The 144,179-nt window shown below is 35.6% G+C and overlaps 1 protein-coding gene across 1 annotated transcript; it reads right to left on the bottom strand.

Moving 5' to 3' along the window:
- Positions 1 to 44,519: 44,519 nt before the first annotated feature.
- LOC145686209 (uncharacterized) lies at positions 44,520 to 109,049 on the bottom strand. The gene is made up of 6 exons (XM_081759263.1): positions 108,888 to 109,049; positions 102,282 to 102,496; positions 86,835 to 86,995; positions 55,840 to 55,952; positions 50,519 to 50,598; positions 44,520 to 46,420 (listed from the first exon to the last, which is right to left on the bottom strand). The coding sequence occupies exons 2-6, from the start codon at positions 102,456 to 102,458 to the stop codon at positions 44,942 to 44,944; spliced, it is 2,010 nt and encodes a 669-aa protein (XP_081615389.1). The 5' UTR covers positions 102,459 to 102,496; positions 108,888 to 109,049; the 3' UTR covers positions 44,520 to 44,941.
- Positions 109,050 to 144,179: the final 35,130 nt, after the last annotated feature.

Raw genomic sequence — 144,179 nt, 5'->3', positions numbered from 1 at the left:
CTGTTTTCTCTTCTCTGCTAGTTTTATGCATTCCTGGTCGAACCATGGTTTGTTCCTACGTATTTCCGCGTGTCCCAATTTTTCTTTTGCTGAAATTTTAATGCTATCTCTAATTTCAATCCAGGTATCCTCAACACTAGTGCAATCCGAATCTTCTAAAGCCGAGAATCTATTCGAAACTTCAATCTGGTATTTCTCTCTTACCTGGCTCTCTTCTAATTTATTTAAATTGAATCTCTCCGTTTTCGGACAATGAATATTACCTTTATTCAACGATAACCTCTCTCGTATTATCGCTGCTACCAGGTAGTGATCAGTGTCACAATCAGCCCCTCTAAACGACCGGACATCAATTATGCTAGATTGCCTTCTTCTATCTACTAAAACGTGATCAATTTGATTATGTGTTTTTCCGTCTGGTGATGTCCAAGTGTATTTATGAACGTCGCGATGTGGGAATTTTGTACTCTTCACGATTAGGCCTAGGTTTTTGGATGTTGCAAAGTTCACGAGTCTAACACCGTTGTCGTTACTTTCCTTATGCAGACTTTCGTTCCCTATAATCGGTTTGAAAGTATCTTCTCGTCCTACCTTCGCACTGAAATCCCCTAATAGAATCTTCATATGGTATCGCGGAAGTTGGTCAAATATCCGTTCCACTTCTTCGTAAAAACTGTCTTTTATATCGTCATCTTTATCTTCAGTTGGGGCATGTACATTTAAAACAATAATATCACACCACCGTCCCTTAAGAGTAATAAAAGAAAGTCTATCAGTAACAAATTCAACCCGTTTAATTGCTGGTAATATACGTTTATGAACAAAAAACTCTGTTCCTAACTGGTGATTTTTATTTCCTTCCCCGTAAAAGAACGTAAAATTTTCGGAATTCTCAGATCCATTTCCTTCCCACCTAACTTCCTGAACTCCTACTACGTCCATCCTGTATTTCTCTAACTCACTCGTTATGGATTTTAACGCGCCTGCCCTATGAAGACTCCTAATATTCCATGTTCCAAATCTCATGTCCATTTTCTTTTGCTGAGGTCGTGCCAAGTTATCAGTCCTTGTCCGAGGCTTTTGTGAATATTTCTGAACAAGTGCTTTTTTTTTACAGGATGAGGTTGTTAGCCATACCCAAACCCCCAAGCTGGAGGACCACTCCTAGTCGGCTGTCCGCGACTGCTTATTCAGTATATTCGCAGCTAACCTCTATATCTAGAGGCCTTCTCTTCGATCCGCAACCTGAGGACGCGCCATGCCGTGGTGACAGGAACCCACGTTATTTTACCACAGAGGATTCCAAAACATTCAAGACATTGGAGATCAACTCAGCACTAGATTACTTTCATCTCTCGTCACTACCAATGATAAAACATAACCAGTGTCTTTGCCTCTCATTCCTCCCGAAGTTTGGTATTTTACAGACATTCTGTGTACTTACTTTTATTTGTCTGCCATTGGTGCCCAATATCTTCCTCAACGTGTGAAACTTCTTTATACTCTTCTTTAACAATAAAACAGCTGTTGTCATTACATAACCTTCAAATTACCAAATGAAAATTGTTAACAGATCTGGAGGAACATTTCCTTGAATTTTATATTAACTTCAGCTCGTTTGTTATGGTACAGGGTTGTTAATAACATCATAGACACTAAGGCGAAACGACATATCTCCAGAGTACTGACGACAATCGATGTGATCTCTGTGGAAAAGTAGATACATTGGAACATCGTCTCACACTCTGCAACAGATCAACACCGTTTTGGAAAAGCTATTGTGAAATGATTCAATATTTGTGTAAGATCAGCTTTGATTATATTATTGTCCAAATGCACCTGTTACCTGATTTTATGTATTTTCCAAAACAGAAACATCATTCTGTCATTTGGCTGAGTGCACACACAATTGAATTTATTCTGTCTCCTTGTTCTCCTGAAGCACGCCACACGTTCAAGGACTTCCTGTGTTTACGATATTGCGAATTTCCGCCGCCAAGGAAGAAAATATTATTTGCTAATTATCTGAATTATCTCTTTATGGTCAATCTTTATAATTATCAATTTTTTATATTACATATTCTTTACTGAAAATGTAATTATAACTGTCAATTATGTAACTTTATCATTGTAATTCGACAATTATGTAAATAAAAAGTGAATTAAAAAAGTAAAAAGAAGTGGTTAGGGCATTGAACTTCTATTCCGCGGACCCGGGTTCAAATCTTGGTCAGGGTCAAACTTTTTCAAATGTTTCAATATCAATTTCAATGGATGCTGAGTGTGACAAGCAAGATCCTCTCCTTTCCAGATAGAAAAAAAATGTTGGAATGAGGAGAATTGGAGAATGTCTGTGAATAGAGACAATCATTTCCAATTTTTTTCCACAAGTTGTTCTAAATTTGATATTTTCATCTGCTTTCAAGCATTTTCTGATTCATGCGTGCATCGGCGCAAATCTCTCTTCAACATTGGGGGGTGGGGAAGGAGAGGAAAGACTGTTCCCATATTATATGGGAATAGATGTTGGAATGAGGAGAATTGGAGAAGGTCTGTGAATAGAGGCAATCATTTAGAAATTTATTTCCAGAATTTGTTCTAGATTTGATATTTTTATCTACTATCAAGCATTTTCTGATTCATGCGTGCATCGGCGCAAATCTGTCTTCAACATTGGCGGGGGGGGGGGGGAGGACGGGTAAGACCGTTCCCATATTACATATATATATATATATATATATATATATATATATATATATATATATATATAAAAGCGATGTTCAAAATATTTATGAAGTTTGTAAAACAATCTGTGGAGGATCAGGGTAGCAGAATTGTCTTCAGTGGCGTATTTAGGGGCTATCGGGCTCAAGAGCCCCCCGAAGTGAATTTGTTAGTTTTTCGCATTCCACGTACAACTATAACCTTCTTACAATTTCTAAGAATATCATTGACTTTCCATTTTCTTATGCTCTTTGTTCAGAAATAATACTGAATTTGTCAAATTTCATTACTGCTTCCTTTTGTTCTTTCTTTCGTCCTTTCTACTTTTCTGTTTCTTTTTCTTGATGTTACTTTCTTTCGTTTCGCCTATCATACTTTATCGACCGTTGCCAGTTGTGATTCAAGTCAGCCGTCATCAGTAACATCAAAACTAAGAGTTGTTGATAAGCGAAACTGGTGTTCCACACCAACTTGCGCGGATATCAACATGACGGAACTTTAGTTATTATAACAAAGGAAAAATTGTATCGTTTAGTTATTTTTAAAAGAAGGAAATGTTTGAATGAAAGAAAATCAAAACGGGGGAATTTGCCCGGGAAATTAGGTAGGCCAAGAGGATGCTTCCTTTTTCTTGTATGAATAGAATAAAGGGTTAGATTCACTCCTAAATTTTTCTATCATATCATATAGGATTTATCGGTCTGCAATTCTTGCCACTATAACTTCAATTTATGTATAAATTAAAATATATTTAATTCTCAAACTCAGGTGGGCAATTGCCCATTTCCTTCCTTATGTTGGGCATAGCCCCTCGAAACAAAATGCTAAATACGCCATTGGTTATCTTCAACATTGGGAGTGGGTAGATTCTAGAGAAGGAAGATGAAACTCATATTACGGTAAATGAATCTGATTTCTGAGGTGAACCTGTTGTAGAGTATATCAGGCGATGTAGATAAAGTAGTAATACATATCAGTATTACAAATCACTGCCGAGAACATATTTTGAAATCTGAATAATGTATATTTATAATTGGTATGTTTCTAATTAGGCATCTACAAAGATCCACGTTAAAATTGTTTTATAATAATATAATAATATAAATAATGATTTCCCCAAAACTATGAAGAAATAATATCAATTATGTATGACGCAACAATACTCTTATTTGAGCAAAATGATGATAATCTCAATAGCATTACAAGAATCGTTACAGAAATCTGACGAATGTCATATACTCTTTAGTTAACAGATGTAACCTTAGGATGATGGAGAAAAATATTCCAGCAATTGAAATATTTTCTTTGCTTACGAAGTATCCTCTTTCGAAAAAAAGTTGGGACACGCAGAAATACTTAGGAACAAACCATGGTTCGACCAGGAATGCATTAAACTAACAGAGAAGAGAAAACTGGCAAAATTACGTTGGATACAAAATTCGAATGAAATAACTACACAAAATTTCGTAGACATCAGGAGCGAAACTTCCAAAACTTTTAGAACCAAGAAACGCGATTTTTGAAACCTAAAATTAAGGAACTTGAAGATAATGGTAAAAATAAAAACTTTCGGGACATGTATAAAGGGATCAACGAATTTAAGAAAGGTTATAAACCTCGTGCTTATATATTAAAGAAAGCTGACGGAACAGTTCTCACTGATACAGATAGCATTTTAAATAGATGGAAAGATTTCTGTGACGATTTGCTTAAGACAAGCTAATGTACGTGGAGAAAGGGAGACACACACCGTATAACCGTATATTCCAGAACTCAACCGAATAGAAGTAGAAATCGCTATAAAGAAATTAAAGAAATACAAATCTCTGGGTGTAGAAGAAATTCCGGCTGAGTTAATTTTAGCTGGAGGCGAAAAATTGTGGAACAAGATACATAAACTCATTCTAGTTATCTGGAACAAGGAAGATTGTCACAAGAGTGGAAAGATTCAATCATTGTTCCCATTCACAAGAAAGGCGACCAAACTGATTGTAATAATTGAGGAGTGCATTTCCAAAACATGCTAAAACCATTTGGTAGAATTCTTCAGAAATGGCGAAAAACTATGGCTTCTTACATTGAAACACTATAGCAGGTAATATTTCAAACAGAAATTACCACAGAACATAATGTGTTTTGACAAATAGTAATAATAATAATAATAATAATAATAATAATAATAATAATAATAATATTTATAATAATAATAATTACAAAATTTAACGTTAGAGATTCCATAGTATACTCTTCCATATTCAATTTAAAATCGGACATTTTTGGATTTAGCATGTTTTGGAAATATATTCCTCAATTACCGAATCATTTCTCTTCTGTTAAGAACTTATAAAATTCTTTCAAACATTATATTAGCAAGACTGACCCCATACGCATATGAAATTATTGGAGATTATCAGTGCGGATTTAGACGAAATCGATCAACTATCGACCAAATATTTACCATTCGCCAAATACCCGAAAAGAAGTGAGAATACAATACCCCGGTACATCAACTATTTATTGATTTTAGAAAGGCTTACAACTCGGTTAGGAGAGAAGCATTTTACAATGTTCTTACAGAATTTGGAATACCGAAAGAGCTAATTAGATTAATTAAGACATGTTTAAATGAATCCCAAAGTAAAGTCCGGGTAGGAAAATTTTTGTCCACGAGTTTTCACGTCGAGAATGGCATGAAACAAAGAGATGCGTTGTCGCCATTATTATTCAACTTTGTCGTGGAATATTCTAGTAGGTGGGGGACACTTGACCTACACTACCCTAAAAATCGCCTTTTTTCCAGGGCCCCCTGAGAGCAAGGACTCAATTTCCCAGTGTCCCACGATACGCAATGACCTCCGTACCGTCCAACTATAGAAAATCGTAAGCCCCGAAAACTCGTTCTCTTTTATGAGGGTGTACTCGCTCCCTTTTATGAGCACTTTTTCAACCCCTATTTTAACATAGCAGAAATTACATAAGACTACGAACATAGCAGAGCTAATAAACGACTATGATTACATTTTCCAATCCTATTTAACATAAGACTACGAACACGAAGCATAGCTAATAAAAGAGTATGGCTTATTTTTCAACCCCTATTTTAACATAGCAGACTACGAACATGTAGCAGAACTGATGTCTTCTTTCAACAACTATTTAACATAGTACATATAACATAAGACTATGAAGACATTTAACATAGCAGAAATTACATAAGACAACGAACACGTAGCAAACTATGGACACATTTTCCATTCCCTATGTAACATAAGAGTACGAACACGTTTTCTAACCCCTATTTTAACATAACAGAAATTACATAAGAGTACGAACACATTTCGCAAACCCTACGACCAACTTTTTAACAATTCTTTAACATAGCCTAGGGGTGTACTCGTTCTCTTTTATGACCACTTTTTTCAATCCTTATGTAACATAACATAGAATACATAACATGGTGAACATAGAGATTACGAACGCATATTTTAGCAGCACTCCTATGTAACGTAGCAAAGACTATAAACATATCTATGGCATACCTCAACCCTTATATAACATAGTAGATATTACACAAGAAAGGCTACATAGCATTAGACCAGTGTTGTCCAGTTGCCCGCCAAAGCATTTCCTGCGACCACAGAGCTCTCGCGATTTACGATTTTTATTACTGATACTATTTTCATATATTAATTTTTTTATGTTTCCACTCTTCTTTTGAAATAAGGCATTCATTTAGCGCTTCTATACAACAGAAAGACGCGGGCGGAAAACAATGTCTATGTTCGGTAGCATTTGTTTCTGTGAATGTACATTTTCTAGCATCAAAATTGTGAAGAATCGCTCGCTTCAGAAGCTGTCTTGTAGATTATTCTCTACATCTCCTTCGACTCGGAACAACAGGAATGGATGTAGATATCCCAGTCTTTGTAAACGCTGCTAGTCACCGTCATAAGAAGAAGTTTGATTAATTTTGTATGGAATCTCAGGCACATTGTATTAAAACCAAAAGAAACTCGACCCGAGCTGACCCGACTGACCTGACCCGAGAGAGAGAGAGAGTAAATTATTCGTTATCTGAATAGTTTTTCCCTCCACTTTTTCTTTCCCCTCTTATTCTTATTTCTTTCTTTCTCTCCCTCCCTCTCTCTCTCTCTCTGCAAACATGATAAAGAAGAAAGAAAATCTACAATAAAACTAAAATAAAATTTTCCTGTTCCCAAAAGAAGAAGCATTTATTAGTGAGAGAGAGAGAGAGAGAGAGAAGGAGGAAGAAGGGGATTGCAAAATAATTCAACAAAAAAAGCGAGCGAGAGAGAGCGACTCAAGGGCCAGCTCCATTCTAAAGAGAATGAGGTATGAACTATCTATCTATCTATCTATCTATCTATCTATCTATCTATCTATCTATCTATCTATGGAAAGAGAGGGAGGGAGAGAAGGAGAAATAATAATAATAATAAAACTAAAGATATAGAAAAGGAAAAATGTTACTGTGTAAATTTGCATCGGAAAGATCATTGATCATCTCGACACTAAGCCTATTTTTAACATCCGTCCGAAGTAACGAAAAGAAATATGTTGCAAAGAAAATATGGGCGTCAATTTTCAAAATTTTCGGTGGGACCTTTAAAATTATTTTTTTTAATGTTTTCGGGAAGAGAAGGAGGAAGAAGAAAAGAAAATACTTGTCCGAAGAAGAGAAGAACTGAGAGAGAGAGAGGGAAAGGAAAGAGCCGGGCTGTATTTTTGCACCTAGAAGATTGTATTTTAATGTAAGTTATTCAACCTACTGAATAGATAGGCCTATGTAATATTTCGATTACATTTTTATTCTTTTCTTTTGTATAATAATAATACTAATAATAGCTGCGGCCCTCCACCTTAGTAGTAAAGACGGTTATGTCCCTCTGGTTCATTACAATTGGACACCACTGCATGAGACTATGAGTACATTTTCCAACCCTATTTAACATAGCAGAGATTTGACCAGGTATAATAAACTGTTTTTATGACACATTTTAGGGGTGTACTCGCTCCGTTTTATGACCACTTTTTCAACCTCTATTTTAACATAGCAGGAATTACACAGAGACTACGAACACCTAGTTTTGCGACCCTCTAAATATAAGAGTATGGCCTATTTTTTAAACACTATTTAACAGCACAGATTCAGGGCCGGAACTAGCAGTTTTGCCGCCTTGGGCGCTACTTTCATATGCCGCCTCTTTAATCCGCAAACCTTATTTTGACAGAAGACGTTCAACTGTCACGAAAAAGTAAGACGCCTGATTAAAAAAAACATGTATGATATATAAAAGTAAACAAAAAATTGAACTACCTCTCTCGAATGCTTACGTAATGTATAAACGACTCCACACATGACACAATATTCGAATATTCAATATGCTCGATTTCGTTCTATATCTGTGATATACAGCAGCGCATACAGAAAATAAAATAAAGTGCTTTAGTCACGCGATCACTAGTTCCCACAAGCTTTTTTCCCCATTAATTTAATTATGATCTACTTAAATATTTAATTCGATCAATCAAAATGATGTTATTTATTTTAATTTAATTCGTTTTCATTAAATTTATTTCCCTCCTTTTACGTGTCGCTTGTATAAGCTCTGATTTTGTTTTAAACATATTAAGAATTCCTTGTAAGAAAATATTCTGAAAATATTTTAAAAAGTATGATTTTTAATGGTGGTTCGTTTTACTACGTAAAGTCTTAAGATGAGCTACATTAACTTTGAAAATATTAACAAAACAGAACAAAACAGAACTAAATAGAAATAAGTTATGTAGCAACGGGAAGGAAATGAAATGAATGAATATGTAGCTAGAATATTTATTTTTCGTTTTCCTTCTAGTTTGCTTCTGAAATGAGAGAGTCCGCCGCTTCAAGCAACAGATACGCAGATCCGTGTGGTCTCTTGAGTTCTCATCTCCCGAATGTCTTCAGTACAGAAAGAATAATACATTTATGTCCATTCACCTCTATCCTCTGCTACACAAACATCCTTGCGATTTGATTGGTAACCGAAGTCTTTTTAACCACACCTTTCACTGTTTAACCAGGGGAGATAGTTAGCTGTCAACCATTTCCTTTAGTTTTGACTGAATGGAAGATTTCATTTTTCCCTCTTCCTTTTGACCCATTAATGTTCATCGTTTCTTGTTTGAACAAGTAAACTCCACCTTTCCCCGCGATGATTGACAAGCCATATTATTCTTTACCACTGAATGAGCACACATTTCTTGCCATGAAAGGATGATTGCTCCTTTTCCCCCACTCTTTGACCATGTTTCTGTCTGGCGGCAGGTCAACCCCTTTCCTCCTCACTTCATGTTGGGTGACGAACAGCCTGCGTAGATTACTTTCTCCCACCACCCAGTGAGAGTATTATACCTTTGTCTTTGCAAACAAGTGAAACTCTGGCGCTAGTTGAAACCCCTTTGTTTCTTTGCAATACCAATATTACGTTGGCACCCATAAGCACTCTTGCAGACATTATTATCCCTTCTTGAATGCTTGATTGCTCTTTTGTGTATTCAGAGACAAAAATTATTGCTCTTTTCTTTTCGGCAAAAATACAAGACTTATTGAAATGTATGTCGAAATGAAGGCAATAAATTTCAAAGCTGATATCGGGTTTCATTCCCTCGTTCAAAACATACAACTCATTATATCAAGTTTCTATGAAAATTGCTAGTTGACCCCGCCTTAACGAATTTTCTACTTCTTTGTAGTTATCAGTTCGGCCGTGTCATGAGGCCCCATGTGTTATTAAATTACGACAATTTGGCTCCTCTTAAGAGAGGAGACTGGTACGAATTCAGACAGACTATCTACAAAATAAAAATTGGCGACTACAAAGTTTTTGCACAGTATGCAACTGTTCGATAATCGATAATACTTTGAAGAAAATGAGATTTAATGACAACCTACCTTCATAAGAAAGAAAGAAATGTATTCATTGATCTGACAAGATGCTTGCAAACGAAATATCCCTTTCTTTTGATCTTTTGTAGACTGACAAGGGGTATTACAAAAGAAAATTCATTTATCTTATTTCTCCTTTTATTCCCCCACCTATATCTTTAACAAATAAATAAATATAATATATAAATGCAGTACACAATCATTTGTAAAGATAGTTTACTGTTGCGACGTGGTTATTGCGCAGTCTAAAACTTGTGTTTCTTTTTGGATATTTTTGTGTGTTATGAAAAGAAGATATCATATTCAAGTAAGTTTTTATATTATTATTATTGCTTTGATATATATATATTGAGAGTGGAGGGGACCCCCTAGAAAACTCACGCAAACGGTGTCTGCCCATCATAATTCATACAAAAATCCAAAACGCTTGTTTTTGTCATGAGAATGCTACTTGTAATTGATTTGCATAAGGATCGAAGCGGGAACCCTCCCTAGAAAATTGAGACATATTGTCTTATGAAAATAATTAACGTGGTGTAGAAAGGAACCAAGAATTTCCACCAACACCGGAGAAAACTCTACCACTGAGCCATTATGATTTAAACCGGGGGAAACCAAGCCTGAATCCAGCGGTGGAACACTTGGTGATGGTGTGTCAGATTTACATTCATCTATCTCATCGAATAATTTACAAATTTCTTCCTCCTCTTACTCATTAAATAAATCAGGAGATGTTGATCTTCTTCTTCAGCAAGTATCCACTTTATCGATGGAACTTGAAACTTTTGTTCCGATGTTCCTCCTGCTGGTACTGGTGAAGATGTTTTTGATCCAACAGGCGAAGTTGGAATTTGTATTGGGTCCTCTCTCAAATCAATAATTTCTTCCTCTATAATAACATCTGGGGAAGCCGGGGGGAAATAGCTAGTTTCCTCATCAATAAACAATTCAATTGGATTTGAATTTTTCTTGGGAGATTCAACACACTCAAACGGAGAATCCCAGTCTACTTCGTTGCAAAGCTCGATTTCTCGCTGTACTAAACTGCCAAACGACTCCATGATGATATTATGCCAGTCTTCTCATCATACCCCATATATAAGGAAAACTTTACCTACGACGTCATATCACGTGGTACTTTAAACACTCCCCCTACATCATTTAAAATATTTTCACATGTAGTTTCCCAATTCTCTATACAATTTTCATAGCTATAAGAGGGCGGAGAAAACATGTGCTTACATTTCATTTATGTTCTCATATATCATTCATTTGATCAAACATTCTTTTGAAACACCATCATCAATGTTATTTACATTGTGCCACGGTCATCACATCTTACAACGGTATTCCTTCAATAATGTTATTCATATCCTGTACTAATCAATCACCTGTCATCTACATACAAAGAAAAGGGTGAACACAGTTCATACTACCAATCTTCTTTTGTATTCGCATTCGGTATTACATCAATGTGACAATCTTGTATTGTATTCGCATTCAGTACTGCTTCATGTTTCTACAGGATCAACAATTCTTTTGTATTCGCCTTCAGTGTCGCGTCATGTTCCATCATTCGTGGTGACAAACTTCTTTTGTATTCTCGGTTGACATTGTCTTATTTTCATCTGCTAATCCATTAAGCTTGTTTTTATTACTCTGTCGGCACTCTGTGATGTTTATCTACCACGACCTTAATCTTTGTATTCTTCGCCAACAATGTCTTATGTTCACTTAGCGCGGCTGTTACGCCCCTCTCCTTCATCACCACCACTACGATGTAGTCACATGATCTTCTTTCGATGCATCTTCTATTTTCAGTGGACTTTCTTCAAAGCAGCAGAAGACGAAGAGTAGGGTAAGTATGTAACACGCAACGGAAGAAGTAGAACACGTCACACTGCGTGAACGTTTAAGCACTCACGAAGGCGACGTGAACGGCCCGAGTCGCCAGCTTAGGATGACATCCCAAGCAAGAAAAACACAAACAAACGCTTCCAGATGCGGAATGGAGAGAGTCTGTACCCAAGGAATCGAACAAGGAATAATCAGAATAAGCTGAAAAAGATCTTGATACAATAATAATATTGCAATGACCAGCAAACAGTTCACAATTCAAATTATTATTACAAACTGTAAGCCTAGAAGAAAACAAATCAGCACAAAAACATATACATACATAATACATATATAAACTAACATGCACATATTTTATCAAGAAACACATTATCTGCTTTTTACATATTGAACTTATTTCCTTTTCCTTCAGGATGTAGCTGTTTTCCAATGATTCATCCAAATTATAATGTAACTGGACGACGGTCTAATTCAAGTTGATATATTCTTAGATGTTTTAAACAAGTATCTCTAGGTATATGTCAGTATTATTAATAATTGGATTTTTAATTGTAGTTTATTATCTTAAGGTATTCCATAGTTAACCTCTTCTGTGTGTTGACTATCCTGAAGAATGATTCCTAATTACAATAAGAAATACCGTATGTGGATAAACAGTACTCTTTTGTATTTTTTAGTTTCTTAGGCGTATTTCGAGTTTTCATAACTTTACTTCTTTATATTTGTATTTAATTAAATATTTATCTCTACTAACATGAAATATGTTTTGTACTATTCTATCAATAATAAATATGCATTTATTTTTCTTATTTCTTCTTTAATTCAATTTCTCGATGTTTATGTATTCTTCACATGTATAACATACTTGGAATACGCCTAGTTCCACATTTCAACAAACCTTGTAATCCAAATCATTCTCCGGATTTTAATTTCTCAAACATAATTATTAATATTAGACTTACATATATCCCATATCCTAGTAAAATATTCATAACTTTGTGTGGCATCAACAGTCCAGATCCTAAATGTTGTAGACAGCCATCAGATATTACAAGAGCAGATAACATTGTTTCCACTAGAAATTTTGATTATGCTTCAACAGTTTTAATTCATAAAGATGGTCATCGGAAATTGCGTGTGAGAACCCGGAGTGGGTCCACTAATTAACACTGCATACTTTTAAACTTCATATTTCTGATAATTATAAATCTAAAAAATATCATTTAACTTCTATTTGTTTAAGCTTCTCTTTTCACTTAGTAACCATTTTTTTAGTATATAAGATGACTTTCTTTTCTTTTCACGAAGAAATTTAGAGGTGCAAAAATTGTACCATTTAGCCAACATATGCTTTGCGTTGATACGAAAATAAAATTAACGATAAATTATTGAATAATTAATTGAATGAATAAAAACAACAAAATCATAATCTTGAATAAATAAACATTCAGCGTTTGGAATGCCATCACATAACATGCGGGGCATTACAATTTGCCAGTGGTGGCTAAAAAATTTTATCATGAGATAAAATTTTTAAACATTAAATATTTGTATGTATGCAACATAATTTCTTCAGATATTCATAATTATATAGGGTCCTAATTTCAAATGCCCTCGTATAAATATAACAAAGATATTGAACAATTATACTAAAATTATTAACCTTCAACATCAACAAAAAATAATAATGATCAAATAGAAACATAGAATTAAGTCAAAAGGTGTTTCCAATTCTTTATCCGGTGTCCCTAAAATATTCCTTCTTGATTAGCCTTTTCTTTTTGTATTTCCGGCTTCTGACCAACTTGATATTAAGCCATTTCATTGATCCCATGATCATCCAGTCCTGTTTTCTTCTTTTAGATTTCCGATGATCTCGATATTTCTTTAAAATGCCTATCTTAACTCGACATTTCACTCGTTTCGGAAGATTCGTATGTTTCTTCTTTACTTCTTTCCAATACTGATAAAGTCGTCTCATCTTAGGTGCCGATCGTCTTATCCTGATGGGACATTTTTCGTTGGACAATTCCACATTATATTTCTTTTTCCACCTTTTCCAAACAAACCAAAACCTATTTCTCGTTAGTTGAAGCTTGGGAAAGACATCTGTACATTTCATTTCTGTAGTCCCAGTGTCGCGATCTCTCTGTTCCACTTCTTTATTTGACGTGTTATTTTCTCGATCTGTTTCTTCCGTTACACATTCCTTTCCCGATATTTGACATGTTTCGTTCATTACAGATTCATTTTCAGTCATATGTGTGGTTTCATTACAATTTTCTGTTCCATCTTCTTTACCACATTCTTCGATGTCTTCTTCTTTGATTTTCAGTTCTTTCATTCCAGTTTGGGTTTCTTCTTCTTTATTTACTTTCCCGATGTCAAACTCATATTTCAGAACTACTATTTCTTGTTTTTCTTTACATTCTTTAGGAATTTCTCCCTTTAATCTTGCGATCGATTGGCTGGTAAGTTTTCTTAATTCTTTTAGAGTCTCGGCATGTTCTTCCCTCACATCTCGTGCAGATACTGTGAAATTCTTAATGTCACCTTTTAATTGGAACAGTTCTCTCAAAATTAAATCTAATTTATCTTCTATTCTTAATTTCGATTTAACACTATTTGTTATTGACGTTCCTCCTTCTTCCTCATTCAAATTTCTCTCATTTGGATTGGTAAATTCACATTGTTCATTACTATCATTGACAGAGTCCGTTCACTTATTCACTATACGTGACATTATTAAAATCATCAAATAACCCATTTGGGTTCCCACTAACAATAAGATCCGACGACTCAAGGTTAAAATATAACTTGCTATCTTGCAGAACACTGTATTTAATTTTCAATTTATTTATCCTTTGGACATCAATTCCCCAGTCTAGGACTCTCCGCATTCTAGAATTGAATCCTTCCTCCTTTAGGTAGTGTCTTCCAAACATTTAAAACAACTTCAGCTGTTACGAGAGATCCCTTGCAAATATTCACCATTTGCGCGCCGAATGGAGAATATCGAAGTCTCATCAGTACCATCATCCCCAGATGTTCAGTTACACTTCTTAAAATTATGGTACTGAGTTGGTAGTCTTGAAGAAAACCATCTGGATTCAACTTCCTTCTTGAAGGCTGGATTCAACTTCAAATCCTGGATTTGGGTCGCCAAACTTGTTACGCCCCTCTCCTTCATCACCACCACGACGATGTAGTCACATGATCTTCTTTCGATGCATCTTCTATTTTCAGTGGACTTTCTTCAAAGCAGCAGAAGACGAAGAGTAGGGTAAGTATGTAACACGCAACGGAAGAAGTAGAACACGTCACACTGCGTGAACGTTTAAGCACTCACGAAGGCGACGTGAACGGCCCGAGTCGCCAGCTTAGGATGACATCCCAAGCAAGAAAAACACAAACAAACGCTTCCAGATGCGGAATGGAGAGAGTCTGTACCCAAGGAATCGAACAAGGAATAATCAGAATAAGCTGAAAAAGATCTTGATACAATAATAATATTGCAATGACCAGCAAACAGTTCACAATTCAAATTATTATTACAAACTGTAAGCCTAGAAGAAAACAAATCAGCACAAAAACATATACATACATAATACATATATAAACTAACATGCACATATTTTATCAAGAAACACATTATCTGCTTTTTACATATTGAACTTATTTCCTTTTCCTTCAGGATGTAGCTGTTTTCCAATGATTCATCCAAATTATAATGTAACTGGACGACGGTCTAATTCAAGTTGATATATTCTTAGATGTTTTAAACAAGTATCTCTAGGTATATGTCAGTATTATTAATAATTGGATTTTTAATTGTAGTTTATTATCTTAAGGTATTCCATAGTTAACCTCTTCTGTGTGTTGACTATCCTGAAGAATGATTCCTAATTACAATAAGAAATACCGTATGTGGATAAACAGTACTCTTTTGTATTTTTTAGTTTCTTAGGCGTATTTCGAGTTTTCATAACTTTACTTCTTTATATTTGTATTTAATTAAATATTTATCTCTACTAACATGAAATATGTTTTGTACTATTCTATCAATAATAAATATGCATTTATTTTTCTTATTTCTTCTTTAATTCAATTTCTCGATGTTTATGTATTCTTCACATGTATAACATACTTGGAATACGCCTAGTTCCACATTTCAACAAACCTTGTAATCCAAATCATTCTCCGGATTTTAATTTCTCAAACATAATTATTAATATTAGACTTACATATATCCCATATCCTAGTAAAATATTCATAACTTTGTGTGGCATCAACAGTCCAGATCCTAAATGTTGTAGACAGCCATCAGATATTACAAGAGCAGATAACATTGTTTCCACTAGAAATTTTGATTATGCTTCAACAGTTTTAATTCATAAAGATGGTCGTCGGAAATTGCGTGTGAGAACCCGGAGTGGGTCCACTAATTAACACTGCATACTTTTAAACTTCATATTTCTGATAATTATAAATCTAAAAAATATCATTTAACTTCTATTTGTTTAAGCTTCTCTTTTCACTTAGTAACCATTTTTTTAGTATATAAGATGACTTTCTTTTCTTTTCACGAAGAAATTTAGAGGTGCAGAAATTGTACCATTTAGCCAACATATGCTTTGCGTTGAGATGAAAATAAAATTAACGATAAATTATTGAATAATTAATTGAATGAATAAAAACAACAAAATCATAATCTTGAATAAATAAACAATCAGCGTTTGGAATGCCATCACATAACATGTGGGGCATTACACGGCGCCAAACTTCTTTTCTATTACCAATTAGCATAGGGGCATAATTCAAACTGTTCACCTACCACAACCTTAATCTTCTTTGTATTCTCCGCCGACGTCTGGTGTTCACCTACCGCGGTGCCAAACTTGTTTCTATTACTCTGTCGGCACTCTGTGATGTCTACCCAAAACGGCGCTGTTTTTCTTTTGTATTTGTCTTCATGTTTTAACACGCACCTGTAAAGTCATTACCCGACAACGCCATCTGCCACTCTCGATCAACCGGTTTCCAGGAAGGGCGCGAAAAGTTCAGTTCATGTCTTGAGTTCACCAGCGAAAGACGTACGAGAACCACGCTCTGTATATGAACTCCGTACACGAGCTTTTAGCACGCTCACACAGTGTTCGAGTAATTATTACAAGAGAATAAAAGATACGATCCGTCCAATTAAAAAGTCCCGCATGAATAAAGTTTATTCCCTCCCCATTTTTAATATGATCACAATCAAAGATTGTTGGACGTGTAATTAATATGATCACAGCATAGCTGTTTTACAGAGTATGTTTTAGCATACGAACCAATTAAAATAATTAATATGATCACATCATAGCTGTTCTATGGACTATGCTATGCATACGATTTGGGATCTCGAGCTTGCTTTTATAAAACGAACCAATTAAAGTAATTTGACCACAGCATAGCTGTTCTATAAAGTATGCTTTACCATATGATCCAACACATATCCCAAGTTTCCTATAGAAACGTGTCGTATAAAAAATCACGTCTTACAGGTCATTCAACCCTTTCCGGAAACCAGTCTGACCACCTGACGGTCAGGGTAATAAATTTTTCCCCTCCTAATGACCTGGCCGACCACGCCTACACCCACAGACAAGGATGTCGTCAGACTACCAGTTTAATTAGACCATCTGCTGTTCTATTGTTGGCGACAAACCTAGACCTCCCTACTTTCCTTTCTACACGAAGTCTATCACACAAATCAAATATAGGTAAATGTATTTAGAAACGACAAAGTGTTCACACGTCATTCACTACAGACAAACTTCTATTATCCAGTGTTGATTGCTGGCAGAAGCTAGTGTTTTATGCTGAAAATTGGCATTCAATGCACAAAGGAATCAGGTTCACTTTAGGTATGAGACTTCCAAACTGTGCTATGCATAAGTATCTAAAGACTTATAGAACAGCTATGTCCGTTCGTCTGTCCGTCGACAGGTATCATGGGAAAAACGGTAAAAGATAAAGACATAACGGATCTTGCAATCGATTCACCGTCCCAAGCATAGGTTTCATTCCCTCTGTTTACTGTCTGTTCAAATCGGAAATTGTTCAAGTTAATCATTTCCGGTTTCAACGTTTATCTGAATAGAACAAAATGGTTATTAGATAACAACAAGCGGTTTTCTGCAAACGATTCAGCGTTTCAAAGCAACGTATCATGACAATGACGAACATTCTATCAAACCGGGAATGGTTTAAATATACTACTACTTCCGGTATCAATACCGATTTCTGTAGAGCAAAAACGGTACGAAATATCGAGATATAGTTCAATCTAATCGATTCAGCTTCCCAACAGTACGTTCTATCTTCTCTTTAACTACCTATTCAAGCCGGACGCGATTCAAATTAACGATTTCCGATTTCAATCTTTAGCGACATAGAACAAAAACAGTAAGGGATGGCGAGTAATGGCTTTCTGATACGGCCCCACTTACGTTTTGAAAATTATACCACTAGATGCCCACCAGCGGCACAGAAGCAACGAAACGCCAACAAACCACAACATTATTTCCCGACAAATTTGTTAAATCGCCTCTATACGTGATTTTACTACATTAAGATGAGTCTAAAAGCACTAAAGGAGAAACAAACAATACCCTTGGGTGGGCGCGAACAACCAACTTTATGATTACTAGTCGTGAGTTTTTGCGATTTCGAACGGAAGCGATGCACAAAACTAGGCTTGTAGAGTGATAAATCATTGAGGTCCTTTTAATTTTGCTAATGAGAGTGCTTTTTAACCTTGTATATTCGACGATAATTGTTTGGGATCATATAAAATGCGTTCGCCATGTAATTTTATAACAAAAGTACGGTCGTACATTTATTTATTTCAGAGTTCTCCTATGCACCTTCTAATGATCGGGAAGAGGTTTATATGAGAAATATTTGGAAGGCTCATTTAAACTTCCTTCCTGGAAGCAGAATGGATATTTCAATTAAAGTGAAGTTATGAAAAATAATAAGGGGAGAAGAGATTTTGGTAAACTAACTTCGGGCCATCTTTTGCGAGGTAGTAGTGCACATTTAAAGTGTTAATATTACAAACTGAGAGAGCACAATAGCCAGTGATAGCAGATAAAAAGCGTCTTAAAGTTTTGACTCCCAGCATATATGACTCGACGCATCAAGTGACTTCGCGCAGTAGCGTAACTAGAATTTTTCTCAGGGGGAACCAATGAAGGGCCCAAGAAAATATTGAGTGGGCCATCTCCAATGAATGATTTTTTCATATATATATATATATATATATATATATATGTGTGTGTGTGTGTGTGTGTTTTCAAGGTGAATGTTTTCATCTTTGTTGTTCATGATTTTACTCTTTTACGGTGAAAGTGTAAGAATTTACTACTTCAAACAACTAGGATACATTAATACAATTGATTTACAGTATAAGTAAGTAGTAATTTAATCGCTGCATTTAAAATATGTGTGGCTGGTAGGTTTAAGTGGAAGCAGAGAAATACAGAGAAATACACTTTTACAGGTCAAGAAAATAACTTAGAGTTTCATGCCTCGACTTAAAAGAGGATCTTTCTATTCTTGTGGGCAGCAGCAAACTTATCAATAACTTCTTCAAGATCTAACGATTTAGCAATTTTCTTCAATATAAAGTAATCCTAAGTTTTTCAACCTATCATCAGTCATTGAACTGCCTATATATATCTTTAATATTTTCAAACATGAGAATGGCCTTTCACATGTAGCACTAGAAACTTATATAGAGGTTATATGTAACTTGTTGGTCTCTAGGAATGCGTTTTTGTAGACGCAAAGATGAACGCAATTCACCAAGGAATCAACTTTGGTTTTCTCTCATCTTCATACCACATATTTTTTTTTTGGAGGATTTTGAGTTTACATTTAAAAATTTCCAGATCACTTTCATAATACTGAACCATATGCTCCACAATGTTGTAACTTAGAAAGTTTTCACCTTTTCGATGTAGATTGGTGATTGATCTAATGATTTTGCTACATGATCCAAAGCGTTTTTCCGTCTCAGTGATTGCTTTATCAGTAGTAGGCAGAAAAATGTCTCTTAATATATTATCTTTAGAAAATTCGTTTTCTGTCTACAATGAAGGAAGAGATTAATCCAAAATGAATTTGTGATATTTCGATGGGGAATGTCTAATTCGTTTCCACAAGGAACCCCTATAGCCTATCTGTTTCCGACTCTGGAATTTCAGGACCATTTTCTATGCATATCGACAAATATTTTTGATAAATTTGTTCGAATGTTGTTCGTTGAGAGTCATATTCTCCAGACCACATTTTCGACAGCGTTTGAACTAGTGAATCTACAAGAATCAAACCTTCCGACATGTCTGCATCTATCTGAAATAAGGCGAAGCTCAAAGTTACAGCATGGCAGCAGTAATATTATATTTTACCCGAAAACATTCCATCTCGTATAGATGACATCTATTTCCCGGGTGGAATGATGGAAGTAAATAAATATCACAAGTTCCAGATTTGGTTTAATAGCGCATAACTAACTAACTAACTAACTCTATGGCCTATGGAACCCGGAGGTTCAGTGCCGCGTTCACAAAAGCTCTCCACTGACTTCTATCCTTAGCTAATTGCATCCAGTTTCTACTTTGTATTAGGGTATTAGGGTTTAATATCGCATAATAATATAAATAGTTGTTTGGTAGATAAACTGTATTATTAATAATAATAATAAAGTAAAATGTGGTGTACGATGACAAAAGTGCTTACGAGACAAACGTCGCACAGAAACAGGAACTGGACTCTAACAGGACAGTGATTTGCCGTCCCAGCCAACTTTAAATTATAAGCCTTGCTCTTGAAGCTTAAGTTTCACTCTAAAGTAAACTGCCAATAATTATCATGTATTCTTAATATTTCAGAAAAATGTCAAAATTTCACGCTCTAAAAAATGGTAGCCTAATCAGTGACGAAACTAGACATTTGGTGCCCAGGGCAAATTTTGCGATTAGTACCCGTTTCATCTACATCCACACCAATAAACACACATATTAGTTTGCTAGCGCCCTGGCAACTGTCCCGGTTCCAGTATCTTGTTTTGATCTGACTGTAGTTCAATTACTTTTTGTTACTTTTACCCTTGAGCTCTAAAACTGAGTAATGAATGTGCCTTTACGTTATTAAAATGATGAAGTGAGCACTCTTTGAAGCAAAAAGAGGAAATATGTTTTTCTTTCCCTAATATCAAACAGTGTTAGAACAGACATTTAAATCGGGACTCCTTACAGCAAAAGAAGTATACGTGGTCCTTTTCTTTCTTTCGTTTGTTTACCTTCACTACTTTTTAGAATTTGACGTGAATTCAAATACACAAACACTTCACACCCACACCGAATGGTCAAAGCTCAGCGGTAGAACATCAGCTTAAGATTCGGAAGATGGTGTGATTGATCCCTCGTGGATAAATATTTCAACCACTAGCGGATCCAGAAGGATCGTTTGGGAGGGGCGGTTCGCTTCCTGGAAGATGAACGTAGCTTCAAGGTGACCAGAATTCTAATTTGCAAGAAAGGGACGCATATGAATCCGGGGCTGGAGGGGGTGTAAACCTGATTCCCAGATTCCATATTGGGACCCGAACTTGTATTGTTTTTTATATGAAAGTACGTATATGCTTTCTGTAAATTTAAATTAAGTACGCACTTCCGTTTTGGAAGCGAGGCGGTGACATGAACCACTTCACTCATAGTCACTTCAATATATCAGATGCACTGTCTTTCACAGCACTTGCATAAAAGTAAGTACTGTATTGACGATGGCCTTCATTTTAACGAAAGAGTGTACAATTTGCTCTAATAATTTATATTTTGGATAACAATTGCGGGACAACAGTTGGAAAAAAAGGCAGGCTCGGTCTACGCAAAAGTAGATAACAAAAGTATACATGCATCAATAATGATACAAAATTCACCTATCTCTATATTTGTGGGGTCCACGAAACACAGTATAATTATAGGTATCCCTACAACAACAATAAAATTATATTGTACTAGCCTTCGCTCAGGTGGGGCTTTGCCCTGAGACCCCCAATTTGCTTGGCATACAGCCTCGCACAATATATAGCAAATGCTCACTGGCGCAAATCTGGGGGGCATTAGGAGAACGCCCCTCCAATCTTGGAACTGGGGGAACTGCCCCCCCAATAATTCCATTTGAAATTTGTCTTTTGGGGAGAAATGTGATGATTTGTGTCCGATTGCCACAAAGGAAAGTGAGATGAAATTGATGTCCCCCCAGAATAAGCCTCAAATATGCCTGCCTCTAAATGTTCAAGAAAACTCTGCTCTCCAGAACCCTACTACACAGCATTGTTTTCCAACTTCACAAACAGGCCCGCAACTAGGGTTTCTGTCACCCAGGGCAAACACACAATTTGGCGCCCCCCCCCCCAGGTTTAATCGAAAAGTATCACTTACTTATAGATTGCAACTGTAAATAACATTCTTAATGAAACTAGTTATATCAGTTTTTAAGTACTTTAATCAAACTTACTTTACCCACAAAAATATATTACATTCGTTATGTGCTCACAAGTTTTAAGAATAATTTTGTACATACATTTTGTTTAATGTTGTATGAAGAAATCAAAACAAAATGAACTAGAAGATATTTGCCACATTATAGAGTTATTAATTGAAATAACACACTTAGTCTTAATAACCCGAAGAATAATTATGAACATACGCTTTCATATTAAAATAAGAAACTAATACAAAATAAACTAGAAAATATATAGTATATCATAAAGTTATAATTGAAATAATTTAGTTCTAATAAACCCCAAAATAATTTTGTACATAAGCTTTCATTTAAAAATATAAAAACAATACAAAATAAACTTGAAAATATCTGGTATATTATAAATAGAACAACCCAAAAGCATAAAAAGCATAATAACAATTTAGACATATGGTTGGTACCTTGAACATGAGTTTGGTTGTCTAAGGGTCCAGAAGAAACTAATTTTAAAGAATAATTTTAAAGAATAATTAAAAGCATAATTTTAGAAAATAAAGCATAATTTAAAATATATAGCATAATTCTTGGAAATTCTATTTAACTGCAAGTTTAACATACTATATTAATATTTTTTTAAAAACCAATATTTAGAATGCAAAATCATTGAGAACATAACAATGCAACAATGAAAAGCTTATTTTTATTTCTGTAAATTTTTCGGTGTAATTCTTTGATGTGGAGAAAAGAAGAAAAGAAAAGAAGAAAACTTTCCATCAACAATAAAGCACACAAAAACTCCACACTATATTGTTATGTGTATCTCTCGAACTTGAGCACTTTCTTTACTTTTTGTGCACCTTTCTGTATACTTCCTCTTTCTGTATATATGCACCTCTAAGGTGCACACAAGTGATAGAAAAAACTGATTCGCGCAAAGCATATCTCTTTACAGTGCATTAACTAGAAAGTTCATTAAATATGAAAGAAATTGTTTCATAAAATATTAATAAATAGATCAAGATATTTAGATTATTTAATGTATAGTAAATATTATACATTATACACGATTAATGTAAAACAATGATTGAAATTAACATTAAAGCATAATAAAGCATAAGTTGGACTGATAGATAACAATTCAAAATGCCTCGAAAAGCTCTCAAGCAAAACTAATAGATAAAACTTCATACAGCCTTCACTCGCAAAATCCCTTGGTAGGCGTACAAGAAATGTGACAGGACACGTTGCCCCATCAGCATTTGGGTACGTGTTGTTTTCTTAGTTTTGTGTTTCGCTCACTTCGAGCGGTGTGACTGAGCGCTCCGCTCAGTAACCTTCTGAACTCCACCAATGTTGTCTAAACTTCACTGGCAACATTGTCAACACATGATCAGGTAGCAGCAGGTTGAATCGACAGCAGAAGGAGAGTGTTGGCTTTCAGGTCATCGTCACGGTAGTGAAGTTTGAAGGATACGAACCAAGGATAAATATTCGTGTTATTGGGACGTTTTATAAACATGGAAGAGAGAAGCGGAGTTCAACAAATAAACATAAGTGTGGTGTAAAGTTAAAAAACAAAAAGAGTGAAAATTTAGAACAATAGATCACAAACTGATACGCTACAGTGTGTGGTGTCTCGTGATCTTTGTGCTTCTGGAACATTCGTAATTCATCGTTATAGGGACTCACAGTATTCTAGGTGAGATCAACTTTAATTATTTGCTTCGTCTATCAAACTAAGTCAACTCTATTACTACTATTTGTATATAATTCTTCTTGTAAATATTTCTTTATTTCTCTAAGTGTTATACTCGTTCTTGTGTGAAATTAAGCCTAACTACATATTCGTTATGGTATACCATGTTCAAAAGGGATAAAATGGATACCTCAGCCAACAATTCATTAGGAGTTGATAATCCTACTGAAAATTCAGATATGGACATTGAAACACTAAATTCAAGTACAACCCCTACTACTATTACTGCAAACCTCAACGAAAATATGAGTACTAAGAATGACAATCATTCACATGTCAAAGTTGATAATACTGTTCATAATCCGCAAACGCATGCCACTCATTTGGGGAAAAATAAATACCAATCTCACCACCTTGCACCATATTTTGTATTTTTACGTTCCGATTCAGAAGATTTAGGGAAAAAACACATCATGGCGATTAGCAGGAAAATTTTTTATGCGGATATTCCTGGTGTGGAACTCATAGATAAGATAGGGCGTAATCTTGTCAAAGTAAAATTTCGCTCAGGAACCGAAGCTAATAGTTTTTTGACTCATCCCATTTTGGCAGAAAATAAATGGGAAGCTTTCGTTCCCAACCATTTACTATATTCAACGGGAGTGATATATGGAGTGGACACAGACATTCCAATGAATGATCTATTGTCAGATATCCAAAGTGATATACAAATAACTTCAGCTCGTAGAATTTATAGAAGAGACAATAATAATGTTCTTCAACCAACTTCCACAATTATCCTTACCTTTGATTCCCAGTACTTACCAACTGATGTAAAGTTATATTACATGAAACGGGATGTTCATCTGTACATACCAACAACAAAGCAGTGCATTATGGGTTGTTATAAATACGGACACAGGAAAAATAACTGTAATTCGAGAAAGTCAGCTTGTGTTAATTGTGGTCAGTTCCATGTAGTTGACTCTTGCAATAACCCAACCAAATGCCTCAACTGCGGAGGAGATCACAGGGCGGACTTCAAAAAGTGCCCAGAACGTATAAGACAAGATCAAATTATGATTCTTATGGCCAAAGAAAGAATTTCATTCAATGAAGCCAATTCAATAATTAAAAGGCCGCCAACTTTGGAACAAATCAAAATCAGTACTGGAACGTTTCAGATTCCCACTGATCATCCATCAGCCAAACCTTCCACATCTCCAAATTCTGGAGGCAAAATATATACGTACTCTGGTATCATTCCCAATAAACCAGCAGACCATTTTGCAAATCCGCGTGAAGATCTCCTACGAAGTCCTCCTGGGAAAAAAAGGAAAAATATTAACGAAAATCGAACTACAAATAAAATTAACTCATCACTGTTTAAGAAGCCCTCGGACTTTAATTTGCAATTCAGAACGGACCCTAGCATCCAATTAGATCAAGCGTCATCATCCACAAATTGGATGAAAAAAACTCTCCCTATATCTAATGATAGTTCAATCCCATTTCTCCATAAGGAGGAAGCCTACACAATACCACGAAGATCCTCTCAGAGATACAAACAACAGAGGGAAACAATTAACAAAACTCAAGATTATAAAATTCTAACTCAGTCATCAATGGAAAACCAAAATTTACCTCTTAAGCCTAAACTCATAGACTTAAAAAGACTTACTCCAGATTCAGAGCATGGAAGTAATCTTCAGAAATTAAATAGCTATAATTCTGACAAACTAAATCAACTAATACAACGATGCACGTTGTTAGTTCAAACCAATACTGACCAAAAGACAGAGAAAGAAACGCTACTATCTTTATTACATGATATGCAATCAATCATCAATCCATAAAAAAAAATCTGGCATATCTATTTTTAAGTCACAATTTCCCCCCCCCCAAAAAAAAATTATTAATAATAAAATTCCAATTTTCTTTTGTTTCTGTGTTATTTTTCAAATCAATCTGATGGAACATATTATAAATAGGAAGTTAACCATATTGCAATGGAATGCTCAGAGCATTTATGGGAAAATCTATTATTTAAAACTTTTAATAAATATATTTTCTCCAGATCTGTTACTTCTTCAAGAAACGTGGTGTACACCAAAAATACCTCTAAAACTTAAAGGCTACAATTGTTTAAACCAAATTAGACATGATTCACACGGAGGAATCGCTATTTGCATAAAAAATAATATAAAATTTCAAACTTTTAATCTACAATTGCCACATCATCATAACTCTATTCAATATATGGGTATTCAAATTCAAGATATACGTATAGTAAATTTATATATTCCACCCAAAATTAAGGTTGATATCGACTTTTGGAAAGCTTTGCTAATCAATAATTTAAAAATTGATTATATATGTGGTGACTTCAATGTCTCTCATAAGATCTGGGGAGCGAATAGAACGGACACTGCTGGTCGGAAATTTCTCAACATCCTCAATGACTCTCCTTTTCTTTTTTAAAACAATGGCGCTCCTACTAGAGCTCAGAAAGATTCTCTCAGTGCTCCAGACTTAACCCTTGCCTATCACGCCCACTATATAGAAACTGAATGGTCTACATACTTTCACACGTGTCATAGTGATCATTTTCCCATAATCTTCAGAACTCATACGTCACAACTAACGCCTAGTACGAACCAAAGTAACAATCTAACCTTCCGATCTAAATTACAGCATGTTTCACAAAATATTAATTGGTCTGAATATCAAAAAATAATTCAAGACAACCTTCATAATCTGAGGAACGATTCGGACATCTTTACAATCATCAAACAGTCGGCATCTCAGTCAACACCAAAAAATTACTTTCGCAGAAGATCTATGTCAAGTAAGAACACCAATATACAGCAATTCTCTCCTAAACCAATATGGTGGAATACAGAATGTCAGCGAAACATCAATAAATGTATTTTACTCTTCAAAAATTTTATTACTACAAAATCTCCAAACAACTTCAGACTATTTCAGGAACAGAAAGCTATCTCAAAACGTGTAATTAACAATGTGAAACGTCAACATTGGCAGAATTTCTGCAACTCATTGTCCGAAAGAACATCATCGTTTAAAATATGGAATTTTTGGAAGAAATTTAAAAATAATCAATCCAATGATACAAATAATATATCAATGTTTGATACATCATGGTATGACCAGTTTCATAATAAATTAACTCCATGTACAGTAAACAATGATAGATTGTTATTAACAAAATACTTATTTGGTAACACAAATACTTTACTGGACAAAAATTTCACTCTGACTGAATTAGAAATAGTAATTAATAACCTAAGGAAAAATACAACACCTGGGATTGATGGGATTTGTTTCAATCATTATAAAAACTTACCTCCCTCCGGACTCTCTATATTGCTCAACTACTTTAATAATATATGGAATTCAGGCAAGATACCAGCACAGTGGAAAAAAATTTTAATAATTCCTATCCCGAAAGTAAAAGCATCTCAAAACACCAATAATTTTCGGCCAATAGCACTACTGACATGCTCATTAAAAATCTTCGAAAATTTATTATTGAATCGGCTAATTTGGTTCCTAGAACACAATCAAATTTTTCCATCAAATATTACTGGATTCAGGAAAAACTTCTCAACATATGATGCCTTATCTCTCCTTACGGCAGACATTTACAAATCCTTCTACTTAAGACAAAATATTTTAGTTGTATCACTGGATATCCAAGGAGCTTACGATAATGTGAACTTAGACTTACTACTACAAAAATTACATCAAATACAAATTCCTGGGAAGATGATCCGAATAATTCACAATTCATTAATTAACAGAAAAGTTTATATCAAGCTGAATAATTCTTACTCATCGCCAAGACAAACTTCTCTTGGGCTCCTTCAAGGAAGCAAACTCAGTCCAATTTTATTTAATATTTACATTTTGGACTTAATGGGAAAAAATTGGTCTCCATGTAAATTAATAAGCTTTGCGGATGATATACTAGTAACGTTACCATCTATTAACATCAAAGCAAGTATCCCAAAGTTAGAACAAAATCTAAAACAAATTAATTCTTGGATGTATCATAACGGTTTGGATCTTAACTGGAATAAAACAAAGTTCGTAATTTTTACAAGGAAGAAGTCTTCAAACTATTTTAATTTAAACATAGATAATGTAACAATTACTTCGGAAAACTCACTTAAATATCTTGGAATAATTTTAGACAAGAAATTAACCTGGGACCACCATGTACAATACTTACTGGCCGAAGCAGTGAAATACCAAAAATTACTAAGATGCTTATCATCAAAAAAATGGGGTATCAATCCTATCTCCTTAAATACCATTTTAAAACAAGGATATATAGCAAAAATCTCTTACGGTAGCATCTTTATGTCACATAATCAAACACAACTCAACAAATTGGAACAAATTATTTACTCGCTGGCGAAACTAATTTTTTCACAGCCTTCCTTTTGCCCCAAAAAAGCCTTGCTAACAGAACTTGGATGTAACCCAATCCACGTCATCATCATGAAGCAAGCCTACAGTTTCATCTTAAATATAATGGGAAAATCTTCTTCTCAAATAATTAAAAATCTAGATTATATCAACGACATATTGGGAAAAAGAAAAACTCCATATAAAAAGAAACAACCCTGGTTCTTTCAGGCCTTCAAGAGGTTGAGTCACATCAACGCTCACATACAAAAGGTTCCGTCCATCAACTGTTTTGTCTGGGACTATCAAGTCAATTTAACGCAGATAACGCCCATCCTTCCAAATTTCTTGAAGATATATCACCCAGAACTAAGAAAAGGAATCTATAAAAATATTTGGCAAACGACACTTCAGACTTTGGAAGAAGGTACAACTTTAGTCTACACGGATGCTTCGAAATTCCCTAATTCTCATGTTGGAGCCGCAATATACATACCTGACAAATCAAAAATCATAAAATATAAATTGCCGAAATTTACCTCAATTTATGAAGGAGAAGCATTTGCAATTCGTCAAGCTTTTCTCTATATTCAAAGACATAATCTACCTAAAACGGCAATATGTACGGATTCATTAAGTGTAGTCTACTATTAGCATTGAACTCAACTCATTGGACGAAAAATACCTCTTGGACCATACTAAATATTAAATATTTATATACAAAAATGAAGAACAATAATTTTAATATAACTTTAATATTTGGAAAAGCTCATGTTGACCTGGATCCGAATATGACCATTATTGACTTAGCTGCTAAACATGCATGTAAGGAAGGTCTTGCTTCTTATATTAAACTGGCACCACGCAACTTTAAAAATGTAATTAACCACTTCATAAATTCCGATTTCACACAATGGAGAATTAATAATAATGATCTTCCTGGTAAATTATATTGGGAAATCAAGGATCATAACAACTTAAGTCGAATACAGCAATTATCCACATGGTCGAGACGTGAAGTCATAATATACTATCGCTTATTGTTCAACACGGCCTTAATACCAACAAAATTATACCAAATCAAGAAAAAGAACACATACCATTGTTGGTGTGACAAGGGCATTGGAACATTGAATCATATATTATTTGAGTGTGATCTATATAGTGACATCAGATCAACATTACTTCATCAACTGATTTCGACTTTGGGACATTCCCCATTTTCCTATAAATTTATTCTTGGTACTAACAACTGGAAAGCAATAAAAGCAATGGTTCAATACTTAATAAAATCTGGCATTAACATATAAAAAAAATCAACATAATTGCATGTTAATTTAATAATTTTCCCCCTTATTTTTACAGGTGTAATCAACTAAACATCATGCCTTATCATACATTTGTTGCACAAAACTTGGTGGGTGCAAAGTGATCGTTCAGAAAACACCAATAAGGGTGTAGAAGACAAGACAAGACAAGACAGCATAAGGAGCAGGTGGCAGGCAGCTGGAGAAGAAGAGAAGAGAAATGCAGCTGAAAAATCATTTTAAGTGATGTAATAGTAAAGTGAGAAGCATAAGAGGTACGATGAAATGTAAATACGTGCTTCAACCTGCCGGTGAAGGTAAGAAAAACGAATGTGCTCGAAAAACAACAAGTAAGCCATATTCGTGAAGAAACAAGACCCTGCAAGTAAACATCGCAAGTCACGTACTAATGTCAACGAAAAGAATTAAAACAAGTGATATGTGTATACGGTATACGACACATTAAAGCATGCTTTGCACTCGTAATCTTATAGAATTCTTTTGATATTACCGTAGTAACATATGCGCATATAAAAAGTAAATCTACAATATTGATACATTATTTATGTAAGCCGATATAATATTATTCATTTCAAATACCTCACTCATAACCTAATCTATTTTATTGGATACTGCATATAAGTGCTACAAAAAGTAAATATAAAGTTTCTTACGCCAGTCAATATTAGTAGAAGTTAATAATTTGTATACACTCTAAAGGATCAGTAAATATAGAACGTCGTGCATATAATGAGCGCACAATGTGAACGCATTACTTTGCATTGAATTCTTTTAGCCTTAAGCTCAAGTTTGAAACATATATCGACAAAAAGCGCTTGAAAGAAAATCAATCTATATTTGATATAGGCCTATATAATAGCGGAATATTACTTCAAATTATAGCTATAAAAATATCCAACAACCACAGTAGTGATATAACATCGTTACATAACTGCATTATTTCTGAAAACTGTGCTAGCTAACATATTTATTTGTGAAGAATGTTTGAAATATCAATAATAAATTGAATTCAATCTAAATAAAAGTTTGCCAGTCGCGACTATCAAGTGTCATTTAGTTAGTCACTTTGTATGTAAAGCAGTATTGCACTAATGAATCATCTGTTCAGGCAAAGACAGAACTGAAGATAGAAACAATTATACCAAAGTGGCAAGTTTAATATAATAGTTTAGTGCATCCGTAAAAAGGAAATAAATAAAAATGATAAATAAATAATAAATATAAAAATAAATAAGAGATCAAGCTTCTCTAAAACAATTCTTTCTGGGCTTGTGAATAACATAATTTGCTACTGTCGTCTGGACTTTCATTTATTCTGAAAAGACTTTTAGAAATGTAGAGAAACCTTATTGCATGTATTATTATTATTTTTATTGTATATAGTATTTTGTATGTTTCCTTGTTTGATATATCTTGTTTCTTTTAATTACTTGTCAATCTCAGTTTTATGTTGAACGGTATCAATAATTAAAGTGAGTGACGTTATCAAATCATTATTGAAGCGACTGTTTACGTCAAAATATTGTTCATTTGTGGTTAGCATTATCTGTTGTGTATATGAATACTATTTTGTGATAGAATGTGGTATTATAAAAACAAATATAGTAAATAAATACATGTGGTTTTTAGCAAGTTTACGCAATTGTATTCTGAGAACTCTGAGTCTAGATTGCATTATCTCTCTACGTCCACGCTACGTCTTACAACTTCGTGAATAACATCAGTGTGGAGATTTATATTGAAGACTCGAATGGTAAGTTGTCGATTACGAACCAAGGGTGTTGTAGTATTAATATTGGTATTCTTATTTGAGTTCACTATTTCTTGATACACTGTTTCCGGAGCGTGCGCTCCTGCTACCGAGATTCCAGATAACGGGAGGTTATTAAAGATTTGTTTCATATTTTAACCACTAATACCCTCCACCGTTACAGAAACAATTAAATACACCGAGGCGTGTAACTTATCTTTTCCGCCACAAAACTGCCCTCTAGTTTAAAAACATTACAGCAATTGCGTAACATTACAGGGGGCGCGTCTGAGCTGAACTCTTCAACCACCAACAAGCAACAAAAATCGGTAACTTTTCGCCCCCGCCCCTATTGATAACAGCGTTTTAAACTTCAGAGCTGTTCTCAATGGAATTATACAGACAAACAGCTCCTTGTGGTAGGAAAAGGAAAGGTGGTTCTCTGTGGTCGCCCAAGGGAACAAATGCATGCAATATTAGGTTTTTAATGTATGACATTACACCTATTTAGATGAGACTCTCTCTCTCTCTCTCTCTCTCTCTCTCTCTCTCTCTCTCTCTATATATATATATATATATATATATATATATATATATATATATATATATCAGTGGTGCCCCCCCTTATGTCCATGACGCACCCCCCAATTGTCTATCCGTAGGTGTTCTTCCATGAAAAATATCTTCTTTTCGATTAATTTTTACACCCCCTCAAACATATCTATATAGATTTTTACCCCCGAAAATATTTCAATGATGCAGTTTGCGTCATAGCCCCCCTCTGTTGGCACCCCTGTATATATATATATATATATAATATCAAAGAAAAGAGGTCCCATGGAAAAGGCCAAGTAAACTTTTGATTTCTTTTAACCTCTAGAATAAGTTCCTCAAGAGAAAGGGTGTGATTTTTAAAACAATTGATATATCTTCTTTCCGGCGCCCCCTCCAACCACGCGCCCGGGGCACGTGCCCCCTCTGCCCCCCCCCCCCTAGTTGCGGCCCTGTTTACAAATATTTTGAATATCGCTTTAAAAAATATGGGAACGGTCTTACCCGTTCCCCCCAAGGTTGAAGACAGATTTGCGCCGCTGCAAATGCTTCCACGTGACACTGTGGCACAATATTTCGCATTCTTCCTTCTATGTTTTTCATATACAATTGAATTGAGCTAACACTCTGTCATGAAATTCAAACACCTCGTAAGGCATTTTAGTGAACCACCTCCACCTCTTTTCCTTTCCTTCTACGTTAAGTGGCAAACAAACCCGCTTAAATACATTTTGAATTATTTTAAATATAAAATCAAATTTCCAACTTTCATATTTCTAACCATAGGGATCCTGAGATATGGACATCTTATAATAATATTTCCCATTCCTTTTCTTCCCTTTTAGGTAAAATATCAAAAGCGCTGAAATTCGTGTTGAATTATTTTAAGTGGGAAGTCCATATACCAAATTCCATGTTTCTAACTTCCAAAGATTCTTAGATATTGATATCTTACTATAATAATTGCAATCCGTGTCCCTTTTTCCTTCCATCTCTTGTTTTCTACATTGTACTAAAGTATCAAAAAACGTTAAAACGCTTGTAAATTTATCTTAAATAAGAAATCCAAATACCAAATTTCAAGTCTCTAACATTAAGAGATTCGGAGAGATGGCCATCTTATTAAAATAATTTCCACACCATTTCCCAATCCTTTCTTCGAATTTCAAAAAAAAAAAAAAAAAAAAAAAAAATCTTTCCTTAATGATACCCTACGTTCACAAACCTTAACTACTGTTGGAATTTCAAGTTCTAGCTTAAGCAGTTTGGCCTGTGCGATGATAAGTTATTCACTTAGGACTTCGTCTTTTATATATGAATTACAATAACAGCTTGTGTCATTTCCCAAGAAAAGATGAAATGCCATTAAAAGCCACAATTAATTTCTGGTCCCTTCCTAATGTTTCCGCGTTGAACCCCAAAAATCACGGCTCTCTCTGCTGATCTAGTAGCTAGCGAACGTAACTTTAATCTTTGATGTATGAGGTTCTGTGGTCAGTGCCGTGCCATGGAAAATCAGCGCCTGGGGCGGGAGTAAACGACGGCGCCCCCGTACATATAAGTGAGGTCGATAGACTAGCCGCGAAGCCCCACTACGGTTGGCGCGAAACATAAGAAAATTTTCCAAAATAAACCCTGCTTTTCCTGGTTTTTGGGTACATTTTTATTACTCCTCTTCCTTCCATTTTATATATGTGCACAAGTATAAATCTGACCTCGGTGAAATTAAATATTAGATTGAAAAATACTGCTGTTAAAATAAAATATTCCAAGTAAGCTTTCCTCTCTTTTTTCCTTCTTTTCTTTTTCCACCCGAATTTTGCGCCCCCTTACTTCGGCGCCCGGGACCGTCGCCCCGCTCACCCCCGAACGGCACGGCCTGCCTGTGGTTTGATTCCGGGTGAGTGAGCATCGAGCGCACTACAGTGGTTCAGATCCAACTTTAAATTCTAGTTATCGATCTGTAAAGCATCGCTTTTGACAAACGACATAAATACAATCAACAACCAACCGAAAAGTCTCAGATTCAGAGAGCTTTCGGTAAGGAGCGCTGAAGATTCTCTGTTTCTCTTTACTCAAAGTGAAGGTACTTGAAGTTTCGGGCCCCGAATTCCATTTCCATATCCTTTTTCTAGGACACAATTTTAAAATATACCTTTTTAGTTCAAAGGTTTACCCTCCTTCCTACAGCTGTTCGTCCAACGAGTGAATCATATTCTCGCTCCTTTGGGACTTATGGTGACCGCCTCAAGGAACTAGGGACAGAAGTAGTCACACTTCAAATATGTCTGCATTAAGTACTATTAAGTACCACACATTTTGATTTGACTGTGGTAGGCTTGTCCCACAGTTTGGATAGGTCGGGAAAAGACCTTCCCAATGGTGAATGATGGATGTAAATTTTTAAAAACCTTTGGAGGTGGCGGTCGCCCCCTCCGCCCTCCCCGTGGATCCGCCAGTGATTTCAACTGAGGAGATTACCAAAATTCTTCCTCGGTGGCCCTATTGACTAATTTCCCTTATTTCTATCCTCTGAGTCTCGGATGTTTCAAAGCCTTAAAATAAATTCAAATATAGTTGAAATAACGCTGTAGTCGATGCTAAATTAATATTGCAAGTTTTGAGATTAGATTTGAAAGAGGGGTATTAATTAATATATCCTGTTGAAAATCCATATCACCAGTAATTTACTGTTCTGCATAATTCCTACAATGTAATTTTCTCAGAAATGCTTAATGCTTAATTTTCTCAGAAATGCATATTTTGACGCAGAATTAATATAAACCTGTGATAAAAATTGGTATTCACTGACTGAACTTACTGAATGGAATATCTGTAGACCAGTCCCACAAACATCAGATAACAGGATGATACAACCTGGTCATGGGAGTAACTACACTTTTACACAAAACAGCATTACTGCCGAAAACCAAGTTGTATCATCTCGGTATCTTACCTGATGGTTTGTAATCAGGAGATTGTAGCACTGGCTCTGTGATAAATTTCGGAATTTCTCTAGTAGTAGCAGTTTTGGGATTAAGCTACAGTTAAAATAGTTTAAAAGAAAATACTTCTGAAAGATTTATTTATAATCGCTGATTTTTGTTACCATCATTTCCCCAGGCTTTAGTTAGTAGTATAGGTCCACAAAGCGCTGACTCCGTTTTCCTTAGAGATCGCTAGTATCGATTGTTACATCGCAGCAGAAGGTTTCTACTGAATTGCCAACAGTCACGAGCGTTAGGAAACTAGACGTACTAGAGACAAGACCAGAATGTAGTTGAGAAGGAGAACCAGTATCAGTAGCAAATAGTAGGTGTTGGTAGTATTCAGTATCTTAATTTTCTCGAAATATTGAGATACGAACAGCAGAGAGAATGACAATTAATAAAAACTTCTGCTCTCTTTTTTTACTGTATATTACTGTATATTAAAGTTTCAATACAGGTTTTGTAAATGAGATAAGTCTTCAGTAAACACATGTTGCCCTCGACCGGTCATTTCAAAGTGGCAACAATATCCTTTTTCTCTGTATATGAAATATCATCACAAACTATAAAGGTAAGTGTCTTTTTACAAGATTTCCTCGTATACTTTACTTCAAACTCGTCATGGACCACAGACAAAATGAATCCTACGTAATTCCTGGAACTCTTCTTACTTGAAAACCTGACAACAAAATTATTTTCGCATAATGTTTGTTATGACTTAACTTCGACACAGCGGTTATCCTCGCTTTCTGAACTAGTGTAAACTTCTCTGTATATCAATTTTCTTTGAATATTCTTCTCTTCTTGTTCACCTCAACCATAGGTTGATGGGCAACATGGACGCCACTCGTCAATCTGCCAGTGACAATTCAGTGGGTAGGACTCTGTCAGGTACAAATGAATATGTACCATCATCCACAGGTGGCGATTTTTGCTGGAATTAGGAAAATGCCATTGCATGTAATATTATGTGGAAAATTGCATCGTGTAAAATGGGCTTTAAGGAACAGTGAAAGATTCGATTTTATTAAAATAATTTGTTTCGAATGCAAAATTGTTAATTTTCACTTAATAATAAAAAAAAAGTTTCGGCAAAAGTAATGCATCAACAATAGAGAAAATTGGGCAACAATTAAAATCAAAGGTAGTATTTCACTTACAAAACAATCTGATTTTTCTCTTTTATATCTCCCTTATGGATTTGTTTATGTTTTTTTGTGATATAAATGCAGTGTCTTATTTCCGTTGTACCTTACAATTTAATATATATCTACGTAAATATTAAAAGAGAAACGGATAGATAAGAAATTGTAATGTTACAACGGGAATGACACAGTACTTCCGATATTAAAAAGTGTAAACAAGTTCATAACAAACATAATAAAATTGGACATCATCTAGAAAGCTTGTTCTGCATAGCAGATACAAATAGTTTGCGTCGGAAAGTTTGCAAAAATTTTGATTTTCAGTCCTTGAATGTCAAACAAGCTTCATATTTGAATGGATATTAAAACAGTAATAGTTTTAGAAAATTAAATCATTCTATTTATTTTAAAATATATTTTTCTGAGATACAGCACTTAGATTAATTCCACATGCCACTATTGGTGTGCATGCCGTAAGTTGCCAAGCAGTGTTGCCACTCTTGGTACAATTGTACCGAATTCAGCCCTTTTTGTCATTCATCAGCCCGTTGGTACCACGCTTGCATTTTCAGCCCCTTTTCTGAAAAAGTTGGTACAATTCTACCCAATTCAGCACCATTTAACAAATTCAAAAGTGCCAGTAAGATTTTCCTACATCTCACGTTACTCATACTGTGTGTTGGACTCTTAAAACATGCTGTTGAACATTCATTCTGTGACGTTGCACCGCATAACGCTACGAACTTTGTGTGGAAAATTCGTAATTCGATTTATACCGGGGAACAAATGACGCTAGATGGGCGATTTGTTCCTCGTTATATATATTTATATATGGCCATAATACCGTTTTGGTTTGTTGGTCACTTTGAAATAGAGGCATGTTTGGTTTCCTTACAACACATACCGAAGATGATAACTGTTTTTCCTTTTAATTTGCAGCCTCTGTTATATTTCCTACGTGCGAGAAAAGTTTCATCTGCTTCCATGGGTGTTTGGGGTCCTTCTATTTGGATGTTTTTAAGAAGTAATTTCTAAACAGAGCACTTTCTTGATTTGCACTCTTGGAAGAGGAAGGGGTGGGAGAGTATTCTAGAACTTTAGCTCTTTCAGTTTCGTGTTATAGAGTCATATATAAAACTGGTATAAAATAATGAATTCAGCCCTTTTTGTTTCAATTTGGTACTATTTTTCAGCCCACTCCAGAGCTAGGACTGTGGCAACACTGTTGCCAAGGTTTATTGCAAAATGTCACTCCGCGCACGCAGTAATGAACGGAGGTGACATTACTTTATACGCACGGAGGTGACAAATTCCGCCATTATGGCACGATTAAGATACGTGGGGCGTTCAATAAAGATGTTCTAGTTGAGAGAGCTGCTTGATATTTTGCGAAGAGCTTACTCCTTCTCCACGTAGCCACCACGCAAATTTACACACTTTTCCAACCGGTGCTTCAATGCATGTATGCCATCCTTGTAAAATTGTGCAGGTTGCTCTGTGAGCCATGCTGATGTTGCAGAAATGAGGTCCTCAGTTGAAGAGAAACGTTTTTCCCTAAGAAATCTCATCGTCGTGGGAAAGAGAAAGAAGTCGGACGGTGCCAGATCAGGCGAGTACGGAGGATGCGGCAAAATTTATTACCCACAAGTGACTGCTTGTCTCCTGGCAATGTCAGCATTGTGGCACGGTGCATTGTCCTGGAGCAGCAGCACACATTTCACAGTTTTCCTCGTCTGGATGTTTTACGTTTCGCTCGTAACTTTTGTAGCAGGTCACTGTAATATTGTCTTGTAATTGTGGCACCCTTGGGAAGATAATCGGTCATGATGATGCCCTCACAATCCCAAAACTCACTCAACATCACCTTGCCAGCTGATGGCACCACGCGAGCTTTTGGGGGGGCTGGTAATCCCTTGTGACACCACTGCTTGGACTCCATTTTGGTCTCGGGACCAAACGTATGGATCCATGTTTCGTCCTGTGTAATGATACAGGAAAAAAAAAAGTCTTTCGGGTCACGATTGCACAGTCCCAAACATTGCTTTGATGCTTGTACGCGCTGTTCCTTCTGAAAAGGTTGCAGCAGTCTTGGAATCCACCTGGCACTCAATTTTAACAGGTTCAGATGGTCATGGATTGTTTCGATGGACCCTACACTTATTTTGACTTGTTGGAATAGTTCTGGATAGTTATTCGTCTGTCTTCCAGGATTAATGCCTCCACTTGTTTCACAGTGTCACCATCAATGGCTGATGGAGGCCATCCTGGACTTGGGTCATTTTGCACTGATGTTCGACCACATCTAAATTCATTGTGCCACTGCTTCACCATGCTATAGGATGGGGAAACATAACCATACACATTGATAATCTCCCCGGGCGCCTTCCTCTTAAAAAGCAGGCAACGAATAACGGCTCTGGCCTCAACTTTGTCCATAGACACACCTTATCATGGATTAGGATCTGTACAAAAAAAAGTTTAGGTTAGAAGGCTAATATTTTGTAATTTCTATACAGGTAGGTACTATTCCACATTATTAATATCTATAACCTATCTCAACTGGAAATGGGTCAGGCCACAACTTTATTGAACGACCTACGTATACCCCTAAGGTTAGATTCTGTTTACCCTTATTTTCAGCAATAATTCTTAAAAAGTAACATCATGGTTCAACTAAATTAAATTAATTTCGAACGGAGTTGACAGCTTGTATTGAACCAAATTATAACAAGTGCAATTTCAGACTAATAAAAAGGAACAATCACCACCAAGAAACTTACCTCGCTTAACTGGCGCCTTCCTTGGAAAGTTCCATAAATGAAACTATGACAAAAATGAGGTTGAGAAATATGGCGAACATATATGTTTTTTAAAATGCATTAGCACGGAGGTGACAAAAAAATGAATACAGAAAAGAATGCTACTTTTACAGTAATAGCATAAAAAATGTTTTAGCTTATAAATTTGTTTCCATCTATTCATTGATATTCATACGTTGAAAGAGTCGTCTAATACTTGGCGAATAAAAGATAGTACTTTAGTAATTTCGAATCATTCAAGTGAAACTGTAAGTGATTACAACGCACGGTGGTGACGTATCACCTATTTTGACATCAATATTTTTAAATGAAATTATAAAAATATTACAGAATTCATTATTAATTGTAAGTTACCTTTGCAATATATGTACTTACACAATTTCAACGTGTTTTGATTTCTATCTGCCCATCAGTTACATCACAAATAGAATGACCCATATATCGGCACATTTTGGAAAATTTGTTAAGAAACTTGGTCCTGTTTTCTCTGACTTTCCAACTTGTCCAAATCCCAAATACGTTTTATTTCCTGATTCTTTTGGTTGCTTGAGTTGTAAATTGCTACTTGGGGTGAAAATCGCAGTATTAGATATTATGATGAAGCAATCAATCGATCTATTTCTTTTTTCTTTCTATATTACTTTTTTAATTCAGTTTACAAAACTTCTTTAACGAAATTTTCCAGATATCAAATTCTTCACACTATTTTTCGAAAAAGGGAATGAAAACCTTCTAATACTTCTCTACAAATATTATTTTAGAAAACAGCAGATCTTACGAAGTCATGTCTTTCAAAATTATTGGAACAAGTTACTTTTTACAATAAACGTATTTGAGAACCATAGACAGAAAATTACCATCAGAAGTTTTTATTCTGCAGTTAACTAGTACCATTTGCGCGCCAATTTTATAAACACCTGAAGCCTGCATATCACTGTCCGAACATTGGCTTGTTTATCTGAGTGATCTGAGTGTATACACATTATAGGATAATGAATTTCTCTATCGAGAAAGAAATTGTCATTCATTGATTTTTAGCACATCTTGATTATAAATGCACAATGCAGTTACTTCCCGTAACAGGTTTGTTAAGTCCAAATCTGAAGTTTAGTGGTCAATAATTTGGGAACCAACTAGGCCAAGTTGAGATGTTGGAAGACCTTAACAAGCTTGACATGCGTATCAAATGTTCTAGTGTACTGGCTTTGGTTTTAGAGTTATTGGCTGAAATACGTTCAAACAGCAACTTCGCTGGCAAATAACTCGAGAATAAAAAATCTGCGTAATATTCCATATGCGTACTAAGTTCATAAAAGTCTACAATCATGAGAAAATTTATCAAGATCATAAATTCCATTCACCGCGTCTAGTGATGCTTTTTGCGAAGATTTGACTACATCTAAATCCCAATTTTGATTATCAATAATTCGGGAACCAAAGGATCCCATTTGACCATATCTGAAATAAGGGCAGATTTTGATGAACGTAATGGATACATGAATTATGATATGCAGATTTATGATGCTGGACTTATTGGCTATAAAATTTGAGATTAGGACTTAGTACAAAGTAAGTCCAACCTCCAACTTTGATGACCTACAATTCGAGAACCAGAGATCTGCGCCATATTATTTCATATGCTTACAAATTCGATCAAAATCAGATGAGTTCCAACAACTGCGTTTAAGTGAAATTTCTCGATTTCACTAAGTCCAAATAAATTTTGATGACCAATAACTCAGGAACAAAGGCCTACACACATTATTTCATGCTAAGCTAGCAAGTACCAAGATTGTTAAAGTCTACCACCATATCAAGCTTGGTCAACATGATGACTTTTCTCGATTGCGATTTATTGAAATTTCTTGATCTCACTGAAGTTCAAACCCAAGTTTGATCTTTAATAACACGAGAATTAATGGTATGTATATCCTAATACATTGGTTCTCAACCTAATTCATATCACGACCCCCCCCCCCCCCCCATTTTATCACATCTTGCCAGCGACCCATCTTATAATTTCTGGTTTGTAATCAGCTTGTGTGGAGATTTTAATATACCTATTGCTGAGATCTCACGATTCCTATCTATTTCTATAATAGTAGAATTCACTTCTTGTATAGCGGATACAGTAACAGTAATATATCTCCTACGATGCTGGTTCGAGATGGATATTAAGCCCCTTCATTGAAGAGGCCATCAAAGTAGCTGATCTAAGCCCACAACTTCTTGATCAACTAATAGAATTATCGTGTGACAAGTCCTTGCAACTGGTTTTCTGTAACGAACACTTGGACAAGTTCTGGCTGAAGAGGAGAATATCCTGGTATGGTATCTGCTGCTTTAAAAGTAATAATTCTTTTTGCTACATCGTACCTGTACCAAAGAGGTTTTCTTCCATAGTAAGCATTAAAACAAAAGACAAGAAATCGCTTATTAGTTGAAAATGACTTAATAATGTGTGTTACGAAGATTGAAGTAGACATTACCGCACTAGTGAAATCAAACCATGCTCAGGTATCTCATTAGTTTTCAATTTTAATTGTATTTCAATATGCAGGTTCTGTTGCATTTATATTTTTCTGGTATTTCAATACACAGTCCTCATTGTTTCATATCGTACCTCTTTCATTTAAATGGATATTTAAATAACTCTGCACTTCTTGAAAATGTTTCGTAGACGTATAGGGTCAGTCCTTAAAGTAGTAGGACTGAGTCAATTAAAAATAAGACATTGACAGAAATAACACTTAGGCTTAATATTCTTCGAAATATGATCCTTTTACATCCACACACTGCTGCCAGCGGGATTTCCAGTTTTCATACGCTTCCTGGAAGGCGGAAACTGGAATGCTGTTCAGCTGCCTCGTCACGGCCTGTTGTAATGCTTACACCGAGCCGTGATGATGCCCTTTCAGGGTGTTTTGAGGCGGGGGAAGAGGAAAAAGTCTGGTGGGGCAAGGTCGGGACTGTAGGGTTCCTGAGGCAAGGTTGCAATGTTACGTTGGGCCAGATACGCCACCAATCAGAAGGCTGTGTGGCTCGGTGCATTCTCATGATGCAGTCGCCAGGAGTTGGCGATGGCTGGGTGGACGCGGACGATGCGTTTCCTCAGCCGTTCCAGGACCTGGAGATAAAAAGCTGCATTGACAGTCTGTCCGTGTGGAACAATTCCCTGTGGATCCTCCTTGTGAATCGAAAAAGCAAATATGCATGCTTTTCACTTTTGATTTCGTCATTCGCGCCTTTTTGGAGCGTGGGGAATTTCGGGTGTGCCATTCCGCGCTTTGACGTTTGGTCGCAGGGTCATACTCAAACGTCCATGTCTCGTCCCCAGTCACCACATTGTCTAACAAGTTTGGATTTTCACTCACTTCTTCGAGAAGGTCCTGGCAGATCCGTTTGCGAAGTCCTTTTGCTCGCCTGTCAGCACTCGCGGCACCAACTTTGCACAAATTTTCTTCATTTGCAATTGTTCGTGAACTTGGGTTTTAGCAATGCCAAGTTCATCGGCAATCATGCGAACAGTTAATCTTCGGTCACTGTCCAGCAAATTCTTTACTCTTGCAACATTTTCCTCCGTTTTGGAGCTCGAAGGTCGTCCTGACCGTGCAGCATCTTCAACTTCTTCTCTCCCCTCCCTAAACAACTTGTGCCACTCAAACACACTCGATCTTCTAATGGCGTTATCACTGTACGCCGTCTTGATCATTTCATGAGTCTCTTTCCCAGTTTTACCGAGCTTCACGCAAAATTTGATGCCGTAACGCTTTTCCAAAAGATTGGCCATGACGCAGCGTGACGAGGGTCACTCGCAGAGGTTACGATGACGAGCGATCTTTACCCTGCTATGGCTGGCAGCCGACTGGCGCTGCTTTCTGTCTTTCCTTAGACCCACCTCAACCAACAACAGGTGGAGTAACCGCCGTCACTTTGTAAAAAGGAAAGAAAAAAATCAGTCCTACTACTTTAAGGACTGACCCTGTATTTTTTATTGTTCTTAACAGTTTGTACAAAAATAAAAATATGCCTATCAGAACAAAATTCAAAATCATATTTAAAAATATTTTCTGGTATTAGATTCTAATTATATTTATCTCTTCCACTTATCTTCGCGACCTCCATGAAACCCTCTCGCCACCCCTACGTTGAGTAACCCTGCCCTAATGTTTCATATACGTATTATGCTATATAGAGTCTACTGACATGCCGAATTTGGTCTATGCCATATTAAATATCCTTTCACTAACAAGGAAACTTTTTCTGGTGTCAGACGAAATGTGGAACGAGACTGCGGTTAATCGATTTGTGTTAGTGAACTCGAAAATCCATAGGCGGGAACACCCCTCGATCGCAACCGTTCCGTACTTATGGGGGAGGGGGAGTAGGGGCACTGGCAACACAACACGTTGTGACTAATGAGACCAAATATGAAGCGAGTTCGATGAAAATATACGTAGAAGCACAACATATACTACAATGTGACATTATATTCGACAATACTTTGACAAGTGAGGGCAGAGGCGTAGCACATAACGACAGAGGAAAAGGTGGGTAAGCGCAAGTAAACATGGTCATATAATTGAGGAAAACGGAGAAGCAAGACATCAGGGGAATGGTACAGTAATAATATATGGTCAAATAATCAATCACAAACTAGAGACAGCCTGTAGACGACACCGTGAAGTAGAAATGGGAGAGAGAGAGCTATGGAGGGAATTGTTCGTAGGGACCTCCTCCCCTCGTAACGTCCGATGTGTATAGACTGTTGCATACATGTAGGCATTCATTTTCATATGTTTATTATTGACATAAAAGTATGGTAACATACGCCCCTGTATGAATGCACTACAAAGTCCAATACATCACTATACACTGAAAGATCAGTTCAGGAAGGTGGGGGGGCCGTTGCCCCCTTGCCTTTCCACTTTCCACCAATGTACTTAATCATGTCCATGATATATTACTATGCTATTCCCCTCAGTCTGGCTCGTAGGTGTTCATACCTTCTGTGAAACTTTTCCCCTACGCTACGCTACACTTCACGCTACCCGTCCTCCTGCTCTGTCATTACGTGCTACGCCTCTGCCCTCACCTGTCAGAATATTGACGAATGTAATGTCTCATTGTAGTATATGTTTAACTGCGCTTCTCTATGTATATTTTCACCGAGCTCGGGCCATATTTCGTCTCATTATCCAAAACTTGTTGTGCTGGCAGTGCCTGGAACAGTTGCGATCGAGGGTTTTTTCCACCTATGGATTTTCGTGTTCACTAACACAAATCGATTGACCATAGTCTCGTTCCACATTTCGTGTAACACCAGAAAAAGTTTCCTTGTAAGTCGAACCCCCATTTTGATGATCAATAATTCAGGAACCGAAGGCCTGCTCACCATATTATTCCACATGGGTACTAAGCTCGTGAAGTTCTATCAGTATTTCCAATTTTAGTCAAGATTGGACAAGTTTCACTGATCCCGTAGGATTATCCTTGTGATTATTTTTTTAAGAAAAAAAAAGCTCAAGTGAAGTATGAAAATGGAGATTTTGCAAAAATAGGACCCAATTTACACGGGTGGCCAAGGGTTAACAGCTTTTACTGCACCGTATTATAATTTCATAACCTAATTTAAATTCTTAATTCTCAGTGGAAGTTTTATGCCACTAATTTTTCTTCGTGTTTAAACTCTTTTAACATTTTTGATTATTAAGGTCAAAGAATAGGCGACACAAAATATACATATTCTATTATAATGTATTATCAGCCTTCCTGCAAACAGTTGATTACACATCAACATTTTTATACAATAAATTGTATGGACAAATTTCATTTACATATTTTTTCTGATACTCAACTTTTAAAATTAATAACAGAATATATATATATATATATAACCATTTAAACATTGGTTATACACTTAAGCATGGAAGGTATAACTCTTGGATTTTTTAAACTTTTTTTTTCACAAAAACAACTTTAGATTATTTTAATCTGATTAATTTGTTTCATACATTTGTATACGCATATACACACATTCACACATACACAGAACTTACACACACATACATACAAAACATACAAAACGAGAAACACATACATACAGCAATTCCAGAAGGGAAAAGTATTCAGAAGGGGTGAAAGAGTCTTAAAAGTTAAAGTTATGGCTCGAAGTTTAAGATGTATTCCTTTAACGCGTTAGGAAGAGGAAGTTTATTAACATGCATTGCAGGATTTTTATCCAGGGCATTATAGATAGCTACCCTACATATCTGTTTTAGAGTTCTTGGTTTAATTGAGAGTTCCCGTATTAGGTTACACAGCACACTGCGCACAGGCACCAAACCAGTCTGCGTGTACAAAAGTTTCAGGCATGAATAAAGTTCCCTGTGATTCATACAGAAGTAGTACAGCCAGATAATTCGAGCGAAGCGTTGTTGCGGATCCAATAACAGTTCTTCTTTACGACAAATCAGCAACACGTAATAATACAAAACATAGTTATTGGTTTTCTTTAGAAATACAGATGCCTGAGAATGGCATATGGATTCTGTAATAGAGATACTAATATTTGGATTCGCTCCACTCTGAATAAGCGTTAAAGTTAGGTCATACACGTAGTTGAGGTCAGAAGGATTGCGAGCATTCTGAACCATATCAGTTAACGACTGCAAAATATGCTGAGTACGCTGGCTAAAACGGGCATTGGGATTTAACTTATTCTGAAGTAGAAGCACAAGCAGCTGACGGATAAACTCAAAATTTTGGGCTTTTTCCTCTTCCCTATTCAGTGCAATAGTTTCTCCAGCAGTAAAGACTAACACGTGAAGTGGGGTTAAATTGCTTCGAGATACACAGTTAGTGTTAGCACCATGTTTGCATAAAATACGCACACAGTTCAAATAACAAACTTTCATCGTATGAGTAAAATGATGCAACGGGTCTTTGTTGATCAATGGTACAAGGCATACCATCAAGGGAACTGAACCGTCACGACCGACTACGTTTGGGTCTCCGCCTTCTTGCAACAACATATTTAAGAGTTCATAACGAAATTCCCAGTCTCTTACATGGCGCAAAACACAAGCTAAAGCACTATTACCCTGTTGGTTAATACTTGGACGAGCTCCATTCTGAAGGAGAAAGCGTACCAAATGCAGCATGTCCCACTTATTCCATGGTTGGTTGTCGTGATCGTAGCCATAACGAGCCTCTTCCAGTGCATACCTCACTATTAACCCATGGAGAGGTGTATTCATTAGAGAATCCGGCTCATTAATCAGTTCGGTCAGACCATGGTTGAGAAGGAGCTTTGTGGTTTGAAGCGTATCCTCGGCGTTCTTCTTCCCCATCAGAAAAACAATATGTAACACTGTCATTTGCTGAGTGGTCGTTCGAACCGTCGTCTCAGCGCCGTACTGAATTAACAACTCAAGAAATTTAATGTCGTGCAGCGCCGCTTGGTGAATTGGATAATATTCGTCATAACACTGGTTAATCTCATCCGATCTCTCCGATGCGAGATATTTCACACAATTCCATGCTCCACGCTCGCATGCAATATGCAACAATGGCCTCTTCTGTTGCCATGGTAACCAATGGTCCTCTCCCTGCTGAGTCAGAAGTTCTAGAATTTCAACCTGTAATTAAAGAATTTCAATTAACATATTGAGTACAAACCTTTTTCTTTGTTTTTATCTTATAACGCGGAAAATACTAGTATTTATTACCTTAATATAAAAATACTATATTTTTAATATTTTAATTTACAACGTTCACATAAATACAAATCTAAGTAACAAAGATATACTAATAATAAACAGTCCACGACTCAATCCTTCCTTCTGTATTTCACGCTAATCGATGTTGCCAGCTGGGATGCGTATTAGCATTTGTTTACTCAACTTTTTAATTTGCTTTAAAAGGTAAATCTTTGATTTTAAAAGTATTCTTGTAACTTTATTCGGGTGTTAAACTTCACAGGCAATAAGCCGATTTGAAACTGTTACTAATTTTGAACCTAATATTCTCATTTTCGGTCTCATTTTTCGATTAAGAAATCTTTCAAGTTATAAATTATGAAATAGAACTTTATATCATAAAAAAATGAAGATGCGCAAGATCATTTTCAGTAAATGACTACCTCTTGGAGAATATAATGTGTTGATAGTAATTCATGTTCATTTCTTACATTAAGCTACCGCAGATTTTAACTCATGATGATCTAATGCTTAGCAGATAGCTTTTTTAATTAAGTGATGACCTCTTACTGTCAGCAATCGGGCACTACTTTCAAGACTACAATTTTCTATTTATTTCAAATAGCTCTTTTAAAACATTCAAACTATAGAATTCTAAACTCGAATGTGAATGTGAATCTCACGGATATAGTAGTTTTATTTTGTTAATTTCGTTGCATCAATCAAGTCCGAACCTTAATAACTGAAATGTTATGTACGATTGATTTGCAAGGTTTAAAACTCAGACACTGATCTGTTTCATAAAATAAGTTAAACCAGACCATTCAACAAAATTCAACTTTACTTGCATAAATAGCGTTTAAAACATCAACATAGAAAAGCATTTTTTCCAACATTGAATTCAATTCAGTTCATTACTAAAGTACGAAAGGTTGCTTGTTTGGTTTAGGACTAATGATGAGTACAATTTAAATTCACGCGATTTGGTGTAATTTACTTATCACTGTGGGCTTTCTAATTTACAGCATTAGTAACAGATTTTCGTATTTTGCATTTCGATAGCGAAGAGACGTTATGAAATATTTCAGTGAGAATGCTAGAACCTTTCTATCTCAACTGTGCCCTTGCTGGCGCTACTGTCAATAGGTGATTTCCCGTACCTCTCTCGAAAGAGGAGGGACAAGTTGCTGCGGCTGAGATCTTTCAATTGTTAAATGCGGAAGCGTTGCCACAATGAATTATTTCATGGACTTCGGTGTGCTCTGCCTTATTAGCGACTGTAAGTAGCCTACGATCTTCACTCGTCAAGTCCAAACGACTGAATGACAAATTGGCAACACAGCTAAGGTCATTAACTTCTTTTCCCTAACCAAAGGGAGGGTTTCATCCACCAGAGGCTGGCGGGGGTGGTGCCTAAGTATAGTTCGCATAGTTTCCGAGGGCACAGGTGGAACAGACAGGCTCTAGTATCCCAACAGGATAAATAAATAAATAGGACAATATATTTCAGAACTCTAACTGAATCTTTTACTGATTTTTTCTCAATTATTAAAGAAGCTGATATCCTAAAAGTCACTGAAATTAAGGAATATATGGGTGCTGTACAAAATATATCCTACTTGGCACTCCAAGGATCTAAGGCTCGTGCAATTCGTTCATTTGTATTTTATAAAACAATCGATTACCTAACAGACATACAGCAGGAGGAGTAATAATAATAATAATAACCACTATACTCATTGGGCGAGCAGAACTAGTTTCAAGTAGATGGAATATAATTTCGTTACATAATATTCAAAAACCGCTCCATGGCCAATTGGCTAACGTGTGAGATTTTGATAGGGACACTTGCCTTGGATCTCATTTTAAACAGTAGGCCCTGTTTCATATAGCCTTGGTGCCGAAAAAGGACGCTAAACTCTATTAAGTCAAATCAAATGAATTATTGAAAACTATTATGAAGAAATACTACGTTCCAGAGAGACAAGATTTTGACGAACAGTAAAACCGGTTTAACAAATAGGAGAACGAGAATAGCAAGGAAGTGAAATATATTGCAGAGGAAGCTGCGTGCTAAGGAAACAATAAACAAGAAAGAATAAAGAATGAAGCGACACGGAATGTAAAGAAATATTAGAAGGAAAGAGCGGGCAAAGAGACGAACTAGAAGGCGAACGAAGAAATACGTAAGTAAAAGGGAGGAATAAAAGGAACATCGCCAACAAATTATGTAGAAAGAAGAAAACATACAAAAGATAGAAGACTACAATAGAAGGCAATACGAAAATCAGGAAATGTGGAAGAGCGTGTAGAGATATAGGATACGTGGAAAAGGGATTTCAACCTAAAACAGATTTATGCAGAGATGAAGATGGGCAGATGCTGTCAAAAAAAAACACACAACAATTGGAATGAATACTTTGATAAGCAAATGAACAAACATAATAGAGGAAATACAAGCGAGAAAGAAGAAAATCAAACAGAATGGAAAGGAAGATAAAGCAGGAAGTGTACGGAAGAGTAACAAGAAAGATCAAAGAGAACCAGTCAGTAGAGAAAAATGTGGGAATTACGAAGTAAAATGCATAACAACCACACAGCAATTAATAATAAATAATAATTCGCCACTTTTTTCGTACTGGTTTATGGCATAAAGAAGAATGTACAATAAACCATCAATTATACTGTCTTCTACTCTCATTTTTTACTGTGAAACTATTGTATTTTTGTAGTAACTTTATATAACTAACTGTCAGGTATATCAGTATCCATCAACATATGCAAAGTAAATCATCACAACCTACAGGCTTCACTGAACACATCAAAGTAGTGTGACACCAGAACTTCCATCGCGTGAGCACAGACAGTTCCTTTCAAACGGGTTGATGGTGATATTTCGTTCCAACGACATACTGTGATTGAATTTATTCTTAAAAAGGCGATTGTTCTGCTGAAATTCACAACAGACTTCAGCATGCGTATAAACATGTGTGCTTGCAGAATTAAGTGGCCGCCCACGAACTGCCTCTACGAAACACAAGGAAATAACTGACATCATTAAAGATGTTGATGCAATTGCTGCTGAACACTACCCAAAATTTTCTTCAGATGAATTTCGACTGATTATTGGAGTCGATGACGAAAGCAGGTTCCATCATTACGAGCCCAAAACAAGCAGAAGAGTATGGAATGACACCATGCCACGCCGGGGGCAAAAAATAAAAATGAAATAAACAAACATACATACGCACATAATTATAATTAATTAAATTAAATCTTCCAGTTTTACGTTCCACGATTATGCCAGATAGGCTAAAAGAGACGGTGATGATGACAATGAATGAAATAGTGAAATGAAGAGTGTGAGAAAACGGGAAACTTACAAGAAAACCCACGCAAACTGCGTTTGTTCACCACAAAGCCCACTTGGCGAGAGCTGGGTTCGAACTAGGAACCCCACGACCAGAGGTGAACGCTCTATCACTAAGCTACCCCAGTCTCAATTAATTAATTAAAAAGACAGTGTAGTTTGCTATCAAAGTTATGATCATCGTCTCCTGAGATTCCGAGGGGTGTATTCTTGTTGACCAATTACGAGGTCAACGTTATTATGTGATGGAGGATATACAAAAAGCAGTGCATCAGTGTCTGCGAACATTTGTAATGGAGATTTAAAGCAAGAGTAGTCACAAGCTTCCAGGTTAATGGAAGCCTTCGTTTAAAAGTAAAGAAAAAGATATAGATTAAGATAAAATATTTTTTTTTAATAAAGTCAAAGTTTGGGTCATGAATGGTTATCGGTTTGGTTATGCTCTTTATTCTAAAGCAACTATATTGTTATTTGTTACTCAATTTTCAACTTCGTGTTCACAAGGGCGGGTCAAACTCACGATTACCGCCACCCGAGCGCTCTACCAACAATCCATTTTGCATCTTTCTGCCAGTTTGTGTGTGTGAAAATATATAAATGCTCATTAAAATAAAACTGAGTTTTCTGCTTTTTACTTTTTTCCACGAGCGTACTTCGTAAGTACTAACCTGATCTCCATCTATGGCATAATATATTGCACTCTGCAGTTTGTCACTAGACCTATCCGCCATGGCTTCATCATGCACACCTGCAATATGGAAGTGTCATACTTCAGTCAAAACTACTAATTGACCGGTGAAAAAACTTCAATCACTCTTACAAACAATCTTTAAATTATACAATATTATTAATTACCTTAGTAATCATCTACATGAAGCACTTTATTATATTCTAGTTCAAAGAAAGTTCTATAGACAGAAGGTCCCATACCATTATAACAATACCAGATAATTGAGTAAGTGCTTTATTCTATACTCTAACTTAAAAGATTGATGCAAAAGTGTTGTTATTTTTGTATATACTGTAGAAAAAAATGCAATGATATATGTATAGTCGTAATGTCTTTACTTGGATGTGGACTCTTGCGATATTTACCTAAGCATATGTATGGGTTAATCCATTTGAAATCACCCAATTTCAGATTAAAAGGTTGTTAACAAAATTTATTATCATTTTCGTATATGTTTATATTGCAGAAAGTTGAAAACAAACATTCATTCATTTTTTAGATATTTAGCTTGTTTCTGAACGGCCATTTTGTATAGGTGCGTAAGCCTATTTTACACTTTACAAAGGTTTGAGGTAAACGCTATAGCTCCGTTATTTTTGAATATATTATTTCAAACAACACCAATTTGAAAGAGATTTCAATGTACAACATTTTAGAGAGTTGAAAACAAGCACACACTCATTTTTCAAATACTTAGCTTCTTTCTGAGCGGCTATTTTGTATAGAAGCGTATGCTTATTTTGCACTTTACAAATATTTGAGGTAAACGATAGTTCCGTTATTTTTGAAGATATTAATTTTAAAAAAAAATAAATAAATTGAAAGAGAATTAAATGTACAACATTTTATGTCCAGTACACATTTACACCTGTTACTCTACAAATACCTTTAAAAAATGGTAAAACTTTGAAAAACGCAACTGATAATTTTCGAAATTAAAAATATTAAAGAAAAAAGATTACTCTCACCCTTATTTTTTTGGGTAGATATAGGCTTCATGAGACACTACATCCTAAAAAATATTTGACACCTGAGAGTCATATTTTTCTTAATGGGTCTTAAAACATTGAGATTTTTCGAAAATTGGCTATGCTGACTATCTCAAAAAAGACACACTTGAGAAAATCTGAAAATGATCATTATGTGTGTAGTAACACACGGTTCAAATTTGATTACTGAGATTTGACTAGTTTTTGAGTTATGGTTTGTTTTTGATGTTGCGGAATCCAAAAAGTCGTGTACTAGGGAAATATGATAAAAACTGTGTTGAAAATCGAAATAATACGCAACTGTTAATTCTTCTTCTTCTTCTTCTTCTTTTTTTTTTTTTACTTCTTAAAATGTCACTGCTGAAAGAAAAGTCGATTGATTTCTTTACTTTTTTTTTCTGATACTGAAGCTTCAACCTATAGCAGTTGTGAACTCTATTGGTGTAATGTTCATAGGACCTTACCAAGTTGTTTTTATCACTTGTTTCTTCAGTTTTCCTGGTCCACCAGATTATTACTCGTATACAGACAAAAACATCTTACAATGATGTGGCTTGTTTATTGCATTAGTCTTATATTGGATGTAAGATATTGAACTGCGCAAGTAACCATTTACTTAATGAAACCAAAGCCATAATCACTGGTTTCTTGTATATGTGGTATCCCTGTTCTTAAATTTCAATCTATCCACTCTACTTGCACTTTCACATATATGCGTCAAGAAATAATCGGTAAAATATCCAAATTTTTAAAATGCTTTAAGTGATAGCACCAATGCATCAAAACACTACACATGTGCCACTTATAATTTGTTGGGAGAGCTGCGGTTAACGGAAGATGTCTTAACTTCAATACAAAGGCAGCCGGTCAGGGATCTTTCGGCTGCACAGACTTTAAAAAAGGTTGTTTGTTTCTTTCTATTATATTTTGCTTAAACAGTAAGCAAAATAGGCCCTCCTATTAATAAAGTAGTTTTGACTACTTTATGAATTGCATAAGCTCAAAAACTATATAAGAAAACAGCGTTTATTTTTTAATAATTATTTCCTTCAAAACATGACTACAATATTCTGTCCAAGTAGAATATTATTATAATAAAACAAACAATTCAACTGAACTATACGGTTTAATATCGAACACATACCATATAATTTTAGTTATAGAATTAACCACCAGTTTAGTTGTACTTTAGTTGCTAATAATCGAGCTCCGCCACATTAAGAAAACGTCAACTCAAAAATTAGTCAAGTCTCAGTGATAAGATTTTAATTACTTATTACTTCGTAAATAACAACTGTTTTGTGAAAATTCGAGATTTTTCAAGTGTGTCCCTTTAGAGATATTTCAGGCTGAACATAGTCAATTACCGAAAATCGCAATGTTCGAAGACTCAATATATATATATATATATATATATATATATATATATATATATATATATATATATATAAGAGAGAGAGAGAGAGAGAGAGAGAGAGAGAGAGAGAGGGTATTAAACTTTAAGGAAATAGTATACCACGAAACCTATATCTAGAAAAAAAAAATTGAAGATGAACCTTACTTTTTTTTCTTTAAAAGTTTTAATTTCAAAAGTGACAATTTACATTTTACAAACTTAATTTTCTACATTTTTTTAAAGGAACTTGTAGTGTAATAGGCTTAAATATATAAAATATCGTACATTTTTTTTTCAAATTGTTTTTGCTGGGGAAACGAAAATATAGTGATAATACGAGGCATGTTCACTGCAACATGTTTATGGAATATACCGCAATTATATGTAGAGTAAACCATTTAATGTTTTCATCAAATTACTTATCTGGTAATATTTCTTTCAATTTTTTACTACATGATATATACTGTACATATTATATATATATATATGTGTGTGTGTGTGTATACTTGTCGAAGTGAGACGGTATGCGGTGGTATGCCATACCGCCTCTGATTTTTCAGTGATCAAGACATACCATCACTGGAGAGTAGATGCGAAATACCTTTAGTAAAACAACTTTTATACACAGGTAATTGACGAATAGCTTTGCACGTAAAGAGAGTTCATTTCTTATGTAGAAATAATTTCTAAGTTGAAAACACCGACATATTTTTCCTACCTTTTATTTTTAAAATGAGGTTCAGAGAAGTTCATCTAGTTTATATTTTGATGTGCCATATTGAATTGTTTCTTTCTTGTGTATGTATGTATAATTGCTGATTTGAACATAAGCGGAATTAGGGGTTGTCTGCTGTGGGGGCGATTCTTCCGGGGATTTGGAATACCTGTCAGTCGAGTGAGGGGTCCGGGAGATTTCCCGCAGGAAATTAATATAAGAACTCAGTTTTGAGCATTTTCGTGTATAATTCTCTCTAATGCAACATAAGGGGATATGTTTAATTTTTTTCAGAAAGTTATTGGCGAGGGATCAAAGTCTCTCCATGCCCCCCCCCCCCCCCACGAAATGAGTTATCCGCTGTACAGCAGATGCTGGAAGTGCCCCTTGTTTTGATTCAAACAGTGGTTCACATATTTCATCATGTTAGCAGCAAGTTTACGAAGAGTAGAAGTGTTAATGTTCTCAATTTCACTGCGAATATTCGTTTCCACATCCTGTATAGGTTCGAGAATTCTTGTTCGGGGTTCTTGTATATCCCTTGCTTTAAGTAGCTCCATAGAAATGAATAGCAGTGCTGCCGGGTGCACGTAAGTAAAAGTTTTATCATGATAATTTCAAAGTTTCTTTTTCGTTGTTTTCAGGAATTGCATAATGTAGACAGACCCTTAACACACCTTTTGATGCACTGAAACATCAGCAGGGTTGCCAATTCAGAGTGTTAATTTATCAAAACTACGATTTTCCTATTTCCTCCTTACAGAAGCCTCATCCGATTAGTTATCGGTGGAAATCAAAAATTATTTTTTCTGCTCCATAGTTTCCAAGCTCCTCCAACTAAACAAACTGAAAATTAACGACAGAACACCCATACGTATGAGTTGAGAGTTAATTTAGATGTTTTGCAAAAAAAAAATTGATTTACACCTTTGGTTACATCTGGCAACACTGTGTGGTTCCTAGTGTACTTCAATCGTTGCTTGCTAGTTTAAAAATATGTACACTCATGTCCAAAATTATTGTCGCATGTCTATAAATATGCTGTTCTAGGAATATAATTTGATACCGAACTCGCCCGGAATTTCTTATGATGTTAGTATGTGTATAATCGGCAAAGATATGTATGTGAAAAATTTCATGTCAAAAGAGCATTAAATAACAACAATAAAACAAAAATAAAGTTTTCTTGTCCATTAAGCAACATTTTGTTTTATTCATTATAATTTTTGTATTTATAATTCTTCTATGAAATTTACCACAAATATACATTTCCCAATTATACACATAGTATCAGTATTAAAAGTAACGTGCAAAATCATTATCAAATTATATTCTTACAAGAAGATAGTTTTAGATATGCGACAATAATTTTGGACATGAGTGTACATGAACAAAGCTCCATTTTAGTATAATCATTATTTGTGTATCGCTTCAGATTTAAAAGTTCTACTACCCCAAACTCCGGGTTGCATTGTATATTGACACCCTGTATAATTATTAGTATTACCGGAAATGTCACCAAACGGGTTTGCTCAGAGGACTATTAAGACATCGCATTAAGTTATATTGACTCTGTTCATATCTTATGAGGATCCTTAAATAACCTCCCACACAAGTCATATACACTTTTTTTTTTTTTTTTTTTTTTGTGAAATGGTTTGATCTCTAGTATATGGCGGGTGGGTGTGTAAGGTGCGTTAAGTCAAAAATTAGTGTTTTAGAGAAATCGCATTTGAAAGTTCAGACATAAATCCAAACTCCGGTTTTGGGAAAGTGATTAGCTGTTGTAACTCTTCATATTAACAATACTGTTTTACGGATTTTTTTTTTTTTTTTAAACTTATATCTGAACTTTAAATGCGACTTCTCTAAAACACTAACTTTTGACTTAACGCACTTTACACACCCACCCACCACATGTATTTTTTTCTTTCACCGAGAGATTCGGTATTTTTATTTTTTAACATTATTAAATTGTAAATACAGAAGTATGTTTTAAATTAATTTGTTAGTTATTCACGACAAAGGACTCTTATCCTTGAATGCTGTAGAACACCGTAAAAAAACTTGACCTGCATTTTATGAAGTAAAAGAAAAACAAACAAACAAACAAAAAAAAAAAAACCTACAAACAGATTCAAATATTGTGAAATACTTACAATATTTGCCCCTTTCTTCACAATTTTGATTGTGAGGACCTGGCCAACACATTCTTGCTTCAACATCCACTCTGGCTCCATGCTTCAGCAAGAGTTCCACACAATCATCGTATCTGTAACATTAAGAAATACATTTCACAATACAATCCCTAAGGTATTGCTTACAATGAAAATTAAACTATCTGGTTATGTGTTAGGAATGTGTGATATCACGAAAAGTTTGTTTTTGACGTAATATGCCATCTTCTTTCTCTACCACTATACAAAGCTCTGACAGCAGACACACATACTCTGATAGCTCACACACTACACTGACAAGTATGCCTGACCAAGGTCCGATAATTTTATTCTGTGCGCATAAAGAAGGAATCACGTTTAGTCTAACATACGCGGAACAGTCTTCTGTACGATATTCTCTTTACAAGTACGTGAAGTTGGACTGTTTTGCTTCTTCCTAATGCAGGATCTAAATTGCTCATTGCAATTTAGATCCCGGTTAAATAATTGATAATAGTTGTTTTTGGAACCAGTTTTCAAACCTCTCTCTGCTCATTTAAAAGTGGTTGTATATACATTTGCTTTTTGGAGAAAACCGTTGTTCAATAAGAACTCATAGTGCCTTTACGACATACAAAACTATGTAAATGTTAACACGAACTTCAGGTCACACTCTAATTGAATTTACGATATTTATATTACTGATTCAATAGACTTAATAGACTCAATAGATTTAATAGACTAAGAACTTGACTTCACTACAAATATTATATTACTTACAGAAAATAGTGAAACATTACTAAGAATACTGTATGCTCTTTCACTAAACGCTTCATTAGATAAGAGTGGAGAAGAAGCAGAAAAAGAAGAAATATATAAAAGGAAAGTAGCTGTCAAGTGTCCAGGTAGGCGCCGTCTTGGAATGCAGTTACATAATAAGATAAGTAAACACTGGCTTAGTCGGAGGAAAATGAAGTCAACAAGATGAGTTGGTTGATAGTATACCTAGATACAGAATGACAATAAATAAAAAGATATATTTATATGAGTATTCATGTAAATAAATACATTAAGAAAAAATTATAAATACTGTTTTGACTTTTAAAAATGAAATAATGAGATAGAATACAGAACGAAAAATTTACAGCATTTACTTCCTTACTGCTGTGATGTGTTCTTATTTTTTAAATATGTTGATAAGTAATTTGTTTCTACCTCTATTAATACAATCATAATTTTCTTTCATTACTGGTAGGTCATTTTTACATATTGAAAAGTTTCTATATACTTTGATTCTAGGGAAACTGTCTTGATGTACGAATTATACTAATACAATCTATTAATTATATATTTCTCATCCTCCTAATTTTTCTTCCATCATACCTTGTACTACTATGAGCAAAATAAATGACACGTCTCTTTATTTTGAAGTTTTATGAAAATATCTCCGTTTTCTTTATATGTTCGAAATTTCGGAAGGTTTCCCCAGCAGGACAGGTTAATAACAAACCCGTTTTTAATATTTGTGTTAGATATTAGCTTAAAATAAATAAATTAGAAGCAAAAAACATTAAATCCACAGAAATCTCGAGAATTACCAACTCTGCTAATGTGGGAAATTTTCAAGAACGCGAGGGAATTCTGCAGTTCAACACGAAGCAGCGACATCTATATCATTGAGAGAAATGTGGATTAAATCTACAAACTAAACTTTTAACGAATATTTTTAATATGTCTTATTACGTGCATTATCTGCAAACTCCAAATATATGAATATATGCTAAGTATTAACGTAAAGATAGAGCAAATAGTGGAAATTATCTATGGAAAAGGACGAATTGGTAGCACGATCGTAATGAAATATCGTCTTTACCGGAACAGGTTCAGTTCACGTAAGAAAACAAATAGCTCAGTTAGTTAAAGCAACGAGTCTGTATGCCGAAGGTAGTGGGTTCGAACCCCGTGGAAGTACTTTTGTCCTTTTTATCACTAAGGTTATTTTATTTATTTTTTTATTTGGGAAAGAATCAAATTGTAACATATGTGTAAAACTCATGACGATACCAAAAAAAGACAAAATGTCGTCGCATTTGCATTAGTGTACCTCTAATTTTTGTTTGCAAACAGTTTCGTAATTATTTCCCCTGTGCTCACTGCTCACTACATGCTCACTGATATAACGAATGTTTTCCAGTAAATGTTAATTCTAATTTGGAGAATTTTATGGTTTCACAATGTTTCTCACTACATAGTCTTCTATGTACGTGTTTGGATATGTTGATAACAGATTTCCCTATTAAATGTTTAATTTTCCCTATAAATATTTGTCTTAAATTGAAATTGTTTTGAATTTACTACATAAGGAAAGTTGCCCGAAGGAGGAGAACTCAAGTAATTGATATTCTACGTAAAAGCAACCTATTGTAGAATGATGATGCTTCTTACCTTCAGCACATAATCTTAACGTTAGAGAGTCAGAGAGAGAAAAATTCTGTTTTTTCCTCCCCTATGACCACTCATCTTAAAGCTCTACATATAATGATTCGTGTCACATAATTTCGGCTTTCCAAAGACATTCATATGTATTAGTATTATTATTATTATTCCTGAATATGCCACCCTTACATAATGTAGTAACTTTAGACAACTTAGTTTAAAGTGCTTTCTTTAGTAATAATTTGAGCAACCACGTTACAAAATTTAAAATGTATGAGGGGGCATGACGTTTTATTTCCCCCTCTCTTTTCAACACCCTCCAACAGAAAGTATATAATTTCTGAGAAGCAGGGCAGACAAAATGAATAAGAAATATATTTAGAGCATCCTTTCCTCCTTCATGAATGGAATATCACGTAGCATTTTTTATTCTACTGAAGACGACCCTAGGCCGTTATGGTTAGGTAACAAAAGAAATACCTAATATATTTATAGCGCCCCTTAACTGTAATATTACCTCTTCTTTATTTGTTCGAGGCTGCCCTACACAACCAAGGGTGACAAAAAGAATAGGAAAAGTGTCTAAAGATTACAAAGCACTTTATATTTTGTCAGAACCAAGGCAGCATATACACAGCATAGCTTTCGTTAACAAGTGTTTCACCCTTGAGTCGCTTATAAAATTAGTCAGAATAAACTTTTGCCGATCATTGTTCTAGAGGGATTTGTCCAGGATAGTTTGGTATCGGGCTAATAACGATGAGTATGTTTATTTCCATCACCGTTAAAGAAACAGCAAACTTTCTGAAAGGAACTTACTTCGGAAACAGATCTTCCTTCTACTTAGGCAGAGCTCACTCTGAAAAATTGCATCTGGCGTTCTGAGTGAAAGTTCTATGGGACTATTAGAAAAATATATATTCCCGTTTCCACGCTGATGGTAGAATTTCTTAAGCAGTTATTGAATTACGTTCGAAGCATAGGCGTAAATAGCGCCCCCGCAACCATGTGGCGTGGGGACCGCACAAGCTGCAAGGCAAAAAATATAGAGAAAGTACGCAGGGGCGAAGCAGGCTAAATTTTCACACGGGCAAAGTGACTTTTTGGCGCCCTCCCCCTAGTACTAGCCTATATTTTACATTTTATCATAGTGTTTTTAATATTTTAAACCTATTTTTCAAAAAGAAATCCATTACCTAGGAAAACTTCACAAAGAATATGGCCCGGTATAAACAATACGAACTCCGCCCCCCCCCCTGGTCTAGTGGCTAGCACGCCTGCCTTCTGTGGTACCGGGTCCAATTCCCGGTGGATTACTGCTGAACGATAAAAGTGGTTCGGATTCCACTATAATTAGTATCCACATCTCCCTTGGCCATTAAGACATAACCGTGGAACGCTAAACTCAAGCAAACAACCAAACAATACTTACTTCCCGGCACTCTTTATTCTACATGCCATCTCTCCATTTTTCGATACAGCCCCCTTAGTACTATGAAACTCTCTTCTTCCATAGTGAAATGGAAAAAGATCATGTAATTGCCACTACTTTACAAGAATGTAAACCAAAAACGTCAGTAGAAAACACATTATAAAATTTACTTTTTGAAGTTCGTTTTGGCGCCCGTCTTTCTCTGGCGCCCCGGGCAGTCGCCCGGCCCTTGGTCCGCTCCTGAAAGTACGGACGCATAACTAAGGACTGCGGAGGAGAGGTTAACCTTCATGTTATGCCACTGGTTTGACGTGTTTGAAATGTTCAGTAAGTACTCGGTTAGTGAAATAATTTCGACGGTTACTGATGTTTAAAGTTTAGCTAAGACAAAGCTACCTAACCAAATACATTTGATATCGCGATGTCACAATTTGACTTTTCCTCACATAAAAAAGGTAAAAACAATAGTAATAAAAACTATTACTCGTACTGAGCTCGAACTAACAACCTAATTCGTACACACTAGTTGCTCTAACCAACTGAGTTTCGATTTCTTACGCGAAAGAAGTCTGTTATATTAAGAGGCATGTTTTTCATTATCAAAACTGTTCGAAGTAATACGAACATGGCTTAAGAACAGAGACGGAACTGAATTACCACTCGATTGACCTTGAGGGCAAATCACCAAAGGGTAGCTATAAACGTAAGTTCAGCATGCATTTCTGTGGAGTTCTGTTCGGTATTCCTATCTGCCAGTCATGCTTGTTCGTAGGAGTAATATTTTACAAACCTAACCTTTCGATAGAGCACAATGGCAGAGAACCAATGGAAAGGAATTCTTGCCCTTGTGAACGTAGGATACCACCATGTGCAATAAAACTGACGCCTCTCCTTGAAGTGATATTTCATCGAAAATAACTCGTTTTCCTTTATATAGTCTATCCGAAGTTTTTGAGGGTTTCAAAATGAGGAAACGGTACTGACAAATAAGGACGCATTTAGGGGTGGGTCCAGGGGGTCCGGACCCCCTCTGAAATCCCAACTTTTCTGTAAATTTAGCCTAATTTTGGGGATTATCTTTTAAAACTTTATTATAATTTATCCTAATATTGAAGTCGGACCCCTCCCGAAATAAATTACTGCATACGTATCTGCTGACAATTTTCAATATATTCGTTAAATAATAAAGTAAAATAACTAAATTAGGAGCAAAAAGCTTCAACAAGGGCTAACTTTTGTCCACTGCCAATATTGTTAGAAGGGATATTAATAGCAAAAACTGCTAGTCAATGTTGAACCTTGGAACATCATCCCGAACAACAAGCCTATTATTGAGAACTACACATGAAACATGTTATCAAAATTTATCCAGCTTTTATCTGGCATGAAATTATTATATACACCAAAATTCACTCTCCTAAAATGTGTATCTAAATTTTGCTCTACGTATCTACGAAGCAATGAAATTTTTTTATCGAAATATGTGAGCAGGAACTCTAACAGCCAGCCATTTTATTTAAATCGTAATAAACCCTGTAACCGTGCGTTAACGTGAAGACAAAGCTTGGTCCATTGGTAAAGTGTTGGAAGAATAACAACTCAATGTTTGTAGGTTCGAATCTATTTACTCACCACAACATTTTATTTTTATGTGTAACGATGAAATAAGAAAAAAAATGTATAACCGTTAAGACAAAACTTCAACCAAGTCTGAAGAGAACAATACTAAAATAGTAACACAATGACGTCAACCAAGAATTATTTCTTGTACCGTTTGGACGAAATTACAGCTGTCAACAATTGCAGAAGTAGAAACAGGCTGATAGGTGTAATGCAGTCTAGACTTCTGAATGCATTTGCTCCCTGAAAACTTCCGTCTCGTCATTGTTATTCCGTTAATCATTGTAAAACCTTTCAATTGGAAGTGAAATGACACAAACTAAAACAGTTTTAAATCAATAAATGTCTATATGTAAAAGTAGGTGTCTCTGAGCTCCTTTTACTTTGAAGTGTCAAATGAGAGAAGAAAGTATGGTCGAAAAAAAATCAAATTTGAGATTTCAACGAATTTACACGTATTATAGCCCCTAACACCGAAAAAGTTATTTTTCGATACATGTTCATCTGTTCGTCCGTCCGTTCGCTCCACTTTTCTGTGCACTCGCCTAGAGGCCATATACCGTTCAACTTATCTGCACCAAATTTTAGTTTAAGATTTTCATAGTATTTCCTATAGTTTTTTTTTAAATTTCCCTCCTACTCCCAAAAGAAGGGTAGTTTCCTGTACGATGAAAATAGAAAAAAGATATTTTCTCATAACTGGCTCTAACGATCTTGTTTTCTTTCTTTTTTTATAAATCAATATTTAATTAGCAACCCTATTTTGTGGTATAAGGTATTTATCTGAGAAAAATATACAAGGGCTAGTTTATACTAAGGGGGTGTTTTTTTTTCTCAGTGATTTTTTCAAAATGGACTCAAGTGTTTTCGTTCATATTTCATAAATAAAGATTTCATTAATAACTTAATATGGCATAACTCGTTTGTCCTTAAAAAAAATGCGAGTAGTAGTTTATTCTTGGTGGTGTGTGTTGTCTGGGCGGTTTTCTCAAAAACGACTCAAAAGAGTTTATTCATATTTCAAAAATAAATATTTCGTTAATAACCGAACAATATGGCAAAACTCGTTTGCTCTGAAAAATATGCGAGGGGTATTTTGCTCTTGGGGGTGTTTTTCCTACACGGTTTTCTCAAAAATGAGTCAAGCAATTTTGTTCGTACTCAAAAATAAATATTTCATTAACCTAATAATATGGAATAACTCGCTTCCCTGAAAGAATCCTCAAGAGATAGTTTATACGGGGAGTTATTTATCCCTCACGATTTTCTCAAAAATTACTCGGACAATTGTATTGATAATTCATAAGTATTTCATTAATAACCCTATATTTTAGTATAAGTCATTTCTATAAAAAACAATTACAATGGATAGTTTATTTTGGGGGTCAAGGTTATTTCCCCGACAATTTTCTCGAACGACAGGCGATTTTGTTCAAATTTCGCAAATAAATATTTCATTAATAACCAAAAGTATATCTTAACTTATTGTTCGAAACAATTCACAAGAGATAGGTTACTCCTGACGTGTTCTTTTTGAACGACTTTCTCAAAAATGACTCATTTGATTTTTTTCATATTTCATAAACAATGATTGCATTAATTGGTCTATTATATGTCTAATGAAAATGTGCTCAAAGTGTGAGTTAGTTTTGTAGTGTGGATTTTCTTCAATCGAAGTTTTTTATTCGATAATCTGACATTCGATGTATTTGAATAATACGATAATTTTATTCGTATTATCCAAATACATACTTCAGTAACAACTGCGGCCTAACAGTTAAGAAATTGAATTGAAAAAGTTTAGTGAGGTGGACCTGTTAATTGATTTTTTTTTTGGTAAACTCCCTAGCTTTTTGTGGTAAACTCAGGCTTTTCTTTTTCGAGCGACAAAAGAGAGAAGAAAATATAGTGATTGTGAAAATAATATATCAAATTCAGATTTCAACGGATTTACATGTTTCATGGCGTCTACATACTGAAAATGTGATTTTTTCGACACCCGTCCTTCCGGTCCGTCCGTTCAGTACACTTTTCTATGCACTCGCCTAGAGGCCATACCGTTCAACTTATCTACACCAAATTTTAAACTTAGGGTTTACATAGTATTCCTACAGGAGCTTTTCCAATTTTTTTCCTACCACCTAAAATAAGTATGGTTTACCAACAGCAGAAAATCGAAAAAAGCTATTTTCTCAAAAATGGTTTTAACAATTTTGTTTATTTTTCATTAATCAATATTTAATTAACAACCCTATATTGCAGTATCAGATATTTCTCTTAGAAAAATTTACGAGGGGTAGTTTATTCTTGGAGGTGACTTTTTCTCGACGATTTTCTCAGAAAAGACTCTGGCGAATTTTGTACACACTTCATAAATAAATATTTAACCTTACAACATGGTATGTCAATTGACCTGAAAAATATATGAGTAGTAGTTTATTCTTGAATTTATTCCCAGTGAGTTTCTCAAACACGACCAGTTGGCAACCCTGTATCTCGACAACAAAGCTGAATTCGAAAACTGCAACAGGACCATTTGTCTCCTTTTGATGTCACGAATCATCTCCCGAAGTTTGTGGACATCTTTCAGGTTCACCCTTAATGAAGCTTCTTTTCGAAAAGTTAACTATTAACTTTAGGCATTGTTTATCTTTTTTAAATCACAAATGCCGTTATTATTTTTAAGGCAGAGAACTACTTCTGAGAGAATAGATCTTGAAAAATAATTTTGAAACTTAGACTTTTGTTTTCGAGACATTCCAGACAAGACGAGACATTTTACAAGCTATCTCGTGTCCAAAACATTTGCCTCGCCTTATCTTGGATGTCACAAAGCGCGTCTCGTCTCTTTCTCGAGACATGTCTTACCTCGTGCGCATTCGTTAACACTTGGAAAGGATTGTCTTTCTACTCAAAGCATTGCTTTTATAATGGTTTCATATTTATGATAATTGCTGTCAACATAAATTACAGTCCTTTCAGTTGAATTATTTTTATTATTATTATTGAAATTAAAAGCAATATCTAGTTTAACGTTGGACGATTATGCACCTACGCTAAGGCAGAATGATGATGAATGAAATGGTGAAATAAAGAAAGTGGGAGAAAAATGGAAAATTTCAAGAAAACACATACCCATGCACACGGTATTTGTCCACCTCAAATTTCACTTGGCGCGAAGTGGAATCGAGCCACGGACCCCTGCACCAAAGGTGAATGCTTTACTATTATTATTATTATTATTATTATTATTATTATAGAAGCGAGCTTAACGAGTTTCAACCGTACGACTCAACCAACGTTTGGGTGCCTGTTCGTTCGTCTGCTCTATGACAACTTCTAAAAGACATTACATTTTAATGAAACTAGTAAGTGCTTTCTTTTAGCTCTGCGAAGTAATTATTGCTTGGAATTTGAATCTGCAAAATATAAGAGGTAAAATTAACCAAATGGTGCAAGTTTCCACTCATGTATACAAAACAATTTTGTAATATCAACTACGTGAATCTTGTCCCATAAAGAAGCCGAAACCCCTACACCGAAGAGCCCTCCGAGATTTGATCATTACCCACACGGATTGAAATTGTCATTTGAAGCCAAGACTTTAATATGAAGCCAATAATTTCTTTAAAATAGACGAAAAATTCGAAAGTTATAAGCATTTTCATATTTTTGCCTTTTCCCATAAGGGAGCCGAAGCCCCCTATACTGAAGAGCCCTCCCCCCGAGATTTGATCATTGTCCACTCGGACTGAAATTGTCATTTAGAACCAACACTTTAATACGAAGCAAAATATTTCTTTAAAATAGACGAAAAATTCGAAAGTTATAAACATGTTAACATTTTTGCCTTTTCTCATAAGGGGGCCGTATTAGCCTACACTGAAGAGCCCCACGAGATTCGATCATTGACCACTTGGACTGAAATTGTTATTTGAAACCAAAACTTTAATATGAAGCCAAAAATTAAACTTTTACATCAATTTAAACTGACTGGGTCCGGTTCACCCCACTATTGTTTAGTTTAGTTAAGTGGTAATTTGTGACAGCTTCACATCATCAAAAGAATGTTTCACTTCCCCGCCTCTCCCCCAGGAGTTCGTGCTGGATCCACCACTGGAATCAATAGACACTTTTCCTATTCTTTTTGTCACCCTTGATTGTGTAGGGGCTCCCTCGTACAAACAAAGAAACGGTAATGTTACAATCAAGCGGCGCTATATATTAGGTATTTCTTTAGTTACCTACCCCTAACCGCACAGAGCCATCTTTGGTAGAATAAAAAATGTTACGTGATATTCCAATCATGAAAGGGGAGAGGATGCCGTAAATATATTTCTTATTCATTTTGTCTGCCCTGCTTATCAGAAATTACTTTCTGTTGGAAGGGTACTGAAATGAGAGGGGCAAATTAAAACGTCGTACTCCCTCCTACATGGTTGCTCAAATAATTACTAAGAAAGCATTTTAAACTAAGATATTTAAAATTTAAACTAAGAAACTAAGATACCCTTACATTATGTAAGGATGGCATATTCAGGATTATTATTATTATTATTATTATTATTATTATTATTATTATTATTATATGAATGTTTTTGGAGCACCGAAATTTTGTGAGACGAACAATGGTATGTAGAGGTTTAAGATGAGTGGCCATAGGGGAGAAAAAAAAAAAGGATTTTCCTCTGTCTGACACTCTAACGTAAAGATTATATGCTGAAGATAAGAAGCATCATGATTCTACAATAGGTTGCTTTTACGTAGAATATCAATTACTTGAGTTCTCCTCCTTCGGGCTACTTACCTTATGTAGTAAATTCAAAACAATTTCAATTCAATACAAATACGTTGTAAAACTTTTCCGTAATTAAACATCTAGGGAAAATTAAACATTTAATAGGGACATCTGTTATGAAAATATCCAAACACGTAGATAGAAGACTATCTAGTGAAAAATATTGTGAAACTTTATAAAATTCTCCAAATTAGAATTAATATTTACTGGGAAACATTCGTTATGCGCCAGCGAGCATATAGTGAGCCGTGAGCACAGGAGAAATAATTACGAAACTGTTTGCAAACGAAATTAGGGACGCTAATGCAAGTGCGACAACTACATTTTTTCTTTGGTATCGTCATGAGTTTTACACATATGTTACAATTTGATTCTTTCCCAAATAAAAAAATAAATAAAATAACCATAGTGATAGAAATGACAACGGCACTTCCATGGGATCGAACCCACTACCTTCGGCATACAGACTCGTTGCTTTAACTAACTGAGCTATTTGTTTTCTTACGTGAACTGAACCTGTTCCGGTAAAGACGATATTTCATTACGATCGTGCTACCAATTCGTCCTTTTCCATAGACAGTTTCCACTATTTGCTCTATCTTTACGTTAATACTTAGCATATATTCATATATTTGGAGTTTACAGATAATGCACGTAATAAGACATATTAAAAATATTCGTTAAAAAGTTTAGTTTGTAGATTTAATCCACATTTCTCTCAATGATATAGATGTCGCTGCTTCGTGTTGAACTGCAGAATTCCCTCGCGTTCTTGAAAATTTCCCACATTAGCAGAGTTGGTAATTCTCGAGATTTCTGTGGATTTAATGTTTTTTGCTTCTAATTTATTTATTTTAAGCTAATATCTAACACAAATATTAAAAACGGGTTTGTTATTAACCTGTCCTGCTGAGGAAACCTTCCGAAATTTCAAACATGTAAAGAAAACAGAGATATTTTCAAAAAACTTCAAAATAAAGAGACGCGGCATTTATTTTGCTCATAGTAGTACCATATCACTCACAGTACATTTTTTTTTTAATCCAAGAACATCCTAACATTAAAAAAATCATATTATATTTTTTCACCCGTTATTATTCGTAAAGCTCCTCTGCGTTTACTGTTCCAATCAGCAAAGTTTTTCCATTTTCCTCAACATACACATTTCGGAAAACTCGAGAAGAATATATTTTGTCGTCTTTTCGTAATGCCCACGTCTCTGCTCTACACACTGCAATACTCAGCATTTAACTCCTTTGTGTAACTCTTCATTCAATAAATTACTTTGTGTGCTTCTCATCATTATCACCACAACCATCTTAAAGATATTTCACCACTTCTTATGTTGCTTTTCATTTATCCTTTACATTCACACCTTCCTTAAGCCACTTTTTTTTTTTTTTTTTTTTTTTTTTTTTTTTAAATTTCAGTAAATAACTTAAAAGACGATGAATGATCTGAAACTAGACTTTGGCTAGCTGGGGACTCTGTCCCCATATCCCTGCATTTGCTAAGCCTACGGCCCTGCACTTCTCATATCCCTAATATATTTCTAATCTTAAAGGATTTCGAGATATGGCCATCTTATTTTAAGAATTATAACCCCTACATGTTTTCTTCCGGCCTTTATTCTTCCCTTCTAAGGGAAATATCTAATTAAAAGCATAAATACAAACTTTTACGCCTATAACCTTAAGAGACTCCGAGAAAGGGACATTTTACAATAATAATTACCATTCCTACCCTTTCTCTTCCCTTTAAACTCAAATATCAAAAGACGTTGAAAGACGTGTCTAATTGAAAGGGGTAAGATTCATAAGTCCTAAACGGCACAAGTTCTAAAAATATAGGTACTGGACCTAAATTTTAAGTCTTGTGCCGTTTAGGTCTTATGCCGTTTAGGACTTGTGGCTTTTTCATTCACCTGCTTTAGTTCTGAAATTCGCCACCACCACACAAAATTACGACGATGCAGTAACTAGTTGGCAATAATGTTACGAACATAGCTAATTCCAATGGTGACAGCTATATTTGTACTATTAAAATTATTATTATCATTATCTGTTCTGCAGTTATACATGAATTACATTATATAACCTTTTTCACTCTAAGAATTAATTATATAATTGATTAAAAAATTCGTTTCTTTCAAGTGGAGATACAAGAATCCCATGACAAATTCCTAAAAAAGAATTAAATAAAAATGTTTAAAAAGCATATTTTACTAGAAGCCAAGCAAGCATTCAGAATTGCAATATATATATATATATACTCTGTGGAGTGTATTTTATTAAGAGTAGAACAAAGCCCACTAACTTTCCAAAGGTAGGACAAAATCCCACTAGATATTTCACAAGTGAACACTAAATACCGACTAAGAACGCCGATAGTTACTATATTTCACAGTGTGTTTTGATAGAGTTGATATGTATAAGTAAAAATCAACAAATAACGCTAAATTACAAATGTAATATGCAACACAATACGTTTGAAGAAACCAATACATAGTCATTTAGGGGTGTAGCCTGAAAATTTTTCTAGGGAAGTAGACATTTGAACATATTAAAAGCAAACCAAAGGTACATTTCCAAATTACGAAAGCTTCAATAAGACAATAAATATATACATATTACACACGTACATAAATACATATTATTATTATTTTTTTTTATTATTATTATTATTATATTTTCAGTTTTTTACCTTACTGAAACCTGGGTCTTGACAGTGTGTGAATTTAAAACTACAGCTTGTGAGAAATGTACGAATAAGTTAAGTCAAAAGAAATCGGAAACTGTTCATGAAATTCAATGAGTTTGACTGTGTTTATCTTCTGTACTCTTATATAAGAGTGTTAACATAAGTGACTTTCTGGGCATACTACTACAAGTAGAGTCGTTAAATTTAAATTTTAAAAAAATCGTTTTCTAACAAAAGCAGGATATAAGAAAGAATTTTTGGAAATACTTATTGTAAGAAGGGTGGATTAAGATTTTTTTTAAAAAAAGAGTAGTGTATCTCGTAAATCTCTGAAGCTAGTAAAATGAAACTTGGTATATAAACTTTCCATTGTAAAACAAACAAACAAACAAAAAAAAAAAAAAACCCTGAAAATTCAACACAAAGGAGAAAGAACAAAGGGTGAACTTTCTTTAATATTCGAATTCCCCATTACTTATTCAGAAAATATTTATAAAGTAAAGAAGGATTTGCTTAATGCGTGAAACTCGGTATTTCAACTTTTGACTAAAAGTGATAAAATATATGTTTCAGCGTCTTGAAAATTACATTTTTAAGAGGGAAGGAGGGTTAATTTCTATAGTATTAAAATTTTCCACTACTTATGAGATTTGGGCAGAAAACTTTTTCTTTAGGTCTGGGTTCGTCCAGTTAAGCAAATGGGAGTACAAAGTGGATGATCAATTAGGTTCTTTAAATTATTTTAGTATGTTGACGTAGTTTAATTTTTTAAGAAGTGTTTCTTTCACATTCTATTATAAACATTATTATTTTGCTGTAATTATTAAACACAGACTAACCCCCACTTGGGGGGCCCAAGAGTTTGTTTTGGGTGTTAAGCGTCTGTAACATAACTTTTGATTTTAACTTTACGTACAGTAAAGGCTCAGGTCTCAAAAATGTAGCATATGAAATATATTATTATTATTATTATTATTATTATTATTATTACTAATAATAATAATAAGAAGAATAGTTAATTCCAACGGTAACACGTATGTTAGTAATACTAAAACTATTGTTCATAATGGTAACGAGTCAAGAGTAGTTAATTACGAGTATGACAACTACCTGCTACGGAAAGAGTTGAATATGATAAATATATGTGTAAAAATAATTTACTTCAAATCAGCACAAAGAAAGCAAAATTTATGACGTATATAACTAAAACACAACATTATGTTACTAATACGAGGTCAATGGTATGGGAATAGAAAAAAGCAAGACATTATGAAAGATCTGGGAATCACATTTGATCAGGGTGGAAAAAAATCATGATTTTTTTAAAAAAATCATTTTTGATGATTTTTTTATTTAAATCGATTTTTTTGATTTAAATCAAATTTTTCCCCTCGTATAAAACAAGTCGTGAACTGAAGAAAAAGCATTACGAATTAGTATTAAATGCCAATTATGTCATTTAAGTGAAGGTATTGGGGTTGAATTTTGAATTAATCCCCAATCGTTAACCTATATCAATCCCAAACAATGTTTCTTAACAATTTTAAATTATGGCTTTTTTTTTTTTTTTTTGGTAAATTATAGACTTTCAGTGAAGCATCATCCCTATTTATCCTAGGATCACTGTTCATACCTCACTCTCTTCAGAATAGAACATCCTTTAAAACGGTAAATTCATATTTTCCCTATCATGTCTCTGAAGCGGAAAATTTTGAGAGAAGTCGGGATTTTTTTCTGATTTTTTTTTTTCAAATTTTGATCTCCTCTGGACTCCCCTGTGTTAACGCACAGATCTCAAAATCAACTGGGAAACACTAAGGGTGTGCTAAATGTGTGTACAAAATTTCAAGCTTCTATCTTGAATAGTAAGGGCGGGAAAAATATTTAACAATGAGCTAACATCATCCCCATAATACCCCAGATGACCCGGATGTAATATAAAAATTTCCTCAGACATCCCTATTTATCCTAGAATCATGATCTGTACATTATTCTCTTCAGAATAAAACAGAGTTTCAAACGGTATCATTCAAAGGTCTCCATCGTGTAGGCTATCTGGGATTGGAAAATCACGACAAAAGGGATTTTCTGTTAAGAAATATTCCCTTTTTTAATTTTTACCCCTCTGTACCGCCTCTGTTTAAAGGCAAAGATCTGAAATATACTAAGGGGTGCACTGAATGAGTGTGCAAAATTTCAAACTTCTTGATGCAAAAGTAAGCCCGCGATAAATAATATCCCCAAATATCCCAGATTCCCGTATAAAACCGGAGGTAAGTTTCCTGAGACATCCCTATTTACCCTAAGATCATGGTTCGTACATCATTCTCTTCAGAATAGAACAGCCTTTCAGGTGGTACCATTCATACGTCTCCATCCTAGGCGGAAAAGTCGAAGAAAGCTATTTTTTGTTATATATATATATACAGACTGTTCCATAATTCGTGTTATTTTCTACAGCGCTGGGAGAAGATGAAGTTTATACACTATTAATGTAAAATTTGGCACTCTGATTGAGAAATATCTGAATTTTTCGAATTTCTAAAGAAAATAAGAGAAAATTGCCGTTTAGCCCCCCCTTTTAGGGGTGTAAACACGAAAGTTCATTTTCCTTATGGGAGATTCAATGTTAAATTTTAGAAGCAGTTTTCTCCAATAATTATTCGTGAAGATTTTGGAGCTTATGAGTTGTATTTGTTACAAAATGCAAAAAGCACTCATTCACAAAGCTAGTAAAGCCGTCTCAAACATTATTTTGCGAAGGTCCCCCTTTTGGGGGGCAAGGGGCGTAAAAAGGTGGTGGGTGATATGTTACCAAAATCCCAAAATTTATTTTCGGAATGCCAGTAAGCGTCAGATTAATCACAAATGTCACATAATTAATGCTCCAATTTCCATACATGTAAGAGTGACTGATAATGGGGCTACAGCCCCCTTTAAAAATAAAAAAAAAAAAATCACCATACATATCCTTAGTAGGGACATACGAAAAGAAGGTATTTTTGTTAATTAATGTGAAATTTGGCGTCATTGTATCAAATGAGTATGCGTTTTTCAAATCTGGAATGTTATTTTGATAACGCACCGCCTTAGGGGGGCACAGGGGGCGAAGCACTCGATGATGGATCTTTATAAAAATTCAAAATTTTGTTCCGGAAATACCAGTAAGCGTCAGATTTTTCACCACTGTCACAGAATTAATATTCTAATGCTCGTTTGATATGCTAGTAACTTATATGGGGTTATAGCCCCTTTTCAAAAATAAAAAAAAATCACATAAATATCCTTAGTAGGGACATACGAGAAGAAGGCATTTAAAAAAAAAAAATTAATGTAAAATTAGGCGTTATTGTATCAAAAGAGTATGCGTTTTTCAAATCTGGAATGTTATTTTGATAATGCACCGCCTGAGAGGGGCACAGGGGGCGAAGCACTTGATGATGGATCTTTATAAAAATTCAAAATTTTGTTCCGGAAATGCCATTGAGCGTCAGATTTTTCACCACTGTCACAGAATTAATATTCTAATGCTCCTTTGATGTGCCTGTGACTTATATGGGGCTATAGCTCCCTTTCAAAAATAAAAAAAATCACCATAAATATTCTTAGTAGTGACATACGAGAAAAGGGTATTTTTTTTATTTAATGTAAAATTAGGTCTCATTGTATCAAAAGAGTATGCGTTTTTTGAATTTGGAATGTTATTTTGATAACGCACCGCCTTAGGGGAGCACAGGGGGCGAAACATAAAATGATGGATGTTTATAAAAATTCCAAATTTTATTCTGGAAGTGTGAGTGAGTATTAGATTAATGACAAATGACAGAATTAATATTCCGATGCTCTTTGCATGTGCCAGTGATTGATGTGGTGCTACAGCCACCTTCCACAAATCACCAAAAATCACGATAAATGTCCTTAACAGGGACATACCAGAAGAAGCTTTTTTTTCTATTGGTTGATTAATTTGGTGTTATTGTAATAAAAGTTATGTATTTTCCAAATCTGAAACGTTATTTTGGTAACAGGGGACAACGGGCGCGGTTGGTAATTTTTGGCTTTGGAGGGCACAAGTGCCGAAGTATAAAAATTCCAAATTTTACTTTGATAGTGCCAATGAGCATGAAATTAATTGCAAGGCGGACAAAATTAATGCTCCTATGCTATTTCCATGTATAATCCGCAGCAAAGAACCTGCAGCATGAGCATGTAAGTTTATTGTGAAACTACGACTAACAGCACAGGGAATCAACATAACGTCTAAGTGGCATGAATCACGCCAGGAGAAACCTCGGCGTCCTCCCCTGCACACTTATTTTGGAGCAGAAGACTTCGTCGTTTCACAATAAACAATATATGCTCATGTTGCAGGTTTTTTGGTGCGGACTGTACCAGTGACTGATATTAGGCTGTCCTTATACACAAGGACGTACTGGCAGAAGGTAAATATTTTTCACTATTAAATTGAAATTTGGCATTATTGTCGAAAAATGTTTGTTTAGAAAAAGAGCTAAAGCGACAATATGATAATGGTCATGTGTTGATCTCTTTTAGCGGCGTCAACTCAAAATTTGATTGTCCTAACTGAGTTTCAATGTAAAATTCGGAAAGGAGTTTGCTCTATATTTATACAAATGTTGCTGTAAATTAGCAGTTTTAGGTAGAAAATACGATACCATTCCTCTTCTTCCTCCCCTTTCATCTATGATGGTACATGCGTTTCTAGTTTTACTACGCCAAACCTCTGGGGAAGATAGGCAGTAAGAAAAATTCAAACTTTTTGTTATTTCCCGTGAGCGTCAAAATATTTGGAAATATACCAAAATTAATGCTTAGAAGCTACCTCCATGTGCCAGCGACCACTTTAGTGATTCAATTCCCCCTTCCCGGTCCCAAAATCATTTAAAGAAACACACCACTTTGTTTTATTATCTTCCATGCTTCTCTCTGGCCTATTCAGAATGCATGCTAAGAGATGTGTGTTTAAGAAGCACTGGAACACGTCCGAATCATTTGTTGGCGTTCCACTGTAAGCTGATTTTAAGCAATGTCAACAAACTTTTGTTTATAAAACACTCTCTAATTCCTGACTCAACTTCTTGTTCATGTGTGCTGACAACAGTTTCAGACATTTTCTTATCGCAATACACCAATGTTTTACGAGTTAACGTGTTGACAGTTCAATAGGATTTCGTGTCTGTAATCAACACCTGGGTTAGATTAACTCCTTCGGAAATGGACATTACATAGTAGGTGAATCTCGGGGATAGACTGGCTTAATCATTTGATAATTACGGTACTTGTCGTTTCCAGTATACTATATGAGTGCATTCATACTGTAGTGTCCTTCAATCATGCAGTCTTTAACTCAGGATCAGCGTGCTAATGCAATTGAATTGTACATTTTATCAGAAAAATCTGCAAGAGCATCAAGATCCCGTATAGTTAAAGAACTCGGATTAAAAGTACACGATATGCAAATTCACCGTTTGTACAAACAGTTCCGCAGCAATTGTTTTCACACTGCCCATCTTGCATCTAGAAAAAGTGTAGGAAGATCTCCAAGTGTATCTACAGAAGAAACAAAAAGACAGGTGTTGTTATCTGTTACTAGTTCACCGCGGAAATCCCTTGCTCGTCGAAGCTTAGGCTTAAATATTAAGAAAACTACGCTACAAAGAATTTTAAGAAACTTGAAGGTAAAACCATACAAGGTCCGAATGGTTTCTGAATTGTGTGCAAGTGATTATGGTGATCGTGTTTATTTCTGTAACTGGTTTATCGAGAAGTTAAATGAAAACCCTATGTTCTTATTTCAAGTGATGTTTTCCGATGAAGCAAAATTCTTCTTAAATGGTTCTGTGTCCTCATCACATGCAAGATATTGGTCATCGATACAGCTGAACGTGAGATCAGAAGTGTCAATGGACAAACGAGGAATAATGGTTTGGTGTGGTATAACTACGACTGAGGTGATAGGACCTTTCTTTTTTGATAAAAATGCAACAACGTCATCATACCAAAAGCTACTAAGAGAAAAAGTATTTGCTGAACTTGATCGTTTAAATTTAGATCAAAGTGATGAATTATAGTTTATACAAGATGGAGCGCCAGCGCATCGCTCAAATACGACTATAAATCTTTTAAAAGAGAAATTTGGGGAACGGATTATTTCTATGGGGTCAAGTGTCGAATGGCCACCAGGAAGTCCGGATCTTACACCATGCGATTTTTTCTTGCGAGAATTCCTAAAACAAATTGTCTACCAAAAATCATGTAACAGTGTAGAGGACTTGAAACAGAGGATTGTCCACAGTATAGAGATGATCACTCCAGATATGTTGGAGAAGGAGTTCACAGTTTCTTTAGTAAATCGCATTAATTTATGTCTTGCTCGTTCAGGAGGGCATGCCGAATAAGAGTAAGTTGATTTTATGGGTTTTACACTTAGGTTAATGATCTTTTTAAACAATTAGTGATAGTAGAACCAAAAAGAGTAGTTTTCAACAAATAATAATTTCAAACAGCTGATTCTTATTCCTCGGGAAACATTTGTTTCTATTACAACCGTGTGTCCGTGATGGAAAGTTGGATAATACGGTTATTGTGTAAGAAGTAAAGCAAACAATATTGAAACTTAAAGCTAGCTTTTAATTTTTAAGATTTTACTTTCCATTAAGTTTTTGTTCTTGCTACGTTTTCCATTGTCATTTTGTGTTCTATTTCGAGATGGTTCTGCTTAAGTGTGTAGAAAATACATAGGTGATTTGTGTGTGAAATTTTCTGCTATAAAAAGAGGCCTAATTGATTTTTAAAAATATAAAATTCTTTGATTATATTCCAGTGACACCATAACAACAAAGCTATATGCATAATCAGTTACACTGACAGAAGTTATTCATTTACAGTAATTTCCAGGTTTATTGTATATTTTTTTTGTTTTGCAATAATGACAACTTACATATTAATTATGACATATTTATTGTGATTTTTGGAAGAGGGCTGTAGCCCATATAAGTCACTGGGATATGCAAAGAGCATCGGAATATTAATTCTGTGACATTTGTGACTAATCTCACGCCCATTAGCATTTTCAAAATAAAATTTGGAATTTTCATAAAGATCCACAATCTTATGCTTCGCCCCCTTTGCCGCTAAAGGTGGTGCGTTATCAAAATTATACCGAACCCCCCCCCAAAAAAAACGCCAGTGCCAAATTTCACATTACTTGATTTAAAAATAGCTTCTTCCGGTGTGTCTCTGTTGATTATCGTGATTTGTGGAAGGGGGCTGTAGCCCCACATCAATCACTGGCACATGCAAGGAGCATCGGAATCTTAATTCTGTGTCATTTGTGATTAATCTGATACACATTCACACTTCCAGAATAAAATTTGGATTTTTTAAATAAAGATTCAAATACTTATGCTGCGCGCCCTGTGCCCTCCTAATCCAGTGTCACCAAAATAACATTCTATATTTCAAAAACGCGTACCTTTTTACTAAGATAACAAATTATTTTACATTAATTTGACAAGAAATAATGGTTTCTCGGATGTCCCTGCTAAAATATTTATGGCTAATTTTTTTTGTGATTTTTTGGAAGGGGGCTGTAGCCCCATATCAATCACTGGCACATGCAAGGAGCATTAGAATATTAATTCTGTGACAGTGGTGAAAAATCTGACGCTCACTGGCATTTCCGGAACAAAATTTTGAATTTTTATAAAGATCCATTATTGAGATCTTCGCCCCCTGTGCCCCCTAAGACGGTGCGTTATCAAAATAACATTCCAGATTTGAAAAACGCATACTCTTTTGATACAATGACGCCTAATTTTACATTAATTTAAAAAAAAAAACCTTCTTCTCGTATGTCCCTACTAAGGATATTTATGGTGATTTTTTTTTAATTTTTGAGAGGAACTACAGCCCCGTATAAGTCACTGGCACATGCGAGGAGCATTAGAATATTAATTCTGTGACAGTGGTGAAAAATCTGACGCTCACTGGCATTTCCGGAACAAAATTTTGAATTTTTATAAAGATCCATTATTGAGATCTTCGCCCCCTGTGCCCCCCTAAGGCAGTGCGTTATCAAAATAACATTCCAGATTTGAAAAACGCATACTCATTTAATACAATGACGCCGAATTTCACATTAATTAAAAAAATATCTTCTTCTCGTATGTCCCTACTAAGGATATTTATGGTGATTTTTTTTTTTATTTTTGAAAGGGGGCTGTAGCCCCATTATCAGTCACTCTTACTGGCATTCCGAAAATAAATTTTGAGATTTTGGTAACATATCACCCACCACCTTTTTACGCCCCTTGCCCCCTAATAGGGGGACCTTTGCAAAATAATGTTTGAGGCGGCTTTACTAGCTTTGTGAATGAGTGTTTTTGCATTTTGTAACAAATACAACTCATTTGCTCCAAAATCTTCACGAATAATTATTGGAGAAAACTGCTTCTAAAATTTAACATTGAATCTCCCATAAGGAAAATGAACTTTCGTGTTTACACCCCTAAAAGAGGGGCTAAACAGCATTTTTCTCTTATTTTCTTTAGAAATTCGAAAAATTCAGATATTTTTCAATAAGAGTGCCAAATTTTACATTAATAGTGTGAAAACTTCATCTTCTCCCAGCGCTGTAGAAAATAACACGAATTATGGAACAGTCTGTATATATATATATATATATTTGCCACTCTGGACCCCCCTGTTTTCACGCAGAGATCTGAAATCATCTGAAAAATACTAAGGGTGCACTGAACGAGTATGCAGAATAAAAATAGGCACAACAAAAAATATACTTTTTAAATTTATGACGTCATCACATCCATCCTATGTCTCGACGCAGAGAGGCGTGAAAGCATATCTAACGTGCTCTACAATGCCTTCAGTCCTGAAAAAACGAAGTAAAAAGCTTTATTGTACTTTTTTAATCAAATAATGAAGATTTTATCCTATCACCTAAAAATAGGTGATATAATTTAAAAGGTTAAGCGTTAAGGAAAAAGTACAGCAATGCTTATCAAAGTGACACTTTTTTTCCACAAAAGTTACTGATATTTGGCAAGGGCATATTTTTAAGGAAATTGTAACTAGCTTGCGGCACGAAATACATAAATTTTGCCTAAAGTTATTATAATAATAAAAAAAAAAATTTAAAAATTCGGAGAGGGGATAGGACACTTGTAAATACGCCCTATTATCTGGGAACATCTATATAGACGCGCACACAAAAGAATCTTCGTCTTAAATGTCGATGGTGATTTCCCCGTTGGAATAGTTAACGATTTACAACGGGATTTTCCCGAATTATCCTATGCATGACACTTGTTTTTATACTATGCTATACATACTATACATTTGAGTCTCGTCGTATTATGATTATCTTCCATAATCGAAATAACAAGACAGAAATGGGACTTTACTTATTTTCACTTTAAATTATTTCGGAATTTGATTTAAATCAACGATTTTTATTAAAAAAACCAAATGATTTAAATCTTGATTTAAATCAGACTGATTTAAATCAATCCACCCTGCATTTGATAGGTTAATATTTTGAGTTTAACGTCCCGTTCAGCAGCGAGGCTAGATGACACGTGGACCTACTGATTAACGGAGAATCCGAACCACATGAGCTCCCATTGTTAATATTTTGTCACCACACAAATGCTATCATGCAAACAGCAAGAAATAACAATCGGCTTTATTTATTTATTATTTCAGAACGACAGAATATATATTTATACAAATTACTTGTAAGAACTAAGCTAAGATCTGGTTCTGTAATATGAAACTGTGTATCTAAAATTTTGACTAACAGATTGACAGTATGCTTGGCACAGACGCGATGGTAGCGCCACAAGGGATTTTTAGGTCCAGTGCCGTTTAGGACCTGTGCCGCGAAATGATTTTTAGGTCTTGTGCCGTTTAGGACTAGTGTCGCGTCCCTATTGAAAGACATGTCTAATTATTTTAAGTGAGAAGTCTATATACGTAATTTCATATCTCTAACCTTCAGAGATTCTAAGACACGATCATCTTAAGTTAATAATTGCCACCCCTCTTTCCCTCATTCCTCGTCGAATTTCCAAAAATTCTTTTTTAGTGGGATCTTACATCATAAATCCTAATCCTATGCCCTGTCCAATTTCAAGTTTCTAGCTTAAGCGGTCTTCCCATGGATCAGTTCTTTTATATAGACACAGAATACCCTTTTCTCTTTCCATCTGGCCATTTTAAAATAATAACTGTCATTCTTGTTCTTACTCTTCCCGTCGAGTTTCCAAAATTCCTATGCTCTGTCCAAATTTCAAGCTTCTAGCTTAAGCGGTTTGGCCTGGTCGTTGATCAGTAAGAACTTCTTTTATATAGGAGCATATAAAAAGTAAAACAGATAGTATTTAGAAAACGATATTATACGAATTAATGATCATTTCAAGACCCTCCGTATAGTGTATAAACTTGGGTGCCCAACAACTATGACGTCAAAAACTGCCCATCCAAATTCGTGTTCAACAAGGAAACATTTGAAAACATATAGCCTCGCTGCTGAGAGGGGCGCTAAACTCAAAATCAAATATATTATTATTATACGCTCTTTGGTGTGGGAGACCCGGGTTCGATTCCCGGCGGGAGCTCATGTGGTTCGGGGCCTACGTTAAGCTGTAGGTTTACTTCTCATATAGTTTCGCTGTTGCTGAAAGGGACCCTAAACTCAAAATCTATTATTATTATTAAGTAGGGAATAGAAAAAAGGTTTGAGGGTACTAAATTTGGCGTCACATTTCATTTCCTCCCAGTTTTTTGTTACACCCAGGGCCGTAACTTGTGGGGGCATCAGGCAACTGTCCCCCCTCCCAGAGAAGCTCCCCGCCATTCGATGTGGGCCCATTTTAAGACAATTTTATTTTTTAATCCATATACGATACGAACATGAAATTATAAATGAAGCATCAAACAGTTTCACTACATTACATAAACAAAACAGCATACAAAAGGTAAATAAAACAAAAATGAGTCTAGGATCCATTTCAGTAATTAAAAAAAAAAAAAAAAAAAAAACTATTAGGCGCCCTAGAAATTATATGTATTAGTATGGTTTGAGATTTGTCAATATTGTCCCCTTAATTTGTCATACATGAAATGGGCCAAGAGGCGCAACTAATGGTCCCATAGTCCTTGCCGTGCGGGAGGGCCCACAGCTCCGGGGGTCCATAAAGAGTAAGAGAAAGATGGAAAGAGGGGGCCCAAGAATTAGAAAAACAACTTTTCTAGGGGACCCTAATACGCGTATTAATGCTTCCCCTCCCCCCCCAGAAAAAAATTCTAAGTTACGGCGCTGGTTATACCTATGGACTGTATGTTATCTTGGTGTATCAAAATCATTTTAGATAGCTTTTCACGACGATATCACAATTTTTCACTTAAACGTCTTAATAGCTCTCAACAGTATCACCGTTTGCTAGAGTCTATCTCACAAGAATGCCCTCAGCTTCATGAAACATTGGCCATCATTTTACCCCCGAACAATCTCTTATGAGTATTTTGCGAGTGGAGATGAGGTGTGTTCTCTAGTGCTTTCAAATCGGTGTTTTTCTGGTTCCAAGTAGTAGTGTTGTCAACGGCTAGAGCAGCTCGGCTCCCGGCTCAATCACCATCGAGCCGAACTGAGAAGTAAACCGAGCCAACAGCTCATCCAACCGTGCTGGCTCGAGCCCATGGTTCATTCCAACGAAGCCGGCTCGAGCCAATGGCTTACCTGGCCTGAGCCGAACCGAGCTGATGGCTCACCTGAGCCGAGCCGGTGGCTCATCTCAACCAATCCGGTTCTAGCCAATAGCTCACATAAGCTGTGCCGAACCGAGCCAGACTCATTCCAATCGACCTGACTCGAGCTGTTGGCTCAGCTGAACCGAGCCGGAGTTCAAGCTGAGCCGGAGCCAATTGACACCACTATTTCCAACTCGATAAAGTTTTAGCATAGCTATCGGGAAGAATTAATCAATTTAAGCAGTGTTTAGTAGTTTTCATCGGTTCAGGTGAGCAGGGCCATGGTTTTCTTGCCCCTTCTTTGGTTATGACCCAAAGTACTCTAAATCATACCCTTAACAACCAACTGAAAAAGGTTATAAATTTCTTTCTATCGCTTGTTGAAATCGAGGAAAGCCAGATCGCTAGAATAGACCCGAGAGGCACACGTAGAAGGCAAGTATATAGTATATCCACCTTTTGCCAACATTATTTTAGTATGAGCAGTGATCGGAAAGCTACTTTTCAAAAGTAGCTGCTCTACAACTACATTATAAAAATTGGAGCTCCAACAACTATCAGCTAGTTTTCCAGAAACGTATTCGCTACTTAAGCTCTTGTCACAAATACAGTTTACTTATCATCATCCATCATAATATATGTATGGCATCTACATGCGTAACTGAACTTAAATATTTGGTTAAAATATTACATAAAAGCTTTGTCTGTCAATCTGCATTTCACAGTAAAGTACGTATTTTGTGTGTTCTTTTTAATATATATATATATATATATATATATATATATATATATATATATATATATATATATATATATATATCGGATGTTTCAGATAAAAGTCCGGTGCTTATAAATCCGAAACGGCTGAGAATAAAAAGATGAAACAAAAACTGAGATAGGAAAATGTCATAGGGCGAATCACATGATGTTGTTGTGGTGACCCCCAGGGCCCTCCTTCAAGGGGGCCCAGGGTCCAACTTCAAATTTTCAAATAGAAACATATTGAATCATACCTCATTCAATAGTACTTGAAATACGAAATAACTTTTGTAGGAAACAATTTTCGATTTGGGGCACCGTTTTCAAAATGGCCGCAAAAGTCCTGTATCTGTTTGAAGGTGGGACCTGGGCTCCCTTCACGGAGTTTCCTGAGGGTCACCACAACACCACCACTTGATATGCTTTATCATCGTTTCTATCTCAGTTTTTGTTTCATCTCTCTATTCTCAGCCGTTTCTGATTTAGGCCTATAAGCACTGGACGTTTTATCTGATACAGGACCCACTTTTTGCGGCCATTTTGAAAACGGTGGCCAAAATCGAAAATTGTTTCCTACAAAATTTGTTTCGTTTTTCAAGTACTATTGAATGAGGTATGATTCAATGTGTGTTCCCATTTGAAAATTTGAAGTTGGCCCCTGGGCCCCCTTGAAGGAGGGCCCTGGGGGTCTCCACACCACCACCATATGATGTGCCCTATGACATTTTCCTATCTCAGTTTTTGTTTCATCTTTTTATTCTCAACCATTTCGGATTTAGAAGCACTGGACGTTTTATCTGATATAGGACCCACTTTTTGCGACTATTTAAAAACGGTGGCCCAAATCGAAAATTGTTTCCTACAAAAGTTGTTTCGTTTTTCAAGTACTATAGAATGAGGTATGATTCAATATATGTTTCTATTTGAAAATTTGAAGTTGGACCCTGGGCCCCCTTGAAGGAGGGGCCTGGGGGTCACCACAACAACACTATGTGATGCGCCCTATGACATTTTCCTATCTCAGTTTTTGTTTCATCTTTTTATTCTCAGCCGTTTCGGATTTATAAGCACTGGACGTTTTATCTGAAACACCCGATATATATATATATATATATATATATCTTATATATAAAAGAGAACGTACAAATCCTTTGTTAGCTCATCACGCTAATACGGCTGAACCAATTTCTTTCATTTTTGGGGGGTTATTAAGATTTGGACCCTAGATGGTTTTTATCATATCACTTTAATTTTCAATTACCAGTGTCTTGAGATAATTGACCATTCAAGTGTCCATAACGTACAAATCCTTTGTTAGCTCATCATAGCTAAATCTAACCGTATTTATATGCAACCCACATGACCGTGTCACTCGGCGGGTTAACATAAATGACAGGCGATATAATGTTAACATTTACTCCAATCTTCTATGGTTTTTATCATATCACTTGAAAGCGAAAAAGTAAAAATTATCTAAGTAACAAAGTTTATTGCGTTCCGGGGTGACCCCAGCGAAGCGGGGTGAACGCTGCTAGTATATATATATATATATATATATATATATATATATATATATATATATATATACCCTCCCCCAAAATGTATATGCTTTCGCTGATAGAATGGCATGTACGTCTATTTTAAGAGTCATTACTATCCTTTTGACCGATCGTCAATATGCAATTTATTTCAGAAAATTTTCTTGTAATATTATTGCAAAATAATTTGAGACAGAAGTCACAAAACAATTATATTTTCTCCCTATCATCACATAAAAATTTACTAAAAATTGTGAGGAAATGTTCGAGCTACAAAATATTTTTGCGTCCTGGAAAAGATTTATTTGTAGCTTTAGTGCAAAATTCGTTACAAACCATAAAAATATGCAGCTCAGCTACAGGCTACAAGTTTAGACTTGTGGTGCCGCTACAGCTAGAGCTATAAAATTTGTAGCTAGTTATTGAAACTTCGCTACAAATAGCGCGCTACTTCCGAACCGACTATGAGTTATATAAGTAACAACTATCATCTAGTATAACTTGTGTCATATAATGTATATAAGGAAAAGTTGATGACACAGTAACGCGTTACATTTTAAAAGTAACTTATCCAATAGATTGAACTCTAGACAAGATATTTCACATTTCTGTCAAATTATATTTCTATATCATCATTTTGCTTTTAATGTCTATATTAGATCTAATCAAAATTACCCTATATGTATTCAAAAATTTGGACTACCTTTCAGAAAATTCATTTCCGATAATTCATGAATTTTCAGGCTTACGCTGTGAAGCATGAGAGAACATCAGCATGTCGTTGTTGCCCAAATTGATACTCAAACACTTTTACTGATATCTCCAACAGAACAGCAGTGTGCATTAACAGTAAAGAAAATGTGAGTTAATTGTCACCTGAACATCTTTTATACGATGAAAATCCTGCGGTGCTGTATGGATGCGAAACATGGTGTTTTAAACAAAACCTGTGAAGTTTTATTTTCAATAATTAAAAAAACATCGTTCTTTTTAGTGTTTGTTCTTCAAATGTCCAATGAAAACCATGGTCCTACTCACCTGAATCGATGAAAGCTACTGAACACTGCGTACATCCATTAATTCTTCAAGATATTTAACAAGAAATGTATCGAGTTAGAAATTTACACCTGACTTCACAAGAACTTTGTTTTGTAACAATCCTCTTCACAGCCGAACCAAGAATTACTTGAAAAAGAGATCAGATACAAGAAGACTCACTAAGCCAGACATACAGTCACTTCCATAAAAGCGACAAACCGATCTAACCTCTAGCGACCAAATTCGGTCCATTTGAATGCGTTGAATGAAACGTATCGACCCTAATTGTGCATTTGGTGTAAATTGATCGGCTCGCGGCTTGTTCACCATAGAGCCGAACTCAAAGACCGCTCATATATCACGTCTATCGAGCCGATGGCGCAACTCAACCGAGCCGACTTGAGAGGATGGTTCATCTGAGCCGAGTCGAAAAGAGCGGATAGCTCATCGCAACCTAATTTGCTCTGTGGTGCGCATTACCGAGCATTTATTGGGTACCTCTACTAAAAGGATGTCACCTCAAAAATCCATCTAAATATGTGTCAATTGTTAAGGAACCGTGCAACTTCTTCTGTTACTGTGAGAATTTGAGTTGCAGATTTCTAAGAGGTCAAAGGTTCATTGTTAATGAACTTCGCTGCAGTGCTCCTTCAATAATACTGACCCATAAAACACAGATGTTATCCATGACAGTATTGCAAAATCAAAACCGTTGGTGTGCTATAGAAATTATAGGCATTTTGTATCAGAAGTTAAAACATCCTCTGATGAAGTCTTGAAGATACAAATGTGTGGCAGGGCATGAGGAAAATATTCACGAAACAGGTTCCCAAATCTCAATGCTGAACACAGTCGGCAGCGAGTTCAGTGTTTTTTCTAGGTGTACGTTTCCCCTCGAAATTGAAACATCGCCCTGCACAGGATCTAAGATATACTAAATAGTGTCCTACTATGGCCTCAACTCATTTTGATTTCTCTTCAGACAAGCTTTCCTATAGGAAAATGTGAGGGAGATCTCACTTTTGAGCACATCATTTATATTTTAAAAAGAAGATACAACCAGTTTTTTTTTTTTAAAATAGTAATTCAATGCATAGCTTACATCCACTACTTTGAACCTGAGACAAAACAGATTTGAAAACAGTTGAGAACACACCTTATCTCCTCTCGTAAAATACTCAGTGAGAGTGTTCGGGGTAAGGTGATGGCCAATGTCTTATGAAACTGAGTGCATTTTTGTGAGATATATTCTAGCAAGCGGTGATACTACTTGGGGCTATTAAGACATTTAAGTGAAGAAAATGTGAGACCATCGTGAAAACCTATCTAAAATGGTTCTGATACACCAAGACAACAATAACGTTCATACTGGGAAGAAATAAAATGTCTCACAGAATTTAGTACCCTCAAACCTTTTTTCTATTCCCTACTTACAATAATAATAATAATAATAATAATAATAATAATAATAATAATAATAATAATATTCTAGCGTTCTGGTAGTGATGAAGGAGGTATTAGATCTGATACTGATTTCCTAACACTAGATCTCCGAATTTATTTATAGGATTACGAAAATTTTATGGATCGATGCAAGCGATTTGCACTAAGTATTGGGACTCACATTGGGATATATAGAAAAGGTTCTACGCCTGTACATCTTATTTTTAGATAAATTAGAAAGTTGTCCATCACCTCCGTGTAATACATATGCATAAAAATGTACGGCAAGAATGACTGAAAAATTGCAATAAAAAGTAAATGAATCAAGTGGGATTCGAACCAGTTTGAAAAGTATTGCATCAATAAAAAAAATAGACTACTTAACATGCATGGCTATCGCAATAATTAGAGAACGCTCCTTAACTACCCTTGTTTTTATGACGATCTTTGTTTTTCGTCGAGAAATATATTGTGTTTTCTTTAAAAAACAAAGAAAAACGCTTGCTGCATTAATGCTAAGATATTATTTTGTACTAGAAGTATCGTTATAAGAAGTAACAAAAGAGGAACTGAGAATTTCAAACAGCAAACTGTATTCTGTGTTCATAGATCTTATTTCTTTTTTCATTCCTTTTCTTCCTCTCAGAATGCGTTGTTGCTAAACTTACAATTTTAAGGGACTTAGAAAATTTTACTTGCGCATTTATAAATTGAAGAAGTGTACAAAGGACGATGTCTCTTGGCACACTGACTAATTAAGGTCGGTGCTCTCTGTCTGTGCGTGCAGCCTTGCGCTGCCATCTGTTGGCGTGTTACAGAACTAGTCTCGAAACTTTTTGATAACACCTCAATAAATTACGTGCTTAATCAAGGTTGCTGAAGAAGTCGTTGAATTTTGGGTAGGCAGCAGACGAAATGTAAGTGGATAAGAAGTTTCTATGTCTTATTTCTGTTTCAGAATTGGTATCACAAACTTCCAAGATTATTTTCTGAAACAGATCCGTGGTTCATGAAAATTTTTATAACTGCTGCCACCCTAGAAAAGTATTCGGTTCCTACCTACGTAAGAATTTCTGATATCGTTTATTCCAGAAATTCGATTCATATGTCTTGTGGTATGAGAGAGTCATCCTAATACCATAACAGTGCCGCTGATTTGCAGACAATGATATTTTGAAATGTGAAATTAAAAATTTCCAGTCTGAAACATACTAGCTAAAACAATTAATATTATTTACAAGATTTATAACAATATGTCACGATCCTTTAAGTGGAATGAAAACTAGAGCAACTTTTAAAAAATCTTGAATTGTATTCATCACTGTCTCATGAAACCGACCTTCATTTTCATTTGTTCAATAGCAGTGGCAGAGCTGCCAACTGACAGAAATCAGCTTAAATTTCATACTCATTTCAACCTAACCTTGAAAATACTATCGCTTACCCTTTCAAGCAGGCAATATGCAATGGAAGGGAGCAAGCGCCCCTGTTGACGTCTATATTCCGCGTCAGAATCCATCGTACCATGTCAATATTATTAATGCCAACACACTTCTGGAGAAGATTGTAGCCTTCTTCATTATGCACCAAAAGTATGTTTTCATTCTGAAATTAAATGAAAGTAAAATTAAAAATATTTTAATGAGTTACCCTAAAACCTTAATTCACATATATATATACATACTAGAAAGAAAATAAATAACTAACTAATATTACTCGCCTATGTGGCAATACAAATATATTTTTAAGGAGTTTGGTTTACCAAAAACTTCTTTACACATTTACCATATCCGTCCGTACGCCCAGAAGACAAAAACTCGATAACTACTTGAAAAATCATCTCCAAATTTGGTCAGAATGTAGAGGATCGAAAATTAAAATATATTACATCTCCATCCTTAGGTCTCTACTAAACACACAAGTGGTTAAAATCCACAACTTCCAGTTTCAATATTGATCTACCACGACAAAAATGATAACGTAGTAAGAAGAGGCTTTTTGGATTCGATTTGGCGTTCTAAGAGTAACTATCATATTCTCTTTCTCAACTCTATTCAAACCGGAAGTGTGAGAAATCAACCGCTTTCGGTTTTTGGCTAGTGAGAAGCTGTTATCTACAATAAATTAAGGGATTTGAGCTACGGAATTATTCAACCTTTCTTTTAACATTTTTCCCAATTTCGCCTGGGACTCAACTTAAAGAACTTGTTTGCTTGAGAAGTTCGAGTAACTCGTAGGGTGATGCACCTACAGTTTCCAGGCGTTCAATGAAATTAATATCTTAATAAACAGGAACATTTTCTAATGCTTGAAAATAAAGTTTCAGAAAGCACAAAAATATTTTCTAAAAGGATGTCCAATACATATACAGGGTGTCCACACAATTTGGCGAAATCCCTGACTTTCCATGACGAAAGTTCCAGATTTCCCCGACCACTGAATAATTTAAAAATATAGAAAAAAGAAAAACCTCAGCCTCTACCCTCCCCATAGTTGGCCTTGTTTTCTCTCCGCTTCTGCTTCTTTATTTATTTATTTATTAATTTTTTTTAATCCAAAAGAATGTAAATTTACAAATATATGCATTAGACCGATATTGATTACATATTACACAAAATGTAAAGTTACAAACGACAGTGTGCAGTATAGAGAGTACTTAAAATATGAAAAAAAAATACACATTATATGTTTACACATTATAATACCAATTACACAGCATTACAATTTTGTTTATAGTAATAAACAGTTCATTCATGATTTTACTGATCACAAAGGAAAACATTATGTAACGCATACCTTTGCCGGTGCAGTTGTTAAATGCAACCCATTTAACAACTTTTTTTCATCCTTTCTCGCACAGTTTTCTTCTTATTGATCTGAATATCCTTCTTGTCTCTGCAGTTTAATTTTCTTTTCTTCCCCCAGCTCCTTTAGTTGTTCCTGAATCTTCCTTTCTCTCTCCTGCATTCATTTCTCTTTTCCTTTTTCAAATACACCTCATATTGTCTCATTGAACTTCTCACTAAATCTATCATACCTCTTGGAATTGTTAATCCTGACGATCCACCTATTCTCATCACAAAATCATATATGATCCGTTGAGCCACCCGAGGTTCTTCTTGTAAGTTCTCAAAAATGAGATTTTTGTTTATTGAAAAACCACTTTCAACAAATGCGTTTTCGTGAAAGAAGATAAAATACAGCTTCATAACAGACCATAAGTCAACGAAGTTCTTCTCACTTCCTAAGAGTAAGGAAAAAGAAACACCAAATCCAATACCATCTCCGTCCTTGGCTATGAAATCACTGAAGTGTTAATTAAATCCTTCAGTCTGAGCTTTCACTGTGAGCTGGAGAGACTGTTTCTTCGCGTTCTCAGCCACTTGTCCAGATATCCTCACGACACCATGCAATTTTTCTAGAACAGCGTCTACTCTTTTGAGCAAATATGCCAGGACGCAGTTAGATGTGTTTCTTGCAGAAAATTAGTTTCAACAACTATTTCAGAGAACACTGTCTCCCTCAATATTATCATTGGGAACACCACATTTTGCATCCAGTAATCCAGAAACAGTAAAGAAATCAACACTACTTCATAAATTCAATAATTGAACAGTGGACGTAAATCGATTTTTCCCTGACCAACCTGCCATTTCCCTGACACATTTTTACTTCCCTGACCTTTCCCTGACTTTTACTTATTTTCCAGAATGTGGACACCCTGATATATAACTACGAATTCAGAATATTAAAATGACTTATTTATTTATCATATTTCTGGACATACCGGCATCTATGGCTAAGGTTGTTACATACGAGGGATGAGCACGTTCCTCGCTGAGCACACTATCCAGTGAAAGTGGAACGAAGAAAGCAGCCTGGAATCTGTATATTAAATACCATCCTGGCATTTGCCTGGTGTAAATGACAAACTCAGAAAAAGCTTCACTCAGGATGGCTGGCCTAAAAAAGCTATTACACGTTTACGATGAAGTGTTTCCACCGGCGAACGAACCCAGGACTGCTCACACCAAAGGCGAGAGCGTTATTGATTACGCTACACTAATGAGGTCACATTAAAATTACTCATAACATCAAATTTATCCAAAAATATGTTAATGCCCTTAGAATATGCAATAACCTTTACAATATGTATTTGCATATATGCATACGTATCTAACAAACAAACAAACAAACAAACAAAAAAAATCCAGGCCCCAATTACCATTTTCTAAATGTACTATTTTCTTTAAACCTATAATCGACCATATTCATTTCATACCGCTCATGAGTGACAAAAAGGTGGTCCAATATGACACTCCCTAGCGTGCCAGGGATTGGTTAACCCTGTGCTTCACACCGGAAGATCACCTCTGCGTTCATAACATATCATGCTCTGTGTTTGGTGGACTAGTCGCTAAGTAATCTATTAAGCTCCTACCGCCAAACTACATAATCAATGCAGAACTGTACTGTATCCGAGGCAGTTGCAAGGAGTGCAGTATGCATTGCAACGGAGAAGCCAGCTTGGTTAGTCGCAAGTTTGTTCTGTACCTCCATCACAAGCAAGTCAACACATGGTAAAGACGATCAAGGATACTATTCAGCAATCTGGCTGGGAGATACTGTTATTCATCATATTCGTCGGACCCAGAGCCAGCATGTAACATGTACCTGAACAACCACCTCTGTAGAAAATCCTCCGACAATGAGGCAAACCTCCAGCCGCACTCACGGATTTCCTTAAGCCCAAGATCCCTGAGCTTCATCGCCAAGGCATTGTGCAGCTGCAACAAGATTGGCAAAGAGTGCTGAATGCTGATGGGAGTTTACTTCGAGATCTAACGCTGTATATCTGTCTGAATCTAACGTTCACGAACAGCAAGAACTTCTCCGATTGCCTTATATGCTATTTTTTCACGAAGGACAAAAACCGAAGGATGTTTAGTGGAACACTTCGTTAATACGGTGGCACATTTATAAAACTATAATGATATAACTTAATTTGTAATAAAGCAAGGTCCGTAGACCCTACTGTTCCGCGCTCTTACAGGTCCCTTCATAACTCGCTGTTTCTGCGTAGCCACTTTCTCCAGCTGTTGTGTGACGTCACCGCGGTGAAGCAGGGACAAATATCGTGGTAAGGCAATGTTCCACCGTAGCGATTTGCAAGGAAAACAACTTTTAAAAATGAATAAAAAGTAGACTACATACAGATACAATATGTACTCACTTTAGCATTGTGCAGCACTTGAAGAATAGTTTTGCATCCACTGTGTTAAGAACATCCCTCCTCCGAAGTTCCTGTGTTTTTTTATTTAAAAACGGAATTTTGAAGAATATCCTGGTCTTGTCAAATAGTTTCAACAAGGAAGTGTCTTTCTTAGGACATCAAATAGTTGGCCAAACACATCTTTTTTTTTTCCGATAGACAGTTTTTTTTTTTTTTTTTGTGAAATTTTCGAAATACTTCATTTTTTAATTGCTTACATCCATCCCGAGAGAAGGTGAAACGAGACCACCACATAGCCTCGTATTGCCGCAACAATTGCAACTATTTAGAATCCTGATACTTCAACTTTCGATATGATTTCAAAGAGCAACTTTTTACTCAGTTTTATCGAAATCATAATACACTGGCTGTTTCCACGCATTTGTCAAGCCTCGAATCCTTGTCACCTGAACATTTCTATACGATCTCAAAATTAAATAAACCTCTTGGTCATAGCACACGCGCCCCTTAACATTCACTTCATGAAATATAAGCAATGAAAATTTCTCCACATTATTTAAGCGGAGCGCTCCATCAAAATTTTTGGAACTGGAGTAAGAATACTGGAGAAAAATGTAATTTTTGCACACAACGTCGAGGTGTTGACTCATTGGGTACGGGGATTAGAACTTGTAACCGCAGATGATTGTATAATTTGTCACTGAGGCGCGTTGTGTTATGCACGAATGATTTCTTTATCAGTCCATCTTAGTTTTTCTTGTCATTTATTGGCATATTTACTTGGTACGGTATAAAACTTTTTTGTAATATACAGTATCACTACTCGGTTTTTAACTACTCTCCTGAAACGATCATGATATTATGTTTTAGAACTGACCTTTGAAATTAATTCTTTAATATATTTGCTTTCCAATTGTTTTAACTTCGTTTATAAATCTATTATTATGGCTTTGTACATACTGTCGGGCTTCAGTTTTTCGTGAGCTTCTTCGTGGCTAAGTGGTTGGCATAGGCGTCTCTGGCATGAGAGAGCCGGGTTCGATTCCCGGCGGGAGCTCATGTGGTTCGAATTCCACGTAAATCTGTAGGCCTGCGTTTCATATAGCCTCACTGCTGAAAGGGACGCTAAACTAAAGTCAAATCAGTTTTTCGTTCTCATCACGCAAAAAGGAAAGCTCTTCCTTTAGTTTATGCCCCTCGCTGTCCACAGAACAAGCAGAAGATAACACAGAGTTTTCTTTTTTTTTTGTTGTTGTTGTTGTTTAGGTTACAATAGTCACTTCATCCGAGTGCACCCCACTGTCTAATTTTTTTTTCTTTAAACACCTAGCTTCCGTACACTTATTTCTTTCATTATTTACATGAACATGGTTCACATATGACACTGGTAAGTTCAGTGAAGGCACAGGATCTCGTTTCAACTTTTTCTTGGGTGGAATATTTAGAAGCTCAGATTTTAAATCATGTTCATAATCTTCGGGAATAAAATGATAGGATCAGACGCGGGCGTTTTCAACTTTAAAGGTGTCTTTCCGACAGCATTTCTTTAGCCAAACTTTCCGCCGAGGATCCGAGGAAAATACGTGATAAATAACTTTGGAACCTTTAGTATTTCTACTATGATTGCGACAAGCACTGACAGTACAATTCGACATGTTTATAGGCTAACACGAACACTACAGTAATTAATTTTTCTCAATACAAGAAAACGAAAATCACTCACTTCCCTGCAAAAATCAAACTAACAAGCAAGGGTGAATGACAAGGACCTTGGGTGAAAGCTGTTTCTGCTCCCGCCGTGACGTCACACTTTTACTGCGTCTTAGGTTTTCAAAGAAGAGTAGTTATGACGCGACCTTAAAAGAGGAAAGGAACAGTAGAGTCTACGGACCTTGGTAATAACGGGATTTACACACATGATTTCATATTGGTATTCTGCTATACAGTAACAGACGATTAATTCATACATGCCAGTGCGGTCAAATTGCATCAAGATCTTCACTATTTCTTTAAAGTACGAAATTAACAGGTATAAGTAGAGATGCAAAAGTTCCAAATAAAAAGCTGTTGTTTAAAAAAGTTTATTTGCACGACATTTTTTGTTTTTTAACATTTCAACAGCACTTCATCTTTCTTTTCGCACGAAAAACATTCTGCATTCTGAGAAATTATGAGAAGTTCAATAATCAGGGATAACCATTCATTTGATGGGAAAGAAAAAGCGCAAATCAGTGGGCACAATGGGTTTTCTAGTTTGAACGAATTGTTTATAGAGCCTATTAAAGTGATGTTCTATGATAAAATGTTTAGTGAAAATTTAATGATGTCAGCAACAGGGTTGGCTGGTTTAAACCAGCTGGTTTTTTCAAAAAAACCAACTGGTTTAAACCAAAAAACAAAAAAATGTTCGTAAAAGTGTAAGTGTTTGTAAAATCTTGATGAACACACATTTGTGGGTTATCACGTTTCACTCCAATATATTATTCGTATTATATTCAGACCTAAATTCCCCATTCATTACTCAAAAAGATTATACTACAAAAGCAACTTTTTTTTTTTTTTTTTTTTTTTTTACAAGTTTATAAATGTTTATTTTGTGATTTTTTGTAGTTGTTATTATTGTTATGCAATTGCAATCGAAGAAAAATTCTAAATATTGTTTCGTTTCAATGTTTACTATTGATAAAATACATCGAAAATGCCGTACTTTGTGTGTGTGTGGGGGGGGGGTCATACAGACCCCACGAGAGGCATTTAGTGAAATAAGTATCTTTGGTATCTATTTATGTATAAATGAGTCTGAGCCAGAGTGGACTCAAATAATTCGTATCTTTATACACTTTTCTTATTGATATACAGATTAAGTCGGTGTATTTCTTTAATTTGGACCAATAAAAGTCGTTGTTAACTCACTTGAACTAAATTAGTTCTTCTGTACTCCGTCGTACTTTGAAATTGTTCATATGTAATTCTGTGTAATGGTTTCACTTGTGCAACTGTTTATCTTTTTGTCCTTCTGAAATGACTCTTGACAGTTATATTAAGAAGCATGTAAAGATCAGTACAACGTTTTTCTATCAGGATTCCTTCGTGAGTGAGTCGGCAGACGTATCGCATTTGTGACCAATTAGTCCTGGTTCCGAGTTCAAATGGAGGACAATTTCTCTCGGATGTAACTCGAGAAGCGGCTTTTATTTCGCTTTAAGCTTATGTGACCCCTTCCAGCATAACCCGGTTGTTGCATAATAACATCAAGGCGAAACAAACTTATTTCTGTCCATATATGATATGAATATATAGAGCAAATCATTTAAACCATAAAAACCTGGTTTAAACCAAAAAAACCGGTTTTTTTTGTTTTGTTTTTTTTTTATAAAAACCATGGTTTTTGCCAACCCTGGTCAGCAATAACCGTTTTGAAAATCTAGTAGTTAGAAATAGTGGAACAAAGTTGTCATTTGGAATTTATGCATAAATTAAACGTCAGTAACAGTTTTGGTGCTAAAGACATTTTGTGTTGGAGACTACGTGGAACAAGTTTATCTATCCATTCATATACTTAACATTCGTTTAAGTCGTTGAAATTCGAGCAGGAGAAGGTTAAGATACCATATCCAAGCTTCCCATTTCAAATATATCCACACGATTAACACTAACACTAACGGAAGAATAAATTCTGTAAATAATGTACTTTACTAACGTTAAACTAACATCATATCGAAATTGGACGTTTAGGCCTTCAATTTTGTAAGTTGAACATATATTTGGTTTTAATAGAGTATCTGACGCTCACATTGACTTATGATACTTTTATTTTTCTTGTCCGCCAGTTTGAGTTTAGGCAACCCAATAAAACACATATTAAGAGATAGGCCCGTGTACCATAGTCACTAATGCTTTTGCCTTTGGTGCAAGCGGTCCCGGATTTGATTTCTGGTGAGGACACTAGATCGGAAAGGAATAAAAGCTTTCCAGGCTATTAGCCTGACTAAGGGTTTCCTGGATTTTCCTCATTCACACTAAGCAAATGCCGGAATGGTACCTAATATACAGGTTTCAGGCCACGTCCCCTTTCCCCGAATATGTGCTTGCCAAAAGACGTCATCCCTCATGCATAACAGGCTTAAGTCACATATGTGAGTAATACCTAGAAATATATATATATAGAGAGATTAAAATATATAACTGAGGTACTTTGTAAGATTAGGCAACCAACATGACCGTTCTATTATGCTGGGTTGCATAACATCAGCGAAAAACCATTGTATGCCAGTTCGAAAAATCAATAAACAGCTAGCCCCGGATTGAACATTTTTTTCTAATTGTACAATCAGCTACAGGAACACAAAAGGGTAGCCGAATAAGAAAATGATTTTTAAAAACAGGTGAAAATTAAGGTTCTTTTCTCCCCAAACAATTTTTTTTTCTTCATCTTTAGGTATAACTGCAAATTCAATTTTCGAATGTTAATTCAATGCAAAAGAAATCAAAACTGAACACGTAATAATTAATTTTCTATAAATGAAAGATCATATTTTCTAGATTTAGAATATATCCTAATTAACAAAATTTAAAAATTCGTGACTAGAGACACTAACCGGATATGTATTTTTCTCAACTACTATAACGTACTGTACTTCAGATTTAAAAAACGATAGTTATTATATTGTATATATATGAACAATACAATATCATGATTTCAAGTACAGATTATCTTATAATACAGTTTTATTTTACATTTAAAGGTATTGGGTATTGTTAGGTTTTATAAATACTATTATTATATACTTATACGTATCAAGTAAAGCTAAAGCTAAATCAAACAATCGTCTTTCTTACAATTTCAATAGCTTCTATACATTAAATACGAGGCACATGTAAAAAAAAAAAAGCGCGGTTGGCAACACTGATGAAGTAAAGCATGCGCAGGACTATGTCCTAGTATTCTGTGCTTGCAGCTGAGAAAGAATCGTCAGAGTGGAGTTGCGTACGTGCGAGTAGCAGCAAGGTAAAATTGGTACCGTAATACAAAATCCAGCCAAATGTGAAGGGAGATCTGTCGTAAGATTTCTGAACATCAAAGGGGAGGATACGGCTGACATCCATCGCGAACTGTATGCCACTTACGGACTGACAGTAATGAGTGAAGGAAAGGTGAGGCAATGCTGCAATGTTTCGCGAATGGCGTTGAAATGTTCATGACGATGAGCGTAGCGGAAGGCCCACCTAATCTTTGTTTTACCCTAGGAAGAATATAAAACGGAAATACGTCAAACGCGTCAAACCAATGTAGCCAGTAACAAAAAGTGCACTTTTCTGTCAGAAAGGATGAAAGACTATTGTCCCTTTATACATGTGCATATAGTCTCATACAACAAGGTTACAGACCTTACGGTTGCCTCTATTCGTAGAACAAGTGGGAAGTGAACAACACAAGTCACTTTATGTAGTTATTTATATCTTTACTTAAAATAACTTAATAGCGTGTGTAATCCAATTTTATGTATGGCCAAACGGCAAAGCAGAATAAAAAGATTTTCGGTTTATATTAGACCCCAATCCCAATTAAGATGTTATCATATCACATTAATTATAATAGCATACCAAGGAGGAGTGGGGAGGAGTCCGAATTTTTGCAAAAAAAAATTAAGTATCTCACTAGCCGCTCAACTTAGAAAGCTGAAATTTGACATTTTTCAAAAATAAGCAGACAGCCCAGGAATTTTAGCGTTTTTGAAAATTCCCTTCAGATTCTAAACCCTTCTAACATTCAATTTTTTTTTACACACACCCCCTGGATAGAAAAGGAATCCAATTCTTTCTTCAAATCCAATTCCATCAATCAGTGTTGTATGTTTATTGCATCAATTAAAAAAAAAGGTTTGCTAATTTCTTTCCTTTCAAAATATGAAGTAAACACATGCTCATGTCTGGTTTTGTAAAGCACATGATTTCATTGTTTCGGAGTTTCGATCAAGACAATCAACAAAATAGACATGCTTAATCCTTCTCTTTTGGGCGCCGCAGTTCCTTCCGAGAAATAATTAAGCTTTTTTTTTCTTTTTTCTTTTTTAAAGGAAAAATGAAGGTTGAAAGGGAAGAGACCATTAAACCAGTTATCACTAATAATTGAGTTACAGAATATATTGCTTTGTGAATACACCCCCTTTTATTTTGAACATCCCTGTAAGAAAAAGTTTCTGGCGTACGTATTGACTCCCTTTTTAGTGGGAGGTCGCGCTTTTAGTATATTACGAGTTGGTAGTGGGTTGATATGTAAAAATAATCAGAAAAGATTGATATTAGTGTCGAATTCATAGTTTAGGGGTCACTGAGATAAATAGTAACTCTCCCGAAGCTGTTCAAGTCTAAGCTTAGCCCCATCCACATGGTGGGGATGAAAATTAAAATGTCCAAACTCATTAAGATTAGTGTAGAACTCATAGTTTTCGTGGTCGCTAGATGAATAGTGACAATCTCCAATTTGTGCAAATAGTGTTGCTCACGAGACGAGAAATTAGGTTTTCTCGTCTCGTCTCGATCATGGAAGACTTACTTCTCGTGTCAATTATCGAAGGATTAGTTCTCGTCTTATCTCAAAATTTATTCGGATTGTTTTGTAAATTTATTTATGCCCTGAGTTTTCTTAATTTCATCCACAAATTATGAGATTCCCTCCTCATCACGAAAGGTTTACGAAAGGTAACAAAAATTTAAACTATGTTAACTTTTGTAGCAGTAGTGTGGCCAGGGAGGACGATCCGGGGCTATACACCCCTAAAAGTTTTTTTTTTTTTTATTCCTGCATTATTATTTTTGTCAAAGTTATAGGTAGCCAATTTAAAACTGTCAAAGTTAATAGCCTATGCTATTCTTATTTTCAGTGCACTGTATTTTTTATGTATTTTATTGTTATTTACGATGTAGAACCTGTTTAAATGCGCTTGCCCTTTCTCTATTGAAAGTATTTAAGCAAAACTAAATTCGCTTGAACAAGTCATTGAAGAGGTGGGGGAATATAAATTTGTAAAAAATGAAGCCTAAAACAACTTTTACGGGGGAGGGTTCCGGACCACCCACTATCCTGTGTGGTATTCCATACTACTGGTGCGTAAAGAAATAACGGTTTTTAAAAGAACCGACAGATTTTTTCAAAAACTGGGAAGATTATGAAAATTCCGATTTTCAGAGAAAATTCTTTCGAATTTAAAAACTGTTGCGTTTGTAACTGATGCCGATTTTAATGGAAAACCGAACCGTTTTTTAGTAGAAAAACGAGCCGGTTTAAGACCAAAAACAGTTTTGGTGAATTCGGTTAGTGACAGAATTTAAAATGTTTTAGAAGATTGTGGTAAAAACAAATTAAACTTCAGAGTTGACTTGCGCGGCAGTTTATAATTGTTCGTGTGTCCAGCGTAGCTGGTAAGTTCATCTAGCATATTAATATAAGTGCTTGCAACCCTAACGGTAGCCGACAACAACAGCAGAAGCATGACACAAGTAAGATTGTCAGATTTACTCTCACTCAAATATTAGTGTATCGGAAAACTTTTTTAAAATGGAGCTACTTTTGCAGTAGATAAACGAAGAAAGTAAGACTGACTGTTAGAATAATAATAGAGGTATGCAAACTCATTCTTTATCAGTTAAACTTCTTACGATAAGGTAAGTTTGGCAACATGAGCTCAGTTGTTGCCACGTCGGCGGAAGCGGGATGACAGTTTTGATTCATTGTGTTCTGTGATAGTTCAGTGAATTTTGTTGTGCAAATTTCTTCTGTTTTGTTTTATTTTGTTATTTTCTTGTTATAGTTATTCTGTGTTATCTGTGTTACTATTAGTGCTGTTAGTAGTTAATTTTGTGTTTAACTGCTATAGTGGTATTTTTGGAGACAGTGGCTAAAAATTCCCACATTGTTATAAGAAGCAAAGAAAGAAGGGAAACCTCTTTCTACTGGTGAAAAAATCATGTTATTAAACGTTTATTCATATTTTCGAAACCAGGCAGTGAAGCTGGAGAGAGGGTTTGTCCTTAGGCGTCAAGGCATCTCTGAAAAAAAAAAAGGGGGGGGGGGAGTAATAGTGTGATTCATACCATGACTGAGAGTGGGTAAATTCTTGGAGCTGACCTCGTTTTTCGCGGCACAAAAACAGCTGATTATCACAAAGAATTTGAGCAGCAGAATATGAATATTTCCAAGAAATACTCTTTCCGAATGTACCACCAAATTCCGTGATTGTTATAGATAATGACCGCACATACTCAATAAAAAGACGAAAAAATCCTTACGAAATCATGTTCCAAAAAAGAAATTGTAGAGTGGTTAAAAAGAAAAGTGTTGAATGTGATTCAAGCTGCAACAAATTTGAAGTAATACAAATGTTAAATAAAGTTGCATCTAAGTTGCATCTAACAGAAGTCTCCTACAGAATAGAAGGCATTAAGTTCTTCGTCTCCCCCTTATCATTGCGAACTCCCTCCCACTGAACTTGTGTGGAGTAAAGATTTGGGTGCTTCTTGCCTCCAGGAATAGATTACGTGAGGTAAGTAATTACAATTCCTCTTCTATTATTATTATTATTATTATTATTATTATTGAGTCGCTTACCGCTGCGCAGTTTGGTTTGTGTTCTTTTTTATTTTCTCAAATCGGCTTCCTCCTACTCATAATAAGTGGCAACATCGCGCTAGTTGAACGTCATTTCCGTTTTATAATCTTCCTAGGGTGGGACAGAGAGTAGTCCAGACGGATGATCTGGTGGAACGCGTTAATGAGAAAGTGCAATCCACTCGTCGGTTCATAATAACTGAACTAGCCAAAGTTTCCAGAAGTGTCTGCAAAAACAGTGCATCGAATTGTAACTGACAAGCTGGATCATCACAAACTGTGCCAAAAATGCTAATGCTGACAGACGCTCACAAAGAAAAAGAATGACACGTGATTATTATTATTATTTGGTCCACTGTGGGAAGGATGGAGATGACCTTTTTTCTCACATAATGACGGAGAATTAAACCTGAATAATGTAAACCTCTGGGGATTAGAAGCAGCAGTCAATGAATGCAATGCCAGCACTCAAGTTCTAAAGAGAAGAAATGCAAATAAAATCATGTGTTTTGAAAGCCATTACCATCAGTTCACAAAACCCTGTGTTTTGAGACCAAAAGGGTGTGATTCATGTGGAATTCTTGAAACCAGGATGAACAATTACAGTAGACGTGCATTGTCAAAAATGACTAATTTGAAATGTGCCATCCAAAATCGGCGGAGAGAAATGCTACGCTCTGGAATTCTTCTGATCCATGACAAAGCCAGCCAGCCCCCACACAGGTGCTCATATACTGTTGAGACAATTCAAAGATTTCGATGGGAAATATTCTATAATCCTGCTTACAGCTCGGACCTTGCCCATCGATTTCTTTCTTTTTCTTCACCTGAAAATGTGCCTTCCATCGAAGCGTTTCAATGATAGTGAACTGCTCAAAACCTCAGTTCTGGACTAGCTGCACTCTCAGGAGGCAGATTTTTTTTTTTTTTTTTTTTTTTTTTTTTTTTTTTTTTTTTTTTTTTTTTAAACGCAGATGGTATACAGAGGCTTGTGCCACGTTACAAGAAATATCTGATGGTTTGTGGCAAGTAAGTCGCGTTAAGGTATGTACTTGTATATCTCACAATATTTTTTTCAAATATCATATGCCTTGTACATATCGTGCCACTATAATCCAAAGGCACAAACACAATATTCAGCCATTGTGCCGACCAGTGCTCACACAGGACCAATAACTTACTTGGAAGCTGCTCAGTACAACCTTTAACCTATGCCATCTACTGAACTAACGTATCAATCTCTGATAATGGCTCTCAACCTCCGAACTTCACACTGTTCAAAGTATATAAAACAAACAGTTTACAATTCTATTCTATATTCGCATGTTCTCGTAAGTCACTGAACATTGTCCTATCACTTGAGCTTAGCCATCCCTACAAATACCAGCGACACCTTTGTTTCTAGCCCATTTATTTATATAAGGAATTGGTTTCGCGCTTTTTTAAATTTTTTTTTAATGAACTGTAATTCTGATGCTTTGAATTTACTGATTGCTTTTTCCAAATCTGCTTAAATGTCCCTTGTTTGATGAAAATTAAATTTTGTAATATATAATTTTAATCCTTAATAAATCAAATTTAAGTATTAATAACTATATATATAATGCCACTTCATTTCAAAAAAGCAAGGGACATTTTACTAAGCTTCAAGAAATTAGTATAAATTCATATCATTAAAATTCCAGTTCATTTCAATGGAGACAGACAATCCCTCATATTCTAAAATTTTGTTACAGTTTAAAGAGAAAAAAATGCCCAAAGATGAGACATCTATTAACAGATAGATCTTATTGAGCTGAACAGATTGATGAGGTATATCATGCGTAGTTTTTGTGAACCTGCAAACTCATTACTAGGAGAAACTATGCCATTTATATAGCTGAAACTCAAACATATCTTTATTAAGTTTTTCATTATGACTCTAGCGAAACGACTGTTCATAGTATAGTTAATGAGAGCGAGCATAAAATTATTAACTACTAAATTTTAATTTCTTTTTAACTCCTCATTGACTCAGGAAGATAATTGTTTTGTACGCTTAACTCACTCTAAGATGAATAAACTCAGATTCGAATATATTAAACTAGTAAAAAGTTATGCGATGTATACACTGCGACGTAGGTAAATTGGCACTGAGAGGTTAAATATGATATTGTCCGAAAATGAAAGACACATCAATCGATAGATCACATCGAGAGGAAACAAGGATGTTTCTTGCGCTAAACAGCATGTCGTTTGATGGATGATTTTGATTCTAAAGAAACTGATTATTTATTCATTTACTTGTACTGCATATATAAAAATATCGCTTTTAAGCAGAACACTATCTATTGCTCTGTTTTCTACAGCCACACACATATATCGAATATCAATACGCTCAAAAATAATAATAATGACGCAGGTACTCAACAGACGTTAATATTTCTGATCAAAGAAAGAATTTAAACACTGACACCCATATGCACAACAGCTAGAAAACTAACTAAATAAAAGCAACCGAAGGGACTCAAGATTCCATTATATTAATTATGAATATTCCGATCATACAATTAAACTTTTTACATCCAACGCTTTATACCTAGTACCGTAACTCTTTTAGTGCAAAACATTATTAGAGCCTTTCTATTTCAAGTGTGCCCTTGATGACGCTGCTGTCGATGTGTGTTTTTCCGTACCTCCCTCAAAAGATGAGGGACAAACTGCTATGGCCGAGATCCTTCAATAGTTGAACGCGCACAGGGCTGCCATTCCGAATTCTTTGTGGGCTTCGCTGTGCACTGTCTTGTACTACTTGGAAGTAGCCTACGATCTTCACTCGCCAAGACCAAACGACTGAATGACATGTTGGCAACTCAGCCGAGGTCATTCACTTCCTCCCTCAAAGCAAAGGGAAGATTTCCTCCGCAAAAAGGCGGCGGGGGTGGGATCGAAATATATTTTACATATTTTCCGAGGGCACGGCTGAAATAGACAGGTTCTAATATCTTAAAAGTCATGGAAATAACCACATAAATTTGATAGAAACTCTTCAAAAGGAACTTGATTTCTACCTTAGGAATAGAGGATAGAAGACCATCCAATCTGTGAGCTGTCACGCGTGGATTGGCTCGCAATGCGTCGAATACAGTACGGATCTTGCTCCTTGTCTGCTCCGAGACCCCTCGATGGTTCCCGGCCGAAAGGAGGGCACTCCCTGACTGGAAGAAGTTGCTAAGAGCCCCGCCCATGTTGCGGGTGACTCCTAGTGACACATACCTTGTGCCACCTAAAAAGAGAATATTTTCCTTTTAAACATCGTATTTCTAAATCTATACACTGTTTGATTTATACGACCCAACAGTCACAAATGTCACACAGATTGCTTTACTAACAGTAAGTGCTTCCACTAATTACACAATGCATGGCGCCTACAAGGTATCAAAACTTAGACAAAATTATGAAGTTAGAAAACGAAAAACAATAATGGACTTGGAGGTAGAAGTCATTAGCATATAACGCAAAAGAGTGAGTAATAACTAATTCACAGACATCTGATAGGTTGTAATAAGACATGACGCAAGACTTATTATTTTGTCACGACACATTGTTAATTTTCAACGTAAACAATAAAAATGAATACTAACTTCTTTCTTTCACTATGTACACTACACTATAACAATCTTAACTACTGCCGTTATGTTCATATAATCAAATTCAGTTTACTTTTTTACACTTCTGATTAAATTTTGTTTTTCTTCGGCTTTTGTATTATTAAATCATGTAACCACAATCATACAACAAACAGAACTGCCTGCCACATTGAATAGGGTTGGACTCAGCGGATCGCCCTGCAGTACACCTAATATTAGATGTATCCAGTTTTAGTGCTTTATACACACACACTCTTTTGAGCCATTATGTTCGAGGTGAATCTAGTTTCTTCCCTGCAGCCGATTAGATTTTCTAGTTTCTCGAGTAGTCTACAAATATGACGTACACTTTTTTGTGTGTGTATGTCCCATTAGTGCTTCTTGAATGTCCTTGAGTCCGCGACCATTAGTGTACATCCGCCTCATCTAAATCCAAATTGCTCCTCCAGGATGAGTGATTCTATCTTATTACATATCCTTTGGGTGAGCACCCTCGTAAGCACTTTAAAAAGTTACGGAATCCAGTGCTTAGTAAGAGTTCAAGTTACTTACTCTTCCCTTTGTATACATTTTGATGTTTGATTCGCGCCAGGTGGCTGGGATGTCTCCTTTCTTGAAAGACACATTTAGGAGCTCACTCCAAATACAGCCAAGGCGAGAAAAGGCGTCTTCAGGTGTGCGCTGTATAGCCCATCCAGTTCTGTTGCCCTTCGTAGCTTCCCTGCTTTGATGGCTTTCTCTATCTCATTTTTAAAGGATGGTGTGCTGGCTTCCACGACATCACTGATTCTTGGGCTGGTCTTGTCTTCATACGTATCTCTCTCTCGTGTGTGTTTCACATGTTTCTATATTAATGTAATCTGGGAAACGTGGCTTGAACGGTGTGCTCTATAGGAATCATGTTCTATACTGTCCACCAATTTTCCATCATCTCTTTCCTTATAGACTCGTTTCCTTCGCTCAATAAGAATAGTGTATTCCTTTCTCTGTATGTGCTAGTACAGTAGGTCCTCCTCAGTCAATGTGCTTCTCACCTTGTGTAGGCTCCTTAGTATGGATTTGATGTGGTTCATAGCATTTATTTTCAAACCACATTAGTACTCTACGGGTGACTTTCTCAACTATTTCAATTGCTATCTTTATAAGCAGAACCATGTAGATCATCGCTTAGTTAATGTTATTCTTAATGATTTCACAATATGTAAATAGGAGTCAATCCATTCTAAGTGATCCAGCATGTGCCACTCGACCATCTCGAAAAATATATTTTCTTTTCATAAACGTTTATCCTTATATCAGGGTACTTCAAAACCACAGTTAATTATTTTTTTCAACATCCCATGGCAACGCAGCGGCTGACGCCATTTTGTGTTTTCTCGATTTCAGGCATTTACGTTGTTTTGGCATCTCTCAAACAAACATCTCAGCATGTGTTTGTCCTACCAAATTGAAAATTGCTGGCGTCTTTAACTTGTGCAGAGCTAAGAATTGTTTTCTTAACATTTTTGTCTAAAACCACTTGAAAAGTGTGAAATCAGGGCCTACAGTAGCAATATTTTTTGGACACTGAAGACATGTTTAGAAAGAGAAAACAACTGAGAGGTTTGTGTGTGCATGTAGTCCGGGGTCATACGCTTATACACAAAAATTTGCAGGCACTCCGAAAGGCCTGAAAAACAATCGTAAAGTTGGAGAATTATATCAATTCGGCATGTTTCACTGTCCAATATCTCTAATGGGCCTGGATAAAAAATCTGAAAGTTTGGGAATAGTTACTCCTTTAAAATACCACAACCCACAACAACAGCACGTTTTATGTTTTTGAGCAAAAGGAAGTCAAAGTATTAAAGAATGACGTCATACGCTAGGAAGTGTTTCATTCAAAATTCAACTGGAAATTCGTTGTTGTGAAGTAAAATAAAGTAGGATAAATGGTTAGTACAGTCAAAGCTCCTAATCTCCTTTCTTTCCTCTAGTTGTGACTCACTGTCTTTATCACACCCACAGCAGCACTGGTGAAGAATGCTGATATCAGCAGAAGGCAAGAAAATAAAAATGCACACTTAACAAAGTCCGTAAGAACTCATTGTTGTTGCTACTTGCTTTATCAATGATATTAAAGTCATGTTTATTCTTGTCTTAACCGTCAACGCATGCAGGAGATTGTTGTCCTATCGTTTGATTTACATTCCTCAGTGAACACTCACTAAACACTAATCGCTGCGTCGCCATGGGATGTTGTAGAAAGTAATTAACTGTGGTTTTGAAGTACTCTTATACCGATTCAACATTTCCTGAACAAATTAGATTTGTTTTGAAAAGGTAGAGCGGTATTTTTCTTTTTTCTCGATCACTTAGCATGGATTGACCCATAGGTCATTTTATCTCTGCTCTCCGATAGAAGGCTGAATTTTCTTTCGCAGGCTATGGAATGACTGTGGTAGGTCTTCATAAGATTCGAACCGTTTGTACGGGTGTATGTTTTCTCAGCAGGGCTTCGTCCGATTTATAAAGAACATTACGTTCTCGCACGTCATATCCTCTTCGAAATTTATAAGAAAAATATTTGAGGTAAGTATACAAAAAATTATTTTATATTTAAGAAAGGTGCATGTTGGCAAAAAGAACTGACCATAGGAGATAATTCTCAGGACCCTCGAGTAAGTTCAGAAAATTACTTTTATTGAAAGAATTCACGCAAAACTACCGGCGGAACTTCGTTCACTAAACTGTTCGTAGGACTGCAATTGCTAGTATTAATAATCGGAATGAATCCCAAATACTAAGTTCTATCTGTATCTTACAATCTACTTTTCTCTTTTCGTCTTATAATTGCACATATGATCTCATGAAATTCTCTCTCAAACAGTATCCAAAAACTGCCTGTCTGTTTACATGCTACTGTACCACCAAGCGCTGACCCCCTTTTCCTGAAGTCGCTTTATTAATATTAAACAACATGGCATGACCATTTGAAAATAAAAAATAATTTATTATTCTTATTATTATTTAATAGTTTGCTGCATTTGTTGAATCAGTGGCATCGCAAGCAGTGAGTGATGAACCAGGGCGTCATGATTTTAGAGCCCTCACAAAGCCAAAGAACCTAACTACAATTTGACACTGATTTTATAAAGACCCTTCGATTCAATGTAAATACAAATAATTATGAATTCGGATTTGTTTACATAAAACATTACATAATGGTGGCTTGAAACAAACCTATCATCTATTCTTGTAATATTAGGCCACTAACATAGGCGGCAGGCAGTGAGCTTACTTCAACATTACAATAAAGAAAGCAAACAAATCTTTCATTTGTTTAGCACTAATAACATCGCTGAGAATAATTGATCTCGAAAATTTATTATTATTATTAGCTATTTGAAAAAAAAGCGTTAAACTTCCCTTACCCAGGGATTCGCGAACATTTATTGCTAAGGACATCTTAAGAATTTACTACGCTGCTAGCTGTATGTTGATATAATACATTGGAATTTATTTCTTTATAATAAATAGCCTTCGAAAAATACTTCTGTCCAACACAAGTGTAATGTTATACTGCAGTGTATCATTTCTGTAAACCTTCCAGATTTTACTATGATTTGACTGCTGACTGATTTTGGTTTCCTTTCTGGTTCTTAGGAAACAAAGGAGATTTTTGAGGTAGATAAGACAAAGTAGAGGTTAAAAGAAATGTTCAGATGGTGAGGTTAATGCATGCACCTTGCAGATTTCTGCGAACTAGAAACACCTGACAACTCGCTGTCATACTTTTCATGAAAACGTTTGAAATTCCAGCACGATCAATTGGTTCGCACAATTGTCATATTAGTGACAGTGTGTGTAACTAGACGAGTGAAACGGAACGGGTTGTGTGACCTTAGTGAACTCTGAACACTGCATAGATATCTCATTCTTATTGGTGTCCGTAATTGGTATTTTTTTTTTTTTTTCTAAAACCTGGTAGAACAAAGATAAAGTCAGCATTTAACATTCTGGTTTCAAAATCGCAAAATAGTATCTAATACAATTATTTTTCACATACACTCATTTTAACCGTCGCACTTGTAATGGTTTTACACATGTAAACCAAAAATACAACTGTATTACTTATTTGATTCTACTGGTTTTAAAAATTTCTTCCGGAGTATGTTTAGCAGAAGGGGTCCAGAAGCACGTAAAAAAACATAAAATTTAGATAGTAGAAATAAGCGAAATCCTATAATTTTTTGGAAAATAATGTTGGACCCCTACACTAACATAATACAACATAAACTAACCTAATGTAAACAGAAATTATCAAAATTGTAACTTCGGTAAATGTTTAGTAATGGGGGACCAACACTAACGAAAACAAAAAATAACCCTGCCCTGCGGGGCTCTAACCTGCCTTCACTCGCTAACGCTCGCTCTGCAATACTGTCTGAATTAAATTTCATTAACCTAATCGAACCGAATGTGAATAGAATAACGCAAAAAAGTTAGTTTAAAAACCTGGCTTCCCAAAGCTAAACAATAGCCCTAACTTTTTTAGAAAAAAAGAGCTGGACCCCTTCTGCTAAACATATGCCCTTCTTCGTTATGAATATGACGCTCCATGCTGAGCACTAAATTTTATCTGCAAATTTTGCAAAATAAGGTTTGTCTAAACTTGACCAGCACTTTGAACACTACAGTTACGAGCTACTGATTAACTTGAAGCATGTAATTTCATTTTGTGTCCGCTTATTACTGATTAAAGGATATCTAAAATAGGATAATTACCCATAATAGAATAGTTGCAATTACGAGAACACAATGCGTTCGTTTCACTGCTCAATACGGTCAGTGAAAAAAGATTTTTTTTTTTTTCTAAATCATTACTAGGCCAATGTTTAGTTAAGGGAAACTAGGTCTTTCTTTTAATCCAAAATATGTAACAATTTCCCTAATTTCTGTTAATATTAGGTAAGGTTTGATATTTTCAAATAGCAGTTCCCTTCATCTAAACGTTAACCTGTTATTATTGCAATCAACTATTTCCATTACTCCACACGCGAGTAAAACCGCTGTACAAGCATTTTTAATTTAGCATAGCACTGATACAAAATCAGTTACTAAGATATTTTACCGGGAAGGTTCTAGATCACAGGTTCTCTTCATAAAGGTTAGTAGCAAGGTTGGTTACTTTTTGTATCAAACTTTAATATTTAATTCACGTAATACAGCCGAACGAGCGCAAGCGAGTGAAGGCGGGATAGAGCCCCGCAGGGCATATTGCTTTCTGTCTTTATTACAGCTCAACGGGAAGGGGGACCTGCGTTTTAGAACCTTACCCTGTTTACCAAGGAATTGTATGGAATTTACTACATGTCAGTATCGATCCTACATAAACTGTGGATTTATAATTTGACGTGAAATTTGAGCCATATACACTCACACCGTAAAGTTTTTTTTTTCTTCCGCAAGCTATCTTAATACAGTACAATATACTTGGAGACCGCAGCATTAGAATACTGTATATCGAACAAATACATACACACACAAAAAAGGAAAATCATTCCAAATAAAAATTAGACAGTACACCATTTCAATCATTAACATACAGGAAACAACACATCAATGTGTGGGAAGCGACTAGGTAAAAACTTTGGCCTGTTTTTATTTGCAGTTGAAAGAGTTAGCGACTAAAATTGATATATCCACATTTATATTTAGAGGAAAATTTATACGTGCCTTGCACCAGTAGCCTGTATTCGATTTTGCAGCAACGAAGATTATGACAGACAAAAACAGGTACTATTATCCTCGCTACTTTAGATCTCGTGAAATGCTCTTGTGTATACATGGACAGTTACAGTATCGAAACTACAACACAATAAATTAATTTGTAGCCTTATCTCTCGTGCCAAACTAATTTCATGTAAGACAAGAAAACATACGCATGCTACGTGTTTTTTCTATAAATTTTGTTACTAAAGATTGACTCCATTAAATATTCAGAAAATATATTGCAATTTCAACCAACAATATCACTTAACTTACGTCAAATTCCTTCCAAACATTAATATAATATTCGGTAACTGTGAAATAATGAAAATTCCCTGTACTGGAAAATACGATACATTTTCCTGCAGTATACGAAACTCCTACCCACCAAACAGCTGAATAGTACCCTTTAACTCTATCAAAGTTCGGACAGATGGCAGCTCAGTAACTGGACAGAACACAGAAGTGAGACAGCAGTGTAACGAAAAGTATATTCACTGCAGAATATCAAAATTTAAATATTATTAGGATTAGGATGTGCTAATTTCCTTAAACCTATTACTATATTTTAAATTTACAATTCGTTTTATGCATGTTTTTTATTATTTGTATTTGCTTGAACGCATGCACAGGTTAACAAAACCAGAACTTTATGTGGGACCACTGAACTCTCTCGCATCTTCGAGATAGTAGAAAGTTACGATTCAAGGAACATACCGACGTGAGATCAGTAACGATGTAGCTCTGAAAAATTAGTAAATGCACTTCCAGGGGAAGAGTCGAGGGAATTTATTCTTGGGCTCATTCATATCCAGTCTTCTATAAATTTACATATTGCAAAGAATGTGGAGAACAATTATGACTGGCATGCGGATTATCGCAATCTATAAAACAATTTTGCGTTGATATAAACCATTACGGAATGAGCCCCACGTTAGCATTTTCAGTAAAAATTTCTGTCAATACATACATTTTTCGAAATTCCAATTCATCCACATTCTCGATCTGGAACTTTACGGACCGTGTTTAATTCAGAATCCGAGGGTTTTTAGCCATTTTTTCAAAACTTTATGGCACATTAGCATACTAAATAACGATAGGAACATGAAAATCACTGTAGATAAGTGATTCTACTTTATATTTTTGTTGAGTATATTCATATTCATATTTATTTACCTGTTCATAGCTTACAAATGAGGACAATCCCCAATTAAGCATTACAGTTGTCAGGTATGGGGTTTACATTCTCTATATGTTATCAGTAAGATAAGTTTCCACAGAGTATTAGCTTTTTTCTAACAATAATTCTAACAGAGTATTTCTGAATATCAGGTTTTCCTTAATGTCCTTATACTTTGCTGGTAATTTGTTATGTAATTTTATACAATTCATATATACAGTTTTGCTAAAATTTGCATACTTCTGTTAGATAATATACATATTACAATTCTGCCTAGTATTGTATGAGTAAATCGTATTAACTAATGTAAATTAATCCTTGTTTTCTATTACATACATAATTGTGCGATATATATATAAACTAGGTAATGTCAATAATTTATATTTTTAAAAAAACATTTTTACATGAGGATCGTTATTAATATCAAGTTGGCCCCACCACTTTTTTACGGATAAAAATAAATCATGCTTTTTGTGCTACGTTAGTCTGGTTAGTGCCCAAATTTCAGCGTTTGTGCAATCAGAAGAACAAAGTTATGAACAATTTAAACTTCGGGGCCAACTTGACGTCAAGTTGGATCCACTTTTTTTCCCCTAATTCAGATAGAATGGATTTTCTAACGTCAAACGTTTGTGCTACATTAGTGCTCGTTAGTGCCCAAATTTCGCCGTTAGTGCTGTTGAAATAACGCCGTCATAACGAAATTAATTAGCATAAAATTGGCCGCGCCTTTTTCCCCTAATTGAGATAGATTGGATTTTTTAGTGCCAAACGTTAGTGCTGGTTAGTGCCCAAATTTGAGTGTTAGTGCTATTCAATTAGCGCCTGTATAACGAATCAATTAGCGTCAAGTTGGCCCCGCCTTTTTCCTCTAATTGAGATAGAATAGATTTTTTAATGCCAAACGATAGTGCTATGTTATTTCTGGTTAGTGCCCTAATTTCACGGTTAGTGCTGTTCAAATAACGCCGTTATAACGAAAGTAATTAGTGTCAAGTTCGCCCCGCTTTTTTCCCTAATTGAGATAGAATGGATTTTCTAAAGCTAAACTTGTTTGCTACGTTAGTGCTGGTTAGTGCCCTAATTTCACGGTTAGTGCTGTTCAAATAACGCCGTTATAACGAAAGTAATTAGTGTCACATTCGCCCCGCCTTTTTCCCTAATTGAGATAGAATGGATTTTCTAAAGCTAAACTTGTTTGCTACGTTAGTGCTGGTTAGTGCCCTAATTTCACGGTTAGTGCTGTTCAAATAACGCCGTTATAACGAAAGTAATTAGTGTCAAGTTCGCTCCGCTTTTTTCCCTAATTGAGATAGAATGGATTTTCTAAAGCTAAACTTGTTTGCTACGTTAGTGCTGGTTAGTGCCCTAATTTCACGGTTAGTGCTCTTCAAATAACGCCGTTATAACGAAAGTAATTAGCGTGAAGTTGGCCCACCTTTTTTCCTGAGTTAGAATGGATTTTCTAACGTCAAACGTTAGTGCTGGTTAGTGCCCAAATTTTCGCCGTTAGTGCTAGTCAAATAACGCCGTTATAACGAAAGTAATTAGCGTCAAGTTGGCCCCGCCTTTTCCCCCTAATTGAGATAGATTGGATTTTCTAATGCCAATGGTTAATACTACATTAGTGCTCAAATTTGAGCGTTAGTGCTATTCAATTAGCGCCGTTATAACGAAATTAATTAGCGTCAAGTTGGCCCCGCCCTTTCCCCTAATTGAGATAAATTGAATTTTGTAATGCCAAACGTTAGTGCTGGTCAGTGCTCAAATTTGAGCGTTAGTGCTATTCAATTAGCGCCGTTATAACGAAATTAATTAGCGTCAAGTATGCCCTGCCTTTTTCCCTAATTGAGGTAGAATTGATTTTCTAACGTCAAACGTTAGTGCTGGTTGGTGCCCTAATTTCACGGTTATTGCTCTTCAAATAACGCCGTTATAACGAATCTAATTAGCGTCAAGTTTGTTCCGCTTTTTTCACTAATTAAGATAGAATGGATTTTCTAAAGCTAAACTTGTTTGCTACGTTAGTGCTGGCCAGTGCCTAGATTTCGCCATTAGTGCTCTTCAAATAACGTCGTTAGAACGAAATTAACTGGCATCAAGTTGGCCCCGCTTTTTTCCCTAATCGAGATAGAATGGATTTTCTAACGTCGAACGTTAGTGCTACGTTGGTGCTGGTTAGTTTCCATATTTCAGTGTTAGTAGTGCTGTTCAAATAACGCCGTTATAACGAATTAATTAGCGTCAAGTTGACCCCGCCTTTTTTCCCTAATTGAGATAGAATGGATTTTCTAATGCCAAACGTTAGTGCTGGTTAGTGCCTAAATTTCACCGTTAGTGGTGTTCAAATTACGCCATTATACCGAATTAATTAGCGTCAAGTTAGCCCCGCTTTTTCCCTAATTGAGATAGAAATTTTCTAATCCCAAACGTTAGTGCTGGTTAATGCCTAAATTTCACCGTTAGTGCTCTTCAAATAACGCCGTTATAACGAATCTAATTAGCGTCAAGTTGGCTCCGCTTTTTTTCACTAATTGAGATAGAATGGATTTTCTAAAGCTAAACGTGTGTGCTACGTTAGTGCTGGCTAGTGCCTAAATTTTGCCGTTAGTGCTCTTCAAATAACGCCGTTAGAACAAAATTAATTAGCATCAAGTTAGCCCCGCTTTTTCACTAATTGAGATAGAATGGATTTTCTAAAGCCAAACGTTTGTGCTACGTTGGTGCTGGTTAGTTTCCATATTTCAGTGTTAGTAGTGCTGTTCAAATAACGCCGTTATAACGAATTAATTAGCGTCAAGTTGACCCCGCCTTTTTTCCCTAATTGAGATAGAATGGATTTTCTAATGCCAAACGTTAGTGCTGGTTAGTGCCTAAATTTCACCGTTAGTGGTGTTCAAATTACGCCATTATACCGAATTAATTAGCGTCAAGTTAGCCTCGCTTTTTCCCTAATTGAGATAGAAATTTTCTAATCCCAAACGTTAGTGCTGGTTAATGCCTAAATTTCACCGTTAGTGCTCTTCAAATAACGCCGTTATAACGAATCTAATTAGCGTCAAGTTGGCTCCGCTTTTTTTCACTAATTGAGATAGAATGGATTTTCTAAAGCTAAATGTGTGTGCTACGTTAGTGCTGGCTAGTGCCTAAATTTTGCCGTTAGTGCTCTTCAAATAACGCCGTTAGAACAAAATTAATTAGTGTCATGTTGGCCCCGATTTTTTCCCTAATTGAGGTAGAATTTTATATTTAATGCTAACAGTTTGTGCTTGATCGTTGCTGCTTGGTCGTGCTTCAATTTGTCCGTTAGTGGTGTTGAAATTACACGTCCATGAATTTCGCGTCTCCACTTAACGCATTAAGGACAAAATTAGTGTCAATCATTATTGCATCGTTAGTGCTACTTAGTGCAGCAACCTCTAACGTTAGTGTACATGCTACAAGTGGGAAACTTTTGTGGTCAGCGTGATCTTGATCACTACTTTAAGCACTAACGAAGAAATTAGTGCTTTTCGTCAGTGCATCGTTAGTGCTTCTGGAAAACACTGATTGTTTCGTGAATGCTTCACTATTAGTGTAGATATAGCAAATTGTAAGTTCCAAAACTCCCATATAAAATGCATGGAGAATTTTCTCATTGCGTCAAATTCCTGCCAAATTCAAAAGCACTAATGATATATTTTATTGTAATCGTTAGTGCATTCTTAGTGCTTCATAGTGAACAACCAATAACGTTAGTGCTTTTTCAGTGTAGATGCTACAAGTAAAAAACCTTTGGGGAGCTATGTTCACGCTGCCACCACTTCAAGCAGTAACGAAAAATCAATGACTTCATTAGTGCATCGTTATTGCTTCTTAGTGCGCGAACCAATGGTTAGTGCTTCATTAGTGTATTTCCTAGAACCAAACCAATGATAGTGAGTAATTACCCTATAAGCCCCACTTTAAGCACTAACGAAAAAATAGTGGAATTTCTTAGTGCATCGTTAGTGCTTCTAAAAACGCTAATAGTTCGGTACTACTTCGTTATTGTTGTAGATATAGGCATTTATATGTCACGAAAGTCCTAAAAGAAAAACGTTAATTTTTCTACTGCTCAAATTCTCGCCAAGTTCAAAAGCAGTGATGATCTCTTCTAGTGCAATCGTTAGTGCATCGTTAGTGGTTGCTAGTGCATCAAGTCCGAACATTAGAGCTTCTCATCGTGATGTTTTTGTAGGGAAGAGCTAGCGTGTAGTTAGCATCCCCTAAGTTTTATTTTATAGCGTCCATACTGTTGAAGTACTAATGTTGGGAGTTCTGCAATAAGACCTATTAACGAAGTAGTAGCCATTACAATACACGTGGTCTTTAGTGCTTTTAAAATTGGCCTTAATTTTACAAAATGAAAAATGCTACGTCCGTCAAGTTAGCCCCGCACGGTTCTCAAATGCTACTAAAATCTTTTACATATTTCGAGCTCCTTTAGTTCACATTAGTGCACTAAAAACTTACTTTAGTACCATGGTACTTTAAAAGTTATTAATGAATAACTCGGGCAGTTCTAAGTTTAGATTTTTCAACTTTCGCACAATTTTATAGTAATTGTGCCACAAAAGTGGAACTTACACCAGCGGTTACTGCATTGTTAGAGCTCTATAAAACAGTAAACCCTAAGGTTAGTGCTAGCATAATTTAGGAGTTATAAGTGCATAACTCACTCAGGACTAAATTTAAATTCATCGAATTTTACAATAATTGTCTCGCAAAGGTAGAATAAACGTCGAATTTTTGGGCATCGTTAGTATTCCAAAAAGTTCTAACGGTAGTGCTATTTAAGCTCTAAATTTAGTGCTATCATAGTTTGGGAGTTACTGATGAATAATTCGTGCGGGACTAACTTTAGATCTTTCAGTTTTTGTAGAATTTTACACTTATTGTCAGATAGAAACAAGATAAACACCATTAGTCAGTGTATTGTTGGACCTCCATTAAACAGTAAGCACTAACGTTAGTGTTGTGATAATTTGTGAGTTATTATTGAATTGCACGGACGGTACAGTATTGAAACTTACTGAATTTTACACTAATTTCCCCATAAAGATAAGACAAACTCTAAAGATTAGTGCATTGTTAGCGCTACATAAAACTCAAAGCACTAACGTTAGTGCTATTATAGTTTAGGAGTTACCAACGAATAACAGAATTTAAAATTATCGAATTTTACTCTAATTGTTTCACAAAGGTAGGACAAAAACTGAAGGTTAGCGCATCCTTAGCAGTCAAAAAAGAAAAAAAAAAACTAGGTACTCACGTTATACTATCTCATTTTAGTGGTTGTTAATGAAGAATTCAAGCGAGGCTATTCATTTTACACTAATTTATATTCGCATTAGATTTTTCACTTACACAATTTTACACTAATTGTCCCACAAAAGTGGGATTAATACCAGCGCTTAGTGAATTGCTAAGCTCTATAGAACACTAAGCACTGTCGTTGTATTTTCATGAATACTTCAGGCAGGATTGAATTTAAATTTATCGAATTTTAATCTAACTGTTCCACAAAGGTGGGTAACCACCAAAGCTTAGTGCACTGTTGGTGCTCCATAATACACTAATCACTAACATCAGTGCCATCACAGTATAGGAGTTATTAGTTCACTTATAACTCCTAAACTATGAGAGCACTAACGTTAGTGCTTGATGTTTCGGCAAGTAATAACAATGCACTAACGTTTGGTGTTTATCCCACCTTTGTAGGACAATTATTGTAGAATTCAATAAATTTCAATTTAGTCTCACTAAAGGTATTCACTAATAGCTCCTAAACTCTCATAGCACTAACGTTAGTGTTTAGTGAACGAAGCACTAACCATGTGAACTTTTTTGGTAGTAATTCAGATGCGTGCGAATCTAAATTTAGACAAGTGGCATTTTCCAGTTTGTAAAATTCCCGTCAAATTTAAAAACACTAATGAACATATATAGTGTAATGGTAACTATTACATTAAGAGGTTTTATTGCAAAACTCCTAATATTAGTGCTTCAATTGTATGGATGCTAAAAGGTGAAACTTAGGGGAAACTAACTACACGCTAGGGCTAGCCTCTCCGCACAAAAGCATTCACGACAAGAACCACTAGTGTTCGGAATTGGTGCACTAGCAAACACAAACGATTACACTAGAAGAGATCATTACTACTTTTGAATTTGGTGATAATTTGACTCAATGAAAAATTCCCGATGTATTTTTTATGGGAGTTTCATGATATAATTTGCCATATCTACACTAGCTACTAGTGAAGCACTAACGAAACTATTAATGTTTTCTAGAAGCACGACCGATGCACTGGGTTTCATCGTTAGCGTCCAACCTATTGAAGCACTAATGTTGGGAGTTGGTGCTCTAAGAAGCACTAACGAAGCAATAACAATTGCACTAAAAGAGATCATCAGTGCTTTTGAATTTGACCAAAATCTGAGCCAATGAAAAATTCCCAATGTATTTCTTATGGGAGTTTCGTGACATGTCATTGGCCATATCTACACTAATAGTGAAGTATTAGCGAAACTATTAGTGTTTACTAGAAGCACCAACGATGCAATAACGAATGGCGCTAATTTTTTCAAGTGGCGACTAGAGTGTAATTACATACTATTATGTTTTGGCTTTAGAGCCTCCACTAATGAAGCACTAACGTTAGGAGTTTGTGCACTAAAAAGCAGGAACAATTCCACTAACGAATGGCACTACCTTTATGTAAGTGCTAGAAGTGGGGGCACATGTTTTGGCCCCACTAATCCCTACTATTGTTTTGGCTCTAGAGGTTTAACTCATAAGCACTTACGTTAGTGGTTGGTGCATTAATAAGCACTAACGATGCATTACAAACGGCAGTATTTTTCGTTAGTGCTTGAAGTGGGGGCATTGTCAACTTAATCTCTACCGGGTTTTTACTTGTAGCACCTACATATACTAATGAGCACTAACGTTAGAGGTTGCTGTACAAAGAAGCACTAACGATGCACTAACGATTGCACAAAAAGAGATCATTAGCGCTCTTGAATTTGGCAGGAATTTGTCGCAATCAGAAATTATCCATAACTACACTAATAATGCAGTACTAACGAAACTATCAGAGATTTCAAGAAACACTAACGATGCAGTAACGAATGACAATAATTTATTCGTTAGTGCTTAGGGGGCTAAGTTCACACTGGCCCTCCAAATATGTTTTAGTTGTAGCACCTACACTAATGAACAACTAACATTAGGTGTTGATGCACCAAAACGCACCAATGATATAATAATGATTGCATTAGAAGAGAGCATTAGTGCTCTCGAATTTGGCGGGAGTTTGACGCAATCAGAAATTACCCATGTATTTCTTATGGAAGTTTCGTGACATGTAATTAGCCATAACCTCACTAATAGTGAGCACTAACGCAAATATCACAGTTTTCTAGAAGCACTAACGATGCAATAACAAATGTCATTAATTTCTTCGTTAGTTCCTAAAATGGGGGCCAAGTTCACGCTAGCCCTCCAAAGGTGCTTAACTTGTACAACCTACACTAATAAAGAACTAACATTAGGGGTTGGTACACTAAGAAGCACTAACGATTGCACTAGAATAGATCATAAGTGCTTTTAAATTTACCGGGCATTTGACTCAATGAAACAGTACTCATGCATTTCTTTAGGGAAGTTTACTGAAATGATTCCCATAGCCACACTAATATTGAAACACTAACGAAACAATTAGTATTTTCTACAAGCACTGAGGATGCACTAACGAATGACTAATTATTCAGTTAATGCTTGAAGTGGAGGCCAGCGTGAAGTTGGAACCATGGTTTTCTTTTACTTGTAGCATGTACACTAATGAAGTACTAATGTTAGGGGTTGTGCACTAAGATGAACCAACGAATGACACTAATTTTATTGTTAATGCCTCAAGTGGGGCGAAGTTCACTTACGTGAAATTTCAACACAACTATAGAACAAGTGGAGGCACGACCAAATTCTACCGTAGCACAAACGCTTGGCATTATAAAAATTCTACCTCAAATAAGGACAAAAACCGGGCCAACGTAAGGCTAATTAATTTCCTTATAACGGCGTTATTTGAACAGCACTAACGGCGAAATTTGTGCACTAACCAGCACTAACGTTTGACATTAGAAAATCCATTCTATCCCAATTAGGAAAAAAGCGGGGCCAACTTGACGCTAATTAATTCGTTAAAACGGCGTTATTTGAGCAGCACTAACGGTGAAATTTGGGCACTAATCAGCATTAACGTAGCACAAACGAATAGCATTATTTATCTTCCTCCGTCCAAAAGTGGTGGGGCCAACTTGATACTAATAGGATCGTTCAGGCAAACATTATTCTAATATATTTTTTTCTGTATTCAGAATGCACAAGCACTTATTCTCGAATTCCCCCAGAATATAACACCATAGTTTATTATTGAAAAAAAAAAAAAACTTTGCTATAATTTAAGGACATGACAGCTTCCTGGCACAAACTACCTTGCAACCTACGGAATGCCAAGCAGAGTGAACTGAGTTTAGTTAGTATTAATGTATTCAACATGAGTATTCCATGTTAAATCTTCATTAACATATACTCCTAGAGATTTAATAGATGTCGTTTGACATAATTCTACAGTGTCTACAATTATTGGTACAAGTTCATTTCTTTTGGCCCGGGAATCGAAATTTGACAGTTAGTTTTTCCTAAATTCATAGTTGATTTATTTATGTTTAACCAACTAATAATTTTTGTTAGCGTCTCTGTAGTGGGCCTTTCTGCTTCATTTACTGAGTCTCCACTGACAAGAACATTTAGGTCATCAGCGTACAAAGTTGACTTCACACGGCTTAGACTGTTAACCAAATTATTAATATATACAACAAAAGAGGACCCATTGATCCTTGTGGTACTCCTTCTGTTACTTTCATTATAGATGATTTAAACATTTTTTTTCTGCCATTTACCTCTTTACAGATACCAACAGTTTGACTACGTTCAGATAAATACGACTTTATCCAATTGTTTGCCACATCTCTGATGTCATAAGAATACATTTTTTCTAGCAAAATACCATGATCTATAGAATCGAACACCTTAGATAAATAAGCAAAAATACCAATTACATGCTTTCCTTTATTTATATCCATTCCTACATCAGAGATGAAATTAAAGATTGCAGTGTTGGATGACTTCTGGCTTTGAAACCCGTGTTGACTTGTGGATATTATATTATTTAAAAGGAAAAAGTTATTTAGTTGCGCTCTCATTGCTAACTCAAATATTTTAGAAAAGCACGACAAAACTGAAATAGGACGATAATTATTTAACTCCAATTTACTTCCCTTTTTATACAAGGTGTAACTCTAGCTAACTTAAATCGGGTAGGAAAAATTCCTGTCAAAAATGAATGATTTATTATATGACAGAGTTGGAACTTTTTAAGCTTTTTGTTATTTGTAAGATTTCCTCTGGTGTAGCTGGTTTCAGAAAAAGCGACTTGGGTATTCCGCTCTGTAGCTTCCAGTTATTTTCTTGATGAGCTATTTTGATTGGGTTAAATGTTTCTAAAGTTAAGAAATATTTATTAAAATGATTTGCAATCTTATCTGAGTTACATACTATTTGAGAGTTTATTTTTATTGCATCAATTCCTGTTGTTTTTACCTTATTCATCTTACCATTGGTTAACTTCCACATAGCTTTATTTTATTTCTCGTTGCTAAGATATAATTTGTACTGTATAAAAGCTTTGCCGTTTTTATGACTCTTTTGTACGTCTTTCTATAGTATTTTACATATTCAGTAAATTGAGGTGTTACATCTTTACTCGTTTTTTTTGTTTCTTTGATAACTCAAGTAGTTTGAGTTTAGAAGTCCTAATTCCTATAGTGACCCATGGTTTCCCTATCCTAACCTTACTGTAGTTCTTTCTGGGAAACGCAATATTGAAATGAAAGAGAAATGTATCTAGAAAACAGTTCAATTTACCATCCGTATCACCAATTTCATATATTTTGTGTCAGGTTTCTTGTGCCAGCATGTGTAGAAAGTAATTAATATTAGTTTTTGAGAAACATCTTTTTGTTATAATTTTTGATTGAGTAGGTACGAATATTTGAGACGTGTGTATTTGCCCTATTATTGCATCATGGTCAGAAAAGCTTGGCTTAAAGATATTCAAAGAGGTAACTGACTGTGTACAGAGTTATTCAAAAAGAAAGAACAGATTTCAAACATTTATTTCTTCCAAACTACAAAAGATAGAAACATGATTCGAACGTTACTTGATTAAGAAAAGTTTACAATTTAAACAGCCCGGATAGAAGTTCCAATCATGGCGGGATTGGCGCTGTTTGTCTGTAGTGAAATGGCGGTGTCACCACAGGAGAAGTCTTTTTGTGTGCTACAATTGGCAAAACTTGAGTCCATTGTTGCAGTTCAGCGAGCATTTTGCCGTCAATTTAATAAACAACTGCCGCATCATAAGCAAATTTACGAGTGTCACCGAAAATTTGTAGAAGATGGTTGCATCTACAAAGGGAAAAGCACGGGACTTCCACGCACATTGAACGAGAATGTCGAGCGTATTCGTACACATTACGAAAGGAGCCCAAAGAAATCCACATCACGAAACACGATAAAGACCGTGCTTTTATCCCTCCTATGCCTGACACTCTTGAAGGTCTACGACATCGAATTGTTGAAGCTGTGAATTCGATAACTAGAGACCAGCTGATTCGTGTGTGGCAAGAAATGAGCCACCGTTTTGACATTTGTCGTGTAACACACGATGCTCATATTGAATGTACACCATAATTACTAACAATAAATTGTAAACTTTTCTTAACCAAGTAACGTTTGAATCATGTTTCTATCTTTTGTTGTTTGGAAGAAATAAATGTTTGAAATCGGTTCTTTCTTTTTGAATAACCCTGTATTGTTTACTTATTATTATTTGATCTAACGCAGATTTCCCTCTAGTTGGTTCTCTGATAAAGGGCTGCAGCCCAAACATATCTAATATATTTTGACATTTTCTTTTTTCTCTTGATTGAACCAGCCAGTCAATGTTAGTATCACTACAAATTATTGCCGTACTATATTTCTTACACAGAGACTCAAGAGCAGTTTCAAGATTCCTAAAGAATACATTAATATTTCCTGCTGATGACCTATAAATGCAAATTATACACATGTTTTCAATTGAAATAGCAACTATTTCAAAATACAATTCAACAACGAATTGATTTACATCTATTTCCTTAAAACGTAAATGGTCACCTACAAATATACATACCCCATCATGTTGCCTACTAGCGCGTGAATAGTTTGTAGCTAATTGATAGTTATTTAAGTGCACCATATTCATCTGATTAGCAGATAACCAATGTTCACTAAAGCACATGACATGCATACCTTTAAGATCCTCATCAACTAATACATAAAAAAAATAAAGTTTACTAGCTAAACCTTGCACGTTCTATGTAGTCACTGTTACCTCTATTGGCTAAAAGCTTGCAATTTTTATTGGGACTTGCATTAAAAAAAACTATTATCATCATACTTTGTAGGAACCTTTCTAATTCTATTTGATTTTCGCTGAGTTGTACTAGGTGGATCGTTTTGTTCTATACCATTTGTGAATACTTGCTGCGATCTGTTAACATCCGGTCCAGGTTCTTTCGTACCGTGGGCCTTGTATTAACGATATTCGATCAATTTCTTTACTTTCAGTAGCCAAAAGTACTCCTGGCTCCTTGTCATGGCTTATGTGTGAGTTTCTGTTAATTTTAACCAGAGGCGTCACTTCAGACTTCGCTTCAGTGGGGCAAGAGCACCACCGACATAAGACTTTCACGTTTTGTACTAGTATATTAGTAAATAATCTATTAAAGTACAGTATATGTATTCCTCAAACTCTTGGGGGGCATTTGTTCCATCCTGCCCCCCTAAATGACGCCCCTGATTTTAACACTTCACCCTTATCCCGATTTGCTCCGTCGCAAGTCGAACTATGTCTGCTTTGTTCAGACGAAATTTGATTAGCTTCACAATCGTTTTCATTTCCATCTACCATTATTGCTGATGTACTTCTACAATTGATAGGTATTAACGTACTATCAGCTCTCCACTGTGGTTTAAACTTATTTGACATAATGATATTGTACAGTGCGTTGCGTAAAAACAATTTCCCTAGACGATTTAAATGGAGGCCGTGATTAGTATGATAGTTTCGGGGCACACAACTTATATCAAGAAGCTGGACATTTTTGAAACTTTTACACAACACATCAATTTTTTATTTGTTTCTTTTATTTCATTGTTTACACACGATGAGTAATTTAAATCATGGCGATACGGCAAATTTACTACCACTACATTTGTGCCTGAAAGTTTCTGTAGAGCCAATTCTAGTATGTTTAGTGCATTTTCAGCTTTATTACAAGCAACGTAATTTGCACCGCCTATTATTACAACTGTGCCATGTTCATCATAATTTTGATTGTGGATGTAAGGAAATACAACGTTTTTTTCTTAGCACCTGGTTTTACCGACCCAGAAACCTGCACCAAAAGCAGAAACAATGAGAGTTAATTGTCATCAGTGTTGTGTGAGCTTCGTGCAATTTTAGGGAACAGTTCTAGAATGCTGGCACAATACAAAAAGCCTGGGTGTAGTGCATAAGAGGGGCTCCCGTCGTGGTATAAGTTTACTTTATGGAGTATTTTTGGTGAGTAGTGAGCTAAGCGGGTATCCTCAGTCCCCATACTTGAAAATTGCTCTTCTTCCTTTATTTTAGCTTTGCGCACGTGATTTACATATATTTGGTCAAGTCACTTGATTTTCAGTTTTACAATCTGGTTGATGTAAGAATCTACAAATCTTTTTTCAGCTAATACAGATTCCCTCATATTCGTATCTTGTTGCCGAATTTTCGGAGTTACAAATTTCAATAGCGTATGGAATTCTGAATAGTCCATTCTGTAATTTTTTTATATATATATATAGAAACGAGGATCTTCTGCAAGCAGTTTATTATTCACCATTGAAAATACGGTGCTTTCCTGGGTATTATTGCGGCGAAGAATCCAGTCCCTGGCCCAGCAGTTATTTTTTTTTAAAAGACGGAGATGTTGTGCCAACAACAGAGTAGATATCGCTATTATGGCTATTTCATCCTCTTCGGACGAACTCATGTTGTGAAATAGAAGAGCAATAATATTTACGATTACGACAGTTGATTGCCCTGTACGTAACAATTCTTCAAATGTTTTTCATCTGTTTAATACAGCAGCCACGAGAGGCTCTACTGGTAAAACATAGCTAGTTTTAAGGATCGTCTGAGACCCCTACATAATCTCAGAATAAAAGTAATTGCACGGAATTCTTAGTTAGCAACAAGGTCAAGTTGTAGCCTGATTTCAGGCCTCAGTTCAGGTCCATGTCAGACGAGTTTTAAGAAAAAACCTTTCCCTTCTGCCAGGATTTCGTAAAGGAGGGGTCCGTGACATGAAATACTGTGATCATCACACCAGGGGCTCGATCATTCTAAACTATTTTACTGGATCATATATTGGTACGTTTAGCCAGGATTTCGTAACGGGGTGGGGGCGTGATATGAAATTCTGAAGGCTCAGGAGCAGGGAGTAATCTACACCCCCTAACACCCCTCCAAATTTTTTACACACACCCCTGAATGGAAAAAGAATACTCCCCCAAATCCAATTGTATCAATCAGTATCATATAGGTTATTTATTACATCAAGTTAAAAAAGGTTTAGCGTTTAGGAAAGAAGGCAATATTCTTATTTATTTATTTCACTTCAAAATACGAAGCGACCTCGTTCTCCTGTACGGCTTCGAGAACCACATGACCTCATTGTTTCGGGCAGTGTTTCGATCGAAACAATTGACAAAACAGACCGCTGATACCTACCCTCCTGGGCTCCGCAGTCGTTTCCGAGAAAAGAGATGGATGGACAGATGCAGATGACTGAAATTGGCAACGTCTTGAGAGGTCATTCACCTACCTCCTCCTCAATAAGGAAAAATGTGACAATATAGTAATAAGCCAATACCAGATTCAGTTGGTAAGTGCTACTCTGCAACAGGCTCGCAACCAGAGAGGGGCTAGGGAGGGCCTGGCCGTCCCTAAATTTTTCATGTTTCATCCAGACTTCAATACAAAATGCACAATTTAGATATTTGTAAGAGAATTTTTAATGACTTGGTCCCTCCTAACATATTCATGGGCCCTAAAGCTCTGTAGCTGGTTTCGAGCCTGCTCTGCAAGTGGTGTACCAACGGACGGACGTTAGAAGGGTGTAGTTAAAATATTTTTAGAAATGAAAAGATCGATAGAAGTAAGAATTATATATATTTTTAGACTGATTCGAGTGTTATGCAGGAACGCATTTGGTGCTAGCTTAATTTTTGTAAAGTATGTTTTTATTCACGTAAATTCATTGAGCGGAACAGGGCTCATAACGAGTAATTTTTTCAACTAAAATTTACTTTTTTTCAAGTTGGTCACTAAAAGTTACTTTTTTGAGAGGTAAAGTGACTTTTTCGTGTGATTTAGTTTTGCATTGGCAGTTTTCTAAGAAAAATATAAAAACAAATGGAAAAAGACAGAAACTTGTTACTCATTACTCTTCTGAAAGCTTCAGTACTTGCTGCCATATGTGAACAGCTTTATTCTCACTTCAGCTTTTATTCTTTCTAAAGCACAGTGGATGGTTGGTGGATGGAAGGTGGGGTTGAGAACCCTTCTGTGTCTATTCTTTCTTCTATCATAATAATCTTTTAGTTTTCTCTCGTAATAGTTAACGCTCCGTTCAACGTTGTGTGTTTGTGTGGTTCATCATGTCCGTCTTGTATTAGTCTTCTTGTATGTTCTTAAGAGTAGGTGATGAATTTGAATATTTCATGGCTTTGAGAACTCTCAATGCGAAGTTAAATATAATGTTTGGGATGAAGAAATTCGGAAATAGGTCAGAACTGGTTTCACTTACTCAGAAGCTTCTTACATCTGCTAAGTCTGCTTACCGTAACTACAAAGAATACTTGGAAAACCTAAGAAAGGAGGAAGCTCAAAAAGAAGAATTAAAGAAAAAAAGGGGCATGATGAGATTTTGGTCACTTTTTTGTGTGCTTTTGGCCATTTTTGGTCACTTTTCAACTATTTACAAGAGATCAGACCCCTATGAGCCCTGGGGTTATTAAAATTAGGGTATATTAAAGAAGACAAAACAGAAAGATACAACATATTTGTAAACTGAAAAACTGGATTTCTGGAAAACAACTAAATCAATGAATAATTTTCTTATGAAAGATATTCAGAGCCAATAACGTAGCCAGGAAGGGGCAGGAACGGAGATTAAGAGATCAAATAATATTACAACAATTAACGTTAACAACAGGGTTAGAATATTAAAATAATGAAATTGGAACTACGTACAGTATTAATTACTAAACGAATGTGATTTCAGCATGGGACGAGGGAATTTTTCCCAATTAATATTTTGGAAAAAAAAGATCACCCACTAAAACTTGCTGGGGTTGAATAAATGGAAACAATAGCAGAATTTTGCAAAATAATTACAATAATTCGTATGTAATCAATTCACATGTAATTACTGGGCAAAACAGTGCAGCTTAATTGCTAATACAGTGAAACCTCTCTTAACGGGCATCTCTCAATAATGGAGATCTTCGTAACAGGACAAACTTTCTTATTCTTCCATGCCATAAATATGTATGGTGTGGTGTTATGAGAGAGAACCCTTCCTTTTAGGGACACCTCTCATTTACGGACAAATAATCGGTTCCACCGATGTCCGCTTTGAGAGGTTTCACTGTATTACTTAGTTTAATAATAATAATAAATGCTCAAATGTGTGAACTTACTTTATTAAATCTACCACTGGGAAGAACTGATAATATTATTATTATTATTATTATTATTAGTAGTAGTAGTAGTAGTAGAAAAATGAAATGAAATCCTTGAGTTTTACGTCCCACGATTATGCCGGTTAGGCTAAAGGAGACGGTGATGATGAATAATGAATGAAAATGGTGGAATGAAGAAAGTGGGAGGAAACGGGAGAACCCCGAGAAAACCCACGCACACGGTGTTTGTCCACTAGTAGTAGTAGTAGTAGTAGTAATAGTAGTAATATTGCAATAGTTGCGTAACAAAATATAATGTTTTCTTGTTTGAGTTTGCTTAAAAATTATATCACTATTCTGAGAGCACCCCCCCCTTTATTTTGAACACCCCCCAAGTAAAAATTTCTGGCGTACTTACTGCTCAGGAGCTTGATCAATGTAAACTTTTTACTATCAACATACGTATGGGTAACCAGGGCAAGAGTGAACGCTGGGGCAAGAGTGAAAATGCTATTGACGAAGAAGTGGCAACGTCGGTAAACAAGCGGATATTGAAAATTAGTTCGGCATGACACATGTCAGAACGGGAAAGGAAAGAAGCCGTGTGCGTGCAGTGTGAAGAGTAGCAGAGGAGAAAGTTTGTTGCAAAGGAAAAAAGTAAACTATTCGTAGGTAAGTGTCACAGTTTATAATGTAGTTTCAGTTGAAGTTGTAGGATTGGAAATATCTCCTGGAAAAGCTGTATAAGTTCGTATTTCTTATCAGTAGTACGCAAAAGAAAAAAGTGCTCTGGCGGGAGATGGCTGGCAATTATTGGAAGATATCTGAAGCGGGGCAAATGTTAACGTTCACACTTGCCGCTTGTTTTATAGTAGGGCAAAGAAAATGTAGAAGCCAACATGTAACATTGAGTAAAAAACATTTGCAGAGGTAAGACAGAAGTTGGCGGTTATAGACTACTAACAAAACGTTTGCATTACCATTTAGAATTTCGCAACCCGAGCAGAGTTGGCGTGGGTCAATGAAAACTTGACCCACGACCCACTGACCCACCACCCACCGTGACCCACGACCCACTGACTCACTACATACCGTGAAACACGACCCACGGTGACCCACTCTGACCCACCACCCACCGTGACCCACTACCCACCGTGACCCACGCTGACCCACCACCCACCATGAACCACTCTCATCCACTTTGACCTACTCGACTCACCAAAATCCATCGTCATCAACTCTGAACACGATCCACGGCCTCCTCTGAACTGACTAAAGAGTTTACACTTGTAATAAAACAAGACTGTGAAATTGCCATTAATCGGAGTTTGAATTTCTAGTCAATCGCTCAAGCACCACTCTGTTACAATAACGGTGGATCTGACCTTTACGATATAAAATGGTAAAGCTTTTGTCAGTGAGGAAATTGAAACAGTTCGAAGTGGGGGGAAATTAGTGTGCCTAAAATATACTTGTACTAAAAGAGTATTCTTGCCAGTGTTACTTTCTGAACGCATTCCAAAAGAAACTTCTATTCGCAGGAAAATACCCCTGTACAATATGGAAGAGATTATGGTTTCTCAGTTCACAGTATTTTTCTCACAAGACTTGAAAAATCAGTTGTTCATAGGGTATAAAGGTGCTCGGGTACCCTATGTGAGAGCATCTCCATAAAGTATGCTCATAATTGTAATTTGTGTAATCACTATGTAATGCTCCACTTCGTGATCGATTACAAGATTGTATTTATAGTTATTTCATTTACTGTTTTTATAATTTTACTGTTCTGAAAATTCATATTTATGAAGTTCGGTCGTTTATTCATTTAATAAGTTATTCTATATTGTTACAATGTATGTATCTTACAAATTTTATACAGGCAGTAGACAACTTGAATTTTAGTCTGTGCCATAAATTTACGATATTATTTAAAAAGAAAAGAAGAAAATTGTACGTGATATAAAAATAAGAGATTAAGGAAGATCCTCGAACTATGCGTATGAAATTAATCGGAATGAAATTCTAGAAGTTCTTGGACCCATAGGGTCTTCATAATGTTTTCTTCCGACCCGATGTTCCTGATGTCTATTGTGTAGCTTCACATTAACGTACCCACAAAATTTTAGTTTCTGTAATGAAGTCTGATAGGAATGATTCATGTATGGTTTTTGGATTTCATCTTCAATGTCGTTCTGAGTAGCTCATTTAAGACCTGTAAGTGATAGGTGAAGATGTATATTAATTATGTGAATACGTATGAAAAAAAAAGCTTGTTGATGATTACGATAAATATAATTATACTATTTGAATGGATTGTGGTTATTACGTTATTAAAGACGTTTATATAAGCCAAGTAAATAAGTAATTAAAAGAATATTAATGCAAAACACACAATGAAACACCATCCATTTGTCGATTTTGTCTTTTTCCGTCTCTTTCTTCTCCCGCTTCTTCTGTCCCACATCTTTTCATTATATGTCTGCTTCTTTCTGTCTTTCTTTCTTTTCCACTTTCTTCCAAGTATTTCTTTTTCCACTTTATTGTTTTTCCTCCTATGGTGTTTCCATCTCTTGTTCAGTCCAATTTTCTTTCTTCTCTTCCTCTTTTTTCTCAGGTTGCATAGTTGTTTTGGGGTTTTTCTCTTCTTTTTCTTCCGAAAATTCTCTATGAGTTGTCTTCTAGTTTGCTTTCTCTTTGAACATCTTATCGACTGTGGCTTCTTCTGCCTGTTCATCAAATATCTTTTAATTTTGGATTTCTTTCTCTTCTTTTTCTTCATTGCAATTTTTCTCTTACACCTTTTGAAGTGAACATTTTCACGTGATTGCAAATTGTAAGGATTCTCACTTTTTAAATTAGCATTGATGTCGGTGTCTTTCTCGTTTTCTATTATCGCGTATTTATCTGCTTCTGTATACTCCAGGTCACTTTCCTTTCTTTTGATTTCATCCAAACAATCTAATTCCTGAGATATCTCATTAGCAGTCTCCCTCCCTGTACCATCTCCGCTTTCACAATCTTGACTGTTTGGTTCTTCCTTTAATTCATTTACTTTCTCCACTTCCAATTCATATTTACTCTCTATTTGGTTTTCGTCAGCACTTTGCAAATTTGATTTATCAGCACTTTCCACCTGTGGCTTGCCAAATGTATCTTCCTTTGGATACATGGGTACGTAGTGCTATACAATGTGTGGGTCTGTTATTGGTTACATAGTTTCATCTGATTCGTGGGTGGAAGCTTTTGTTCCAAAGGACTTGGAATCGGATACAGAAGACTCAGATGCGTTATATAATACTTTGCAAGATCTCTTGCTGGCGACCAAATTATGGGCTGGTGCCATCTCGTGGTGATAGCTATTTTCTTCATGAAGACTACGAGATGTCATCTTTATAATATTTTTGGATGTGTCTATTCCAACTTCATTTTCTATGGAATTTCAGTGGTTCGATGGGCTGCAGACTTTCGATACTTCTGGAAATCATATGAAATTAATGATGGATCACCATTGTCTGCTGTCTTAGAGCTCCACACAGCAGATTGGGTGCAGTTCAACTAAAACACAACGTTAAATTTAAGTTACAAATATGCATAATTGCAATTAATATGAATATTTATTCCAAAGTAGTTTACCTAAAGCAAAGAAGAGACTTACTAAAAAGTAGGTACAAAGTTGAATAAAAAAACTAAGCCATTAGTAATAGGGGAAAGTGGGGGAATACCACGCACTTAAGGTACATTTTCCAATATCTCGCTACAAACCAAACAAATTAACATGAGGAAAATGTATGTTGTAACTTAATCATTCTAGTTTCATATTCCGTCGTTTGTAGTGCTCCTTGATTTCCATAGATTCTGTAAAAATAAAGTTTGTGAAAAACGAGAAACGCGTGGTATTCCTCACTACATCGGGTAATCACACGCATTACATCGGGTATTGGCACGCACTAATTCCTTAACGTGAAACATCAGAATCTCTTTCCATAAACTTAGGTCGTTTGTTGACTGTACGTTTAGGTCAACTTCTAGTTTGTTTCCACAGGTTGTCTTCACGTTTTCCACCAACATCGAATTTTCGAGTTTTCTTCTCAACTTTGCTTTCTTGGCGCTTTCTTCGCTTAGTGCTCTTTCTGAATTCAGCATCTTCCAATATTCATTTGGTTGGAGTAGAAGTTAAGATTTCTGAACGCTTTTTGTTATTTCGAGTAGTTGACTTGGCAGACCTGGAGATAGGAGAAATCTGAGACTTTCACAGCCTCATTTTGTAAAGAAGACGGTTGGACAAGCAATGGTAACTGCTGTGATGGTGTTCCGAGTAGTTGATGTTCTTCTCGATTTAGCCCTATTTTCGTCGAAGATGGTTGTTCATTTTGGCGTAGGCTTATAATAGTTTGAGCATCGGAAAGCAATTGGAAATTCACTTCTTCAAAAGTCTCTCTTTTATCTTCAAGTTCTACGGCCTGGAATTGCTGAACAGCTTCAAAATCTTCTTTTCTAAAAGTGTCCAGCTCCAAAGGACAAATACCCGCTTGTTTAAAACCATTAACAGCTTTGTCCATATTTGCTGCTTTCGGATAAGCTCTATTAAAGATATCGACTAACGTAAGTAATATGGAGAAATTTTTCATTAACGTAGTGCTTCGCAAACAGTGTGCATTCTTGGTTGAAATATTTTTTGTGGGGACCAAAAAAGGTGAGGTCTAGCGGCTGAAGTTTATGCGACGTATGCGGTGGTATTGTAACCATAACAATTTCTTTCTTCTTACAAAAATTGTAAATTTCTAATGAAATATGGCTCGTGTGATCCAAAATAGGTAGGACTGGATCATTTGTTATCGGTTTCGCAATAAGAGCAAAATGTTGCAGCCACTAGATTCATTGCTCCACCCAAGAATATATAGATCCAGTAGATTCTCCTTTCTGCAGCTGAGGTGACATGCGTTTTCTTGGGTAGATAAACATAGGGGTATGTAAGACCTGGCAGCTTTGCAACGGTTTTACCCCTTTCCCATGATATCAGTGCTCTGAGCTGTTTCACTCCCTTTGGATCCAAAATACGCCCTGGTGTCTATACTATGAATATACCTGTTTCGTCAACATTAAAGATGTAATCTTCACAGAAATGATATTTTTCGGTAACTTCTGTCAGGTTCTTAAAATACCCTTTCATCTTTTCTTCATTGAATTCGGCGACCCTGTTAATACTAATTGCTCCTTATCGTGGAATTTTTCTTTAAAAACAATTCCAACCAATCATTCCCAGCAAGTCGACTTTTTTTAATTCAAATTGTGTTCGACATTATTAGCTTCTGCGTATTTATAAGCTATTCTGCGTAGTTCAATTGAAGACATTCCGTAAAACAACTTGGCTAAATGTAAAGCGTGATCAGCACGTTCCACTTTTTGTGTAGAGCTCAATACAACTTTTCTTCCCATTTTCTTAGAACAGACAGTCCCAGCTTTCACTTTTGTTCGTAATGTAGCCTCATGTATCCCAAAATCATTTGCTACCTCTCTAATTTTTCTTCTGCCATTTACTGCTCCTATGGCGTTTGGTAGTTGTTCTAATGTCCATTTGCACTTATCTGTTTGCCTAATATAGTGTCATGGCATCTGCAATATACATAAAAAAGGAAAAGAAACGCAGCATAAACTTTTTTGATAACTGCTTCGTGAAGGGCAATACCACGCACAATGGACGACATGCGTGCAATTACCCCATTCCAAGCCGAGAAAGAAAAATTGAACCTTCAGAAGTTTCACGTCGTTTCATATAAACAGATTTAGCATGAACTTACTACTAACACACTACGCTAAAACATTGTATACACATTATAAAAATCAACTAAGTATTTCAATACATACCTCTAAATCTATAAACGAAGTAAATTAGAAGAAATTGCAGCAAAACAACATTTCGCCACGCCATGAACCACACCTAGCAGCAACTGGCGCCTCGCTCATGCAATATGTCTTTCATACTCTAAACTAGATAGTAGCACTAATCTGAATCAGTTTCGAAGCATTAGAACTGAGAAAATAGGGTGCGTGGTATTCCCTCGTTGCGTGGTATTCCCCCACTTTCCCCTACTGGTATACATTTTCCGTAACTCGTAATTTTCCACCTTAAAACAAATCTGAGATCGGATTTATTTCCTGTTGGTAACTTTTTGGCGGTAAATCATCCGCAGTGGAATGATGTCTATCCTTCAGCCAAGAAATAACTAGCTCGTCTACTTTGAACTTGTCTAGCAGTGGGCCATTAACATTGATGAACAACAAGTTAGACAATATTTGAGCACTTAATCTATTTCTAATATCAGTTATCTGTAAATTCATAAGGGGAAATCCCCGTTCGTACTCTGTCGTGGAAATTGATAATACTTCTACCCGATTTCTGCAACTTCTCATCGATAATCTGCTTGTTAAGACTTAAGTCTGATAACGATTTTTCTTGGTCAGTTTTGAAATACTCAGCAAGAAGTATCATCTCTCTATCACCATACAACATCTCTTCCATATCGACCATGTCAGTTGGCAATGTCGACCCATGTAGAACAAACTTCATCTACCACGCCTTTGATAGGGAATCTTGTGAATAAATTATCAATTAAAGCCTGATAAACTGATGATTTCTTATTTGTTTATAAATTTAATTTTTGTAATTACACATGAAGGTTTGATACCATTACCAAGTTCCCTCCCCCGTCTAGAAAGTGAAAGCAAACGAGGTTTCTGGAAAGTATTCAGAGGTGAATGGAAATTTCCCTCCTTCTTCAACTTCAATTACCACACTGCTGTTTGCCATGTGCCAAATTACGTTGAATTTCAATTAAATTATAATATAATTATTTCCTTATTGAATTATCAATACTTTTCAGTGGAAAAAAGGATGAAATTTCAAAGTTCCAAATCAAAGTAAGTAGACCAACGTAAAGGTTAAAAAAAAAAAAAAAAAAAAGTAAAATTTTCCATACAATTATGCGTCCAATCCAAACTTCAAATTTCCATGTAATTAAGCTTACAGTACAAATTTTATGCCTATTTTTCTCACAACTTTATGGGTTGATTGCCCTGTGCTGTGAGCGCTCCATTTAATAAACATAAGCTTCATCAATTATTATAGCAGAAAGCAATGGATATATGGAGTCAAGCAATGTATTTTTGTTTCTGTTTTTTTTTTCTTAAATAACATCGATCGTTTACGATCATTTTTACAAACCAACTCACTACCAATTTTCCATATATAGAAAGTGCCCTCCCCACCACATAAAGGAGAATTTAAAAAAAAAAATGCTAGGACACATTCTGTTTATTTTCAATAAAGAGTTAATACACTCAATTTCAGCTCCGTAAGTTTAACGGCTTGCGAGATACTCATTTTTTTTTTCGCAAAAATTCGGATCCTCTCTATCTCCTTAGGATATTATGCGTTATAAAAGCAATATAACATCCCAGTTTGGATTAAGGCCTAACTATATACCAAAAGTAATTTCATTTGACTTTGCAATTTGACCGTGATGATCAGGCACACATAGTTACATTCAATTTTTTATAAATAATTTATATATTACAGTGATTCAAAAATGTATTTTTTCCAGTAGTTAGCTCTAAAAACCCACAGGTCTCGAAAGCCAAGTTGGAGTGTAAATCCTATTGCTATTATTACTATTAAAAACATCAATATCCGAAAGTGCCTGAAGTTCTTTTTTCACTTGGTTAGATATACTCACCTCAGGTAAGTAGACAGAAACAAGTGGAAAAGAAAGGGAAATGAAGGTCTTGAAAGTAAAACGGTGACAAATTTACCAGTCTTCAGAAGATACTCTCTACAATGCAGTGAGCAGAGAGGGTCGATAGATCATACTGAGTCGATGGGTCGCAGTGGGTCATGGGGGGTGGTGGGTCGCAGTGGGTCACGGTGGGTGGTGGGTCACATGATGTTGACCCACTGACCCACTCAGGAAACTTGACACACTTGACCCACGGACCCACTCCATCTCTGCCTATAACTCCGAAAGGAAGCATTAGTGCACTCAGGATGGTCTATAATTTTTTGTCCTATCTTGGTGTCAGGTATCACCTCCCAAACGTTGTCGGTATTGTTTTGAAACACCCTACATATATACACTGTTATTTGATTTCCTAACGGTGAAACGGTGATCCATATACTCCTAACTAGCCTACGGGCGTACCCACTGGGTCCTGATCTTATTACTCAAAAGATGTTGTTGTTGATTTTAGTTTAGCATCCCTTTCAGCAGCGAGGCTATATAAGACGGGGACCTACTGATTAACGTGGAATCCGAACCACACGAGTTCCCGCCGGGAATCGAACCCGGGTATGACCAAAAGAGGCTCAAGCATGTAGCAGTTTCGTACGCTCACAAAACAATGTTAGACAAAGTGGGAATGAAAAAAGTAGCACAAAACTTTATTTCCAATTGTGAAAAAAAGGCAGGCAGTTTTTGGTCTTATAAAGCTGAAGGTGGAGTAAACTTTGAAATAACAAATTGTCTGTGTTTAGATACCGAGCAGCAGGAGGAGTTTAATTTAGCTATTTAAAAAAAAAAATCAACTATTTTTTTAAAAATACACTTTGTTGAACCTCTTTTACATTAAATATAGGCTTATAGGCCGAAAACCTGTTTTCAAAACTGTATTGTTTCTGAGTATTCATTTCACACCATCTTCTATCATTATTTTATTTTTGATATATACTTGTTGTTGTTTAACTAAAATTGTAAAACAAGGTTGAATTTTATTGTTTGAATCAACAAATAAACTGTAAAGTGTTCCATATTTAAAAATAAAAAAATGATATCGAAGGTAAAAATAAAATACAAAAAAATTAGTTTTTGTTCGCTTTTCAAGTCAACAAAGCAATGTACGAATATTATTCATAACTCACGTTTTCCTGAAGGCATTCTATAGTCTGCCCCCCCTCGTAAAGTTTATGCTCTGCTGACGCCAATGAACTTTGCCTTCACCCATGGGCACCTATAGATTATCACCAATACAACGGAAATTTCTATTGTCTATTATTCCGCTTAATTTTAAGGGCACACATCCGTTTTGTATTAACCCCGGCAAAAAGAAAGATGAGAAACCGTAGATGGTTCTTTTTTTCTTTTTTTAAGGTTAAAGGAATAGGAATTGGTAGGTTACTAATTTATTCATCGATTTTCATTTGAAAATTTATGTTTTAGAGTATCTCCTAATCTTTGGAGAATACTTGGTGCAAGCTCAAGAGGTTTGGATACCACGTTAAGCTTTAGGTCTAGTCTCATATAGCTTCCGTGCTGAAAGGGTCAGTAAGCTGAAATTCTTCCATTAACACCAACATAAAATTATGGGAAACTTAACGACTTTAATATTAGTATAATGGTGTTAATATATGCTCAAAAGATAAAGAAACATCGAACGAGCTATTTGTCACAGTATAGTACTTCAGATAGCAGCAGTGTTCATCCAGTGAGGACATGCAGTTGCGTCTTATGGGGCGTTTACACGGCTAAATCGATTCGTTGCATTTGCGACTAAATCGAAGCAACTAGGCCGAATCAGATCGATGGATGTGTTCAATTGTTTCAACCGAAATTGAATGCTGCTTGTCGACTCGCTCTCCTCTGGGCGTTTACACTTGGTCGATTTAGTCGCACGGCTAAATCGACTCGTTGCATTTGCGACTAAATCGAAGCAACTAGGCCGAATCAGATCGATGGATGTTTCAATTGTTTCAACCGAAATTGAATGCTGCTTGTCGACTCGCTCTCCTCTGGTCGTTTCGAAATTGACTGGCAATTTTAAAGATGTCCAAGCAAGCAGTAATTGGTACAATTTGCGGTGTTATAGCAGAAGAAAATAGAACGTCTTTCAATTCAGTTGCCAGTCTATTAGTCGCCTTCGATCAACAAGCGATTAAATTGAAGTCCCGTTTACACGGTCGATTAAGTTGAAAGTGACGTCAATTCAACTGAATCGAACGCAAATCGACTAAGTGTAAACGCCCCATCTGATCGATTCGAAATCGACTGGCAACTTTAAAGATGTCCAAGCAAAAAGTAATTGGTACAATTTGCGGTGTTATAGCAGAAGAATTAAGGGATGAAATTAAATAGCAGTGACAGGAAAAAAAAAAAAGAAAAGAAAAGAAAAGAAAATGTTGTTGGATAAGGGAATTTATATTAAGAAAACCGTATTTAAAAGCATAGTATACGTGTACTTTGATGAAAGAATTTTCAGTAGAGAATCTTTGTGTAGGTTTAAGCACTTGTCATGGTTCCACAGTAATAACTCTACTGTAAACATAAAATATACTTTATTATATTATAGAGAAAGACTCCGCTGGTGAAATTAATATATTACACAGTCGTCTTTCATATGGAGTCACTCATCATAATCGCAGTATATCACTTGTTAACATAAAATACCGCTTACCTTCATTTTGCAAACATGTTCCACCAGTGGAAATCAATATCATATTAATATATTTTCACCTATAGCCAACTCTTTTTTACCATAAAATTGCCATTTTTATGACGGTCTATTATAAATTTGCACTATTAAAAAATCATTAAATGTATTAAAATGTATGATAATGTATTAAAAAATCATTAAATAATGAAAAAATGATATGATTTTTTAAATTTACATTATTTCGTAAAATCAACAAGTTCTTTAGTAGGATAGTCATTAGTAAGTGGAAACCGTGCAGTCCCAGTTTAGGTACACATACTTAGAATCATAATGTAACCATTATCTATATTATCTAAGTATCCATTATAATGAGGAAGGCTATGTTACATAGCCGAAACTATAACACAAACATATAATTTTAAAATATATATACTGTTTTGGTCAGTTGGAGTTTTATCAGTAATGTATCCATGTCTTCCAATGGCAGTTTTACTGTTGCAGAAGGGCGGACTTGCATTACTGGATGCAGATTTACTTTAAAAATTCTGGGCTGTTATCGGTACAAGTATAGCAAAGTGCCATAAAGGCTAACAGTAAATAGCTACAAAAAAAAACACTAACCAACTTGTGTTAGGTAGCTACTAAAAGCGAGAATTTAGATTTAGGATATAGATTTCTGGGCTTTCGGCATCAAAGGGCATGTTAGCCCGTCACGTTTTTGAGGGATGACGTCCCTCGGCGAGCACACTGAAAGGGTAGAAAGAAAGAATTGAGAAAGGAAGGAAGAGGCCTAGGATCTATGTTAGTTACCACCCCGGCGTTTGCCTAGTGTGAATAAGGAAATATCATTCAAGATGGTTCGGATTAAAAAGCTTTTTATAGTTTTTCGATCAAGTGCCCCCACCCGGAATCGAACCCGGGACCGCTCACACTGAAGGTAAAGCAAGAATGGTATGTAAAGCGCACAGACTGGGAGCAGCAAAGCCTTTGCTTAGCACAAAATAATAGCTTATTTTTAACAGGTCAAAACATAACACTTACCACTTTACTAACGGGTGCAGGTTTTGTTTTGGTGCATTCTATTTTGGAAGATTTATAGACAAAATTCAATACTTTGCATGAAAAAAAATTACAAGTGTAAGGTTACTAATGTAAAATAATTACAAGTGCTTTACCATGGATCAAATAAATGAGTGTGTATGAAAGATGGCTCTGTTAGATGCTATTTTCCACCGTTGGCATATTTCTGCACAGTGTACAGGACCTTTATTTTATGTTTACAAGTGCAGTGTTACTAGTGTGAAACCACAACAAGTCATATTGAAACTCGTATCATTGACAAAATCGTTTTTTTCACTACCTTCGATTGCGCGCACACCTACCATCGCTGGAGCCCTGGTCTCTTCGGACTTCCCCCTCCCGCGCTACAACGTGGACCCACCAGCTTCGTCCTGTCTGAATCCGTTAAATAGTATTTTTCTTTTAATGGCCACCTAGCAAATGTTTGTTTGCGTTTCGTAACTGGGTTTTATTCTACGCACCCGGAAGCCGTATGTATGCGCAAATCGTAAAAGAATTGTACTTTTTCAGCAATTGCTTCTTGTGGCCCCTTTGGATTTTATCTATGCCAAGTGAGATATTTTCATGATGCCCAGTGGAAACTTTTTAGGTTATAACAAGAAGGATATTAGTGAAAGATTTATAATTTTTCAACAATTCTTTCTAGTGGTGCGACAAAAGTAGACCTGTAAGCGGTCGGCTTCATGAACCAAGCTATCTTTTGTTGAAGTATATCTTCCACACCTGCACCTGACCTTTTCGAAGCATTTTAATATTTTTAATTTTATTACGTAGATCAGCAGTTGTGATTTTTAAATTCATTTGATGAATAAATCTAGTGCTGTTCCTCTAGTAACAATATTTCTGTAAAGAGTATTTTTTGTATTCCATAAACATTTACGAGGGTCATTCGGAAAGTAAAGAACGTTTTTGTATAAACACTTTAATAACTGATATACAAAGGCGAAATGTGTGTTACATACTATGTGATACTTAAGTTACTTTTCGACATAGTCGCCGTGTAAATTTAAACACTTGTCATACCGTGGTACAAGTTTTTCTATGCCTTCGGCATACACAGTTGCCGCCAAACTGTTGAACCAATCACTAACAGCTTCCTTAAGTTCATCATCACTGCCGTAGTGGCTTCCACCCAAAAAGTCTTTCAACTTTGGGAATAGGTGGAAGTCACTGGGGGCTAAGTCTGGACTATAGGGTGGATGCTCCCAAACTTCCCACTTAAACTGCTGAAGCAAGTCCCTCGTCAATGCCGCGGAGTGAGGACAGGCATTGTCGTGGAGGAGGATGACGCCGCTGGTCAGCAATCCGCGCCTTTTGTTTTGAATCGCGCGGCGAAGTCGACGTAACGTCTGACAGTAGGCAGCTGCATTTATGGTCTCACCTCTCTGCATGTAGTTAACGAGCAAAACACCCTTACGATCCCAAAAGACCTTAAGTACTTAAAGTTATTATATTTGATTCGTTAATGACGATGTGATATACAAAGTGTCGAGTTATGACATATTGTACGCAAGAACGTTTTCAAAATCAGAAACGGTTTAACGACTACTATCGGCAGGATATTCTTTTTGTTCGTACATGGGTAGTTGTAATAGAAAATATTATACAACTCTATATACAAAACACATATCTAAGTGTGTGTTAGTGTTTTATAAATATGCTATTTAATAGTAATTAAGATCTTTTATTAATATAATAATTACTATAATTACCTCCACCGATCAATTTTAAGAAATTCGCAACCGCTCCTTCTGAATATTCATAAAATATTTTTTTACACATAAAAGAATCGAAATTAAAATTCTATCACACCTACAGAATAAAGCTACAAAAACTTTACAATTATTACTGAAAATGAACAAAGTTATACATAAAAGCAGCTTGATAAAAATTTACTGTAGCATAACAAATGTTACTTCTCTTATAAATAAATAACTAAACGAAAGAAAAGCTTGATAAGGTGAGTGTAGAGAACGCCGAAAGCTCTAGCTACGACTCTGCTGGGAACTAGTCAGCCTTGGTAGAAATAAAGCTAAAAATTTTAAGATAATCTGATATATATATATATATATATATATATTGGACACGAATTTATTTTCTCTAATCAAGATCAAAGTGTTTAGTGACACGTGTACATTATACTCCGTATTAATTTATACGTATACTAGCTTCAACACTCATTACCCAAATTGTTTTCCGCGCCAACGACGAACATGTCGTACTATGTTGTCAACGGTATTTAGTGCAATGCTCGAATAAAACTAATATATTAACTTTTGCAATGTAAATATGCTGTCATAAACTGACGTACAATGTATGTATTTTAAAATTTACCTTCGTGTACTTACATACATTCAGAAATGTCCACAAAATGCAGGTACACACACGCAATGGTAGATAAGATAAACACATAACATAAATACATATACGAAAGTAGATATGTTCCATTGAGATATACGTATATATTCACACAGATGAGACCGCATCAGGCTAAACTAACTGAATGTTAGTTTAATGGTGCACAAGATTTAGGCGGTATTTTGAATTGGCTTTTTCTTGTATGCTACAGATACTAACCAATTTAGGACCTAGAAAGTAATTAATGAATTAATATTTTACCTTGAATTGAGTTGAATCTACAAGAAACGGCTACATGTTCTTGTTAGACGAAAACTGCTGCTACATTGAAGTAAATATCTATCCATCCTATCTTGAAGTATATTATGATTTTCATTGTTGGGAAGTTATTATGAAAGAACAAAGAGCAAACTATTTGTATTGTTTCATAGCAACTTCTCAACCTATCACGTGGTATTAAAATATGGTATTGTATTTTGGGATAATACTAGCAAATTGTAATATTAAAAAATAGTAAAATATGAAAAGAATGGTAGATAACTTGGGCCATTTGCGAAAATGGTTTTCTATGCTTCAGCCTTCTAGCTAAGCTAGGGCTATTATTTTCTGTATCTGTAAAATTACAAGTCTCAACATGTTTTCCTTCCTACACTGCGAGCACATAAATAATATTACATGAAATAAACTTTGTTGTGGTAATATACCAAGATTTTTAAACAGCTGTCGATAGCAAGCTCTAAGTTTTTGGCACAAAATATTTACCACTCTTTTTCATATTTCTTTCTTAATGTTGCATTTGCTAGTATTATCCCAAAATATATATTTTAATTCTGCGTGATAGGTTGAGAAATTGCTATGAAACAATACAAATAGTTTGTTCTTTGTTATTTCATAGCAACTTGTCGACAATGGGTGATATCAATAAAAATAAGTAACTACTCCTGAGAAGTCCTGCTCGAGAATCGGAGTAACTACACCTGGAGTAATCTCCTCCTTCAATTTCGTATCAATAAAACAAGCCACTATTCAGGTCTAGTCTGCTCCAGATTTATGAACGTTTACTCGCGCTTCCTCTGCACGTAGCACTGAGTCGTATCAATAAAAGAAGTAGTTACTCATTTCTCCCGTCCGTCGCGCGGTCATTTCGTTGTTTTTAACTTATGGCGTAATATCCTAAACGCCATGGAAGGGACAAGTAGCAACGACAGTTTCAATTAAAGTGCATGTGTGGATATTATAAAAATTCCAGTGGTACTTTCAAAGTCACAGTTACCAGAAAGTAAACGAAGGAAAGCCGAAGTTTTGAAGGCAATTACAGTGAAATGCAACGAAATATCAAATACATCTACAAATGAGAGACAAATCCAAAAGAGAATCTTTAATATCCGAGCGAGCCTTAAGAAAAAAAGAACTAATTTGAAAAAGAAAACGGGAAACAAGAAAGTAATACTGAAACCACGGGAACGAACTTCTTGGAACTGATGGATGTTGATTGGAATCCAGCAATATCAAGATTAGCACGACAAGTGCATATCACGTGTTGTCCAAGGTCTTTGTAGATTGTTTGGCTTGAAGAACGAAATCAGACACTTGGTCCCTTTGTTTCCTTTTTTAAATAGTCCAGCCAGTCACGTCATAAAGCACATCCATCTGATTGCGTTTTCCACACCATACGCGTCCCCTTTCACCTTGGCATAAAAAAATATACATTCTCATGTATACAACCTTCCTATCAGCGTTGAGTTGAGTTGATTTTGAGTTTAATGTCCTTTTCAGTAGCGAGGCTATATGGACGGATGAGTAACTTGGAATCCGAACCATATGAACTCCCGCCGGGAATCGAACGCGGGTCTCTCATGCCAAAGGCATGTACGCTATCCGCTTAGCCACGAAGGAGCTCTTCCTATTAGCGTATTCGTCTCCAAAATACTAGGTTTCTTATTGCCACGTGTTTATAGTCAAGTGCTCCGATAGCACCCGGAAATGTATATTGTTCTTGCCACTCTGCCTTTGCTGTTTGAATATTACACACACCTCCGGAAACAATCAATTTTCAGATTTCGCAATAATCGCATCCATTACACTTGTAGTAGTCATAGACACAGTACTTTGAACCACAACAGAATCCCCTGACATTCAATTCAGACCTGGAATCCCGGATCACTCACGTAAAGCAAGAAAACCCGCATCTTTTTGCCATTACGTAGTGCACCATCCCAAATTTCCGTTGATTCTCCTAAAAAATGTTGTGCTAACTACTATACATTTTCTTTCATGAACCTATGTTTTTTGTAATCTCCATTTGCAACATTTCTATGCAATTTATAAGTTTTACTACATAGCAAAACAATCATATACTCTGAAATATTTCGCACGGAGTCACCTATTTAGCTTGCTCCACAAATTTGGAGAAGTTACTAGCATCACAGAAGAGTCTTGATTTTTATTGATATCAAACGCGGAGTAGTTATTCGGCTCGAGAATAGAGGTGTGGTTACTTCAAAAGGGCGGGGCTTTTCCGAGGTCAGCCGAGACGACTAGTGCTCAGTTCTCTTTTTATTGATACCAATGCGAGTAACTACTTCAAAATTGGGCGTAATGAGTAACTTCTCCGTTTTATTGATATCACCCAATGAGAAGTTGCTATGAAACATACACTTCAGTGTAGGATGGATAGATGCTGTGTAGCAGCAGTTTGCATCTAGTGAGCACGTGCGGTTCCTTGTAGATTCAATAGTATATACAAAACATATATATAGTTAAGATATTCATTCATTAAACTAACATTCAGTTAGTTTAGTCTGATATGGTCTCATCTGTGTGAATATATACGTATATCTCAATAGAACATATCTACTTTTGTGTATATATATATATATATATATATATATATATATATATATATATATATATATATATATATATATAGGGGAGAGGGAGGTACATTTGAACAGGGGGTACCTTTGAACCAGTGTTGGGAAGTAACGTAACGCAAGTAACGCGTTACTTTTTAAGTAACGTTTCCTAGAAACGCGTTACATTTTTTCCAAAGTAACTGTAACGGTAACGCGTTAAAAATTTTTAAGTAACGTGCCTAGTTTGCGTTACTTTTTTCGCGTTACATTTCGGATGAGTAACTACAACATATGTATATTTTTTTTCGGAAACAAATGTTTCTTTCCTGTAAGTGAATTTCTCAGAATGAAACAATCGAGCATGAACTACGTATGTCAGTGATCGACAGTCACAGACACACAGAGAGACAGATAAATTTGTAGTACCACTTGCTGTTTTTTGAAGGTGAAGACAGCCTTAGGGAAATCACGTGTACTGATTGCAAGCACCTGGAAGATTTTGTCGTAGATTTTGACAGCTCCAAATCAATGCATTCAGTGAGTGAACTAGGAGTGCAATGATACCGGTAGTCTATTTTACTTTAATTGGTGTTGTTTTTATAAAGATGGAGAACGAAAATATTTTACTGTTCGAACATTTGGAAGAATACTTTTTTCTTAAGAGCTGAGGATGATGGTGGACAGAATTTAAAAGTAACGTGTCTGAAGTGCATCTACTACTTTATTACTACTAGCAGACCTACTTTATTACTAGACAATAGTTTGCTGATGATATGTAATATTGGAGTTCTTTCAGATCAGTTTGCTTATCCTAGAGTCCCGTTGATTATAGAGTAGTGTAATGTTTCTCTATATTCTTTATTTTTAATTTTACATAACAACATTATTATTATTATATAATTAGTTTAGCAGAATAATTATAAGCAACCATTTTTTCTAACACATAGGGATGAGCACGAGTCAAACTAAAATTCGACTCGACTCGAATTCAAGTCGAGTTTCGACTCAAGTCAAGGGTAATATCCTCGAGTCGAATTCCGAGCCGATCCATTTTTTTGCGTTGAGTTTCGAGTCCAGTCGAGTTTAATAAATGGCTCGTTCGTTTTAAGTCGTCTTGAAATCATGGCCTGATTACACTGGAAAACGAAAGCCATGAGAAATGTAAGCTAAACAGTAATATGGAATACTTTTAGTGTTGCTCACGAGATGGGACACTACTTGCATCTCGTCTCGTCTCGATAACGAGACTACAAGAGATTTTTTTTTATAACAAGCTCAGCTCGGCTCGGCTCAACGGAGAAGATGGCTCGAGCTGGCTCGGCTTGGTAGGGATGAGCCATTTTCTCGGTTCGGCTCAATGAGCCGAGTCGGTTGGGTGAGCTGTTGGCTCGGCTTACTTCTCGGTTCTGGTCGATAGTGAATGAACTGTGAGCCAAGCTGCTCGAGTCGTTGACAATTCTAAACCCGGGCCGAGCAGTTTTGAAGATATTTGACCAGTGCCCTATAACTTTTAACAATGTTCGGCTCGAGCCCAAATACACAACCTAGACCCTCAACCTAAATTCAGAAGCTCGTGAACAATGTCCTTGACTCCTAGACTTTCACGACTACCAAGGTTGGCAATCAACTATCTTTTTAGTATTCAAATACAAACCGCCTACCTTGCCTTTTATATACAGTATTATAATTAATAATAATAATAATAATAATAATAATAATAATAATAATAATAATAATAATAATAATAATAACGGTAGTAA

The sequence above is a fragment of the Thermobia domestica genome, chromosome 5 (genome assembly GCF_964235325.1).
Source record: "Thermobia domestica chromosome 5, izTheDome1.hap1.1, whole genome shotgun sequence".
Taxonomy (NCBI): domain Eukaryota; kingdom Metazoa; phylum Arthropoda; class Insecta; order Zygentoma; family Lepismatidae; genus Thermobia; species Thermobia domestica.
This window is presented reverse-complemented; position numbering and strand designations above follow the sequence as displayed.

Bases quoted from the DNA above. Each gene is read 5' to 3' on its own strand.
- LOC145686209 (XM_081759263.1), bottom strand. From the start codon at position 102,458: ATGGGCGGGGCTCTTAGCAACTTCTTCCAGTCAGGGAGTGCCCTCCTT. The intron at 55,953-86,834 runs GTAAGCGATAGT...TTAATGTTACAG, and splicing joins CATATTGCCTGCTTGAAAGG to ATACGATGATTGTGTGGAAC. The intron at 50,599-55,839 runs GTAAGTATTTCA...TCCATATTGCAG, and splicing joins TGAAGAAAGGGGCAAATATT to GTGTGCATGATGAAGCCATG.